Genomic DNA, 144,179 nt, shown 5'->3' with positions numbered 1-144,179 from the left:
TCGAGCCAACGAGGCTTCCTGATGGATCAGATGTGGGCTGTGAGAGGAAAGGCGGAGGCCAGGTTGGCTACCAGGTTTGGGGCCTGAGCTCCTGAAGTGCGGAGTTGCATACAGCTGAGATGAGTAAGGCTGTGGGTGGAGCAGGTTTGGTGGCAGACGAGGAGTCCACTTTTGTGCCTCCTGGACATCCAAGTGGACATGCTGAGAATGAGCTAGGTTCCTAGAGTCTGAGTAGGGCAGTGAGGTCTGGCTGGAGCCACTGGCATAAAGGGATATAAAGCTACAGCCTGGATGACCAGCAAGGGCTGAGTCTCAGAGCCCTGGGGAGAAGAGAGCCAGCAGAGCCTGAGAAGGAGGGGGCCAGTGGGACACGAGAACCAGGAGAACTGAGCTGCTATGGGTCAAGTGAGGGGAAGACTGAGCATCAGCCATTGGGTTTAGTAACATGGAGACCATAAATTTTGTGTGGAAGTAGCCTTGGCTGCCGTAATTCTCCAGGTCTGGGCAATCTGCCTTTACCTCCATAGTCGGCTGAATAATCCCCACCCCCACCCCCCAGTCAAGGTATCAAGTCTTGGCTCCTGGAACCAATTAATGTTACCTAGTGTGGAAACATGGTCTTTGCAGATGTGATTAAGTTAAGGATTTTGAGATGGGAAGATTACCCTGGATTATCCAGGTGGACCCTTAATACAATCATAGCTGTTCTTATGAGAGAAGGGCAGGGGGAGGTTTGACACAAATAGAAGGGACAACATTGTGACCACAGAGGGAGAGATTGGAGTGGTGAGGGACAAGTCATGGAATGCCAGCCCCCTCCAGAAGCTGGGAGAGGCAAGGAACAGATTCTGCCCCAGAGTGCTCGAGGGAGCACAGCCCTGCTGCGCCTTGATTTCAGATTCTAGTCTCCAGAACTGTGAGAGAATAAATTTCTGTTGCTTAAAGCCACCAAGTTTGTGACAATGTGTTATAGCAGCCACTGGAAACTAATACACATAAACCTCCTTCGCCTGATCACCAATAATTGTAACAATCTCAGCACCAGACCCCTGCCTCCTGTGTGCCCCAGCCCCGCCCTCCTCTCACGCTGTCTGACCGGGTGACTTCCCTCTGGGATTTCCTCAGCACAGAGCCCACATTCATCAGTCTGAAGCCCACAGCTTTTCCAGACGTGGTTCCTGACTACCTCTCCATGCTCGTTTCTCACCACAGCCCCCCACCTCTTTTGCTCCAGCTGCATCAGCCTCTGTGTAGTTGTCAACTGCTGCATGTCCTCAAGCTTCTGAGCCTTTGCACTGGCTGTTTCCTCTCCCTTGGAACACTCTTCTGCACACCAGGTATCCGCATGGCTTGTTTCCTCATTGACTTCAGGTCTTTCCCAAAGACCTTCCCTGGTGACTGATTTAAAAGCGCAACCTCCTCTTCGCCCTCCCATTTCTGATTCCTCTGCCCACCTTGTCTTTGTCCACGGTACTCATCACTACCTCTGTATTTAACTTATTTGTTCATAATCTGTTGCCTCCATTTGAATGAAATTCTACAAGGCAGGGAATGTAGAATGCGTGGCTTAAACTAAACACTTATTTCTCACGGTTCTGAAGACTGGGAAGTTTAAGATGAAGATGCTGGCAGACAGATTTGATGTCTGATGAGAGCTCTGGGCTCTCAGTCCCCTTATAATGGCGCTTAATCTTGTCATGGGGGCTCCACCCCCATGACCTCATCCAAGCCAAATTACCCCCCAAAGGCCCCACCTCCAAACGCCATCATATTGACTATTAGGCTTCAACATATGAATTTGGGGGGCACACAAACATTCGGTCCAAGGTCTCCTGGGACCTTCAACCTCTTACAATCCTCCAGGTCAAAAAACCCTAACCTTTCTGAGCCATGGACTTCCTGTCTGAGCAAAACTTATAAATGCAAGAAATAAAATACATTCGATTACAAAGGGTTCCAATTATATTGAAATGCAGTTATCAAAATATTTAAAAAGCAATTTTGATATAGTAATAAATGTGCTTCTTTATTAATGCACTGAGTAACAGGAGCAAGGGACAGGTGTGATTAGTATCATCGCTTTGAGGCAGTGGTGAGTGTAAACGATCTTTCGAGATAGCTGCGGTGACGGTAATGTGACATGAAAATATCTGTGATTTCTCTTAACGACAAAGTCATGGGCACTGCAAAAGTCGTGGCTTTCTGCCGGCTTCACAAGGGAAGGAAATGCTAAATTTTAGTTAGAAGTGAGTGAAAAGAAAGATGTAATTTCTTTTTTTTATACAGCTGAGTTTACCCACCCCCTCCACTAAGATGCCCCGCCATTGATGGAGTTAGAAGCCAGCAGGGAAGAGCGTGGGCCCCAGGATTTTTCAGAGTAGAGAGGGGCTCCTGAGGAGGGTACTCTCTGTGGCTAAAATGGGGACAGAAGGGGACAGGCCTCAGCAGCCAGCAGACCTGAGCCCTGTGCAGGGCCTGCCCCTCCCCTCCGCAGCCTGGTGAGTCACCGAACGTCCTTTCTCAGGAAGACCAAATATAAACAGTTCAGGATTATCTTGAGAACAAGATGTTTGTTTACTTTTCAGAACTGCAGACGTGGCAAAGCGCTCAGGCCTACAACTGCAATTAATAATAATTTAGGTCAATCTCTCCTGGGAGGAAGCTGCTCCTGAGTGTCAGAGGCGGAAACCAACCTTTCCCTGTTCTGTGCTCAGGTCGCAGTGCCTGGTGGATTGCCTCTCGTCACAGAAACTTTTATTGTGCACCCCTCCCAGATCATACAGGCAATACGTGCTCATTGTAAAATCTCAAACACGACAGAAAGTGACATTTCCCCAGTCTTAACTCGTTCCCCAGAGAGAACCACCAATAACCGAGGAAATAGTCGTACATGCGTTTTATCACCATACGTGTACTTACACATGTTACCACTCACATAATTCCTTTTTTTCCAGATAGCGACCTATGAAAACTGTTCTACAATATATGCTTCTCACCTAATATTATCGCAAATATTATTTGTCTATATGTCTGTTTCCTCAGCTGGAATCTGAGGTTTGAAGGGGGAAATACAGCACTTGTTGAATCTTTATAAATCGAATGCATTGCCCAATAATTTGTACAGAGTAGGATTCAATAAATATTTGCTGAACTCATAACCAAACTAATGAATATATACTTTTTTTTTCAAAATGATCGTATAAACACCTTCCTATGTTTGTCCTTTGAATAATACTTCATTGTTTCAGAGTAAATGAGAATTAACTTCTTTAATAACCACAAATGGGTCCTTGGACTTAGGTTATTTTCTGTTTTTCCAGCTTATATCTGTGGCGCACTGAGTATCCTTATAACATATGTATCTTTGCATACTTCTCTGTGCATTTTTTAGACTCACAGAAAGGCTTGTTTTGATAGCTGTTGCCAAATTGCCCTTTCTACAGGTTGTACCAAATTACCCGTCACTTGAGAATCTGTTTGTTTGTTCTCTCACTATCATTTAAAAAAAAAAAAAAAAAGTAATTTGAAATTTCAAGCTTATGAAAAAGTCACCAGAACAATACAAAGAGCTCTCATATACTCCTCACCCAGGTTCCCCAATTGGTAACATTTTATCACTATTTGTGCGCCCGCGCGCCCTCCAGAATTCTTTCCCTGAGCCTTCGGAGGGCAAGCAGCAGACACAATATCCCCAGGTCTCTAAACACCGCAGCGCGTGTTTCCCAGGCCGGGTTCATTCGGCTGCATCTCCCCTGCAGCGCTCCCGGAGTCCGACTTGGGTACCAACCCCCATCCCATGGGCTTGCACAGACCCATTCAAATCATCTGTCCCGACACCACGCCTTTTCCCGTCTGGTCCAGGATCTTCTCCACGAATATGTCTTGCATTTAGTTCGAATGATCTTCAGTTCCTTCCAATCGGGAATAGTTCCTCCACTGTCCCTGTCTTTTGCGTCTTCAACAGTTTGAAAAGGATGGGCCTTATGTTCTCTACAAGGACCCTCGCCCCAGATCCGCCTGATGGGTGCTCAGTTCCAGACTCAGGTCATGCTCTCCAGACAGGGAGACCACAGGCGGACAGACGTGATGCCACGCTGTGCTCCTCCGTGTCCTGTGGAGGGGGCACATGGCCGCGACCCGTTGCATCCTGGAGATGTTAACTTTCGAACCTGGTTATGTTGACGCCTGCTCCATATCTCTACCTTAAGCTCACTGCTTTCCTTTGGTAATCGGTCAGTATGTTGCGGGGATGCTTTCTGAGTGTATGTCAATATTCTGTTCCTTGTCAACCTCCAATGGATGACTCCCGCAGGATCGACCACCTCAGTGACAGTTGCTGGATGGGGATTTTCCATTTCCGTTATGCTTTCTACACTTATTGGTTGGCTTTCTATTGTAAGGAAAAGCCTTTCCCTTTGTCACGTTTATTTGTATCAGCAGGAGCATAAGGATTCTTATTTTATAATCCTTTCTATCATTATTTATTTTGATGTCCAATTTTCCGAGATTTGGCCCGCAGGGAGACCAAGTGGCCTTTTGACAATGTATCCATCATTCATTAATTATTTCCTTACTTTTGGGCACAATGAGATATTCTAGGTTCATCTACTCATCTTGCATTTTCCCTGCCTCCGCCTTGGAGTCAGTCATTTCTTTGGTTAGCTCTGGTTCATTTCAGTAGAGGATAATATTTAAAACCAAGATATGGGCACTCACTATGCATGTGCTAGTGGGAGGTCATTGCCTCTGTCCCTCTATGCCTGTCTGTCTGTCTGTCTGTCTGTCTATATCTATCTATCTATCTATCTATCTATCTATCTATCTATCTATCTATCTACCTACCTACCTACCTATCATCTGTCATATACACTCATATTTGATTAATTTTACTATTAAGTATATTATTTGCATTATTTATATCCTTTTTATTTTTACTTTGACCTTTTTATTTTTTGTTATTTTTTACATTTTACTTTTCAATTACAGTTTACATTCAATATTATTTTGTATTAGTTTCAGGTGTACAACATATTAGTTAAACTTAACTGTCAAGAACCAAGAGGGAGAAGCTAAAGTTTTCTACTCTGTATTTCTATTGGCTTCACATTATATTTATCAATAGTTTTCGCTTCCTATATTTTGATGTTACATTATCTGGAACATAGAGTGTCATGACACGTATTCTCATCGTGTTTTATATCCTCTGTCATTATGGGTGATGCTTTTTCTCATTGAATAATTTTTGGTTTCGATTCACCCTTTTCTGATATTCATACCATGGATCTTGGTTTCTTTCGGTTTGCATTTGCCTGGCATATCCTTGAAAACCATTTTAATTTCAATTCCTGTCCAGTCCCTGTCCTTGCATCCCACTTACTCTACTCTCAACTCTCCAGTTACTGGTACAGTTTGTCATATGTCTTTACTTTAAAAAAAAAAAGAACATACTCAAACCTCTTTTCTTGATTTATCAACAAACAAAACTGTGTATAATAATATCAATCAACTCTTTACTAAGAAAGATTACGAATCTTAGGATTCATATTTCCTCCTCATCCCAATTTTGTTATGATCTGAGATTTTTATCACAGTTCATTATATTCTATTTTTATTATTTATTTTTATATAATATAGATTTTTAAAGGAATTTTCATTTTGACTTAAAATTAATGTTCACAGTTATGGGGCCTAGTTTCATATTTAAAAGAATCCAAGACTCAGTTCTTGTTCTTTCTTTCAGTAGCTTCCCTATTCTGAACTTATTTTGAATTATCTTTTGGTGGTCTGGATTTTATTATAAAAATCTCTTAAAAAAGAAATATTGGTGGATCTAATGGTTCCCAAAAATAAATAAAACATTTTTTGGGTATAAAATTCTTAAGTCATACTTCTATCAAAACTTTGCAGATGTTACTTTGTTCTGACATCAAATGTTAATATGGAGAAATTGAGGGGATTCTGATAGTCTTCCTCTTGTTGATAACTTGGTATTCCTGGCTGTGTGCTTAAGGATTCCTTAAATCCTTTAAGTTGGGCTTTTTTTATTGATTTTTAGAGAGAGGAAGAGAGGGAGAGGGAGAAACATGGAGTATAACATTGATTGGCTGCCTCCTGCATGCTCCCTACCCAGGATTGAGCCTGAAAACTGGGCATGTGCCCTTGACTGGGAATTCAACCAGCAACCTCCTGGTGCGTGAGCCAACACCCAACCAACTGAGCCAGGGCAAAGTTGAGCATCCTGATCAAAATATGTCTCATTTATCATCTTCCTCTACTGTTTTTGCAATGCCGTATACTCTTTCAATCTTCATATCCAGTTTTTTTCCTTTATAATATGGTGGATTATTTTTTATGATGTATTTGTTCTGCTCTCTTTAAGGTTACTCCTCTGTATGTTACACTTCCATTGTCTGTCACCCATAACAATCATATTCTCTAATTGTTCTCAACTCTTTGACCTGCAACTCATCCTGGATTCTCCTATCATCCTCAGCTTCACCATCCAATTAGTGAACCTGTCTAGGCCTTACCCCCAAGACAGCTCAGTAACTTTTAGCACAACCTCCAATCTCTCTTGACCCCAGTTTCCTCATGAAGGAAGAAAGGGGAGATGAAAAGAATGAAACAGTTACCGAGCTCCTTCTTTTTGCTCTAGGCAAATTATAAGGAATTTGACATAAAAGTGATCGGTGCAAACCCAACTTTGCTGCGTCTTAGGCAAGCTAACATCCCCTTTCTGGGTGTATTTCCTCATCTTTATTTTTCCTTATTTATTTTTTAAAATTTATCTTTATTGTTGAAAGTATTACAGGTGTCCCATTTTTCCCCCCCAATTGACCCCCTCCACCTCGCTCCCACTCCCTTCCGAGGCCTTCGCTCCGACATTGTCTGTGCCCGGGGGTTATGCACATATGCATATAACTCCTTTGGTTAATCTCTTCCCACCCTCCACCCTCCTTCCTCTTTCCTCTGAAATATGATCGTCTGTTGCATGCGTCAATGTCTCTGGATCTATTTAGTTCATCAGATTCTTTTGTTCATTAGCTTCTTTTTAAAGAAAACCCTTCAACATTTCCTGTAGTGCTGGTCTGGTGGTGGTGAGCTCCTTTAGCTTTTCCTTGTCTGAGAAGCTCTTTATCTGACCTTCAATTCTAAATGATAGCTCTGTTGGGTAGAGTAATCTTGGTTGTAGTTCCATGTTTTTCATCACTTTGAATATTTCTTGCCACTCCCTTCTAGCCTGCAAGGTTTCTGTTGAGAAATCAGCTGACAGTCTTCTTGGAGCTCCCTTGTAGGTAATTAACTGCTTTTCTCTTGCTGCTTTTAAGATTCTCTCTTTGTCTTTAACCTTTGGCATTTTAATTATGATGTGTCTTGTTGCGGGCCTCTTTGGGTTCCTCTTCTTTGTGACTCTCTGTGCTTCCTGGACTTGTGAGTCTATTTCTTTCCCCAGGTAGGGGAAGTTTTCTGTAATTATTTTTTCAAATATGTTTTCAATTTCTTGGCCTCATTCTTCCCCTTCTGGCACCCCAATAATACGAATGTTGGGCCTTTGAAGTTGTCCCAGAGGCTCCTTACACTATCTTCATATTTCTGGATTCTTTTTTCTTTTTGCTCTTCTGATTGGGTGTTTTTTGTTTCCTCATGTTCCAAATTGCTGATTTGATTCTCAGCATCCTCTACTCTACTGTTGATTCCCTGTAAATTATTCTTTATTTCAGTTCGTGTAGCCTTCATTTCAAATTGGTACTTTATGTCATCTATTTTTTTAGTTGTTTTTTTAATACTCTTACTAATATGGTTGAGCATTCTTATAAACAAAATTCTGAACTCTGTATCAGTTAGCTTGCTTGGATCTATTTCATTTAGTTCCTCTTCTAAAGATTTCTTCTGTTCTTTCCTTTGTGACATGTTTCTTTGCCTCCACATTTTGGCTGCTCCCAGGTGTTTGTTTCTATGTATTAGGTAGAGCTGCTATGTGTCCTGGAATTTGTAGAGTGGCTTTGTGTAGTAGGTGTCCCATAGGGTCCAGTGGCTCAGCCTCTCCAGTTACCTGAGCTGGACCTTCTAGGTACTCCCCTGTGTGGACTGTGTGCACTGTCCTGTTCTAGTTGAGCCTTGGTTGCTGTTGGTGTCACTGGGAGGAACTGACCCCCAGGCCAATCAGCTGTGAGGACCAGCTGCAACTACAGCCAAAGAGCTGCTGTGCTGGAGACACCCCTATGGAGCAGGATTTACTTCAGGGGAGCTTTGGTGTTCACCAAGTGGGCCCCTTCAGTGTCACTCGTGGATGTGGTAGGGTTGTAATCCAGCGTGGTCGAGTCTGACCACCAGGTGCACTGTCTCTGGGGCCTCCCAGGAGGTGCAAAGTCAGCCTGTGCCAGTGCCTTGCCCAGGGCCACCCAGCATGAGCTACACAGCAAACCGTAGATGGCTGCTACTTGTGCTGGGCTTGGCGTTGTCCAGGAGAGGCCAAGCTATGAGCCAATGCAGCTGCCGCTAGTGCCAGGCCTGGGGCCACTTATCAAGCCGTATGGGGCCCGCTGCTGCTTGTTTGAGAGATTTTAGGAAAGTCCTAAGCATGGGGCTCGAGAGGCCACTTGCACAGAAAAGCCCCTGGAAATGGCCTGGGTGAGCTGCAGGTGGGGAGGGGCGGGGCCTCCGGGAATCACGGGGCGGGGCCGAAGGTGAGTCAGGTGCTGGCGATTCAAACATGGCGCCTGCCTGCCGGCTGTGTGCGGGGAGGACTCGCCAAAGCAGCAACGGCCTGGGCCAGCCCTTCTGCCCGGGAGGAAGCCGCCCCTCCGCCTCTCGCCCGGATCTCAGGCAGGTTAGTTCCTCCCCGAGTGTCCCGGGTCCTTTCAGGCTGCTGCCCGGCGCTGGGCTCAGAGGGAGCGTCCGAGTGAGTCCGCGCCGGGCCCTTTAGAGGAGCTGCTGGGGCTCCCGCGGCCTCCGCGACCCTCAGGGACAGTCCCCGCTGGTTTCACAGCCCGGAGTTGTGGGGACGTCTCTTCCCGGCCTGGAGCCCTGGGCTGGGGGCTGCTGTGGGGCTGGGACCCCTCCCTCCTCCAGGAAACCTCGCCACCGAGATTCCCTCCCGGGTTTACCCCGCAGCACCGGGTGTGGGCCCACGGCCAGGTCTCCGGGATTTGGCCCGGATCCTCCCGCATCGCCGCCCCTCCTACTGGTCTCGGTGTTTCTTCAGCCCCCTGGTTGTCAGGCTTCTGTTCAGCTGGATCTCAGGAGGCTCTGAGTGCTGGTGGTTCTGTGTTTTAGTTGTGATTTTGATGTGGTTGCGGGAGGCGGCGGGTGCAGCGGTTACCTACCCGCCATCTTGTTTCTTCTCCCTCCTCTGTAAATGGAGGTGATAATACGTGTTCTGAGGATGACATGAGACAGTGGACCTGGCACAGAGTAAGAAATGATATACTTTAGCCAGCCTGCCTGTCCTTCCTCCCTCTTTCCTTCCTTGCCGTGTCCAGAATCTGTCTGTTGAGCTGTAGTTTTCCATCCGGGCAAACAATCTGTCCCTGCAAGTGTGCGCCGTGTCTGGGGGTGTGGACCCAGAGATGAGGCTGTGAGCTGCAAGCACATCAGTTCCTCCGGTTTCTGTCACTGGCTTACAGATGTCACATTCATTGAAATAGCAATTTCAGGGCATGCTTTGCTTCTGATTGGTTGGTGCTTCTGTAAAATTAAATGGAGAGAACATCGAGGTGCCAAGGAACATGATGAACTCATTGTAGAAGCAGAGTCAGCTCTTTGCCCAACTCCCAAAGCTCTAAAATTAGACAGCAAACCCTGTGAGGAGGGCTCAGTCCACTCTTGCCCCAAAGCCAAGGGTGTCCTGTTTGCCCTGAGGCCCTGAAGTTTGGGGGACAGACTCCAGGCTGACCTTGACTCTATGGCATCTCTCCTGTCCCTCCACTTCCGTGTGCAACTAGGTCCCATAGCGGAGAGTGCAAACACAATGGTAAATAGCATCGTCCTGGTCTTTTCTCAGGATTGAAGGGAAATGCTCTTGGGCGTCTCCCCACTGAGCATGATGCCAACAGTCATTTGACAGGCTCGTGGAATTGTTTTTGGTCATGCTACGAAAATATCCTTCCATAGTACTCTTATGAAACATTGCTATAAGGGATAGATGTTATTTTTATTTATTTATTTTTATTGAGTTTTAGAGAGAGAGGAAGGGAGAGGGAGAAAGAGAAGCATCGATGTGAGAGAGAAGCATCTATCCGCTGCCTCCTGCACTCCCCCTACTGGGAGTCGAGCCGGCAACCCGGGCATATGCCCTGACCCAGAATTGAACCAGCAACCTTTCGGTGCACAGGATGACACTCCACCAACTGGGCCACACCGGCCAGGGGCTAGGTGTTATTTTTAAAAATTGTTATTTAGGCATTTATTGAGATTGTTATTTTTCTTCTTATATTAACAGACTATCAGATTTTGAACAATCACCACTTAATCTGACATCTCTCCTTTTGACGTGCTATTTAATTTATTTGCTAACATTTTACTTAGTTTTTTGCCAGTATATCCATAATTGAGTCTGCGCTGTTCCATTTCGTGCTTTGTCTACTTTTTATTTTGAGTCCTGCATAATTGGTAAAAATAATTGAAAATTTTCTTTCATTATGCATTGGAACTATTTAAACGGCAACAGACGTGTATGCTAGCGAACGTCTGAGAGCATTCTGCTTCGTGCGATGTTAACATTGCGGCTTTGCTTTCTTATTTGCATCCCCTAGAACATCTTTGTTTCTCCTCTTAGTCACAATCTTTCTGAATCATTTTGTTCAACTTAGTGTTTTGTTGGCCTTCTGGAGCTATATTTTTGCGTTTTAACTAAGCTCTTCTTAAAGCATGTGTTTATTTCATTTCCATTTATTGTCACAATAATTTCTGTTGTGTGAAACTGTCCTTAGGTTATTTTATTTTTTGTTGTGATTCGTTGTGGAATGATAGCTTTGTATCTTTTGCTGTGTTGTTTATAATTTTTAAAGAACTTTAATGACTATACAGATTCTGTTTTTCAGCTCTTAATAACCAAGTGATGATTAATCCTCCATTCTCCAATTCATCACTGTTGGGAGCAAGACCTGGTCTTTCTCATCTCTCTCTGAAAGAGGGAAAAGTCACACTTTAATTCCTTTCATTCTCTCCTCTGTCCAGCTTAACTCCACATCTGCTCTGCCAGATTTGTGTATCTGGAATTTCTGTCCCAGTGTGTTATAATGAAATCATTATTAATATTTGTATTATGTTCCTTTCTCTGTCGAGGAATTTAGTATTTTCATTTTATTTTATAGCTATATTTCTCACAGTGACTGAGTCTTATTTCCGTGTTTAGAATTTGGATGGATTTGGCCCTCACTCCAGCCCTTCCACAACACAATTTTCATGTTCAAAATGCTTATTCATTCAACTAGTTCTGGAGGAAGAGCGTTTAGGTGCCCTTCTCCTCACATGCTCCCATGTTTGACATCTTGTCTGTTTCTTAACAGGTGACTGGCACCTTGGCTGGGCGAAGAATTCTGGGATCGTGTCTTATTATTTTTTTCAAACCTTGTTGTGTCTTCTGGCAGCAAATTATATGGCAGAAAAGCTAGACTCCTGCTTCTTCTGCATAGATATTTATGTACATTTTTACATATATGTAAAGTGAAATAATTTTATCAGAATTTGACTTGGTATTGTCTTTTATTTTGTCTTCTCCTTGATGGGCGACGTGGAGCTTCAGTATGAGGTCCTGTTTCATATGAGGAAAGACCTCTGAGTCTTTTGTGTTTCTGACATTGTTTCTGTCTAGTTTGTTCTGGTCTCTTCCTTAGGAATAGCAATGATCTTGTGTTGAAGGTTGTCTTTCCTCCATGGGTTTTCTCAGTTTTAGGTCATTTGTCTCTATATTCTGCATTATTTTTCTCACGTCTACCCTCTACTTTGCTAATTTGGGTTTCTTCTGTGAGAGTGTTATTCACTGCTTCTTACCCCATTTTTTGAAAATATTGCAACAGCATTGTGCATATCCTTAATGTCTTCTCTTAGGATTGCTAGTTCTTCTGTTATCCTGGTTGGCTTTTATAGGATCTCATTTCTCATTCTTTTTGCTTTGGAGTCCTTGACCTTTTTTCCCCATTCCAGTGAGAGTAGAAAGTAGATTTGCCCAAAATTTACATCTGTTCTATGGGTTCAATTTTCAGAAACATATTCTTTATATTCCTCTGCTGCTGTGTTTATTTCATTCTTTTGTTGCAAAGTTTTTGCTTATGTCTCCTTTTCTCATCTTTGAATAGAATTCTATTTAGGATTTTAATTTGCTTCAGACTAGCATGGACAGATTTTCCTTGATGATTCCCCACACTTCACACTCCACCCCCATTTTTCTGAGTAGCTTTGAATTATCTTACTAGATCCACATAAGTATCTATATATTTGGATGCATTTAAAGAAAGACTTAGAAGGATACAAAACCAACAGAAAATATTGGTTACTTCAAGGTAGAACTGGGAGGAGAGAGAGACTATTAACTTTTTCTTTAAAAATTTCTTTTTAAAAAATAGGCGAACATTATGAATATCAGATAAAATTTTAAGTGACTAATTACCATTTAAAAAGATGCTTGACCTTGCTGATATCCAATGAAATATAAATTAAAATGACACTGAAACATCATCTCTGGCACATCAATCGGAAAAACCATTAACATTTTATGATATCTAATATGGCAAAGATGTGGGGCAAGATTCACTATTTTAAAAAAATGTTTTAAGGAAACTTGAAGACTGTATTATGTAGCTCTAAATACTATGTCAGGCATTTTAAGATTGAGATGGGGCTATGGACAGAGTGGGTTAATTTAGTCTTTGTGTATTTTGTTTTCACTAAAGAAATATCTTATGTACTTTAAAGAACACTATGAACAAATTCAAGATCAGACTTTACTTTGCATTTAGAATGGCCTTCAGTTTTTTTGGACTGTTATGCTGATTTCTCCACTGCTTTATCAAGAACCAGATTTGATTCTCCACTGCTTTATCAAGAACCAGATTTGACCAAACACATCAACATTATACAGTAGATACATACAGAGCCCGAGGGCTTCAAGTTCCTGTCGAGGTGACCTTGTAGCCCAAGTTGGGGGCTCTTGCCTTCAAACTCTACCCTGGAGAAACCGTAGAAATTCGAAGAAACACGGATTTGTGGAATTAAGGAACTGTTAGAAATCCCTAGGGAGACCAAAGGCTACCTTGAGCTGGAGCGTGTGTGTGTCTGTATGTGTGGTGTGTGTGCATGTGTGTGTGCTCTCATGAATGTTGAGGGGCTGGAGAGAAGGCGAGCAGAGGCAATGGGGGGAGATAGGTTACAGCAGTGACTCTCAGCCTGACTACACATTAAGTATTCACACACACTAGATAATGATGACATGTAGGTGAATGTCCTTGTTCTTAGGAGATTCATGTTGAAGTATTAGGGATGAAAAGTTGATGTCTGCAACTGCTTTCAAAAGATTCGGCCAAACAAAACAGCCCCCACTGGGGAGAGAGGCAGAGAAAGAGAGGAAGAGAGAACACAAATGTGGCAGCATTTGGTGAATCCAGGTGAAGACCACACAGGTATTCATTGTACTGTTTTTTCCAACTGTTTTGTAGATTTGCATCCCGCCCCCCCCCCCCCCCCCATATACAATGTTGAGAAAACCTATACTCTCCTCCCGGCTTCATCCCAGGCATTCTGATTTTATTGGTCTGTGGTATGGTGGCATTTTGAAAATCTCCCCACATGAATCTAGTGCAGAAACGGATGGAAACCCGTTGGGTTTGAAAGGTCCTGCTCCTGCCACTCCCGAAATGTCCTGATAGCGCCTTTGACGCGCACTTCCCCGTAGAAGTCAGGAGCAGCGGCCCAGACGTCCCGTGCTGGCACAGTGAACAAGGCAGCTGGGCACTCTGCGGCCAACCTGGAACCATGGCCTCTCAGGCCAAAGTAACTGGACACCTGAGAAGTTCATTTCATGTGAAACAAAGACCAGACACTGAATGCATTGCATTGAAGCAGAATTATTGAGACAGATGGATCCTGAATTTAAAATAAGAGTTATAAAAAATGAAGGAAATAAGGGAAGGTGTTAAGAATATGAAGAAAAAGTAGGGAATTGAGGGGTTTTTTGTTTTTTTTTAAACCAAGTGGAAATATGAAACATGAAAAATATAATAGTTGAAGTAAAGAATACAAGAAGTGGAATTGGTAGCAGGACGGAAACAGCTGGAGAAATTCAATGAAATGGAAGATAAGGCTGAGGAGCTCTCCCAAGAGGTAGCAGGAAATGATAAAGGTGTGGGGGGAAATTAAGGGCTTTGAAATACGGAGTAGAACTGTTAATTTTCTGATATAAGAACTCTAGGAGAGGAGAAAATTGGACAAGATGAAATATTTGGTTGAACAGTGGTGATTCAACTTTCTAAAATTGGAGACGAGAGGCTCTGGCTTGAAAAGGCTCACAGAACACCAAACAAAAGAGATAAGGGAAAAACCTGTACCTGCATTAGGGTGACACATCAGAACAGCACAGAAAAGTTCTAAGTGTTTTTGGAGATGAAACAGATTGCCAACAAACAAAAATCAGACATCAAGAGACTACAAGAAGTAATATGGAAGTAAGGAGTGGACATAAATATTGTCAAGTTCAATACCCAAGTAAGGGGGAAAAAATTAAGTATGGAACTTAAACTAAGGGCAACCACTATAAGACCAAAAGCAAAATATATACCTTTGAGCCAGCAAAAGGAAATTCTCTTTATCCTATGGAAAGCAGGAAAAACAAACAAATCTTCGTAAGTGTAAATTGTGAAGTATGTTCTAATATAACAATAATTGCAATAGATGAAAAAGGATCAGTCACTAATTAAAAGACAGACACCTAAGATAAATCTTTTTTTTTTTTTTAAAGAGTCAGTTACTTTTTAAAAATAAGAAATACAGTTAATACAAAAGGCAAAGAAAGTTAGACAAAGATTGGATTCCAGGTAAATATCCAAAGAGATCTAGGGTACTAATTTTAGTATGTGACAAAATAACTTTGAATGTAAAAATTTCAGTGAACGAAGAGGTTGTATACTAGTAAGAGAAACAACATAGTAAGAAAATATAACCAATACAAAAATATATGCACTCTGCCAGAGGGGAGGAGGGTGGGGGAGTTTGGTAAAAAAGGTGAAAGGATTAAGAAGTACAAGTTGGTAGTCACACAATGGTCCTGGGGATGTAAAATACAGCCTAGGGAATATTGTCAGTAACATCGTAATAACTATGTACGGTGCTAGCTGGGTACTTGAGACATCAGGGAAACAGTTTGTAAAGTATATGATTGTCTAACTACTATGCTGTACACCTGAAACTTCACCCAAAATAATATTGAATGTAAACTGTAATTGAAAAATAAAATTTTGAAAACTACACACACTAAAAATATATCAAGCAACAATGGACAGAACCTCAAGGGGATGTTGATCATTCACTATTTGTTGTTGGACATTTTAACACATTCCTCTCAAAAATGGACAGGTTAAGTGGTCTAAAAATAATCAGAAATATTTTAAAAATCTTTTCTTTGCTCCCAGTGTTTTGAAATTTCATGATGATACCCTTCAGCACGAATCTGTTTTTGTCCATCGTGCTGGGTGCTCATGACCCTTTTCAGTCTGGGGACCAATGTGTTTCTCTTTAGGCAAGCAGTTGTTTTGTTGCTGACACTCCCCTTTGTTTCTCTGGAATTCCTCTTATTTGCAGGTGGCATCTTCTGGACCGTTTCTTTTCTTGCCTATTTCCTATATCTGTCCTTTTGATCTATTTTTCTGGGAAACTTCCTCATCTATTTCTTTCAACCCTACTGTTGACTTTTTTTGTCATTTGTTTGTTAACCCTTGCCCAAGGACATTTTTCCCATTGCTTTTTAGAGAGAGTGGAAGGGAGGGAGGGAGGGGGAGAGAAACAGAGAGAGAGAGAAACATCAATTGGTTGTCTCCCACATGTACCCTGACCAAGGCTAGGGATCGAACCTGCAACCCAGGTATGTGCCCTTGACTGGGAATTGAACCTGAGACCCCCTGGTGCACAGGCCTTATTTATTTATTTATTTATTTATTTATTTATTTATTATTGATTTTTTTTTTTTTTTGAGAGAGAGAGGAAGGGAGAGGGAAGAGAGCTAGAAACATCAATGTGAGAGAGACATTGATTGACTGCTTCCTGCACACCCTCTACTGGAGCTGGAGCCCAAAACCCGAGCATGTGCCCTGACCAGGAATTGAACCGTAACCTCTTGGTTCATAGGTCAACACTCAACTACTAAGCCACACTGACTGAGCCCAGCTGTTGACTTTTTTTTAAAAAAGGTTCACTTATCAAATTTTTAACTTCAGCAGCACTTTCTTGCTCTCAGAATGTTGCTTTTTAAAAAACAGAATACTGTGCTTATTTCATGCTTGCATTATTTCATTCCTTTAATATGTTGCAAAAAGAGATTTTCTTCTTTCTGAATCCTGTGTCTTTCTTTAACACCCCGGTACTGGTTTTTCTTGCTGTTGTAACAAATTAATACAACACACATTGATGATCTTCTTATTCTGTAGGATAGAATAATATCGATTCCACTGGCTTAAATCATCGTGTCTGCAGGACCATGTTTCTTTCTGAGGCACTAGGGGAGAATCTGTTTCCTTGCCTTTTCCAGCTTTTAGAAGCCACCCACATTCTTTGTCTCATAGCTCCCTTCCTCACCTTCAAAGCCAGTAATGTCATATCTCTCATCTCATCTCTCATCTCCCTCTGCCCATGGCCAGGAAGTGTTCTTGGCTTTTAAAGGATGCATGTGATTAGATTGGGCTCCTTCAGATAATCTAGGCTAATCTCCTCATCTCAAAATCAGTTGATTAGCAACCTTAATTGCATTTGCAACCTTTAACCCACAAATGTGCCATGTAATATAACTATGCACAGGTTCTATATGCCATGTAATATAACTGATGCACAGATTAGGACTTTGACATATTGGGGAAGAGCATTATCTTGCCTACCATATCCTCCCATTTTTTGTTCTGTTCTCTGATTTTCACATTAAAGGTTTTCCTCAGGTGTCTGGTAGCACTTAGGTATCTGAACTTATTTAATAATAGGGAACTAAGAAATTTATTGGAAGCCTTAAAAGCATGAATGGAGCTTGTTGGCTGTGAGTTTCACTTTGGGTGGTTTGCCTGGCCATTTCCTGGGGGCAATCCCAATGTCAGGATCTTAGGGTCTTTCCCGTTGCACTGGTCAGACTCCCCAGAGAAGACTTTGACAGTGTTCTGTCTGGAGGAAGAAGGGTTGGCCACCAGAGTGCTGCCAGCTAAGTTGGGGAAGAGGCTTGGGGCTTTCAAGATCCAGGATGTATATGTTTACTTCTTTTGTTTCCTTCCACAGAGAGCAGACATTCAGTCTTCTGCCTGGGTGTGAATAGGCAGGGAAAGAATGGGGTAGAGCTGTCCAACTGTCTCTCAAACAGACTTTCAAAGAATCCTCCAACTTTTAGTTGAATCCTCATCTCTACTTCCAGAGAAACCTGATAACAATGGCTGATATTTGGGGAGAATTATTGAGTGTAAATTAAGTTTGTTCTTGGATTTACTTCCTGCTGTCTTTGACTCTAGCTTTCTTAGTTCCAGGCTAAGAAAGTTTCACTTGTCATCTGCTTTCCAGCTTCCAAAATATTGTTGTTGTTTTTTCTCTTTTTAGTCCCTGTTAATATAGGCCTTATTTGCTGTTGCTAGATCTTTTATTGTCACTTTAATGGAATTTCTAAGGGGAGCGGACCTCATAGCTTGGGTTCAATTCATCATCTTTAACTAGAAGTTGGTACATTTTTATATATTTTTTGAACCCTTCAGGCAACATGGAGCTGGGGAAGTGCCATAGCCATAGTAATATCCAATACTATATATTTAAATACAGGGCAACCAAGAATGTAAAGCCCCCCTCCCCCCATCCACTTTCCAATTTACAACAGCCTCCAAAATTTTGGCCAACTTAAATATCAAAAACCACAGGGCAGAGATTAAAGATGGTGGCAGACTGAGTGGAAGCTACACTGACACTCTCCTGGGACCAAACTAGAATTACAACTAAAATATAGAAAAACCATGCTGAATAATCAACTGCAACTGAAGACGAGCTAGAGAGCACCCTCATAACCAAGGAGGAAAAGTGGAGATAAGTAATCAATCAGATATAGAGTTCAGATATAGAAATCAATCCTTACTGATTGTAAGGATGTTCAACAGCATGAAAAAAGATATGGAAATTATGAAAAATGACCAGTCAGAAATGAAGAATGACATAGCAGAAATAAAGAATACATTGGAAGGAATAAACAGCAGATTAGAGGAACCTGAGGATCGGATCAGTGAATTAGAAGACAGAGTAGAAAAAAATCACTCAATTGGAGATCCAAAAAGAAAAAACAAAAAACAGGAGGACAGTCTAAGGGAGCTGTGGGACAACATGAAATGTAACAATATTCATATCATAGGAGTGTCAGAAGAGGTTGAAAGTAAGCAAGGGTTAGAGAACCTGTTTGAAGAAATAATGGCAGAAAACTTCCCTGACCTGGTCAAGGAAAAAGTCACACAAGTTCAGGAGGCACAGAAAGTCCTAAACAAGAATAATCCAAAGAGGCCCACACCACACACATTATAATTAAAATGCCAAAAATTCAAGACAACGAGAAAATATTAAAGGCAGCAAGAGAAAAACAATCTGTTACCTACAAAGGGGCTCCCATAAGACTGTCAGCTGACTTCTCATCAGAAACTCTACAGGCCAGAAGGGAATGGCATAAAGAATTCAAGGTAATGCAAAATAAGGATCTGAAACCAAGATTACTCTATCCAGCAAAGCCATCATACAAAATAGATGGTGAAATAAAGAGCTTCCCAGACCACAAAAAGGCTAAAGGAATTTGTCACCATCAAACCAGCATTGCAAGAAATGTTATAGTGATTGTTGTAATTAGAAGTAGAAATAGAAGCATTGCAAGAAATGTTAAAGGGACTGCTGTAATAAGGAGAAATAGAGAGAGAAACATAGGCATAAAGAATTAAAATGGCAATAAATAAGGACCTATCGATGATAACCTTAAGGACTTTAAGGGAGAGATCAACAGCAATACAGTCATAGTTATGGACTTTACCACCCCACTGACTTCACTGGATAGATCTTCCAGGCAAAAAGTCAACACAGAAACAGTGACTCTAAATGGCACATTAGATCAGATGGATTTAATTGATATTTATGAACATTTCACCCCATCGCTGCAAAATATACATTCCTCTCAAGTGCACATGGGCCGTTCTCAAATATAGACCACATGTTAGGACACAAAACAAGTCTCTACAAGTTCAAGAAGATTGAAATCATATCAAGCATCTCAGATCACAATGGCATGAAATTAGAAATCAACTACAGTAAAAACACTCAAAAATATTCAAACACATGGAGGCTAAATAGCATGTTTTTAAACAATGAATGGGTTACCAATAAGATCAAGAAAGAAACCAAAAACTTCCTGGAAACAAATGAAAATAAACACACAACAACCCCAAATCTATGGGATAAAGCAAAAGCAGTCCTAAGAGGAAAGTTCATAGCATTATAGGCCTACCTCAAAAAGCAACAAAAATTTTTAGTAAACTATCTAACCCTACAACTTAAAGGATTAGAAAGCTCTCCTGTGAAGCCATCCAGGCCCTGGCTTTTGTTTGGTGGGAGTTTTTTTTTTTATTACTGCTTCAATTTCATCAGTTGTTATTAGCCTATTCAGGTTTTCTGATTCCTCTTGGTTCAGTTTTACATGATCTCACTCATATGTGGAATCTAATAAACAGAATAGACTGAAGAACAAAATAGATCCAGAGACATGGAAGCATGGAACAGACTGATGAATCTCAGAGGGAAGGCAGGAGTGGGAGAGTGGGTGGGGAGTGATTAATCAAAGAACTTATATGCATAAATGCATAACCCGTGGACACAGGCAATAGTGTGGTGAAGGCCTGGGGGCGGTAGATGCTCGGTGGAGGGGATCAATGGGGAAAAGTAGGAGGATATCTGTAATACTTTCAACAATAAAGATAAACTAAAAAAACCCATTAGGGCATCCCCATTGAAATAGATATTTACTTATAAATTTTACTGGAATAATTTCATTTACATTACAGATTATAAACTAATTTGATATACTGCTTTTTTCTACTTTTTAAAGAAGCAATGTTATTCAAACTCTTCACAGGCATCTTGGGCATCAGTGTCTTTGTCATGGACAGAGCCGTGTTTGGAATCATCCGCCAGTTTTCTGCAGAGCCTGGTCCTCATATCCACTTGAGGCATTCGAGATACATTCATGTTTGAATCTGTGTGCTCACTACCACAGACACTTCTATACCAAGCCACAGTGATCCATTACGTCAGGTTGGGCTGTTTAATTTGTCCTGGTGGTGTCTGTGCATGATTTCCACAGACAGCCATTTCCTGTATTGATTTTGAAGTGAGCTTTCAAAGGCTTGTTTACGAAGACACCTGACACTTGTAATTCAGAGGTGCTACCTCCAGCAATAATTACTAAATCTCCGTCAAATGTCTCTGCCTTCCTTATTTACTGATTCTGTCAGGTGCCATCCCGAATCATGCCAAACCAGCATTGATTGAGGTCATTTTGGGTTGATTTTTCTTCCCCAAACAGGATTTTTGTTCAAGATAAAGAAATCAAAAGGGTGTTGTCCTCTGAACCCAGAGTCCTGCCTTGAACTCCAATCCTGTTGACAGCCTTTGGCCCCACCTTCCTTCTTCTGACTCCGTTGGGAGCTCTGTTCTTTACATTCCCACCTACTTGCCAGGATCCCATGACAAGGACCATCACACCTACTTCTCCCTTGTTGTGAGGTTAAAGAGGGACTTACTTATACTGAGTCCAGAATCTGGAGGGACTGAGGATGTCCAGGTGAGGGTGGCTGACAGACAGCTGCTGGGACGGAGGAGCTGAGTCTACGATTCTGTGGACAGTGTGTGGTCCCTGAGAACCTTACCTCTCTCGGCACTGACTGGCTAATTCCCAGCATTTGAGGTCTAGTTAGCACCCAATCCAATATTACATCCTTGTTTAAAAAAAAACCCACACTGGCTCCCCACTGGCTCCTAAATAAGAGGCTAAGTTTAGTCTAACATTCACATCTCTCTAGAATACGATCCCTGCTCCCCTGCCCATTCTCATGTGCAGCTTCCCCCCAGGATCGCCCGTCCTTCTTTGGTACACTGGACAATCAGTGCAGTGACCCCAGACTTCTCCCTCATGCATCCGACGTGCCGCTCAACACAACGCAGCTGAGAGCGTGGACTTGGGATGCAGGGAGGCCTGGTCAGGAAGTCCATCTTTGCCACTGGCTCGCTGTGTGACCTTGAGAAAGTCACTTCAACTTCCCGAGCCTTAGTTGTTGTTTTATCCGTCAAAATGGGGAATATGCCCACCTGTCGCTGTTGGTGGTTGTGAGGTTTAAATGGACTAAGGTATGTGAAGAGCTGCAGGGAACAAACTTTACCTAGTTCCTCATTCCTCTTTTTGGGGGTGAGGCTCCCCACCCTCTTTCCCCACTTTGGCTGTCAATCATTGAAGCTTACTTCCCTGGACCACAGCCTGGGACAGGGAGCCTGCTGGGGCAATCAGAAGCCTTGCTGGGAATTTTCAAATTGGAGTTGAAGGAAGCGGTTTAGCATCTTTCAGAGGGGGCAACGTGGAGGGTGTGAGGGTGGGAACTGGTGGTGGAGAGGTGGCTCGGGAAGCCAGTATGTAAGAACACATCGAGAGAGAGTTCTGGAGGCATTGAACTTTGGGTTCTGGTTATTTCTGAGGCCAGCTGCAACTCTTTCCATGTTAAGCAAACATGCCTGCCAATTATCTTTTTTGCCCAAGGTGGACTGCCATAGCTTCTGATTCTTGCATGGAGCCACCTGACTAATTCAGGGGTCAGGGATTGGGGAGCTCTCGGATAAAGTCTTTTGCCGCCTCCATTCCCTCCCCTCCTCAGGGCCCTCATCACTCCAGGCTTCGGTGATTGTCCTCTCTGTGGCGTCTTCCTACCAGATCTGAGGCTCTGCATGAGCAGAGAAACAGTCATCTGTCTTGCTCTTCCTGGTGAGCTGGCTTGGGGGTCAGGCAGTGTTTGAGGATGTATTTAGGAACTCACAAGGTTCAGGCAACATCAAGCAGGGCCCCGAAGCCCTCGCTAAGGGACCGAGGGTACTTGGAAAGCTCCGATAAGGTTGCGGGACTTCTGCCAGCTCCCAAGGAGGGTTGAATTTGGACTTCTATGAATCTCAACCGACCACCTTCATTTCCACTCAGACCCACCAAGTTTCTGGAATTGGGGCCTGAGTCTGCATGTTTGTCCAGCTCCTGGGTGATATTAACAGGACCAGAAGTAGAGAACCTCTGGGCTGTCTTTCATGAGGCGCTGGGTTAACAGTTTTAGTTCTCCCAACTCCTGAGCAGAGCAGTTTAGGGAAAGTTATGACTAGAGCAAGCCAGTGAGCTCAGTTTCTTGTGCTGATGGTCACAGAGGCCTCACGATTACACGACAACACAAGTGCCCCATAATTAGCGTCTGCTGTCCTGTTCCTGGGGGTCAATTGTTCTGTAACAATGGCCATGCTCAACTCGGGCAGCCACATCCCGCTCCGCTCACTCCCCTCCACATTCCATTCTCATGAGAAAAAAGCCCCTGCATTCTCAGGACTTTAACCCTCTCCTTCCAGGACCCCAAGGACCAGGGCTTAGGTGGGAGAGGGTCATGACCTGGGGCCCGGCACCCAGGGGAGTGGGAGAAAGACTCTGTGGGACATCTGAGGATTGGGGCCAGCTAGCACTTTGCCTCTAAGGCTGTGTTTCTCACTCAGACCCAGTAAAGCACATCTGTGGAGACTGAGGCACAGGCATCCTCCTGGGTCTTCTGATTGTACCAGGATTGGAGACGCACTGGCTAAATCCTCACCGCTTTCAGGCTGAAAAATTGGCTCAGAGGGCAGGGGCACTTACTCCTGACACGTATCTGTCACTCGAAGCATCAGATAGCTTTCTCCTCCTCAGTGGGATTAGGAGTGACTGAACAGCAGCACAGTGTGCTGACAGGAACATAAATTTGACCTTAAAACGTGTGGAATCCTACCAATCACCATCTAAGTGATTTTTGGAATGTTGTTTAATCTCTTAGCTACAGATCCCTTATTTATAAAATAGGGATGGGAACACCCACCTCTATTTGGATATTCAGATTGTTTCCACTTCTGTCCTTCTTGCACAATATTCTTGGCATTAGGAGTTTAACATTCAAGATTCTGACCAATGGATGATATTTGGGGTGTCCACCAAAACCATCTGGGAGTTTTCACAACATGAAGACCTAGATCCATTGAGTTGAAATCTATGAGGACAAAACTAACTCAGGAACGGGTATTTGGAGAAAGCTCTGCAGTCCCCCTGATAGACACGTTTTGTTCAAACCCATCTCTGAGAGGCCTGGAAGGACTTAGGCCTGTAAATATGTGTGATTTTGCAGCAGCATCCATTTAAATTGTGCACCTTGAAATGTTGGAGTGAGTTAGCAGGGAGTGAGCCTAGACAAGTGCCCAGACTAGACCTGTCTGTCTCTTTCCTAAGATTCACAGTGGCCTAAATACTTCATTTGATTCTCTTACTTAATCCTAGCTTTGTATTGCCACCCTGAGCCCCTCCCCTCCCCTCTAGACCTACATATCCAGGGATTCGTCTGCTCTCTCCACTTGGAACTGAACGGACATCTCCAATGGAATTTGTCCCAACTGAATTCCTGATATCCCCCAAACCTTCTCCACCTTCAATCTCAATGGCAACTTAATTGCAACTGAATTCTGATAATTTTTAAAGAAAATCTTACAGTACTCATAGCTCTCACTCTGTCCTAAGCCACTGTCACCTCCCTTCTGAATTGCTATAAAATCTAAACAATCTTTCTGTTTCACCCTTGACCTGCCCCAGTCAAATGCCACCTTGACAAGAGTCTGTCCCTGAATATTCCACCTCACACATAATCCCCTTGCTCCATTCCATTTGCCAGCTTTATGTTTCTTTTAAGCACTTTACTATTAGCTCTTATAATTGTATTTTGTTATGTCTGTTCTCTTCTAGAGTGTGAGTTCTACGAAGGCATGGAGTTTTGTCTGTTTTACCAGTGCTGGGTTCCAGGGTTTAAACCAGTGCAAAGCGTATGACTGGCATTCAACATATATTTGTTGAACGAAGAAGAATGAATGAATTCCCACAACAGCCAGGCGTTATTATCTTCATTCTACTGACCAGGATATGGAGGGTCAGAAGATGTTATGTTAGTTTCCCTAAGACCACCCAGTGAGCAGAGAGAAAGGCTGAGCTTCAAGCCCAGGACTGACTACTCCACGTGTAGAGATTTTTTTTCTACATGTGAAGGAGGGGCCATTTCTGCAATCTACCTCAATTTCCTTCCAAATGTAGAGTGTAGATATAGACTCTATAGAGATAGACGTGCACTGGGCATACAACAAAGTTAGCATTTCCCACGGGGGAGGAAATGATCAATTATTTATCAAATCGTATCTCATTTGGCTAGCCATTTGGAGAAACTATCCTTGGGTCTTACTCCAAAATAAATTTCAGAGATAGATCAAAGGTGAAAGAAAAAAGAAAAATGATCCCTAAATTTATACAGTATGAAAAAAAAAAACCCCAAAACCACCAAGGGAATATTTGGGTGATCTTTAGAAAAAGTAAAGGGAATGATTGACAGATTTAATTGCATGAAGATAGATTTCTATAGAGCAAAAGCAGGGACAAAGTTAAAAGATAAACACCAATGTGGAAGAAAAACTTTAAAAATACATATGAGGGAAAAGGTTAACATCATTAATTTTAATTCGGGGGTAGGAGTAAAGTTAGGGCTTAAATAAGTACTTAGATGGGGGAAGAAGAGTCTTAGATTCCATGGCCCCCACCTGCAGGGATCCACCTCACTGAACCCCCACTAGGTGGGGTAGCTTCTAGGTGGGCAGGTTGGGCCACGGGGAGGTTCTTAGTACCAGGAGCTGAAATACCCCTCTACCACTCCTCCACCCAGGTGGCCCACCCTGGACCCTCCTGTTTAAGGGAGTGATGAGGACCAGGAGGAGTCATCTTCCCCTCAGAGGGTGATCCCAGGTGACCTCAAGACCATGCTAGGCACCGGAGCTGGGGGGTGAAGGGCTAGTACTGGGGGGGGGGGTTGGGGGTTATGGAGTCTGGGGGTGGGGTGGGAGGCTAGGTGGAGACTGTGAATAGCAGTGGGGAAGGTTGTCCAGGAGGGGAAGATTTGGGGGATGGGAGCCACAGGCAGGTAGGATTCAGGGGCAGAGCAGAGGTGGGATGACAGGGTGGAGCGTCACAAGCCCCAGAGCCGTCACTTTGCACCTTCCAATACTCGGATTTGCAATTTGTTCCCTTTGCTACAGAGAAGTTGCCCTCATAGCCTGCTTTCAGGAAATATGATTCGTGAAAGCCCATCTTGAAACATTAATTACATAACTGGTTCATGCATTCAACAAATGATTTATTGATTATTTAACTCCAATCCACACTGAGCTAGGCACTGGGGATACTCTCCATGTCAGTGTGTTTATAAATTTTAAGGCAATGTGAGACAGCTTGCATGTAAATGGGACAACCACAAATAACAGTTTTCTCTGCCAACTCGAATTTGCTGCCTTTCAGAGGCTCAGAGAAACGGTTTTCCATCCTAAGTTTACTGAACTGGCTGTGTGCTGGACACTCAGTGAAGCACTGGAATTACAGATCCTCGTGTGTATATTCATTTAATATGAGGCCCAAAGACAATGTCCAAAGTGAAACAAGCTTTGGACTGACAGCCTGTTTCAAAGCAGCTGAGATCGGTTGCCTTTTTGGCCTTGGATTTTTGGTGCTGGGCCAAAAAAGAAAGAAAGAAAAAAAAGAGGGTGTGGGGGAAATCTTATCATAAATCCTGCTATTTAAGCCACTGTCACTTTGTAAGGGTCTCATTGAATTTTTGATGGAAAAAGATGTCTGGGTCCACCTTCAGGTCAAAGGGAAATGTAACAAACACAGGGCAGAGTTGATAGTGTTTAAAAACACGTTCAAAGATCTTTACTTTGTAACCCAGTTGCTGAGCAATAGTGGAAGAATTCCTGACACAGCAGGGTGAGCCTGGCCAAGCTCCGCCCACAGGGGCTGAGCCCCTCCTCCCAACTGTCCAGAAAGAAAACGCCCAGGCCTGAGGGCAACAGGCTGCTGCCCCTCCTTGCTGGAGGAAAGTGTTTTGATGTGATATGCTGTATGCTGTTTTTCTAGAATACACAAAAGACTGGGTGGCATTCTGGAGAATTAATTTAGATGCAGTGGATTAGAGGAGCTAGCACAGATGCTCTGGGTTCCAGTTCTGGCTTCACCTTGCTTGACTTTGCTTAACGCACTCTCCCTGAACCTGTTTCCTCATCTGTAAAAAATGAGGGTGCATTATATGGTAACTGAAGGAATACACAGATGTTAAGTTATAGTTTTGTACACCTGCAAATTATATAATGTTATTAACTAATGTTATCCCAGTACATTTAATAATAGTGTATAATTAAAAAAAGGAATACTGAGCTGATGAGCTCCATTTCCCAAGCCAAGTGAGGGTCAAAGTAACAGCCTTCAGTGAGATGGTCATTTCCCCCCCACACAACTCATCTCATGTCCCAGATAGAATCTCAAGCAAGGCCAAGAGCTGAATTCAAGGCTCACTTGGTGGCGCTCATGTCCTTGGCCCTGAAGCTCCAGTTTCCTCACATACCTGTCACCTCCTATGTAGGTGCCCCCAAAATCTGTGCTACCCCATCCATGGGGTAACATTGTTTTGAGAAGGCATTTTTCCAGCCTGGGACTCCATTTCCCAGCCTACCTTGCATCTAGAGTTAGCCATGGACTAGTTCTCATTGAGGGAAGGTGAGCAGAAGTAATGTGTCAATTCCCGGTTAGAAGCAGCTGGGGTTTCTCACTGTCCCTGCCTTTGTCTGCTAGCTCGAGGCAAAGGACTCCAAGACCCTCAGAGATGGCGGCACCCAAGATAGAGGAAGCCTGGATACCTAAATCACCACATGGAGGAAAGCTATCAGCCAAAGGAGGAACATCTAGATTGGACTCTCTAGTGAGGTTAAGCCTTTGAAATTTGGGGGTGTTTGTTACAGCATCTAATGTTACCCTAAAAGATGCATACTCTCCAAATAGACTCCTTCCCTGGCACACCCTTACCTGCTTCCTTCCTTTCCAAACCTCTCAGACATTCATAGATGATATTCAGGATATCTTGATCACTGATGTTATCAATTCAGTCATTGATGGAACAAATATTTATAGTTCATCTACTATGTGTGAGGAGCAGGGCTGGGCACCTGGAACACACTGCAGACTCCACGCCTGTCCTTCTTTGAGGGGATCATGGTCTGGCTGCTCTCTCATCCCGAGGCCAGCTGCTGGCCTGAAGCCTTACCCTCCCACCATGGGATCCAGGCCATCCAGCCTTCTGCTTCTGGTCTTCCCTTTCTCCAAACACCATCCTGTCCTCACTGCAAAGGACACACCCTAGAGATGGTCTCCCCCTTAGTACTGCCACTTGCCCATCTTGAATTAATATGTCCAACTTGTAGGCCTCTGTACCATCCTCAGCCTTCTCACTGTTCCTCCAACCCCATCCCATGGAGACCTCTAGAACCAGAACTACCTCCTCCCTTTCTCCTTCCCCATCCTGCCTTGCCTTCTCTCTTAATCTAGAATTGACTTGAAGGCTGAGAGTTTCCACTGCTCCTTTGCAAATGCCTTCACCCACTGGTGCAGATGGTTGGAGATCTGGGCAGATTTGGGGGGTGAGTGCGTGTTCAGACATCACCAGCAGCCCAAGTGGCCCCTAATGAATCTCCAAGGCCTTCTCATTTATCCTGATTCTTCCCCAGCCTCCTTTTGGACTTGGTACCTCCTCCCTCCAATACACTCTGTCTGGAGTTTGGACAGAGGACACTTGCCCACCCCGGGGAAAAGACACCTGAGTTGTTGATGCCTTTGCAAGCTGACCATGCTCCCTCTTTAAGTGGGAGGATTCAGCCATGGCCACAGGGCTTAGCAAGTCAAATGCAGGCTGGATTTCAACTCCACTCACTCCCCTTACACAGTACACAGCCTATCCAACTGCATGGTCCCCTTGGCCTCAAGCTCCTAAGCCTGGCTCATGGGGTCCTCCCTCTGGCTTTGCCTCTCCAGCTGCATTCAGGCCCTTCCCTGCTATGCCTTGTAGTCTCTACCAATAACCCGCTTCATGGGAGCGGGGAAGGTTGTGCATAGCAGGCTACTTCACACCGCTGTGTCTCTGCGTTGGCTGTTCCTTCTGACTGAAGCACTCTTCTTTGCTCAGGCAGCTCCTGGTCATTCCTTGGTTTGGGATTCTTTCTGTACTCCTTACATCCTTCCTTATTGCCTCCTGCAGCCTCCACCCCCGGCTCCTACAGCGTCTGGGTAACCCCCTTTGGGTACTCACCGCCCTCACTGCCCACACACCTGTCTGAATGCAGCCCCTCTCAGCAGGGACCACAGCTGCCGCCTTGGTAGCCTGACCTAGCCCTGGACCTGGCAACAGAAGACAGCAGGGAATAGAATTAAACGAGGAAAATGGCTTCAACCTCAAGGAGGGGTAGATAGGATGAAATGAGTCCATACTGATACTACAGACTCATTCACTCATGATTTACTAGTTCAACAAATCCTTTCTGAGTACATACTGTGTGCTAGACTCTGCGCTGGCACCTGATGGACAGTGAGTAAGACAGACACCATTCCCGGCGAGGTCGGAGCTCCCAGTCATAACATCCACATACAGCACTGCATCGGAGAGAGAAATACGAAAGATGGTTCTGGTGGGAGCAGTGATCGAGGAAAGGAAAAAGCGCTCTAAGAGCTTCAAATGGATTTAACCTGTAGGTGGCAGGGGGTGGAACTCCATGGCTCTGTGAGTGGAAGGAGGGCAGTGGGCTGCAGCCTGGGCCTGGGGCTGTTCTCCACTAGCCCGTGACCTTGAAAAGCCTAGGCCCTGAAGTCGAGGTGTTGGGCCCCAGCCTTGCTTTCACCGGACCAGCTCAGCCGGCTTGGGCTTGTCCACCGGGCTTCAACTTTGAAAGGGAAGGAGAGTCCAAGGCTGAATGACACTTGAGCCCCAGATCTCATCCCAGCACAGGGGGGCCCTGCCCTTCGTGCAAGCCCCTTGCTCTTGGTCTAGAGCAAACCCCTTGCCCTTGGGTCTAGAGCCTACTCCAGAGCCAGGGGGCCACCAGGACCACTTTTAAGGCAGGGCCTGGCTGCTTGCTAAAATTTGAACAACCCATCTCTCACCCACTGCTGCAAGAGTTACCATTTTATAACCAAGTTTAGGAGATTCAATTAAGATTAGGCGCCTCATCCCTCTTCCAGGGAGGCCTCACAATTGGTGTTTTTCTTTGCAGGAGCACGAGTGGGGCCCTTTGCAGGGGTTTTTGTACAGCAAGCAGCACAGAAAGAGAAAAAGAAAAAAAAACAACTTTGGTTCAAAGATGCCAATAATAGGGGGTTTCTTTTCCCGTTTTTCCCATAGAAGGTTGTCAACAGTGCAGGCATAATGGGGCGGGCGGCTGCCCTGCTCGGAGAGTGGGACGTGTGCTCCTTTGTTGCCACGGGCTGAATAGGATGTCCCTGCACCCAGACCTGGCCTCCTGGCTAACAAAGGGCCCCTTTGTCACCCCGGCAAAGAGTGCTGCAGAGGTTGCCACAGCAACTCAGGGACACAGACTTAACGTGCAAGTGACATTTCAGATGGGAAAGCGGGCATTCAAAAATTCAAATTTCTTTATGTATAATGGTTTCCTTCTCTGGATATTTTAAAGGAACCATACAGCAGACAAACGGAAAAACAAATAAGCCATCAATAAACACATAGCCGAGCAAACAAACATCCTTGCAAATCAGCCGCTGGTTCCTCCTCCCTTAATGAAAAACCTGGTGAAAAGCCTCGTCAAGGGCATCGCTGAGGCCCCTGGGTGAGCTGTGGATTCTTCTTTTCCAAAAGGCAATCGGACACCATTAAAGAAAGCTTGGGGGGAAAACGTCTGGAATTCCACCTGCTGGACATAGGACACTTTTTCCTCTCTGTCTGTGCTTCCCCTAAACAATCCTGGAAGGCCCACTGCACGCCAGGCCTGGAGCTGGGGCGGGCAATGCAAAGATAAATCCAGTTCTTGCTCTCCAAGGTTGACGGTATAGTGGGGTTCCTGTGTGTGTGTGATCTCCTTGCAACTCTACGTGGCTTTCAGTTGCGGCCTAGGCTGTTGCCCATCAGAAGGAGTAACTGATCCTACGTGGGGAAAGTGGCTGAGCAGGGCTTGATGGGGCGGGGAGGGGGGTAGTGGAACCTGAGAAGGGATTTACTGGCAACCCAGTGTTGGACTTTGTTGCTATTTGCTGGATGAAATGAGGGAGAAAAGCAGAGAAGGAAGGAAGGATTATTTTAAAAGGGAAGGCATCATAAATAGCATCATAAATAGTCAGGCACAAATGCTTGTACACAGTTGCCACCACAACGTACAAGATACTTTTCTTCAGCACTATTAAGACAGTTGAATAAACAAAGTTGAAAGAATATTACAGTGAGCACCTGCATATCCACCACCTGGATTCCGGCCATTAGCATTGTACTCTCCAGGCTTTAACATATAATTATCCATTTAGCCATTTCTCTACCCATCCACCGATCCATCTTATTTTTTTTTTTTTTGATAAATTTCAAACGCAGACACCCTTTAACTCCCCCTAACACACATCAACCCACGTATCATTAATTAGAGTCCAATATTTGTTTACATTTTTTTCTTTTGATTTGAAATTTATACGCCATGAAATATACAAGTTTTAAATGTACATTTGCTGAGTTTTGTCAACCCCATCTGCCTGTGTACTCAAAACTTTATCCACATATAGAACATTAGGATCACTCCAGAAGGCACCTCAACCTCCTCCCTGGTCAGCCCCTGACATACCCAAGCGCACACACACACACACACACATCATTTTGTCATTTGCTTTTCACATACCATTATAGTAAAATAACTTTCCTATGTTGCTTTATATATCTGTGTATATATATATCCATTGAGGTTATATATTTTTTCTAAGGTATATTAATATTTACACATTATATGAAGATGCAGTATATACTATATATATTTCTCTCTCTCTTTTTTTAATCGTCACCTGAGGATATTTTTTCCATTGCCTTTTCAGAGAAAGTGGAAGGGAGAGAGAGAGAAAGACACATTGATTGGTTGCCTCCCATGCGCTCCCCAACCCGGGTCGGGGATGGAGCCTGCAACCGAGGTACATGCCCTTGGCCGGAGTCAAACCCGGGACCCTTCAGTCCATGGGACAATGCTCTAACCACTGAGCCAAACTGGCTAGGCCTATCTACTTCTCAATGTGTAGAAATACTATTACAGTTTTGAATGTTTATCTTGTATCCAGGAAACTTATTAAACTCTCTTATTTTTTAAACAGTTTTTCTGTAGATTCTCTTTGGATTTTCTGCATAGATGATCATGTTATCTGCAGGGGGAGGGGGGCAGAGAAAGAGAGATTGATTCTGCTCTTCCTTTCCAATCATCTCACTTACTCTTTCTTTCTTCATCTTTTCTTATTGCAATATCCAGCACCCCTAGAATCAACGTGAAATAGAAGTTAAAACCAGCCATTGTTATCTTATTTTTTTAACTTCAATAAATACACTGCTTATATTTTACCATTAAGCCTTTATGCAGGATACTTATTGTAAATTTTTGGTAATACTCTTTGTCAATTAATAAAGTTCATTTTTATTCTTAGTCTGCTAAGAGGTTGTTTTCTGGCATGAATTAGTTATAGTTTACAATGATTTTTTAGCATCTATTGAAACAATCTGGATTTTATCTTTTAACCTATTGATATTGGGTATTATATTAATAGGTATTATTCATGTTAAACCATCCTTGAATTCCTGAGATAATTGTCAGAACTTCAAGTAGGTCATAATTTATTTTATAATATGCTGCAAATTCCGTTTGCACTGATTTCATTAAGAATTTTTGGCATCTATGTTAATAATTGAAGTGGGTCTTGAATGTTTTGTGCTGCTGTTGCCAAGTTTTGTGTGTCAAGGCTATAGTGATTTTGCCTGAGTTAGGGAAGAAAAATTTTGATAACTGATATAAGAGCTTAACATTGATTGGCTACCTCCTGCACATCCCTTACTGGCGGCTGAGCTTGCAACCGGGGCTTGTACCCTGACCAGCAATCAAACCAGCAAACTTTCAATGCACAGGACAATGCCCAACCAACTGAGCCACACTGGCCAGGGCTGATTCAACTTCTTAAATTATAATTGGATCATTATATCTTATGTTTTTCTTCAGCAAATTTTGGTAAATTATACTTTTCTAGAAAGTTGCTCATTTCCTATAGCTTTTCAAATATATTGATGTAAAGATGTTTGTAGTATTATCTTATGGTTTTAAAACTATTCTGTATCTATTAACTGTAAGCCTTTCCTCTTATTTTCTTAACTATGCTCAAGTTTTGTCTATTTCATTAGACTATCTATTTTTATATTCTATATTTTCCAAATTTTCTACAGTAACTGGCTAAAAAAATTAACATTTAAAAAAACAAGGATAATATATATAAAGCACTTAGAAGTGTGTGGCAAATATTGGTTAAAGTAATATATAAAAAATATTTTTGAGCACATGTCAGAGACTAGAGTTTCAACTATGACCAAGACATAATTTGTGCTCTTAAGGAGCTCACAGCTGAATTGGGGAGACAGGCAAGTAAATAATCAACTAAATACAGTGTGATAAATATAATAGAGGTGAGTACAAAGTGGAATGGGGGTACAAAGGAGGGCCTTTTGAAGGAGGTAATGTTGAGCTGGTCACTGTAGGATGAGTAGGAGTCATGTAGGTGCAAGAGTTGAGTGTCCCTTGGCCCTACTCTTGGGACAGGTTGGAGTGCTGCTGGGGGTGGTGTATAGTGGACAGGGCTCCACGGATGCCCAACTGCTGCCCCAGACAATAGCTACCCACTCAACCAAGTTCCTGAGGGAGATGCATGCACGCATGCACACGTGGAACAAGGCTACCGAAGGAAAGCAGAGGTCTACTCTATTATTAGATGATCTGAGCCCTGCTGCAGACACTATAAGTGCTCTATTCACATTCACACAGACTTCACCATTTCAACACACAAAAACTCAACTTCTGAATGTTGTCACCTACATCTCTTTGTCTAACGTCTTTCTCTAGTTGCTAGATCCCTGCCTGGACTGCCTAGCAGGCTGAATTGTCTGAGAATTAATGCCCTCTGGGAGTAGCCTTCAGTTGTCAGGAGTTGGTCTGTAAAGACCCCAGCTCCTTGCCTCTCGAGTGGGATAGCTCTGGGCTCATGTTTCACATTGTTTCCCAGAACTCCCGAGTGGCATTAAGCTCCAGTTGTCCACAGTGGTAAACTGCCCTTTGCGGACTGTCTTCTTTTCCTTGTCTCACTTTCCCACTCCCCTACCTGTGTGTTTTGGGAATAACTCTCCAATAAACTACTTACAATAAGATCCTTGTCTCAGGATCGGCTTTTGGAGGACCCCAACTAAGAGAGGTGAGTTTTCTCTGGGGACCTCCATTTTCTGCACCCCAATCTAGCTCAACATATCCCACCACTTCTTGACTTGAGTCAACAATTATGTGTGCTGGCTACTGGGAAGGAAGAGACAGAGGGACATATATGGCTGGACTTCACCAGCTAATTTGTGACTCCTCACTGTCAAATGTGGCCCATCTGTGCCCTGGAATCTGAACAATTCAGAGGCTCCTTCTTCCTGAGCTTGCGTGTGCTTAGATAGGAAGGTATTTGAAAATTCCACCTCCCCTGGAGGAGGGCATGAAGCATCCACGTGGAATTACCCCCTGTGCTAGTCACTGGAGGCATGAAGATGAGTGAACCATTGTCCCTGCCCTGAAGATACTCAAAGGGTAAATGTGTTATTATGGTTTGGTCCTGTGTGCAGACAATTATTGGAGCAGCAAATAGGAGCACTAACTTGAAGTCTTCACTGAAGAGGTGTTATTTGAATTGGGTCTTAAAGAATGAGTTGTAATAAAAAGAGAGAAAAAGAAAAGAGAATGGGGTTAAGTACACCCAGACCCTTAAAACTCCCGCCTGGAAATAACATGTACCACTTCTGCTCATGTTCCCTTGGCCAAAGCAAGTGACATGGTCATACCTAAATTCAAGTGGGAGAAGCACAATTCTATCATGAGGCAGAACATTCATGATCAGACCTAAGGACTCCCACAGCAGGGTATTTAGCTCCTCTGCCACAGCTGTTCTTTAGGGTTTGGTCATTTTGATTTAAAGCTGAGACTTTCCCCAGGTAAGGGACCATAATTGGAGTAGGACCCGTGGGTAGGTGGCTACGTCTGGTATTAACCACATCTTTTCTGTATTTGATGCTTTGACAAAAGGGGCGTTGCAGGCCCTTGATGGACTTTCCCTTCTAGGGTTAGCCAATGCCTAGAGAAAGTAAACAATTTTCCTATGCATGTGCTTTTCAAATGTGAACAGACCAATCCAGAGCCCACACCACAAACCACCTCCTTCATCCAGCTCTCACACTTCAGGCCACCTACCCTAATCACCTAGGGACAGGTGCCAGACAACTAGGTACAGCCCTTAGGCCCCAGAGCCTGTTGAAATTATTCCAACTAGTCAATCCTAAGTCTGCTTACCCTGCCTCACCCATTATTTCCTGCAAAAACCACAATAAATGCTCTTCCTCACAATTTTACCCTCTCTCTCCTGACTGATCCTGGTGCTTCCCCCTGTGACCCCCAGGGTGTGGCATGCCCCCTCCTCTTTGGAACTGTATTAAACTATCTTTTCAGTGGCAATGACCTCCTGATCTGTTTGCCTTGCCATACCTAAATAATAATAAAACATATTGAGATACAGCTATATTTTGATATCTCAGCTATTTATGATACCAGAAGCTAAGAATAGGAAGATGCGCCAGCACATGTTCTGATTTCCCAAACGAGGCTGCTGCAGGCAGGGCATGACCAAGCTGTTCTGAGCTGGTCACTGGCTGAGACCTGAGACTCTCCTCTCACAGATTCCGCAGGGGGTTAAGAGGAAGATAGAAGAAGGGTTTGTCAAGCCCTATTCCCATCCTGAGGACAATAAGTGAGGCTGGGTGTTTACTGGGGAGAAATGAGTCATCAACTTCCTATCTGATCAACTGCCAACATAAGAGGGCAAACCCAAGATTTGGGGTGTGCTTGGCTTCCATGCCGGGCATCACTGCCAGACTTCCCAGAGACCTCTTTGGTGTTGTGCTCCAGGTGGGATTTTCAGGCTTAGGTACTGCTAATTAGTCCTACTATTAACACTGTGATGTTGAGCATTCCTCTTTGGGCCTCATTCTTCTCATCTGTAAAATGGCCACAGCACTCCTATTTCCTGACCCAGAGGATTGCTATGAAGATTGACCTCCCCAACTCACAATAGAGGAGACACCTACAGATAACAAAACAAATGAAATGAACCCCCACCTTCCTGTCCCCCCTAAAACCTCACAGTGTTACAGTAAGCAATGTAATTATGGTGAAATATTGATAGCTTTTCTTCTGAGGTCAGGAATGAGACAAATATGCCTGTTATCATTACTTCTGTCTCAAAATTGTACTGGCAATAGTAGCCAGTGCAATAAGCCAAGAAAAAGAAAATGTATAAGGACTAAAAAGGAACAATTAAAACTCTCATTTTTATAGATGAGAGAGAATATGGTATATATTTTTTAAAAGACAAAGAATCTACAGATTGTTAGAATAATTGAGTTTGGCAATGTTGCTAGATACATGGGCATTATGCAAAAAATCTACTTCTATATATGTTCCAGACCTGTATTGCTGAGTAACAAATTGCCCCCAAAATTCATGGATTAAAATAACAATAGTCATTTATTATCTCTCATGGTTTCTGTGCATTTTGGATTTGGGAAGGGCTCAGCTGGATGTTTCAGGGTTTTTCATATGGTTGCATTCAAACAGTGGATGGAGCTGGAACAGCAGGGGCCTGGACCTACTGAGGACTAGCTAGTCATCTTCCTCTTTGTCTCAGGGTCTCTGCAGAGTAGGGTTTCAAAGACAAATGTCCCAAGAGAGGGAGTTAGGCATAAGATATATCAACTTTCTTCACCTTGAGTCAGAAGTCATGCAGAATCGCTTCTACCACATTCTATTTGTTTAAAAATCTATTCACTAAGCCCGGTCGGGCATGGCTCAGCGGTTGAGCGTCGACCTAGGATCCAGGCGATCAGGGTTTGACTCCCAGTCAGGGCACATGCCCGGGTTGTGGGTTTGATCAATGACTCATCATTGATGTTTCTATCTCTCTCTCTCCCTCTCCTTTCCTCTCTCTGAAATCAATAAAGGTATATATATTTTTTTAAAAATCTATTCACTAAGACCAGCCTTTTTAAAGGGGAAGTCTATTAGACTCCACCCCTTAGGAGGAGTGTCAAAGAATTTGTTGACTTGCTTCAAAGCCATCATGCAGTACTGGCAACAAACAAAATAAAGCACCATAAAAAGAAACCACTTATAATAGTACCCAGGACTAAATCTAATAAAAGACATACAAATTCTCTACATAGAAAAATACAAAACATTGCTGAGAAAACTTTTTAAAAAATACCCTAAACAAATGAAGGGACATACTATGTTTATGGATAGAAAGACAATATTGAAAATGTCAATTTTACCCAGCTTGATCTAAAAATTCAATGTGATTGCAATCAAAATTCTAGCAGGTATGTGTGTGTGTGTGTGTGTGTGTGTGTGTGTGTGTGTGTGTAAACCAACAAGCTGATTTTAAAACTTCTATGGAAGTGCAAAGGTCAAGAATAGCCAAGGTAGTCTTGAAGAAAAAAGTGGGGAGACTTTTCTATAGGACATTAAGGCATTCAAAAACCACAGTAATCCAGACGGTGTGGAAATAGCACAAGGAGAAAAAAACAGGCTAATGGAACAGACTAGAGAATTCAGAAACAATCCCATTCACATATGGACTACCTGATTTATGACAAAGTTAACACTGCAGAGAAGTGGGGAGTGGGGGAGGAGTGATCCTTTCAACAAATAGTGCTGGGTCAGTTGAATGTCCAAATGGAAAAAAAGGAAAGGGGCCAGTGGGAAATTCCTTCTGATGAGATATGGCAATGTATTTCTAGAAACAATGACTGCTGAAATTTATTTAAAAGTTCTTTCCTTTCTGAGCTGTAATTTCCCTCTGTTGTTCCCAAACCTTTGGTGTAAGCCTTTCTCACACATATCTTATATTAATGGATCCTTATGGTCATTGCTGTCAAAATAAAGTCCAAACCTACAGAAAAATTTTATAAGAGTTTATTTGAGCCAAATCTGAGGCCAGACCCAGAAGCAAAATTTCAAAGTATTAGGAAAATGCTTTGGAGAAGGGCAGTTTTGCAGTTCTTTTTATGCATTTAGAATCAAAGGAGAGAATGCAAGGAAAGTTACATAAAGTCTGTTGCTAGTAACTTAAGGAAGTGGAAGAAAGCAAAGCAGGGAAATCTCTAGGACTGGATAAAAAGTAAAATGGAGAGATACATCTTTTGCACTGCTGGGTACAAGACAGATTACAATCAACAATTATAGTAATTAGATGGTGTGTGGGCAAAAAGATAACAATGAGGAGTCTCACGTGGTTTTGTGCTCTGGTGCTGGCGGTTGTGTCTCTGAGGGATCTGGAAAAGACAGTTACTCTGACATTTCAAAGGTATGTTATCCTAGATGCCTAACAATGGACAGGGCTTGCTTAAGGAAAAGGTTGACCTTGCCAACTAAGCGATGGGTCTGAAATGTGACTACCCACCATAATGTGATCAGTTAGGAATTTATGATCACACCATCCTGTGTGATTACTTTCCATCACTGAGTTAGGCTTGCCATGTAGCCCCCTAAGTCTGTCAGGTCTGCTGTGTAGCCACTTTTATGTTCACAACACAAACAGCGGTCCTTCGTACAGGACCAGCATAGCCCAAGTAACAGCTGGGAGCTAAGTTCCAAGCTGGCTCCTGCGTGAGCAAAAGGCTGACTCCCTTCTCTCCAAATAGCACCCCATGTTCCATTCTGACCCACTTCTGCCTCCTTGCCTCTTGGCCCTTCCCAGCCAGGCATCCTGGGTGTGGGAGAGCCAGGAACCAGAGGACAGTGGTGGGACAGTAAATCGAAGGTAAGGGAGTAGAGACTGCTAATGTAGACAATTCTTGGATGAAAAGGGGAGGAGTAACAGCCCAGCTACCAGCAGGTGACCTGAGGAGGGAGGGGGCTCTTTTTGGGGGTGTGTGTGAAGAGGGAGCCTGTTTCAGTCACCGCTCTGCCCCACCATGGGAGCCATCCCATTTCTGTACAGGATGCCATGAGGTGGGGCAGATCTGGACACCTCCTCAGAACTTCAGTTTCTAGGCCATTCCTCTGGCCCTCTCTCCCTGTCGTTAAAGGGGGCAGCGGCCTTCTGCCTTTTCCCAGTGGTTTCAGTACTGGGGACTCCGGAGGCAGCGGAGCCCATCTGGAGCTCCATAACTGACAGGCAAGTCCTTGCCTCAGTTTCCTCTTAGGTAAAGTGAGGGTTTAAGCGCAGCCGTCTCCCAGGGCCCCTTTCACAGGGACTCAGGTCAGTGGGACAAGTAGGAAGCCCCCGAAAGACAGCACTCGTCTCCAAGCGTGTTCCTGTCACCCCCTTCCAAACTCTCCCCCCCACACCGCGTGGGCTTATTGTCGCCCTAAATATTTAGGGCGCAGGGGGATGTCCCACTTCTGGGGGGGTGTCGTAGGGGCTTCTCCCTCCTCTCACCCTTGGTGGCGAAAGGCGGGACGGGAAAGGGTCTCCTGGACAGGCGCACAGCCCTCCGGGGCTCCCAGGGGCGGCCTGGAGGCCGGGGACCCCGCGGCAGCCCCGCCTGAAGGAGGGACCTAAACCCCAGGGCCCCGGCCCCCGCCGTCCGCGGCGCCCGAGGCCGGAACAATAGCGCGGGTGGGGCGGGGGCGGGGCGGGGGCGGGGCGCTCCGCCGGGCCCCGCCCCCGGCCCGCCCCCCGCGCTCGCACACCCGCGCTCACACCGACTCCCACCCGCCGCCCGCCCAGGCACTGCCCGCGGGAGCCGCCGCCGCCGCGCCCGCCATGGACGTCCGCCTGTACCCCTCGGCGCCCCCGGTGGGCGCGCGGCCCGGGGCCGAGCCGGCCGGCCTGGCGCACCTGGACTATTACCACTGCGGCAAGGTAGGCGGGGCGGGGGGCACCCGGCGGGGGGCCGGCCCGCGCCTTCGGACCCGCGCGGAAGCCAGAGCGTCCCGGGCTGGAGCACCAGCAGGAGTCACCTGGTGGAGCAGGACACTGGCGCTCGCGGGGACACACGCGGGGAGATGCCGGCGGTGTCCGCGCGCGGGGACACGCATGCCTCAGCCCCCCCGACGGGCACATGCCACTAACACGGATACCCTGGAGGTTACACTCACGCCCCGAGTTGTTCCTATCACAGGCAGAAGTCACCCCGACAGTCACTCACACGATGACACGGTGACACTCAGGCTCACCCGTGTCCCCCTGACAGCCTCACATTCACTCACGAGCTGACCCGCGGTCACACACAGACAGCCACGCACCTACTTAGTCTGACCGTCCCACACAAGTCGCCCTGACGGTCATTTATACGCAATGACACGCTGTCACTCGCCCACATACGCTGTCACACGGTCACAGACAAGTCACCCGTGCACACACTACTGCGCCGCACGCCCCGCTTCGTGCCCCCTCGTGTCACGCCCAGTCACAACTGGGAACAGTCACACAAAGAAGGCGCTCCGACAGTCAAACGCTCGCACTCAAAATGACCCACGTAGGCGCGCGCCGCCCCACGCGGCCGCCGTGGACGGCGACCTCAGACACACTCGCCGCCCTGACGGCCACGCAGTCCCACGCGGTCACGCGGGGGCAGCCGCCGCCCCTCCCCCACCCGGCTCCTCCGCGCTCGCGCGTCCAGGTTTAACTTCTCGGGCGGCGCCGCGCACTAATTGGGCCGTTTACTAATTGGCCGTCGCTGCCCGCGGCGCCGCGGGTTCCGAGTTTGCAGTGGCCAATCCAGGCCCGCTCCCTCCGGGCACCCTGAGCCGGCGCCCCTTCAGGCCGGGCCGCAGCGAGGGGCACCGCCCTCCCTCTCCTGGGTCGCGGTCCCCCCCGCAGCCAGGTCCCCGCTGCGCTGCATGGGGCGCGACAGAAGCTCGGGTGCCTGGAACCCAGGGCAGGAGGCGCCCGACTCCCCTCCCCGCGCCGAGCCCAGCCCGGGACCGTTAGGTGCACCTGTGCCGTCCGCATCTTTTTCTTCGTCCGGGAGAGAGGAAACTTTCAAACTTAGTTAGGAGCCAGCCCGTCCGTGCGTCCGCGGGTCGGTGCATCCGTCCCGGGACCGCTGGAGCCGAGCGCGGCTTCTCGTCACTCGGAGCCCGGATTGAACGGTGCGCGTGGGTTTCCCCGCGGCCCTGGTGCAGACGCGAGGGCTCGGTGGCGTTGCCTGGTGAGTGCGCGTCGCGAGGTCGGATTGCCGGCCCCCCAGGGCCGGAGCCCCGCCCCACCCTACCCCACGATGGCTTTTCGTCGTGCGCCTTGCTGTGGGGGTCCTGTGGAAAGGGGCGTCCCCGCGCCGAACGCAGGGCCTCCGGACCGGGCCTCTGAGCGCTTCCCCCCGGGCCCTGGGGAGCAGCTTCTGGAGCAACCCCGGCAAAGCCCACCGCAGCTTGCCCCCGGGCGGGGCATGGGGTTGGGGCCATAGGGCCTGGGGGCTGCGTGGGGGCGGCGGGTGGGGGCGACTAGTGATGTCTCTCAAGGATGGGGGTTATCTTTTGTCCCGTGACCCGCAAAGTTAAAAGCCAAAGGGGGATGGGTATGTGTCCTGGCGAGAAGGCCAGTTCTCTGGCTGCTTCCAATCTGACAGAGGGAAAATTGATTTAAAGTAGCAAGTGGAGCCTTCAGGGAGGAGGAGATGGTTCGGTGTGGGGGCAGCTGGTCTGTCTTCTGCCCTTGGTTTTGTTATTTTTTGAAATATGAAGTTGGCAAGCCTCCAGATTCTGGTTTGGGGACATGGCTGGGGATTGGGAATGTTTGCCTCAAAGTCTGGGTGGGTGCCCCTAGCCCAGGGAGTGCTCCTTTTGGGCATGGTCCTTCTGTAAACCTCTCTGGAGTGGAGCAGTCCCCTATGGGGGCCTTTGGGAGGTGGCAGTCAGCGAAGGGCTCTGCTTTATTCTGAAGCTCTGTAAAGCTCTGACTCAGCACCAAGAACCAGTGTGAAACCCCGGGCCAGGAGGGAAAGGCATAGGGAATGAGACACTGGTTTCTGTCTGTGTTCTACGAACCCCCCACCCCCGTCCCAGGGCTGAGGGTGTGTCCAGGTGGAGGAGGGTGGCCAGCTGAGCCACTAGGGTGGGTGAAAGGAAGGTCTGACCTTGCACTTGGATGTGAGACAAGCTTCTCAGGCCTTCAGGCTTGTGGCCTGGTGAGGGAGGGTGGGTCAGAGGTCTGTGAGAGGCAGATCCTAGGTGGACAGTGGCCTTCAGTAATGGTGGTTGAGGGATGGGCATTTTATGACAAGAAGCTTATGGTGAGGGATTAGGGAGGGAAGTGCCCAGGCTCCATCCTTTAGCTGGTCACTATCAGAACTGGAGGGGAAACCAAGGTACAGCCATGACCACCCTTAGGGCCTACAGACTGGGCGGCAGAACCAGGACATAGCCTGAACATTGGTGGCTGGGTCTTTGGGGTCCAGACAACAGGCTTGTCCCCACAGGGACCCAGGCCTGAGAAACACAAGGGCAAGGATTTGCCTAAGTGATGCCGGACAACCACTGCGCAGTTGACCTGGAAGGGCCCTTGGCGACTGTTCCCTTGGTGACTATCCCCTTAGCAATCCTCTACACAGAGATTCCAGCCTCTCTAAACCAAAGTCATGAGCAGTGGCTGTTCTTTTGGTATCTTTTGTTTGAGGAAATACACAATGGCAAAAAGCTGCTATGGTTTCATTTTTGCTTTGAAATAGATGTGTATTTTATTAATCACAATAATATTAGCATGCATCTAAAAAATAGCTTACCAGATATGAGGCAGGCACATTACTTATTTCATATAATAACAGTGCTTGGTGAGCATAGGTGCTTGTGGTCCTGTGGCCCCTAGGCTCTGTGGCACCATTCTGGGAGCCATTGATCCCCTCCTTCTTCCTTGCTTCACAGAGGGGAAACTGAGTCATGGAGTACTGTACTCAGAGGTTACATAGCAAGCAAAGAACAGAGCTGAGGCCTGAACCCAAGTTCCTTGACTCCCAGCTTGACACTCATCTGGCCTCCCCACAAGTCTCTGTTGTGGTTTGGGGACTGGGGGGGGGGGTTGTGACAGCCTTCCTGGGGTAACTGTGAATACCCTTCATTCATATTTTGGTAGGGCGCTTTACCACACTGGGGCATTGCCCGAGGCTTCCTGCTCTACTAGGGTAGACTTGTGTAAACTGGCCATTGGTTTGGGCAAACCTGGGTTCAAATCTCCATTTGTGTCTTTGTGTCCCAGGGCAAATGATTTCTTAGCTCATTTTTTATTGGGATATGATTTGCATACAATAAAATGCAAATTTTAAGTGGTCATTGGTTTTGATGGTAACCACCATCCTATTCCAGATATAGAAACATTTCCATCATCCCAGAAAGTTCCCTCATGCTCCTTTCTAGTCAACACCCCTTTCCTCTCCTCCACAGGAAACTGCTTATCTGATTTCTAGTGTCCAGCTTTGTTCAAGTTCACTTTATGTGTACTAAGTATATATAAGTTTTAGAACTTCATATGCAACCTATATATTTTTGTCTGGCTTCTTTTTGCTCAACACAGTGTCTTTAAGATTCAGTGTATTGTGTATATTGTAGTTTGTTCCATTTTATTGCTAAGTTATATCACATTGTATGATATAGCACAATTGTTTTATCTATTCACCTGCTGATAGATATTGAGTTTGTTTCCAGAGTGGAGCTATTAGAAATAAAGTTGGAGTAAACATTCTTATACAAGTCTTTGTGGGTGGGACAAATAATTTAATATCTCTGAGCCTCAGTGTCCTCTTGAAGACAACATTGCCTACCTCAGAGGTTTGGGAGGGTTAAGTGAGGTGATGCAGGCTAGGAGAGTTCTTGGCACATGCCAGCTATGAATTACATAATGGTGGCATCAACCACCTGGAACCTATCCTGAGAAGAGGCTTAGCATCTTTGTGTTTCAAGCATCCTTCATTACTGGTCCAAACACCCAAGGCCAACCTGGGTACCACTTTCTCCATGCAGTGCTCCATAACCAACCACCTTCTTTCTTCCTCTCCTTGCTACCCCCAGTGATACTGCACGGGATTCCACGTGTTCTGCATCCATCCATCAATCAACAGTTACTGAGCATCTCTTTGTGCTAGGCAACCAATACTACAGCAGTGAACAAAAGTAACACCAATTGCTGCCCTCTGGAGCTGATATATTTGTATGGAAATCATAAGTATATGGGTGGAATATATGGTATTGTGACCAATTGCAATACAACTATGGGGAAAATGAAGCCGGGAAAAGGGTTAGAGGTGCCAAGGCCAGGTGCTGGTTTGCAATTTTAGGTAGGGAGCTGGGGAAGGTTGTGGTCTAGACCAGTGGTTCTCAAATTTCTGTACACATTAGGAATCATCTGGCAAGATTTTAAAAACAGATTCCTGGGCTCCACCCCCAGAGATTCTGATTCAGTTGGTCTGGGTTGGGGCCCTAAGAACTTGCATGTTTAATGAACTCCCAGATGAGCTGTTGCTGGTCCAGCAACCACACTGTGTGTAGCAATAGTTTGGTTGTTTGTGGGGTCCCAGCAGACAGGAACCATGATCAGCACCTGGCACGTGCCTGGCGCTTAATTGCTCAGGAAATATGTGCTGGTGGGTGAATTACTCAACTCTTCATCCACCCACACAGCTCTGGACACAGCATCTCATACCTGGATGGGATCTAGACAAGCTTGGTTATGAATGATTGGAGTCTTCTTGTGATGTAAATCTATGAAGTGGGAATTGCTGTTCCCACCTCATCTGGACCTGAGATATGTGAGGCCTGCTCAGGGTCCCTGCTGGGTGAGGCCCCCATAGCTTCTTTCTCCAGGGGCACAGGTGGATGTGGCTGGGTTCTGTGGAAAGAGCCCTGGGCCAGGTGAGCTCTGAGCTGAGATGGCTGGTCCCAGGGAACTCTGGAAGGATGCCTGTGCCTCTGTTAAGAGGCTCTTTTTTACTTTCAATCTACATATGTTCCCTATAACCCCTCCCCCAAGCCGTCCTGAAGGATCCTCTCCGACCACACTTCTGTACCTTACCAATCTCAGGAGGGGTAGCCTAGGCCTGGCACTGCTGCCCAATCTACTTGGTGACCCTGAGCATGGCAGTGGCCTTCTTTGAGCAAATCAGTGACCATGAGCCTAGTGAGATGGGGAGCTGTAGTGTGGAAACATAAGGAAATAAAGTCTGAGCATATCTTTTTATAACTGTAGAGTGGCGTACCCAGCAAGGAAGAAGATGATGCTTTTTGAGGAGATGGCCCTCACAGGGCAATCACCACTGTCTCTACCTTAACTTTTATATTCCCAGAGCTCATCTTGCACATAGGTTCTCAGGGTGGGACAAAAGTGGGTTTATAATTGTTTGTATGGAAAATAATACGATAATTAGTAAAATAATACAAGAATAAACTGTTTTGCATACTCATAACTGTAAACCCACTTTTGCCCCACCCTGTATTTATGGAATAAATGAATGAATGGATGAATGAATTCAGGGTGGCCTATTGTACCTAGTGGCTTGAGGAACTTAGTATCTATTTGGCTTATAACCTGAAGATTTTGTGGTGAGCACATCGATTCCACAGCAGGGCTGGGGCCAGGTGTCTTTTGGCTGACCTGTCATTCCTAGAGGGCCATCCCTGACAGGGAAGGCCCAGGGGACAGAGCTCATCACAGGGAGCAGCCAGTAAGTGGGGAAGAGCAGATTTGAGTCTGTGCATGCAGGACAAAGCCCCATGCTACACCCTTGTCCCAAGGACTCTCCTACCGTGTGACTGTCAGCTCTGTGTGACTCTGTAGGGCCATCTGTTTTGCTTCTGTGATTTACTGGAACTGGTCTCAGGATATGAAGGCAGCATATATTCTGGAACCCGGCAGACCTGGGTTTGAGTGCTGCCTTACCACCGTCAGCACAGGCAAGTTAATAGCCTCCCTGTGCTTCAGTCTCCTCTTCTGCAGAATGGGCACATCACTGCCCCAACCCCCCACAGGGTTGCCTGCCAGGAGGATTGGAAATCAGACATGTACAGCACTCAGCCTCAGCAGGAAATGAGTTCATTTCTATTCACAAAGAGCAGCACAATTGAAAGTTAAAATGCGAGGGGAGCCTAGTTTTAGCTGGGGCTGCTGGAGGATTGGCCATCCCCGTGGTGCAGGGGGTCTAATCAGACATTTCCATGCCCTGGTCTCTGGATGGGACTTTCCTGAGCCTCCGATTTGAAGAGGTCTCCTGTTGGACTGTTCAGGATTATGAATCGACAGGGAGCTGCTCATTTCCTCTGCGTCTTTCTGTTTCCTTCTTGAGTCTGTGTGGGAGGAGAAGCAAAGAAGACTGGTTCCCATTGCAGCTGCACCATTCATTGGCGTGGGCTGGCGACCTTGTGCGCAGCATTTAACTGCTTCATGCCTCAGTTTCCTCATCTGCACAAGGGGACCTAATTATTTTTCCGTATTATTTCTAGGAAGCACAGATTAAAGCAACAGATATGGAAATTCCCTTTAATTTAGAACAGTGTTTCCCAACCTTGGCAATTAACATTTTAGACCTGGTAATTCCTTGCTGTGGCAGTTGTCCCATGCATTATAGGATGTTTTGTAGCATCCTTGGCCTCTACCAACTAGATGCCAGTGGCAGCCCCTCTCTAGTCATGACAACCAAAAATATCTCCAGCCCTGGCCAGTGTGACTCACTGGGCCCAAGCACTGAAGGGTCTCGGGTTTGATTCCAGGTCAAGGGCACGTACCTGGGTTGCAGGTTTAGTCCCTGGCCCCAGTGGGGTGAGTGTGGGAAGCAATCAACTGATGTCTCTCTCTCTTCTTCCTCTCCCTTTTCCCTCTCCCCTTCCCTCCCTCCCTTTCACTCTCTCTAAAAAAATTTCAATGGAAAAAATATCCTCGGGAGAGGATTAACAAAAAATAAAAATATCTCCAGACTTTGCCAAGTATCCCCTGGGGGAGAAAATCGCCCCTATTTGATAACCACAAATCTAGAAAGTACGGTGCAGCTCAACCAGACAATGATAGTGATGAGAATGGTAGAGCTTTACGGTTCATGCTTTCTGTCCAGTATTTTAGTTCTGTGTCTCCCTCTCAGTAAATCCTGTATCCGCGCAGTCGACAGTCATCTTATTTACATGGACCCAAAACCTACATAGTGGTTTTTCAGCAGGGTTTGGGAGCAGCAGTAAAAACATATGGTAAGTAATTATTAACTTAATGAGTTGTGGTAAATTTTAATTTTATATCTTAGTGAAAACATGGTTTATAACACAGGATAATAAATTCTGATTAATTATCCTGAAGCTTAAACTTGCTCCTGTACAATTGCGATTTCTGGTGCCTGCTAGAGTGAGCAACAAAGTTGCAGTTTTTCAATATGTAATTACCTGTTTACTGCTGGTTTACTGATGCTCAACAGGCTTTTTTTGAGTGCCTACTGTGTGCTAGGGGTTTCAGCCCTATCCTAAAGGCTCAGCGACTCTGTAGGAAACTTGTCTTTCCTGGATGAAAGGCTGTGTGGATCTATAATATGTATTTCATGTTATATGTAACTCAAAATGTAATTCATAATTAAATATATAACTGTCTGGGGAAGTGGCAGTGCCAGGGGTGTGGGAAAGCTTCACACGGCAGAGTCTTATAGGAAATGCCAGGCGGCCACGTGGGGACAGGTATAGATAGGGTGGTGGGAGGGCATTCTAGGTAGAGGGAACAGCCACTCCAAGGTGGCTTGGAGGATGGTTTGGGGCTACTGTCAGCCTAGGGTGGGGAGGCCTGCAGGGGAGCTGGGACACCAGCAAAGATCATCATAGAGTGTTGCAGACCAGCCGTGGGGTTTTAAGTAGCGGAGTGCCTTGGAGCCCCAAGCTTGGTGGGAAGTATGGAGTGTTTCCTGTTGCTGGATTCAGATGATTGTCAGCAACTTCATCTTGGTCTTCTGCTGATGGGAAAGTTTAATGACTTGTGTTTGATTTTCCCCAGTAGCCAGGGATACTCTGCTTCTCACACTTTAGTGCAACAGAAGCACCCGGAGGGCAGTTAAAACACAGGTTGCTGGGCGCCACTTTCAGAGTTATCAGTAGGGCTGAGGAGGGGCTGAAAATGCACTCTGCTAATAAGGCGGTGATGCCAATGCTGCTGGTCTGGTGAGGCACACTGAGAGAACAGGGCTCTAGACTAGATTACAAGAGGGCTTTCCCTCCTTTGTCTAGGATGATGGGGGTATAATGCTGGCTTGGGGCATGTAGCTCTGGCTGGGGCATGGTCAGGTGTCCTAGGGACTCCTGCCTTCTTCAGGCCACCTATAGGTCATGGGGGAGTCTCCTTCACCTTGGAGAGGCTCTTACATTGGGTTCCCTGGACACAGCCTCAGTTGGACAGTTGCCTGTGGAAGGTTTCTTTGGTATGTTCTCAGGAGGTGCACCTCTGAGCATAACTGGGCAGAGGGAGATGCTGGCCTGGAATGTGGTTACTGATGAAGGCATCTCACAGGGAGCTCTGGAGCTAGGCTGGCTCTTCAGAGTTGTCCCAAACAGAAGCCAGGGGGCTGCCCATGCCTTTGATTCTTGCACCACCCTGTATTTGGCTGTAGTAGTTCCCTGGGCAGGGAGCAATTCCCAGTGGAAGCTATAGCTGTGAGCCCAGCAATAATATTCCCAGCAGTTGGGGGATGAATGCACAGAAAGGGGACCACCACCGTGTCTATTTCAAGGAGATGCATTTCGGGGAGAAAACTCACCTTCCTCTTGTTCCCAAGACAGGGGCCAGTATGATTTTTAGCGACTCACTGATGGTTCTTCTTTATCTCATGACGTGAGTGAGAGCTGCAGGATAACTGCTTCTTACGTCTGAGTGAAGAAAAATCACAATTAATGGAACTTTCAGGGACCTAAGGAGAGTCTCCTACACATTCCACAGTAGGATTCTAGAGTTTTGGGCTGTGATGTCACACATTTTCCTGTGTGGTGGGGAAGACTCCAGACTGGTTTCTGATGAGCTTCTGGGACATGCCTCAGGGAGTCACCTCTGGGTAGAGGACCATGGCTTTCTCTTGGGGCTGGTGTCCTGTCACATCCTTCAACAAGAGGCTCTTCGCCCTGCCTCCACCTTGATGTAGGTCAGTGTCCATAGCTTTGCCCTTCACCATCTCTTCACCTTCTCTGAGATCCCAGGAAGCTCAGAGGCAATTGAGTGGGTCACTTGTAGCCATAATATAGAATATCACGGCACGCCTTTTGCTCATTACCTAACTCCCAATTTCATTTCACTCTTCTATCATTTTTCCCCTTTCTCTTGAGTATCCCCATACTTTATTTTAAAGATTGTTTTTTGTTCTCTGTAAAGTAACAGAGGGGAAAAGTGGGGGTTCAGAAGAGGGGAGAGGTAAAAAGTGTGTGCTCTATCCACCACCTTGTACAAAAGGTCCCCTCTAATGGATTTTAATTTTTAAAATGTATTCTATTTTATGGAAAAAAGTGGGGTAGAAAGAAACACAAATTATTCTCTGAGCTCTTACCACATCTCAGGTGTATTCACTCATGTCATCTCATTAAGTCTTCATAAGAACTATCCTAGGCACACGTGTGCCCATTTTGTGGGTAATATCCAAATAGGTCAAGTTATAAAAGGTGGCAGAGGACCTGTCAGCAGAGCTGGGCTTGAACTGTGCTCTCTCTGCTCCTCTGTCCTGCAGCCTCCACCTGCCAGGTGCCAGGAGCTCCGCCCTCTGCAGGGATGGAGGAGTGGGGTCAGCTTGCCCTGGTTTTTACTGTTGGTGTATTGGCTCTTCTGGGGGCCAGGGGGCTCCCAGCTGGGCCTCCTGCCTTGGTTTTCAACTACATTTGCTAATAGAGTGCCTTCGCATTATAGCTAATTAATACGTGCTTATCTCAAAGTAGGGCCTAATTTGCAGGAATGATTTAGAAACTTGTTGGAAATGAATCTAGCTCAGTAGTATGGCCCAGGATCAATCTCATGCATAGATTCTGTTGTTCCATTGTGCTGTGTTTTGGCTTGAACTGAACGTGATAATGTGGAAGATGGACCCTGGGCCTTTTGTTTCTTATTTATTCTGCAAATATTTATTGGGTGCCTATTGGGTGCTACCTACATTCTTTAAAAAGGTTCCCCCCCCCCCCCCCCCGCTTTCTCTGTTCTATAAGTCCACCTGAGCTGTAAGTTAATTTTTATGCAAAACCAGATAGTGGATTTAAATGTGACTTTTGAGTTCAGTGGAAGTGCCTGGGTTTCTATCCTGGCACTTACAGGCTGTGTGACTTTGGACCCGTCATTTAACTTCCTTGAGTCCCTGATTTCTCACATAACCTGTGCTTGCATCCTGGGTTGTGGTGAGGCCTCTGGGAGGTCAAGTAAGTCATCCCTTCCCTCATTCCTGCTGCCAGGTGTTACTCAGGTCATCTAGGCCCCTCGTAGGACAGTGAGTGTGGGCTCCATCCCAGTATTTTATGTCTTTTATAAACAATAGAGTCTCTAAGGAGCTTTCCAGTTCAGAATAGGTGTGGGAAGGTCTCTTCTCTCCTGTATCAGTTCCCTTTTGCCTCATTGCAGCTCCCACAGGGACTCTTCAAGGTTCCATTAAACATTCAGATTCACAAGATTCACACAAGCGACACTTGGTACCTGTCTCCTCCAAGGAGTTGAGACAGGAATCACTACCTGCCAGCAGAGCACACGATCTGTTCCTTGGTCCCTGCAGCAGCCCACAGATGTGGCCAGGAGTGCATCCCTTTGTCAGGCTCCCCACCACACCCCAGCTTTTAGTTCAAGTGCAAAGGAGTGAGACCCACAGAGGGTGAGTGTAGAAGCCACCCTGGCTTAGAAGCCTCATTCCCCAAAAGACTCATATTGCATGTTGCAGTTGCATAGTCTTCGCTTCAAGAGTCCCTGCGAGGGGCATGTCAGTTTTAAGAGTCACTGTACTCAGGCAACCTAAAGCATGGCTTCTTTATCAGATATTTATAATTTATTTATAGTTTCTTCCAGTCTAGATGCAACTTACCAGTCAGGGGTCATTTTTACCATAAGCAGAGTTGCCTAGTAACATAGTTAACATCCTAATTTCATTAGGTTTCCAGGGGAATTATGCTAGACAATTAACAAAAGCGAAATTCTTGTGCAAAAGGGAAAAGGGTTTGGTTAACTTTTTACCCAAATTCACATTCTATTTCCCCTGAGGGGTGGTGCTTTTCGGCATCTGTTTTGGAGGAATGAATGAATCCCTCAGTATGTTTTGTAATAAATTCCATATTTCTGTACATTTTCTGATTGATCCATGTGAGACTCACACACACATTCTGGCCAAGAGAGATGCTTTGGAATCATATTGGCCTGGGATCCAATCCTGGCTTCTCAGCTTATTAAGAGTTATTTCAGCCATCCAAAGAACATTTACTACTTGCTGTCTACAGGGTTGTGTGGTAGATGCCAGGCATGAACAGGTGATTAACATGTGGTCCTTGCTCTTGAGGAGCCACTGTCTGAATAGAGAGACAGGCAAAAATAATTCCAAATGGGTATGAGGCCACCACACCAGGCTGGGGGTAGTCAGGGAAGTCTTCTCAGAGGAGGAGACACCTGGCCTGTGTTTGAAGGTGAATTTGCCACGTGAAGAAGGTAGGGAAAAGCATTCCAGGTAGAAGGAACAGCATGTACAAAGGCATAGGAAGAGATGACAGTGTCAAGTGATGAGGCTGGACTTGAGAGGAACATGGGCATTTGGAAAGCTACTTTATATCTCTGGACCTCAGTTTCCTCATCTACAAAATGGGATTAACAGTGTTTCCCTGTTTATGAAATTAAATGGGATAATAATGCATGTTTAAGTACCTGGGATAGTTAATTTTAATTTCCTTTCGAAATCTGTCTATAGATGCCTAAGATGCAAGCTTTGGTTTTAATACTGAAGGGCCTGGCCACTCACCTGTGTAGTGCAGGCATTTCCTCCCGTGGCTCTTCTGTTAGTTGCCCCATCTCTCTTGGATGGAGCACTAAATGTTTGCTCGCTATCTGGGATTATGTCTTACAGTATCAGTGAAGCACATAATTGTGTTTTCCTAATGGCTCGACATTAACAATAAGCCACAACCCTGGTGAGGCATTCTCCAGGACAATTTTCCATCTGCCAAAAGCCACACATCTGTCTGAAGCCCTGTCAACACGTCCTGTCATTTGCTGCTTTGTCTTGCTTTTCTCAAAGGTGGCCACCTCCCACATACCAGCTGGGGATGCTTACTTTTTGGGGACATTTACTATCCAGAGACCACAAGTCACACATCAGGATGAGCTAAGGAGCCATCTTGGCCATGATCGAGATTCTTCTGACGTGTAAATTGGATCCTGTGATTTCTCTGAGCAGTACCACCCAGTGGCTCTCCCTTGTAGCTCGGTGAACTCTTACCAACCTACTAGGCCTCTGCTTAAAACCTTCCAGTGGCTTCCCCTGGTGTGTATATAACATCAGATGCCTTTTTTGGCCTCTGGATTCTTGTGTGATCTAGCCCCTGCCTAACTTTTCCAGCCTGTCCAAGGCACCAGGCTTTGTGCTGGGGACACTGTGCTAAGCAAAGCCAGCCTCCCCCTTGTTGATTCCAATCTGGCTCCCCAGGCCTTTGTTGTTTTCCAGATACCCCCACCCCTGTTCTTATTGCCGAGGGCTGTGCACGTGCTCTTCCCTTTGCTGGGAGTGTTCTTGCCTCCATTCTCCTCATGGCTGGCTCATGGTCCTCCGGGCCTCAGTCTTATCCTCGCTTTCTCAAAGACTCTGACCCCTAATCTGTGCAGCTGCCCCGATGTTCTCTATCATAGCCTCTAGTGTACCTTCCCCCACTGTGTGATTTATCTGTGAGATTACTTGTCTGTTCCATCTTGAGGACAGTAAGCCTTCAAACCACTGGAACCATGTTTGTTTTCTTTGCTCCTGAGTCCCAGCACCTTAGCATGGTATCTGCTGTGTAGTAGGTGCTCAATAAAAAGTTGCTGAAAGATGAAGGCATCCATGTGTTGGTTATAATTTCCAGAGATGGCCATACATATTCCAGGTTATAGCATACATATTCCAGGCTGTGTTTCCAGGAATAATTCACTCACCCTCTCTGGGCCTTACTTATTTGGATATCATTGTTAGGAGGCGTAAACACATCTATGTGAGAGGCACAGTGTCTGGGGGCTGCAAGTGCTAATACATGTGGATTCCTACCAGAACATACCCCCCCCCCCCAGCCCAGCCCATGGAAGAAAACTGAGACGGGAGTCAAGAGGGTTGATGTTCGAAATCCTCACCATTATGGTTGTTAATCAAGCTTGACTCTCTGGGGCGAGGGCTGGCGGACCTCGGCACAGCCACCCTGTTTTCCACTTCCCCTCTGCTTGCAGGCGGTGACCTTGCCGTTGGCAGGAGGAAGGCGTCACTCCCAGTTGCTTGGGTTGGGGTAGCTGGGGCACAGCCGGAGTGGCCTTCAGAGATAACAAATCTCTTTCTAGTCCGTGAGAATGTTTCTGTTGAGCAAGCAGGACTTTTTGGTGACTTGTCTCCTAAAGTTATCACCCCTTCCTTTTTATTAAACTGTAAATTGTGAAGACTATGTTTAGGAAATGGGGAGAAGTCACCCACTACTACCCCCCTCCCCAGACTCAAGAACAGTGTTTATTGGGCACTTTCTTAATATTTAACGCTGCAGACTGCTCTATCCCAGCTTGGTCTCCCAGAAGCCTCTTACCCATCTTTCTCTTTTCCCTTCTAACATGTATAATGCACCTTTTTATTACATTTAGTGTTTATGTCTCACCACTGCCCCTAGAACATCAGTTTCACGAGGGCAGGACTCTGCTGTTTGCTTGTGGATGTATCTATCTATATCTATCTATCTATCTATCTATCTATCTATCTATCTATCTATCTATCTATCATCTATCATCTATCTATCTATCTATCTATCTATCTATCATCTATCTATCTATCTATCTATCTATCTATCTATCTATCTATCTATCTATCTATCTATCTATCTATCTATCATCTATCTATCTATTGGAGCAATTCTAACTGCCGTGCCTCTGGTTTCAGCATTTCCCACCTACCTGGAAAATTCCTACATACATGTGTTTTAAATTTCTGCTCAAGTGCCGCCCCCTCCAGGAGGCCTTCACTGCTCTCCCCTAGGCCACCCTCCTTGCCCCTGCCCCAGCACCTGGAACACCATAGGCTCCCTGAGAGCTGAGGTGCTCTCTGTCCCTAGGAGTTGGGGCCTCGAAGGCCTTGTCCAGGAGCTTGGACTTTGTCTCGGGTGCTGGGAGTTGAGGTGTGTTGCATTTCAGAAGAATTTTTGTGGCTGTCTTCTGGGGAAAACATTGGATGGGAGCACGGGTGGATGTGGGAAGACAGTTGTGTAGTGATTGCTATGGTATAGGAGCGGCTGGATGATGGCTTGGGGCGGCCCTATCCAATATGGTAGCCACTAGCCACATGTGGTGATTTACATTTAAAATAAAATCCAATCAGATTTCATTCCTCAGTCACACTAGATGTATTTCCAATATTCTGTAGCCTCTAGGGTAGTGGAGACATAGAACTTTCCCTTCATTACAGAAGGCTTGATTGGTGGGAATGGAGAGACGTGGAGGGGCATGGGAGATATCAGGAGGTAGAGTGCATGAGATTTGGGGATGGGTTGGATGTGGGGTGTTATGGGGTGGGGGTCAAGGGTAAGACCCAGGTTTTTGGCTATGAGCCAAAGTAGAACTCCTTTGTCAAAGGAGTAAGCATTTTCATGGCTCTTGTTGAGGTTGTCATGCCATTTTCCAGGAGGGTCACACATGTCCACCAATAGCATGAGAAAGCGCCTGGTTTATTGTACCCACCTGGCACGGCTTATTAGCTTTTGAAAAACCTTCCATTGTGTATATACCTCTTGCCCAATCTGCCTTCACTTAGGGTCTAACCTGCAGACCATGAGGTCTTTGTGATCAGGGAATTATATGTATATTAATGCAGATTTAAGTAAAAGGAGTTATGTTTGCCATTGTGGTACAGCCCAATGCTGTTTAAATGCCTTTGGTAATATCTTCAATCAGATGGCAAATAGAAAACAGGAAAGTTCATAATAAAAAATGAATTAGGCGATTAGCAAAAGGTGAACCGCTTCCCTCCTCAGGCGACAGGCAGAGTTGACCGAGCTTTGCAGGGGGCCTCCTGTCCAAACACATGTCTGGATTATTGCAGACTCTGAGGCTGGCCCTGGGGTCTGCTCAGCAAGTAGGACTTGGTTATTGCATTTGGTTTTGCAAAGGTCATGAACATCCCCTTGGAGGGGGCGCCAAGGGGGTCATACCCTGGGGTAAGCTGGAGTGGGGCCTCTTGAAGGGTTTCTGACCCAGGGCAGTCTGGGAGCTGCTTCTTCCAAGGCAGAGACATCAGCAGCCCTGCTCCCCCTCCCTATATCCTCTGGGGCCCTGGAGAACCCCATCTACCCTCTTTCCAGCATCTTCCCCAGGGATGCTTTTGGGGAACCTTCCCAGCTCTCCAGCTATCTAGTGTTGGGGGAGGAATCCTTTAAGAAAGAGGCAGAGGCAAAGGCTTTAACTGACTAATGCAAACACTGAGGCTGGTTTCAGTGGCATCAAAGAGAAACAGAATTCTGTTGACTGAGTGAGGTGTGTGGGGTTGGAGCTCAAACCAGGACACAGAGCTTCCCCCTCGGTAATGTAACTCACATTCACATAGAGCTGGACCATGGAGATCATACCACTGGCGGTCGGGATGGTTATGTCCATATTAGCTGGCTCACCCCACAGCTGATGGTCCGGGTTAGGTGACACCCACGTTAGCTGTAATGGTCACGTTAATACCATCCCAGTTAGATGATCTCCACAGCAGGCTGGTACCTACTTACCGTAAGCCAGGACTTGTCAAACCTTAACGTGCCTGTGAATTGCACGAGGTCTTGTTAGAATGTGGATTCTGATTCAGTAGATCTGGGGTGGGGCCAGAGAGTTTGTGTTTCTAACAAGATCCAGGTGATGCTGTGCTGCTGGTCAGTGGAGCACAATTTGAGAACCAAGGCCTTTGTGTCTTGCCTGTGTGCAGTCAAGGACAATGTAGGGACCTCAGCGACTGGACAGTCAGAGTGCAGCAAACACTCCTCTTAACCAGGCCCTGGATGTCCGGGAAGCTGTCTTCCCCAGAGTAAACAGAAACCATGGCAACCGGATGTATCACGTGGGGGCTGTTAGCTCATCCTGCTGGCCAGGGGAAGGGCCTGTAACAGATGCCTACTAGCGGTGGGACCACCCAGGAGGACCCCCTTAGCCCTCCCACCCTGCCTGAGGTAGAATTGAGAAGTTCTAGGAAAATGCATACTGACTTTGAGTTTCTAGTCAGCCTCAAATTTTATTATTTAATTTTATTTTTCAGTCCTGGCCCAGAAAGCCTGTCTTAAATGAGATAAGTTGGAGCAAACCTTCCTGCCCTCCCTCTCCCTCTGTCATCTCCTGATTGACATCTGGGAAGGAGTTGCTGGGATGTTGTTGGAGGCAGGCAGTGAAATGTGAGAAATCTGTGGGAGGGAGGGCAGGAGGCCAGTGGGCTCTGAAGCCTCACCAGACATGCAGAGAGGAGGTGGCTTTAATATCCCCTTTACAAAGACACTCACCCTTACCCAAGGGTGACAGTAAGTGGCAGAGCTGGAATTTGAACTCAGGTCTTCATGTTTCAGAACTCATTTCCACACTGCCTTTGGCCGAGCTGGGGCTCAGCACTGCTGTGGCGGCAGAGTGCATTTTTGATTGAGGAGGGGAGGGAGGAATGGGGTCAGTAGGAAGAATGCCAGGTAGATAGACCACTGGGCTGACTGTGAGGCCTTGGGACACCCACCTAACTTCTCTGAGTCTTGCTTTTTAGCAGTTGCTTATTTATTTTTGGTCACTCAGCCATAAGAACAGATATGAAGATATAAAAGTATATATAATGCATTGTAAAATTAGAGCCAAAGAAAATATAAAATCAAATTATAGGTGGGAAATGAAACCAGATATGTTGGCTCTGGGCTCCACAGTTATTGAAATTGGCCTGCAAGTTTGGCTCTGGGATTCCTGACAGACAAGTGAAAAGGGAAATAGATTTACGCTATGATTTCTTCATTTAGGAGAAGAGGCTTGGCGGCTTCTCATAAGAAGCACAGCCTTGACTGGCATTTGGAGCTAAAAGAAATTTCTCTCACCAGCGTCATGGAAGTTCTCAGACCTGTTTCCCCAAGTGTAAAAAGAGGGATAAGACCCTGGTGCCTTACTTCTCTGGCTTGTCCTGGGGATTGCATGGGTATACAGTACCTGGTGCATGCCTGCTGTGTAGTGGGCACCTGAGGGCATGGTTCTCATCCCTCTGCCCCATCATAGCTAGCTCCTGTCAGTTTCTGGGTAAAAGCTGAAGGCAGCGCAAGGTCAGCCCGAACATACCCAGCCATGCCCAAAGTACAGTTCTGCTATCAGAACCCAGGCAAGGGGCCGGTTGGGGGGGGGGGGGCAGGTAGAAGTTGCTCAATAATAGGACAAATGCCAAGGCCAGTGGGGCACTTTGACAAAATGAAGCTGGCACATGGCATTGTGCATAAGCCCCACAGAGTAGTGGGCTTGGAGGATGAGTGAGGATCCCTTTGGTGTGACCATCTACACAGTCATATGTGAGTTCAAATCCTGGGAGGGCTGTGGGGATGGAGGGGGTGATTACAGAGGACGGAGGGAGGCAAGGCCCTGTGCATCCTCAGGTGTGCAGCGCAGGCCTGTGGTGCTCAGCATTTTCAGCACGGAGCCACACGGGATTAAGCAACCACCATGTCCCAGTGGGCAGGAGGATCCCAGCGGGCACCTTAGAGGCGCAAAGTGGCTTCAGTCACTTCCCTTGGGTGAGATTTGTTTAATAGAAGCTTGTAGCTTCTCAGCACTTACAGGTGCTGACGGGGGCATCACAATATTGTGAAATTAAGCAGCAAAGCCGACTTTTCATTACCAGCTTCCTTGGCAAGGAAGCAGCCACCTTAGTTAGCACCGATGGTTGGATATGACAGAGCTAAAATTGAACTTGGCAATTACCGCCCGTGAGCAGTTCTCGGTGCTATGAAAGGAAGGTTCCATGGAAATCAACCCTGGTAATCACAGGGTTTAAAATTAGTCAGTTACTATTAAGGTTGCTCTGTCAGCATATGCTTCAGGGTGTGAGGGAAGGGGGATGGAAACGAGTGTTGACTGTCTTGGGTTCCCTTGTGTTCACCTGCACCAACATTTTTTTAAAAATTTACATTAGTTGCAGGACAAATGTTTGAGAGAAGCTGTGTTAATATCATGGTGCGGGGTGGCCATTTGAATGAAGGCTCACTTTAAAGTCCTTTTTTCATGTGCTTGAGCTCACACCTCTGTGTCAGCTTTCCAGTTTTCTCTAGACTTGTGAGGGGTTTTCCAAACAGCTTCATGCCTCCCTTTAGGATGTCACACGTGAAGAATTCAGCTTTTGGTTGGTTCCTCCTGGTCCCAGAGGAAGGAATGATGTGATATTATTGAAGGTTTCTGAGCCCTTTGTGGAATTATTCTCATCAAGCCTTGACTAGAATATTTCAACAACCTCAGAACATCGTGCCCATTTTGCAGATAAAGACAGTGAGAGGCAGGTGTACACTTGGCTGCTAGTGCAGAGAGAGTTAGACAGAAAGGAAGGACTTGTGCAGATTCAGAATTGGCCTGGGATGTGTGCGTGGACGCTCGTGAATGGGAAGATGGAAACTCAGGTCAACTCATTGCTTTGAGCCTCAGTTTGCTCATCTGTAAAATGGGAACTTGTGCTGGGCAGAGTGAGGATGAGATGAGATAGTCTAGGCACAGTAGAATCTTAGCACAAGTAGCTGTTGTTTCAAAGAGTGATATTTATTGTCCACCTGCTTTGTGCCAGTCACCAGGCCAGACCCTTTCCAAAGGCGATGGCTGCTTCACAGAGAGACCCTGCAGGGAGGTTATAAGTTTGCACAGGCCCAGAGAGGGTGTAAGTTTGTCCAGGTCCTGCCGGTGAGTAAGGAATAGGGCCAGGATTCCAACTCAAGCAGTCTGACACCCCCAGCTGATGGCTGTTCCTGCGCCTTCCTCTGGGAACAGCTGAACATCAAGAAAACAGACAGCCTAGATGAGCTGCCTCTATGGCTGAGAAGAGAGAAGCATTAAAGCAGAAATATCTTTTCCAAAAGGCCGTGGCTCCTCCACAGGAAGCTGAGTCATCTCTCTTTGTTTTGAACCATTGAACTGCCTCAAAATCCGAAAACTAAAACTAAAACTAAAAATTGCTGAGTTCCCTCAAGGTACTGTGGCCCCTCCCTGGCTTCTCCCCAGAAGGAACTGAGAAGAGGGTCAGTGGAACTGGGACCCCCTCCCCCCAGCATTGGGTACTGTGGCCCAAATAGTGCAAAATGAAGAACCCCACACACTGGGGTTTGCCCTGCTGTTTCAGTTGCCAGCCTGCCAGGTGGGCACACCTGCCCCAGCCTTGCCTGTCCCATGGAGCTGGCACTCTCAGGGTGAGTAGCTCGTGGCCGGGACACTGCTCTGTCTCTGCACACCTGTGACAGCATGATCACAACCCCAGAATGCCTCCTTCTAGCACGTGTGGCAGAATCACATCCAGAATCTTCTGTCACCAGGCTCAGCTCCCACGAACTCCCTTTCCTGCACATGCTAACATTAGTAAGTGGTGGAGAATGCAGGGACTTCCTGCACTTGTCCCTTATTGTCCCACCTTTGCCTCTGCACATGCTTCCTCTCTGTTCTCTATCCTCAAACTCTGCCTCTCCTTCCAATCCCAGCTTGAATGACCTTTTTCATGAAGCCCTCACCCATTTGATGGCCCTGGGGCCTGTAGCTATGAACACTGTCTCCCTTACATCATAACTTCTCACCTACATACGTGAGCTGGGATGTCTTTGAGAGCAAGGACAGTTCACATGTTGCCCTGGTGTTTGGAACCATGCCCTATATAGAGTAGGGGGTAGGCAGAGGGAACAGAAAATGCTTGTTGAGTGAATGAATAAATGATAATTGAAGGAATTATACCTTCACACTTTATCTGTGACTATCAGTTATATTTTTTACTTAGCAGAGTTTCTGGTTTCCAATGAGCAAGTTTAGCATTCAAAAAGCAGTATGAACTTCTTTCTATATCAGTAAATGCTGATCATTTTTCATGGCTGCATAGTATTCCATTATGCAGAGAGCTGTGGTTTATTTAACTAATCCCCATCAATGGGTTTATTGTCATTACCATTTTCTTACAAATTATGTTTCAGTGAAGAAATAAATGTTCTTGTCAGTGTGAATTTGGAATGTCTTTTCCAATTTTTATGTAAATATTCACGGATAGTTTCTTCTCACGCCCTTCCAGCTTTGGAGGTGTATTTCCAAATCATCAGTATGTCTGAAATTTTCATCCATCTTTCTATCATAGTGCAAAATCCACAGCCCCCTTTCCTTAGACAAGGTCCATTTGCTTGGATCTTGGCCTTGGATTTATGGTTCTCTGTACTTCTTATTTGTTGAGCATCTACTGTGTGTTAGGCTCTATGCTAGGAGCTGGGGCCTGAAGGTGAACAAGAGAGGTCATCCTGGCCACCAAGGAGCTCACAGTGCAATAAGGAAGATGAACAATAGAGACAGAAATTAAACTCATCGAAACAACCAACCAGAAACCTTCAGCTGGATGGGTGTGCCATGAAGAAGGAAGTTCAGGCATGCGTGAGCTCAGGGGCGCCCTCTCTGGGGAGGAAGGAGATCTTTGAGCAGGAAGCAAGGATGAGAGAGTCAGTTGCGGGAAGGTCTGGGCAAGTGCATTCCAGGCAGAGGGAACAGCCTGAGAAAAGCACAGAGGCACAGGAGCAAGGCTTCTTCCTTTCCGGAACCTTTTCTAATCCCCCACTGCCCCTTCACACAGACACACTGGGTATCAGCCTTTTATCACTTGGTGTTTGCTCTTTCCCAGGCCCTTTTCTCTGTCACTTTATTTATTATTGTTACAAGTGCTCAGTAGTGAAATGATTCCCCAGAACTCCTCTTTTTCAGTCCTGAATGCTCTCAGATCTGTGATGCTTCCTCAGCCGCCTCTGGTGTTTCTGAAATATCCAGAAATTAAAATTGATTCAGTAGTGCCCAGCAGAGTACACGACATTTCATAGGTACTGTCATTCACATTTCACAGATGAAGAAACTGAGGCACAGGGAAGTTAACCAATCCAGAAGGCAGAGCTAGGATTAAACCCAGTTCTGACTTATTTCAAAATCTGCCTAAACACGGAGCCCTAGTTTAACAGCACTTGTGTGAAAGCTAAGGACGCTGCAGGGGGATCCATAGTGCCAACACTGTCCCAAGCTCGATATAGTCTACGGTAGGTGACCTTGGCCCTTGGCCGACTGACTTCAGAGGAGTGGGAAGGAACCAAGGGAGGCTCTTGTGATTTTGTTTTAAATTACAAATGTGATACATGCTTGTGGAAATTTTTTTAAAAAAATGAAACAAGAAAGAAAAAAAGCAGCAGCTGAAGATACTTCCTTCTCCTACTCCCCAAGGGAACCACTATTAACAGTTTGGAATCTTTTACAGTGCATATCGAAACACACACAGTTACTGTTTTTATGCAAATGGGATCATGCCCTTGACTTTCTCCCAGCTGGTTCCAAGTCAGCAGCTACAGACCTTCCTCATCCCATCATATTCCATAGAGTGGATGTATTTCGGCCCATCCCACCCAACCTGATTTTAGACGTTTACCTTGCCTCTAATTCTGCTCTGTAAAAATGCCTGTGGGCACACATCGAGCACATAAGCACAGGTATTTCTGCAGGAAGGATGCTCAGAAGCCTAATTGCCAAATGAAAAGGCATGCAATTTTCACACATTGGCAGGTGCTACCAAATGGCCTTCTGGAAGCCTTTCCAGTTCAGCACCCACCCCCAAGGTAGTGGGTGAGTGGGGGTGGCTCTTAAGTCCCCAGTGATGCCGAGCTGGGCTGTGTATACAGGCTGCCTCCCCTTTCGCTGCCAGGAGCTCTGAGCACATGGGCCCAAATTGGGATAGAAGATGGATTTTGATAAGAGAGGTTAAATAACAGGTTTTTCCATTTCACCTTACAGGAATGGGATGGGGGGTGGGGGTGCTGGGCCTTCAGCCAATAGAGGACCAAGAGTTGTCAGGAGGCTTACAAAGCTTGCTATTTCTGGCATTTTTTTTCTCTTTCTCTGCTGATTATGCAGCAGAATTGCACAGAGGCTGTCGTGGGTGCGTTCTCTCGCTGCCTGGCTTCTGTGGAATGAGACTCGGGCTCCTTCTACTTGCAAGACACTGGTGCATTGCAGGTGTGTTTCAGCGGAAGGTAATCAGGGGGTACCTGCTGTCTCCTGGGGTGGGGCAGTCAGGCCATCACTGTGGGATGAAGACATAGATGATGCCTGGGTGGGGGCAGGCAGCGACCTGGACTGGTGCTTGTAGAATGAAGATGCTTTAGAAGGTCCAGGAGGCCTGTAGTTGCCCCTGGACAGTAGGGTACTGGTGGCCAGAGCATCATAAGTGCCCAGGGTGCTCAGGAAGCATATGATTGTTCATTCATTCATTCATTCATTCAGCATACCCTGCAGTGGGCCTGGCCAAGTGTGGCTAGGAAGTCTGGCCCACTCAGAAGCAGTGATGGGGATAGCCCATGACATGGTAGGAGCCCAGAAAATACCTGGGGTGAGGAGTGGGAAGGGCCCTTCAGGGAAGGAGGGGTGAGGAGTAGCTAGGGACATCGCCAGGGACAAAGTTTGAGCTGCCTCTTCCATTGGATTTTGGAGTTTGTGGAATCTATAAAAACTCCCAAAATTTGGTGAGTCCCACCTTTTCTTTGTCCACTAAGGATATTGAAAAGTAACCAGTTTTGTTGCCATTTTCGTGGAAGGAAGGACAGCAAAAAAGGAGGAAGGACATTGTCACAGATTTGAGGACAAACACATCTACACATGACAGATGACAGATTTTGATTGCAGGAACCTAATGTTAATGGCATTTTCCAGCTGTCCCCAGCTAGAGATTGTCTTTGTGGTGGAAGTTGTCTGAGTTGGGGATGGGGCTTGTTGCAGTTGACAGGGCTGCACCCGGCCCAGCAGGAGGCCTGACCTCTCCAGGTGCTCTCATTTACCACAGTCCTTGTTGAAAATCTGGCTTCCTGCACACGTGTCCCAGAAATGGAAACCACCCAGTCAGGCCTGCTTTTCCTCACTTGGAATATCCCAGGTGAACCGAGACAGATGGAGAAACAGGGGCTCCTGGGCTCACTATGTAATCTCCACTTTCTCCACACTGGATCTAAGAGCAGGAGGCCACAGGCCCCTAGGCCTGCTGGGGAAGGCTTTGGAGCCAGCCGGCCATTAAGGAAATAGCTATTGAGTGCCCGCTGTGTACCAGGGTCTGGGTTAGGTTTCAAATCTCAGCTGAGCCCCAAGTACAATTAGTGACATAGGGCAAGCTTCTTGAGCTTTGCAAGTCTCACTGTCCTCATCCATAAAATGGGGACATTGATACCTACTTCCCTCTGTTAGGATGATTATATGTGTGTATGCTTCTATGTACACACATACACACACAGCCTAACACTTTGCCTACTCAGTGGTAGGGCGTACATAAATGTTGAGTGAGTGAATGAATGAATGAATGAACAAATGACCCAGAACGTGCAGCTGTGCTCCAGAGGAGGATTTCATGGCTCGCATTGTGTGTGTGTGTGTGTGTGTGTGTGTGTGTGTCCCCGTCCCAGGGAACCTTCCTCTTGTGCTTTATAGCCAGAGACCCTGTGTTCTGGTTCTGTTCTTAGGGAGCACCATTGTAAGGCAACGTCTACTGCACAGACCTGGCTGATATGACTTTCTCTGGTCACTTTCATGGGCCCTTGACTGGGAGAGGGATTAACAGGACTTACTGGCTGTCTTGAAACAGAACTGACTCTTATTTTGAACACATTCTGTGCAGCTTACTGAACACTAGTCACCAGCATTGCATAGATGGGGTCTTGGGAAGAATGGCCAGTCAATGAACCAGTTTGCTGAGAGCCCTGGGCTGGCCAGGGAGGACAGTCTTGCGAGGGAGGTGGTCTTGGAAGGGAGGGTGTGGCTATAGTATCACCATCCTCACATACCCCCCTGAATACAGTGAACAGGAGCTGAACCCAGGTTTAACACTTGGCTATGAGCCCTGGCTCTGTTCCTTGCCTGCTGTATGACCTTGGCAGGTCACCTTGCCTCTCTGAACCAGGGGTTCCTTGCCTACAAAATGGTGGATTGTTGGGCGGATTAAATGGGACAAGATATAGAAAGCACATAGTTGGTGCTTAGTAAATAAAGATGCTCTCCCCTCCTCATGAGGGGACCCTGGGGAGCCTTTGACAGGGGCCCAGGGTGTCTGCTGGCACAAAGGGTCTGACATACAGCAGGCACCCGCTGAATATTTATGGAAAGAATGAAGGTGCCCGGGGAGGGGAAGCCGGGGTTATATGTGTGTGTCCTGCTATGTAACTGTTCTGTGATCTTGGGCAAGTTCTTCGCCTCTGATTCCCTCAGAGAAGTAATTCAGGCTGCTCCCACCAACCTCGACTCTTCTGCTCCATGCTGGAAATCAGGGCTGTGGGTGTCCCCTCCAGAGGACAGTGAACATCACATTTGAAATTAATTTCCTTCCGTGGCTAGTGGCATCAGTGATGACTCTCTTTCCCTGCTGCCTCGTGCATTCACAAACCAGTAATTAATGAAATTGGGAGCAGAGACAGGGAGGCGGGGTTTCCCCAGGAGGCAGCTCTGCCGCAGCTTCCTTGGCCTCAGAAGGACCTGAGGGTGGCCCAGGAGTCCGCATCCCTGTCCAGCCTGGCAAATGTTCCCAGGAGTGGACAGTCGCAAACGAAGCCCTGGCATATCATAGATGGGGAGTGGACTCCAGCTCTTCCCAGACCCTGGAGGCCATTTCCCAGGAGCGCGTGGGGGCTCCTGCTGTGTGTGTTGAGATGAGCCCTGGAGCCGGAGTCAGGTGGGCCCGGATTGGCAAGCTTCACTCTCTCGATTTCTGGCTGTGAGACCTTAGGCAGTGTACTCACTCACCTTCTCCAGTCTTGCCATGCAGAACAAGGGGCTATAGGAGCAGCAGCCCCTTACGAGTGGGGAGTTGTTGCCCTGGCCGGTTCGCTCAGTGGTTAGAATGTCAGCCCGTGGACTGAAGGGTCCCAGGTTTGATTCTGGCCAATGGCATGTACCTCGGTTGCAGGCTCCATCTCCAGTCCTGGTTGGGGCGTGTGCGGGAGGCAACCAATTGATGTGTCTCTCTCACAGCTCTCTCTCTCTTCCCCCCCACTCTCTGAAAAAGCAATAGAAAAAATATCCCTGGGTGAGGATTTTTTAAAAAAGAATGGGGAATCGTATAGAAAGGCAGCTTTGATTTGCACGTCCTCGCGCCAGAGAGTTCACCTGAAGGAGACAGTGGCTTCTAGTGGTCCTTGTCTTCATTCACACCCCTCCCCCAGGCACGCCCTCCACCGTCACGTCCATTTGGTGAACAACCTGACTGTCTACTCCTTGGCTTAAGCCGTCCTTGACTCCCCATGACTGCCTCTCTGCCCCGCTCTCTGCAGGTTGCCTCACTCCCTGCTGGCTCCACCTTCAGGGCACAGTCATTATCTTCCCCCTTTACCTGAGTGACTATGGGAGCCTCCCCCAGGCCTCCCTGACTCCACCTTCTCGCTTGGAATCTGCTCTCCTCACAGCAGCCAGTGGGGTCTTTGTGAACCACACCCCTGCTTAAAGCCTTTTATTGGATGTCCCATGCAGCCTGCCGGATCTGTTTGGATGCCCTCAGTATGCCCACCTGGGGGGCTGAGGCACACGTCTGATTTCAATTTCTGCAGTCAGTAAGCCAGCTTCTGTTTCCTCCCTCCCAGGCAGAATCACTGCGCTGCTGCTTCGAAAGCACCCTCCCCCACTGATGCAGCTCTCATGCTTCTTGACTTTGTATAGCAGCCCTTTTTGTCTAGAAGCAGGAGTTTCCTCCATCCCTGGAACTCCTACTTATTCTTGCAGACAGAGCGTGGCATCACTGCTTTCCTGAAGCCTTCTCTGATTACCCCTGGTCCCATCTCCAACAGTCTGGGCCAGGGACCCTTTTCTGTGCCCACCTGTCAAGTCCTCTCCATCAGAGCTGTGATGCCCTCGAGGGACTAGACCCCTGTGGATGCATGTTTATTCTCTCACCTTCTGGGAGCCTGGATGGCACACAGTATTTGCTTGGGAGCATTAATTTAGACTGTAACTGCAGAGATCCTTAAAGTAAGTGCCTTCAGACCTAGACAGACTGGGTTAGAATCCTCAGCCTGTGGTTTGATTTGGCTGTGTGACCTTGGACAAGCCACCTAACCTCTTTGAGCTTAAAGGGCCAGGAGGAGTGACAAGATGATACTGATAACCAGTGCCTTCTTTCCCACTTGCTGGACAGTAAATGTCCCCAGAGACACTTAGGACATTTAAATGGTCCCTCCTCTTTGCCCTGAGCAGAGCAAACCCAAAGAGGGGCCAAGCTTGGTACTGTCCACAGCAGAGCCCTGCATAGAGCCCGAAACAGGAGCAAAAATAGCAGCCTTGGGGCAACTGGAGATGCAGAAGCCACAGGAAGAAGCCGCAGGCCGAGCGGATGTCAGCTGCTGGAGGCCGCGCTGAGGTTCCTCCCGTATGTGTGCCGAGCTGTGCAGCTGTGACTCACCCCTGCCCTCGCTGGCTCCTCTGACCACAGCATCAGATAAGGCCTCGGAAAAAGTGCTGGCTTCCTCTCGCTGGGGAGGGGTAATCTCAGTGCCATCTGTGGGGTACGCTCCATCCCCTGTTGCCCCTCCTCCCCTGGCCCCTTGCTTGTTCTGCCCACCCTACTCATCTCCACTGGCACACTCCCACCCTAGGGCCTTTGCACAGGCTCTTTCTCCCCCACCTACCTGCCTGGCCCACTCTCTCACCTCCTTTTAGTCTTTGCTCAACGGCCGCTTTCTTAATGAGGCCTGCCTTCTCCATCCCAGAACTCCGGTTCATCTCACCTGCTTTCTATAGTTCTTAGAACCTTCTGCCATACTATATAAGTGACTTACCATGCTTATTTACGTCTCCAATGCAAGAGGGAAGCTCCAGGGATCTCTGGTCACTACTGGATCCCCGGGGCCTGGAGTAGTGCCTGGCACCAAGCAGATGCCAATAAATCTTCCTTTAGGACATAGACACATGAGTGAGGGGAGAAGAGCCAGCCCAGCTCAAGAGGGTCAGCCTGGGTTTGTTTGAATTCTTGTTTCATGTGCATGTACCCACATGGGCACGTGCACACACTTACACATACGCCTTCAGCCAATTTTTGAGCCTCTAAGTGTTTGGGACGGGGCTAGCCCAGGACTGATGGTCACCCAGTGCTTGTAGGAAGGAAGGGGAGACTGATGGCAATGCCAGTGTACAGGAGACCTGTGCTCCAGGCCAAGGACCTTGGCACGTCCAGGAGTGGTTCAGCTGGCAGGAGAGTAGCGGTTACGTGGGGAGGGATGGGGCTGGAGACATCAGCAGGACCTGGGGACCAAGGGGAAAATGTGGGCTTTCATCTTGAGGACAGCAGGACCGTTATAGAGTTTTGAGCAGGGGAGTGACTTATAGACGATTTAGGATGGGCTCGTCCTAGTTTGTGATTAGGAAAAAAATCCAGTCTTTGTTCTTCCACTTTCTAAGAGTCAACTCTATGCCAAGAATCCCTTGGCAGTGCTTTTCACAAGGTTTATGAACCCATTACATAGATGAGAAAACTGAGACTCACAGAATGGAGTCTCACAGAATCCATCCTTCATATGGCAACCTGAGCCATCTTTTAAAAGATAAATCGGAGCATGTTTCTCCTCTGCAAAAACTCTCTAAGGGCTTCCTGTTTGGGATAAAATCCAAGTCCATACCACGGACCCCACATGCTTTCGCCACTGCTGACCACTCTGATCTCCTCCTTGTCCCACCTCTCTGCTTCCTGTGTTCCAGCCACATAATTCTCAGATGAGAGCTTCTTGCTTGCTGACCCCAAGGACTTTGTACTTGCTGATCCTTCTACCTTCAGTGCTCCTGCCTCTGCTTAGCTAGTGGCAGGTTCCTTCTCTTCCTTCAGGGCTCTGCCTGTTTAACTGTCACCTCTAAAGACAGACCTTAGCAAGCGTGTTTCCCTCCATCTTCTATCTCTGCACTCTCTTGGTTTGCTTCATGGCATTGATCAGAATTATAGCTACTTTTCTCTGCTTGATTGTTTGTCACTTGCCTTCCCCAGTGGATTCTGAGGCCTTTGGGGGCTGGGGCCTTGTCTGTGGAGGATGCAGGGAGCTCTGGGCCTCTGAGGATGTCCAGATGCTCCTGGACCTGTCTGAGACAAGCACCTGAGGAGGAGCAGCCTGATTCCTCTTACCCTGGTCTTTTGGTCCAGCCTCATTGCAGCCCACATTCCCCATAATGTGAAAAGCTCTGCCTGACATTTCAGCAACCTGGAGGATCCACGCGTGCATGTGGAAAGACATCAGACCTGGGTTCAAATTCCAGCTCACCCACCTAATAGCAGCTTCCTTTATCTTTCTTAGCCTCAGTTTCCGCATCTGTAAAATGGGCACAGAGAACTATGGTCTCCCAACATGTGTGCCCAGTGCTTGTTTCAGCTCTAAACACTCTTAACTGAAATCCAAACAAAGTCTGAATTCTGAAACCCCATGGGCTGAATTCTGGCTAATGGACTGTGGACCTGTGTGTGTGCTGCAACTGAGGACCCTCATGGGGCACAGGAACAGAGCCAGAAACCTCTTGTTTCCTCTTGGTTTCTCAGCAGCCAGCATCTTCTTAGTCACCTGGGGTTAAGTTGGTTTTTGTTGGCTCAGGAGCAGAGGTTAAAGCTTAGGCAGAATGAGCCCAGGTGCGCAAGCATTTCTGGTTTGATTTAAAAGGCAAAAATTTTTCTTATGAATCATCAGAAAAAGAAATGAGAAGGAAGTGTGTGACCAAGGAGAGGAAATTAGGGTTTGCGAGCTGCGTGAGTCACCCCTTTTCTGACTCCCAGGGGATCCCTTGCTCTTGGCACTTTTCATTCATCTCTGAGACTCTCAGTTCTGCATTTTGGAAAATACACTGAGGACTGTAGTGGTTTTATTCTGGCTCCAACCCTGCTTCCCTTTCTACCACCCATATAGATTTCTCTTTTTGAATCACTGCCACACTGTTTTAATTCTTATTGCTTTATTGAATGTTTCTTCCCTGCCCAGGCTCTGCTCAGAGTCCTGCTTCCTGGTCCCAGCCCGGATCATCACAGCAGCTTCTGCTTGGCTTCCTAGACAGGCTCCAGTCTCACCTCCCTCAATTCATCCTTCACCCCGAAGCCAGAGGCCAGTTTCTAAAATGCAGCTCACATTCTGGGCTTCGATCTCAACTCCCCAGCGTAGGTAGCCCTGAGCCCTACCTGGATAAGGTCCCGTTTGCCTTTGCATCTCAGCTCTCACTGCCTTCCTCTCCAATGAATGAGCCCTCTTCAGCTCCTGGCCTTGGCAAATGCTGTTCCCACTGCCCTCTCCCTTCCACTCAGTGCCTTCTCCCCTCACCTGGCTACTTCTATTCCGCCAGCAGGTAGATCTGCTTGGAAGCCACCCACCTCCTCTGAGCAGCCTGTAGGCTCCCATGCACTCTGGTTCCCATTATTCTTACCATGCATATTTTAATCCTGTTCCCCTCACTACGCCATAGCTTCAGGAAGACAAAGACTGTGTCCCTTCCGTCGCTGGTACCCTCCCCAGCACTCAGAACAGAAGGCTGTTGTAAGCAAGACTGAGTGGACAGTCTTGCTTAATGGGCGGTGTGGTGAAGGGGTGACCCCTGAGGCAGTAGGCGGGGGTCTTGGGTCCCTGCCTACCCTACTTTGGCTGGCTCTCGGTACAGGGTGGGGGATGGGGGGGTGGAATGGGGAGATCGCCCCCATATTGTTTCAAAGTAGACTAGAAACTGTTTTCACTGACAGCAGTGGTAGGAAATATCAGTTTCATTATAATATGTGTGTTTTATGTACATTTCCCCCGTTGTCATTGAATCAAGCGTATGTTTTTTTCTGTGCATTTGTCTCCGGGTAGATTGCCTCCTGTGTGACTTTCCTGCTTGTGTGCCGTGTCTTTGTGTCTTTTGGCATCTTGCTGTCTCTTTAATTTGACTGAGCCATTTCTACACCGTATATATTAACTGTCTCATAGTTGGTGCTATTTTCTTAGCCTGATGTCCTTTTCATTTTGGCTTTATTATGCTTCCTTCCCCAGAAGATATTAATGCGTGTATATTTGAATCTGTCAATCTCCCTGCCTCCGTGATTGCTTCGAGGGCCGAGGAAGTTAGCCCGCCACTGCACATCTGATAAACATTCTGTTCTGTTTTCTGATATTTCCCTAAAACATGACTTTTTATACTTAACTCTTCAATCTGTTTTGAGTACATTTTGGTGGGCGGCTTGCAGTGGATATCGAGTTCAGTGTTCCTAAATAGGAACAGGCTAACCCTGTTCTCCCATTCTGTTTATTAAATAATTGGTCTTTGTCTCTTTGTTTCCAAAAAGAGAGACAAAATAGGGTAGTCGTGTGAGTGTGAGCTTGCACAGTTAAGATTGCGGCTTTGCCACTTTCTCGCCGTGCGATCCTTGAGCACATTGCTTGAACCGAGCTTTTCTCCTCTATTAAACGGGATCATAATGTCTCCCTCACAGGCTTGTCGCAAAGACCGAGTGAAATATCGGATGTAAAGCGCGTCACTCGGTACTGGGCATATGGTAAGCGCCCTCCTTAACCACAGTGTGTTTCCAGGCATAGTGGGGTCTAATTCTGCACTTTCCCTTCTGTTGCATTCACTTAAAGTTCTCCTTCGATGTCGCTGCCACATGGCTTTAATGATTTAATTGTTGCTTCACCGAATGATTTTCTCTCTGGCCAAACTAGGCGCCCCACCGTGACTCTTCTTTTAGAAATACTGCTTCGAACTCTCACCGTTTGTTGTTTTTCAGTGAATGTTGATTTCTTTGTCCACCCTGCACTATAGCCCCACTTCAATGATTTCTAGACAGCCCCCCCCCTCCACACACACACACTTTTTCATTCTCCCAGCTGCCTCGCCTTTGCTCCCTCTGGTCCCTCCACCTGAGAGGTGTGCATCACCTACTCTCATCTGGCCCATCTCCACCTAGTACCTTGCGCCCCCGGGGGGCATCAGTGCTCATGCCAGTACTCCCATTGGACCCCAAGCCTCCCTGGGGACCTGATCTATGTCCCTGGTCCCTTCAGAGACTGACAGGTGGCCGGGTACATCATAGGTGGTTAGGTCAGGGCTTAGTGAAGGTAGGGCTGGTCCCTACATCCTTGGGTTAAATCTGACTCCTTCTGGATGCACAGGCTCAGGGATTTGGTAGTCGTAACCCTTGGCATGCTATTGCCAATAACTGTGGGCCATCTACAAGCTCTGGCCTCAGTTTCCCCAGTGGGATCATGAGAAGGTATCTGAGGCCTTATCAGCCTGAGTCCCTGTGATTTATCTTACACTTGGAGGCTCCATAGTAAAGATGAATTAGAACTCATTGGCATCTGCTCTGCCTTGGAGCACGGTTTGTTCTCTGCTTTCTGGAGAGAAAAGGTCTATTAGAACAGAGGCCCCCCCCCCCCCCCAATGCCCTCCTGGCTCCTGTGCTGCCGGTTCCCCAGGGAGAGCACAGACCTGGGCAGAGGGGTTCGAGAGTTAAGAGCAGAGGGCAGCTGGGATGAAAGGGGGACCAGCCTTCCTAGGGCACCTCCGTGTGCCCACGCTCCCGGCAGTTCGAGCCCCTTCTTACAGGAGAGGAGTCTGGGCAGCAGAGGGGTGGAACCCCGCCAGCGCCACGCGCCTGTGAGTGCGGAGCCGGCGTGAGCCCAGGTCTGCGAGCCTCCGGAACGGCACTGCCCCGGCGTTCTCTAGGCTCCCAGGCCAAGGCTGATTTTAATACAGCACTTAAGTACACAGCCGCAGTGTTTACAAATATCATTTCCTGTGTTATCTGGTACTGACAGAAGGAAGTGAACGTGGTACTTTGTCTGTGTTAGGTTTTGGGGTTAGATGCAAAAGTGCCAAGTTCAGATGACCTAGAAAACCTTTCTAGGTCAAATTACACTTTCAAAAGGCTTTTTTTCTTTTCTTTTTTTAACCGCCCCACAATTGAACGCTGTCGTTGACATATTTCCCTTCCAACAATACAAGCCCTTTGTGGCATGATTGCGGCTTGTTTTGTAGCGCTGGGGAGAAAATATCTTCCAGATCATCTGCCGCTCATTGTCCCAGCCACACTCGCCCCCCACCCCCCTTGCCACAGTCCCCCCGACTTATGCTCATGTGGCTGTTAGTTAATTGTCTTTGGCAAGGATCTGTTTTGGGACTTGTTCCCAACTGCTCGGATGATAGATAATTGTCAGCACAACTACGGGCAGTGCCGTGCGACCTGAGGTGCTGACCGCTGACCGCGGACCACGGCTCAGCCTCTGGGGAGGAGGCTGGAAGTGGACAGCGCTGTGTCTTTGTGAGGTGGCAGGGCAAGACCACAGGAGTGGCATAGCCTCATGGTTAGAGCCTGGGCTGTGGAGTCTGAGTTCCTGAGTTTGAATCCTGACTTCATCACTTACTAGCTGTGTGACCTTGGGCAAGCCACTTAACCTTGTGTGCCCTCAGTTTCCTCATCTGTAAAATGGGAGCCTTAGGAGTATAATTTATCTCATAGGGTTGTTGTGAGGATTACATGAGTTAAAATTTGTAAATCAATTTAAAAAATGCCTGGCGTATAGTAAGCGCTATGTAAATGTTGTCCAAGTTAAAATAAATGGCCATAGCTATAGGGGATGCTGTCACAAGTCACCCAGATCTCTTTCTGATGGAGACACTCATTTTGCCAGCTGTTGAGAATGTTGGCTGTCGCCAGCTCACAGCTGAGTCTCTCTCTGGGCATTGCCTTTGGTGGAAGGAGGGGCCCTTGCCCAAGGTTATCAGTCACCATCCCCTGGGACAGCCTGGATCCAATGACTGCCCACTTGGGAATGCAATGGCTCAGCTCCCTGCCTCAATTTGGGACATCTTTGCAGAGCCATCCCAGCTCCAGGCTCCGGACAGGCTGAGGCTTTGGGCGTGAGCTTCTCACAGTTCAATTTATCCCTCTGCCCAGCCCTGCTTTCTCACTATTCTGTAGGGCTCCCCAGTGAACTTTCTGCCTCACTCTCAGAGCGTGTTTCCCAGGACCTGCCCTAAAACTACAGGTAACCATCAGATGCTGAATGGATCTTGATATTCATTTAAAAACACCTGTTCCTTTCACTTGCTTGTATTTCCAGAAGTGTTTGAGGAGTAGCCTTAGGGTTCTGCACTATCCCTGTGCCCCCATCTCTGGGTGTGTGCAATTTACGCATGATAGACATGCCTTGGCGAGCTCCCTCTGCTCTGGAGGGTCCTGGGTGGATGTTTGAAGGCAGGTTGTGGACCTCTCACTGTTCAAATGGGAAGAGGAAGGTCTAGCTCCTGGAAAACCCACAAAACTTTAAACTGATTGAACTGCTGAGGGGCCCAGAGAGCCTTGCACATTCAACCTGTCCACAAACAAATGAGGAAACTGAGGCTCGGAGAGAGGAAGGCCTTATTTAAGGCCACATACTGAGCAAGGGCCTCTTGTCAACTTTTGGGGGATGCTCCTTTGGGGAAATAGTGGGACAGGCTGTCTTAGAAGTGGACATGGGGCAGCTGGTTGTGGTGTTATGGTCCAGTAAATGCTTTTGTAGATGGTCCCAAGCAGAGGGGCAGCCCCTCTGGTCTGCAGTTGGGTGTCAGCGGTGGTTTCCTGGAGGACAGCCTGGGAGTGAGTGGAAGTTAACTGCAAGGAAAAGAAAGAGAAGGGAGGTTCAGGTGGAGGGTACAGAGCTGTAGAGGCCCAAACATGCGGGGGTGTGGGGTCCATGCAGGGATCTCAAGACATCTCAGAAAGGCAGAGCAGGTAAGGGGGCTGAGAGGCATGGCAGGCCAGCCTGGATGGTCAGGTTGGCAGGGGTCTGGCTCTCAAGTGCTTTGAATGCTACAATAAAGAATTTGGACTTTTTCCTCAGTGGGGAGTTGAGGCTTGAAGGAGAGGGACCTGGGCAGAACTAGACAGGGGCCTTCTCTGCTGTGATCCCCCCCCCCCCCCCCCCCCCCCATTGCCTGATCAACTCTATGCTCAGTAAATAGTTGTGGAATAAATGAGTGAATGAATGAGGGAATGGAAGATTGTTCTGAGGAAAGATGGCTTCAGCTGTAGTGGGGGGAAGGGGGAGGGGACAGGTGGGGGCAGGTGGGAGCAGGGAAAAGCCCTAAGGCCTTGACGAAGCCAGCTCCCAGGTGGGGTGGGAGTGTGGGTCCCTGTCTTCTCTCCTCCCCACCCCGAGATGCCCACTGGCACCAGCTTAGATGAGACTCTGGACAGACTGGAGGTGCAGGTAGAACGATCTGAGAACACACACACACTGGCATCTCTTGCAGCAGAAGTTTGGTGGTGGAAGGTCATGAAAGTCATGAGCCGAATCCTATGGGGTCCTGGCTCTGCCCTTGGATGGCCTCACCTGACCACGCCTTGACCCACTTCGGAGGCCCCAGCTCCCTCCAGCCGCAGGCAGCGTCTGCAGCCCCCTTGGAACCATTCCCCCTCAGTGGGCCAAATGAAAATGTTTGTTGAAAACAACATGTGCATAATTAAAGCTTAATGAGCGCTTGTCTGTTTGGAATGTGCAATTAGATTTATAATCGGGGATGGGAGAGAGCTCCAAATGGCTTTAAATGGAACTGAGAGAGAGGATAATTTTTGCCATAAATCTGCGATAATGCGGACAGTGTGTTAGCTACCACCAGTGGTAGAAACACAGGCATGCAAGTCGGCCATACTATGCCCACTGGGCAATCCTGCCCATCAGGTCCTCTTGGCAGCTGCCACTGGATAATGCCCTGCGGTGGGACTCACCAATGGTCTTTTTGGTGTATCTGCTCTGGGCTGGGGCTAGAGCTCCTGTCTGTAGTCTGTGAGCTCTGTGATTGGGGCTGACTGTGGGGAGACAGAGGTTGGTGCCAAATCCAGCTGCTCTGGTCCCAGGGGGACTTGACCAGGCGAGGAAGCCTACATCATCAGCATGTCACCCCTGGGCTGGGTTGTGGCTCCCTATTTTTCTCTCTGCTGTATCCCAACACCTAGAACTCAATAAACATTTATTGAATGAGTGAATACCTCTACCAGACTCTTGCCTTAAACAAGTCACTCACCCTCCGTGGGCCTCAGTTTCCCCATATCTATCAGGTGAATTGGATTCAGCTACTGCTGATATGGACTCCTCTGTCTCCAAGGTTCTGGGCTGGAGCTGAGGGTGGCTGGGACGGCATTTCAATCAGCATAGTCTAGTATAAATATAATGCAAATGACACATGCAACTTTAAATTCTCTAGTATCCACATTAAAAAATGTAAAAAGAAAGAGGTGAAATTCATTTTATTAATATATTTTAGTTAACCCCATATATCCAAAATCTTATTTCAGCATATAATCAATAAAAATATATTAATGAGGCATTTTACACTTAAAAAATTTTTTTATTGTAATTAGTTTTTGAGACCAATGTCTATTTTACACATGTCAATTTGGACTAGTCATGTTCTAAGAGCTCAACGGCCACATGTGTCTGGTGGCCACCATACTGGACAGCGCAGGTCTAGAAGGGACATGATATGGTCGGAGCCAGGTGGGAGGGCTCTGCTTCCTCATCTGTAATCTGGGGGCAGTGATTCCCACGTCCCGGAGGATCCAGATGCCTGGTAGCACTCTGCCACTGAAGCTGTAGTGATCACTGGCGTTTACACTGCCTCTGAATGTTTTTTATTGACTAAAACAAGCAGCAGCATTCAAGCCAGCTCTTCTCAGCAATGGGGAAGAGGGTCCTGCAGTGGCCACAGCACTGGGCTTGCTCACAAGGCACACTACCTGCCCCTCTGGCAGGCTACACCCAAAACATTGTCCCCCTCACTGGTACACAAGGCCCCAGGCTCAGAATTGTGAGGTCACCAGCTTGCAAATGGTAGGAGTGAGAAGCCAGTGTGGGATTTTGAGGGACCAGCAGCCTGGACTGCAGACTCAGCTTGAGCACGTCCTGGCTGTGTGGCCTTGGGCAGAACCCCTAAGCTCTCTGGGCCTTAGTTGTCACACTGGATTGTATTTCTCAGCAGGCAGAATAAGAATGTGTGTTATATCTGGCAAAGCAAGACCACCAATAAAGAGAAAACCTTTTTTTGGAGAGAAATTGATATTTCAAGAAGAAATCATGAGGTCATCATCAGTCCTCAGTTGGGCTGTCTTATGAAGATTTTAATTTATGAATTTTATTTCAAATTATATAGGGCAGCTAGAGGCATTGGCGGTCTTTCCCATGCTTAGGACCTTAAAAGTTTGCATGAAGCCCCACTCAGTTTCTTCATCTACTCAAGACAGGCAATTATAGTACCCTCATAGGGTTCTTGTGAGAGGATTAAATAATAACATAAGTAATAGCTAATAATTATTAAGTGCCTTCTCTGTACCAGGAAATGTTCTAAGCACTTTCTGCATATTATTGTATTTAATCCAAATGATAGTTATGCCCATTTTCCAGACGAGAAAACTGAGGCACAGTAGCTTAGCTAAAAAGTCTCACTGCTTGAAAAGCAAGCCAGGGATTTGAACCCAGGTAGCCTGGCAACACAGCCCACGTTTATAACCACTGTGCTGTCATCTTTCTCAAGGGGTGGTGGGCCTGGAGTTGAGCACACAGGGCCTGGTCAGAGTTTGAGCCTGGGGCTCTATCCCTGTCCCATTTCATTTGTGCAGTGCCTCTCTGTCCCCCTCCCTCAGCCCTCCCGGTCCTGATACCTATCTCTCTGTGAGATTTCCACCTAAAACCGCACTCTCAGCAGGGCCCAGCATGCAGCTGCCACGTTCGCTGCCTCTATCTTTTGAACCACGTTTTATCCGTGCAGAACGAACGTTCTCACAGCCCTGTGTGGGGGCTAGAGGGAGCAGTGTATGCGGCTTTGATTGTTTCCTCTTTAGATCTTTATGAGGCTCCTCTCTCAGGGTCTGTGACTGGCTGGGCTGAAGGCTGTGCATTCTTGGTCTTTGATCTGTGTCTCTGTGCAAAGGGGAGGGGCAGCAGCTTCTACAGAACAACTGTTGCTTTCATACTTGGGGTCAAGGCCAGGTTCATAACGGACGGACTTTGAGCAAGCTCCCCAACCACCCTGAGCCTTGACTTGCTCACCTCTACAATGGGGATGGTCATGCAACCTTGGGATCTGGGAGGGTTCCATGAGACGGCCAGTCACAGCTCTGGGATAAGGTCTGGTATTCAGTAGGTGCTCACTGGCCTGTGCTCACATCAGCCTTGGACATCATGTTCCCTGCTCTTCACCTGGCCAACTCCTGGGTGTCCGCCAAGCTTCATCATGGAGCTTCCAAGCTGCCTTTGTCGGATACCTCTTCTGAAAGACCCCCCCGCTTCCACTCCCCTGTGATAACCTTATCCTGCCATGGTCACATTGGTCGAAGAAGAGGCCATCACTCGATATCTGAAACAAGGTGCTGAATTCATTGCTGTACTTTGCAAAGCTGGTCTCTCCAAAGCAAGCAAGAGCTGATCTTTGTAGGGTTTGGGGAAGCACAGAGTCCTGGAATGGGAGGACTTTCAGAAGCAGGAGGTTCTGAGACTGGCTGACCCCCGGCCATGGACATGTAGCTATTGGAGTAAGACTGTTACTGATCACTTGACTTTCAGAGGCTGGGTGAATCCCAAGCTCTCACTGACCAAATGGAACGGGTTTCACACAAGTTTTGTGGCTGCTTGTTACTGTATTGGGACTATGGACAAAGAATGGCCTGTCTTCCTTTCTCAGGCTTGGAGAATAGGAATGTTTTATTCTCCCGAGCGTCTCCAATCATATTCCCACCCACCTATCTCTTCATACTCACCCAGCCATCCCATCTCATCCACCCATCTGTTAATCCCTCTAATCCCAACAATGCAGTCCACATATCCCAACCATTCATCTGCCCATCCACCCTTTATTCTACCTACCCATCTCACCTTCTGAGTCCATCTATCCAGCCATGGTGTCATCTGTTTATCCACCTACTGGCCGGTCCCTCCCATTCATTCCCCAAACCACTCATCTTTCCCTCCGACCCATCTACCCATTCATCCCTCCCTCCCTCCCTCCCTCCCTCCCTCCCTCCCTCCCTCCCTCCCTCCCTCCCTCCCTCCCTCCCTCCCTCAATCTCACTCATATATCTACCAACCATGCATTCACTCATTTTACCTATTCCTACTATGGTAACTTTATGGTAACTACCAGCCACATGCAACTTTTGAGCACCTGAAATGTGGTTAGTCTAAATTGATATGTGATACAAGATAAAATACATTTGGCTGCCTATTTGCTAAGTTACCTTAAAGATTTTTTTAGAAATCTAGGTTTGGGGGGGCTGTTGGAATAGGGGCCCAGGAGCCCCTCTGGCCAAGGGGACCACACAGCGTGGAGAGAGACAGCTCCTTTAGAAGCCTCTGTGAACTGGGTTCCTGGTGGCCGTCATGAAAGGGTTATCCCCACACATTCGATGTTTGCAAAAATGTGGGTTCTTTCAGATTCCAAAACTCATTTCCATGACAAAACTCTTGGGAAAGGAAGATGAAGGCCTGGCTTTTGCAGAACAATCTTCCAGCTGTAATGAGGACTGAAGATGGTGATGGGAAAAGGAATTAGAATTAGAATATGAAATGGGGAAAATTAATCTATTCCAGTCGGTGGTAAGAGGATGTTCTGGCGTTTCATGGAAATTCTTAGGCTCTTGTTTCCCCTACATTTTTCTTTTCACATTTTAAATCATACGGAAGGTTGTGTGGTGTGAAAAGAGATTTTTGACTGAGGGGGTTGATGAGTGGTGAGCCATGCACAGAATTTAAGTTCATGTGTACCTTTGCTGTATGTGTCTCTACATGCTCATGCTGTACATGTTTGAGTGCACATCCATGTGAGTTACATTTATACAGTTGCAGGTGGTGTATTTGCACACACCTGGGCCTCCCCTCTTTTCCACGTGTGCTTGCTGTGGGTATTGTGTACCCAGGCCCATAAAGGGTCTACAGTATGTGCACACTCATGCTTGTGCTGTGGACACACCTGTTTGTGTTGGTTTGTGTAACCATGGATGTGGTACATGTGTGACTAAGTGCTGTGTTGAACGCTGTGCTGTGTGTGACAAGGGCCCCCACTGGTTTGTGGTACATATGTGGTCACCGTGCTTGGGCATGCTGCATACGTTGCATACCTTTGTGGTCACACACCCTGAGCATTCACTGTGTGGTGGGTGTAGATGTGGGTGTTTCCATCTGGTCTGTGTGCACACAGGAGGTGGTGGCTCCGCTGTGCCTGAGCACAGAGGCTGGCTTAGTGACATCTCCCCTTGGTTTGTAAGTTCTTCCCTCTAGAAATGGCCCTTCAAGAGGAGGGCCGAGGGGGAAGCCCCAGGTCTTAGTGTCTTGGAGGCTAAGCCAGGGGAAGCCTGGAAGCCCTCAGGGTCCCCCTCTCTCCCTCCTTTCTTACCCCCTCCAAGGGCTCTGGTTCAGTGGAACCCTAGGCAGAGGTAAACAGAGAACAGATGCCCCCCACCACCTCAGGGGCTCTGTTCACTGCTGCTCAGTAGCCAGGTCCCGAGTCCAGTGTGCTCCCAGGACCCATTCCAGGCACCCTGGGGGAGGGAGGGTGTAACTGAACAGAGGCTGACCCAGGCCCTGCCTGGAGAACTGCCACCTACTCCTCAGGTCCCCCTTGAAAGCAGGAAGCAAGTTTGACTCCCGCACGTGGCACCTCTTTCTCGGTGGAACAGACGAGTGAATGAATAAGCCCACTTGAGGTAGGCTCTGGTGACATCGGGGAGACCCACTGCGAGACCCCCTCCCTACCCCCAGCACACGCAGATCAAAATCCAGGGTCTCTTTTGCTCACATTCCCAATGCCATTCCCCACTGCTCACTGCGGGTAAGACCTCCCTCCCCGAACCACTAACACACTCATTGAACACCTGTCATGTGCCAGGGCCGAGCTAAGCATTGGTTATATGGTGTGGGGTGCAGCAGAGCCTGACCCCTGCTGTCGGAACCCACAGCCAGGAGGGCAAGCCGAGGAGGCAAAAAGACCTTCGAAGTCTGCCCTCTGCCTCTGTGCCGTCCGGGCAACTGCTCATCCTCTCAGCCGTTTCCTCTGTTTTAAATGGGGAAAATAATACCGGCTTCTTTGGGTTGTGAGGCCTGTATTTTCAGGGCAGGTGAGATGCATTACCATGCATCCTCCAGGTATCTGCTGAGTGCCTGCCCTGTGCGTGGAGGGACAAGCACGCAGGGCCCCACCTTTCACGGCGGTTCTGTTCTAGCCAGCATTTAATGAGTGGGCTATGACACAGGACTTTGGGGGACATCTTTCCCTCTCCTTTGACACCTGCTCCCATAGTTTTAGCCCATAGCATACTGTTCGATTACTATTGCTTTATCCGCTGCTTCAAATACCTGGTTAAACTTCATCCCCTCCATTTCTAATCGATCATTCTTTCTTTTAGAACATACTTATGTGTGTTTTAAGAAAAGTTTCACTTTTATCAAAGTAATGCATGGCCATGGTGACACATCACATAGTACCCAGGAGCTTTTGTTGAAAGCTCCCCGCCCTGCCCATGTCATAGTCCCATTTCTGATGCCAGCCTGTGTCAGGCGCTGGGGGATTTGGAGATGACCACGATACTGTTCTAGCCTCTGTGTTGCTCCCACACAGGGACAGAAGACAGACATGGAGACAATCTATGTTGTAAGCCAGAGGAGGTGACAGCATGGCAGGCCTCCTGGAGGAGGTGGTCTCCAAGCAGGGCCTTGGAGCATGAGCTCTGTATGCAGTGTGGTAGATGGAGCCCTGCATTTGGAGTCAGTGCCCAGATCCTAGGCATGACAGGGCCTTTTCTTTTGCTAATTCAGCAGCCACTGAAGGATTCTGCCTGTCCCTGTGCTGGGACGGCATTTGGGTGTAACCACTAATTCCAGTGCCTTTGATGGGAAGACTTCCCTGGTAAAGATAACGTGTTTCATCCATCCACCCATCCATCCATCCATCCATCCATCCATCCATCCATCCATCCATCCACCCACAAGCATTTTTTGAGTATCTCATGTGTGCCAGGCACTATTTTAGGTGCTTGGGAGCCTCCATTTTAGTGGGGGGGGGGGCATTCAACTATAAGCAACGAGCTTGGTAAATAATATAGATGCTAGAAAGTCAAAGGGGCGATGGAGCAACGAACAAGGAAGAGCAGGGCGACAAGGGACCTGGGGATGGTGGTGGCGCTGATGGGCTGTCAGAGCCCACAGAGGTGGGAGGCTGGCATCCGAGCAGGCTCTGAGGAAAGCCTGAGCGAAGAGCGGCTGGATGAGCTGATGTCTTGTGCCTGATGGTGGGAGCGTGGATTTTCACAGCCTCCATGAGAGCTGCTTGACGATGCCTATCAGTTACAAATGCACACACAGCTGGACCCAGCGATTACACAGACTAATCCCACAGTAAACTATACTGCTGCGAAGTGATGGACGTAGGGAACTGTTCATGGGAGCAATGCTGGGATAGCGAACCACTAGGAATGACGCGATCGCCGTGTGCTCAACTAGGTCCATGTATATGTTACGTCTGCCCTGCGGAATACTAGGCACCGGAAGACAGAATTCAGTTCTGATGTAAAAGACTTTCCCAGATGTGTCTCTAGGAGAAAAATTAAGTGCAAATCAGTGTGTATAATATGCTGTCACTTGAAAGAACATGACTATAAAATGTACACATGCAGACCATCTCAGGAAAAATATAAAGCGAGCTGGCAGACGCAGTGATCACCTCTGGAGAGAGGCGATGGATGGCTGGGAGGTGGGGTGGGAAGGGGTTTTTCACTCTGTTACTTTTTGTACTTTGGGAATTTTGAACCATGTACATATCATCTAATAAAAAAATAAAATTTTCAATTAAAATGGCCAGCTGCCATTGGTGCCCCACCCGGATCCCTTTACTAGCTAGCACAGCCATCTCCCATCTGTCGTGAGCTCTGGCTGCAAATGGCTCACAGCTGGCACAGTTCTCTGGAGAGCTGTCCTTGGTCTCACGGGGAGCATCCTGCTGAGATTATGACTCTCCCTTCTCCTAAGGGCAGCCCACAGCCAGTGGGGCTGCAAAAGGCCAGCCCCTTGCCTCATGCTGGGACTAACTCTATGGTGCAGTTGATGCTCATGCCCAGAGTGCCCCATGGGGTCAGGCTGCAACAAGTGTCCAGCGGAGATCACATCCTTGCTTGGCTCCTTGCACTGCCCTCCTGCGTGCCTCCTCCCCTGTGAGGTTATCCCTAAAGAGCACTAAGCACCACATGCATTTGGATTCCTGACTCAGGCTCTGCTTCTAGGGGACGTGACCCAAGTCACCTGTCTTAGGGAAGGGAACTACCTGGAATTGAGCCCAGTGCTCTACTTGTGTCAGCAAAACAGCCCATAGAGAGGGGACTGTCATTGTCCTCATTTTTGTCAGAAGTTGCAACACCAGCTCAAGGTGACATTTCAGGGCAAAGGGCAGCCAGTGGCCCCAGAGCCCACACTTCTCCCACTTCACCCGCTCCCTCTTGCACAGAAATCTTCCTGAATGCAGACTTGGCAGCTCCTCAGGACGCAGGACTGTAGTTCCCGTGTATGGTTTCTACCACAGTCCTCACTGCCTGTGACCAGCAGCGGCCTAAGGGGCAAATGTGAGGGGGCAAAGCAATGTAGGATGGTAAGACCTGAAGGGCACATCTGGGGCAGGCTGTCATGAGCTCTGGAGATCTCAGTCTCCCTCCATCACGTGGAATTCCGACTCTAGCTGATAGCACAATGTCATTTTGGCCAAGGGAGATATTTGCATACTTCCAGGGTTGGGGAGCTCAGTATCTTACAGGGCAGGCTGCCACATCTGTGGATGAGGTATAGAGAGCAGAAGGATTTTCCTCACTTTATCTTAAATGTGATAGATGATGCTAATCCTCAGGGAGCCGGGGCTGCTCCTTCACCCTGGAAGGAGCCCTGCAGGAATGGGAGCTTGGCGTCCTGGGCTCCGTCTGCTTCTCTTTTCCCCTCGGCACATTCAGTCCCCTGACCTCCTCTGGATTCTCCTCCTGGGGCTTCTCGAGAACACTTTATTCAGATGCTTCTCTCTCTCTCTGTTCCAGTTTGATGGTGACAGTGCCTACGTGGGGATGAGTGACGGAAACCCAGAGCTTCTATCAACCAGCCAGGTAGGTGCCCCGTCCTTTCTGAGTTGGGGGGTGTCTAACCTTGGGCTGACTGGGGCCCAGCCACCTGGGAGTCCCAGATGTCAGCTGGAATCCGATTTTCCAGAGAGCCTCATCTCTGAAAATTAAGTTGTTGTTTTTCCATCTGGGAGCATCCTCATTATATTCTCTAATGCCAGGGAGGGTCCTCACCACAGGCTAATCTTCCAACAGTCTTGAGGAGTAGTAGACATTATTATTAACCCCATTTTAAAGATCAGGCAACTGAGGCTTGAGGATGTTGATTGATTCATCCAGGGAGCAGTACAGCTGGGATCTGAACCTGCACAGCTGGACTCAGAGCTGCACACATTACCTTGGTGTGTATGTGGAGAGCTCCACTCCCACCTCAAAAGCTGCCACCAACTTGTTTCAGCCTAAATGTCACTCTTCAGAAAGTTCTTGGTTGACCCTGAAATCCAAATTTGGTCCCCTCCCTGTGAGTCTCTCTTATGCTACCATGTCCTTTTAATTCATGACATTTGTCACTGTTTGTGGTGGTCTGCTTACTTGTGTAATGACTTGGTTAATGCCCGATTTCCACCCTGGACTGTGAGCTCCATGGGAGCAGGATCTGGTCTCTCTTTTTCACGGTGTGTCCTCCATTGCAGCACAAAGCCTGGCATATAGGAGGCACTCAAGAAATATTTGTGTAATGAGTGACTGTGGCTCCTCTTCTCTGACTTGTTTCTCTAACAGTGGAATGAGGTGGTTGGACTCACAAGGATCTCCCCAAGCCTCCTGTGCCATCACTCAGAGACTCTTCCTAACTTAGAACTTTATAAAGGAGACACCAGGATACCCTGAGATTGACTAAGTCCACTTGGTGGCATGAGTCAACTTTGATGTGAACAGGTTTAGTGATTACAATCTAGACTTCTTATAGTGTATCAGTTAGCTTTTGCTGCATAACAGGCACCCCAAAACCTAGTTTCTTAAAACAATAAATATTTACCTACTTCATAATTCCATGGGTTGGCAGTTTGGTTGGGTTCAGTCAGGTGGCTGTTCTTGTTGTGGCTAGGATCATTTAAGTGACAATAGGAAGCTTCCAGGTCAGCTGTAAGCTGATTAGTATGGGGGACTCACTTCTACTCCAGGTGATTTCTTATCCTCTGGCAGGCTAGCCTGAGGTTTTTCACACAGTAGGAGAAGGGTTCTCAGAGCAGCAAGAGCAGAAGCTGCAAGATCCCTTGAGGTCTAGGTGTAGAACGGGCACTCAACTACTTCCAGTGCACTCTGTTGGTCAATGCAAGTCATAGGGCCAGTCTAGATTCAAGGAATGGGCAAATAGACTCCACCTGTTAATGGGAGGAGTGCAAAGTATTGTGGTCTTTTAACCAACTAGCACATACGGGAAACACGTGGCATGTTGTTCGTGCTGATTTTGCTGAAGAAAAACAGATTCTTCTGGGAACTACACTTCCCAGTGGTTTGTTTGGGCTCCACTGGCCTCTAGTTCTTAATGGCATAAATTCTGTATGTTTCCTTCCAGTCTTTTCCCTGGAGTGCTTGCTTGAACTCACACACAACATTTGCACACAAACACCCTATCGTGGTGTGTTGCCTCATCAACTGCAGGAAATGTATGGCCCCCAATTATTGAAGGGTTGACATAAACATGTGGGCAAAATGAAGGTCTTGAAGCCGATAGAGGATTCAGAGGATAAATACTCTAAATGGCATAAAACGCCGTTTGTAAATACAGTTAAATACAATGTTTACCCATTCAGCAAATGTTTATTGGGCACCTATTATGTGCAAAGCTCTGGACATAAGCTGGAAGCCATTTCTGGGAGGTGTTTGCTTCCAGAACATCCATTTTCATCATGTTGAAAACCTGCTCTTCCAGAAACCTCATCTTCTTCATTTAGAAACTGCAGCTGAGACAGAGGTTCCAACGGGATATATATCAGCCAACTATGTCCCTTTAAAAACTTTCAAACCAGATCTTTTGGGCTCGAAGGTTCTTTTGCAAATTCGTGTCCCATTGTTTGTTTTTTTGCAAGTCTCCACAAAATTCCTGCATAGCTGCCTTAGCTTTCACATATTATCGTGTTTTCCCCCCTCCGTGGACATTGCATTTCTTTTGTACTAGACTTGCCTGGGTGGTCTGAGACCAATGCTGTTCTCAGGCATGTTTCTGGCCCATCAGCATCTTCTGGCCCATCAGATCAACTCTTCCCCTGCTGGGAGCAGACCCGGCCCAGGAGCTACAAGGGCTCATCTTTCCTGGTTATGTGATCTGGGAAGAGTCTCCCTCTCCTTGGGATGAATATAAAGAAAGGAACTGGGCTGGGATCTCAGCAGATCTGCTTTCAAATCCCAGCTCTTCCACATCCCAGCCAGGAGCCCTTATGTAAGTTCCTCCAGGTTCCTGTCCAATAGGAGGACTGACACCCGGCCCGAGGGTGTCCCGAGAGGCACGTGAGGTGCGTGCTGTGGCTTCTGTTGTGCCTCCCCAGTTTTCCTGCACCAGGCCAGGGCAACTGTGCACAGCTGCCCCTTCTCTGGGGAACTGGCCTCTGCCAAGTGGGAACTATGAACCAGGAGGGACTGTGGGGGATGGTCTGGAAAGCCTGGCCCCTTGTCTCAAGGGGAGACCAACTCTGTGACTCCCCATGGAACTCCAGCTGACCCCAGCTGGGACCACGTCCCGCTCAGCTCCTTCCCCTGCCCCGTGCTGCTGACCTTCCCCCCTTCTCCTCAGTCACCTCCCAATAGGTCGCTGTCACTGAGATTCCTATCTCAGGCTCTACGGGGGGCTCTACGTCTAACCTACGATAGTGTGAAGTCCCTGTGTTCCGTAAAACTAGTGATGACTTATTTCTGTTGATTTTTTTTTTTTTTGTAACTTGATTTGCTATGTTTGTTTTTTTTAATTTGAGGATGTGATTTTATTATTTTTTTCATTTAAAAAGTTTTTCAATTACAGTTTACATTCATTTTATTGTGTAGTAGTGTCACGTATACAGCCTAGTGGTTAGACAGTCCTACACTTCACAAAGTATATTGTGAAGAAAACACTGATATTTCCATTACCCGCCTGGCACCATACATAGTTGTTACGATATTATTGACTGTATTTCCTAGGCTGCACTTTATTATTTTTCTATTGTTTTTGTTACCACAAATAATACTTTGGTTGCACGAGACAAATTTCTGGTCACCTCTTGCGCTCATTTACAACTCTGAGCCTTTGTGTGCACTCTTTCCTCTGATAGACATCCCCCAGCCTTTTTCACTCAACACATGCCTATTTGTTCTTTCAGGGACATGCAAATGTCACCTCCTTAGTACACCCTTCCTGGCTGTGGGTAGAGTTTCTACCCTCAGGGCTCTGCATACTACTTCTGCTAGGGGTTTCTGACTTTGTCCTAAGAGTTATTGAAAAAGCTGTGTGTGTGTGTGTGTGTGTGTGTGTGTGTGTGTGTGTGTGTGTGTGTTGGGTGGGGGGGGCGAGGAGAGAACTGGAACATGACTGTTTCTAACACATTCAGTTAGTCAAAGCAAGTCACTGGGCTTTGTTAGTGAGAAAGAGAAAAGAGAGAAATTGATATGGAATGACATGATCAAATTTGCCGTTTTAAAAGCTCTCAGTGGCAAGGGTGGATACAGGGAGGCCACACAGGAGGGTGTGTAAATAGACCAAGAGAAAGGTTGATGAGTCCTAGATTGTGGTAGAGGAGATGGAAAGAAGTGGACGGATCTGAGATATATTTTGGAAATAGAGTTGATAGGTCTTGATGATGATGGATGTAGAGGGACAGAGAGGTGGAGAAGAGGTGACTCCCTGGCTTCTAGCCTGACCTCATTTTCCAGCAGGTGGTACTATTTTCTGAGTTGGGGGCAGCCTGGGAAAGTGCAGGTTTGATGAGGTCAAACTTGAACATCTTATATATGAGATGCTTGTCCAAATGGGTAAGATAGTTGTCAGGGTCTGGAGCTCCTGCAGGAAGTGAACTTGGAAGTATTAAAACCTCAACAGGATGAAACTTACAGAGAGAGAGGAGAGTGAGAAGAGCAGAGGACCAATGACTCTTAAATTTTGAGCTCTAACATTTAAAATCAAAGTAGAGGAGGAAGAGAAGACTGTGAAATAGGCTGAGAAGCAGTTTCCAGAGAAGTAGGAGAGCATGGAGTCATAGAAACCAATGGTGGTTTGTTCCAAGGAGGAGGGAGGGGATCTCAGGAGAAATGATGTTGGAGCCACAGCTCCTTCCCTATCAAAGAATAAACTTTAAATAACTAAAAGATTTATATGTACTCAAGGAAACTATAAAGACACCAGAAATAAAGCCTTTATAAGCTAAACTTTATAACTTTGGAATGGGAAAGACATTTTTATGCCTCAAAGTCTTAGAAGAAAAAGACTTAAAAGTTTGACCATAAATTAAAATGAAAAACACCTTTTGCAGGGGCCTAAAACAGCATGAGTAAAGTCAAGAGACAAATGAAAACTTGGGCAAGAATATTTTCAACTCACAATATAGTCAAAGGACTAATTTCCTTAATATATAAAGAGTCCCTAGAAATCAATTTTAAAAATCCCAGTAGGAAAACAGACAGGAGATATGAACAGGCAGGAGTTTACGGAAAAAGAAATGCAAATGGATTTTAAATATCTGAAAAGATGCTAAAAGTAGTTCATAAGAGAAACAAATTAAAATTATTATTTTTTACCCATTAGAGTGGCAAAAATCCAAAGGTTTGATAACACACTCACTCATTAGAGCCCCTGTGGGGAAACAGGCACTTTATATATAACTGAAGGGAAAGTAAATTGGTGCGACCCCTGTGGAGGGCAAATTGGCAGCATTTATCAAAATTGCAAATGCATTAACCTTTAGCCCAGCAATTCCCTTCCTGGAAATATATCCTACACATATATTTGCACACATGAAAAATAACACATTTGAGATTACTCATTTTGGTATTGTTAATAATGGCAAAAGATTAGAAACAACCTAATGTGCAATAATATGGGACTAATTAAAGAAATTCCGTACATCTATCAAGTGGAATACTGTGTGGCTGTAAGAAAGAAACTGAAGTGATGTAGAAGTTCCTTAGATACATTGTTTACTGGAAAAAGCAAGGTTGAGAGCAGTAAGTACAGTAAGTTACCATTTGTGCAAAAAAGGGCAGTAAGAATGTATATTTCTATGTGCTTGTATTTGATTAAAGCAACTTTGGAAGGATATATGGAAACTAATAGCATTGGCTTTGTACATTGTGTATGTGTTTTAATTGTGTGTGTGTGTTATGGAAACTGGGCAGATGGGCAGGGATAGAAAAGATACTTTTTCACTGTACCTTCTTATATTTCAGGGGTTTTAAACCATGGGGATTTATTATAATTTCAAAAAGTTACATAAAATGTAAACGGGAAGGAGAGGCTCAAATGCTTCTGAGGGATTGGTTGAGATAAGAGTCAAAATGTGTCTCATAGTTTTAGGAAAAAGGAAGCCACCCAGGACAACAGAAAAAGCAGCTTTCATGTGTAGGGGATGTTGTTGTGTGGACCGAGGAGCGTGAGGCGAGGATGTAAACTGTAAGTATAGACAACCTGTAAGAAGCCTCGCTGGGCAGGACCTGGGCGAGGGCTGTAGCTCAGAGAGGGGGACTCCTTAGGTTTTTTTAAAGACAGGAGTCTTTAGAATGTTTAATTGTTGAAGAAAGGAGTCCAGAAGAGAGGGCGATGTTTAGGCTTCAAGAGAGGGAAGGGTTAATTGATAGTTTAAGTTTGGGGAGAAGGTGGGACCACCTGTGGCCAGGGCACACATAAGAAGCAACCAATGAGGGCACAAATACGTGGAGCAACAAGGCAATCTCTGTCTGTCCTCTCTCTCTCCCTCTCTCTCTCTCCTTCTCTCTCTCCCTCCCCCCTTCCTCTCTCTCTAAAATCAGTACATAAAAATTTAAAGCACACACAAACAAACAAACCCAAAACAAGCAATATAAACCTAGAGTGGGTCAATGGCATAACCAGGAGGCCAGAAGACAGAGCTGGTCAGTGTCAGACCTGCAGTCCCTGGGCACTGTCCTTATGGCCTTGAAGGCACAGTGTCCTTCCAGCAGGGGGCAGTGTAGGATGCCCAGAATGGGGAGAGCAGGAATGCTGAATTCCAGGTTCGGCTCTTCTCTGTATCCTTCTGTGTTGGCATCTCTCTGAGCCTCGGTTTCCTCATGTTAATAAGGAGGGTAGATGGCCTGTTGGCTTTTCCCAGCCCTAAACAGTGATGCTGCTGACGATGATGATGCTCACTGTGCAATTCCTTGGGCTCAGGCACTAAGGCTAAATGTTTTCCACGGCTGGTCTCATTTCATCCTTACCTGAACTCTATTGGGGAGATACTGTTGCTATCCCATTTTACAGGCGAGGAAACCGCAGCTCAGAAAGGCAGATTGGTGACTGAGTCTTTTTGAAACAAACAAACAAACAAACAAAAACAAACATGATTCCCATCAAATGCACTGGGAGGCAGGAGACTCTCCTGCCATTGTTGAAATCTGAGACTCTAGGCTTCGTAACTCTTGCTTCTGAGTCTGTGTACCTCATAAAGGGTAAAGACGATGTGGCTTTTATTGCTTTAATTAAAACCTAGGTGAAGGGCCCGCGATTCATATTAAAATGAAATTGTGTTTCACCTGCTGTGGTGCGGAGGAAGGGAACAGCAGCGTTTGCTGTGAAGATTACAAACAATCAAAGAGAAAAGGCCTTTTGCAAGCATTTCCTATTAAACCACAAACATCACACTTTAAAAATAATTACGGTCATGTTATCGGAACATGATTCATGAATTCTGAATAAATATGAGGGGCCTTAAAGGAAACTGTTTCAAGACCATAGATTTTGTTCAAATCTGATGAAATTTAATATCACTGCACAGCTGGAGAGTAAAATGCAAGGGAGGGGGGAAACCCATCCTATGTATATGGAAAGAATTGAGTATATGTCAGACTGAACTAATGAGCTTTCCCACATCAGTCCTTAGACGTGTGCTCAGAAAAATGGAATAGCCTCTCTGGCTTTCATTGAGAGAAACTGCTGAGACGGAGTTGGTACTTACACCTCACCAATCTTAATTTCGCATTCCAATGGCTGAAAATATATTTATTTTAAAGCTCTAGATTCCAGGCTGCAAGATGTTTAAATATTTGAGATCCCAGGCATGGAGGCATTAGGGGGCAGATTTGGGGGAGGGGGACCTTTGTCTGCATTTATTGCACCTCCCCCACAATAAAGATATTTTTCATACAATGCAGTGAATGTTTACAGCATGTAGTTTTGTTTCCTTCCAACTATTATGAGAGAAATTGAATCCCTGGAAACATTCACTCTCTCTAAATGGAATGGAAACAATGAAGATGGTGCAGGAAGTTTATGGGGTGGGGGAGTGAGCAGCAGTGTGGTGGAAGTGGGATTTCAAGGATTTTCTTTAAAACAGCATGCCTTTCCCACTCCCAGCCACCTTGAACTTAGCATCTTCTGTAGGGCCTGGGTCTTTGCTGGGGAGGGTGGGACAGTCTCTGATTTAACACATTTATTTATCACTACATATGTGATCAAGAAGTAGAATTAAGGCCAGAGGTGGGACCTTCCCAGAATGGTGCAGATCCTTAGCTTCAGGAGGTTCAAGAACCTGGGTCTGGACCCTCTTCATCCTCTCTCACTGTGTGCCCTTGGGTGAGTCATGTGCCCTCTCTGAGCCCTGGTTTTTGCATCTGTGAATGGGGCTGAATGGATGTCTCTGCAGGACCCTCTAGGTTTTGTCTTGTGGCCAAGGGCTTGGCCTCCTCCACCCACCTGAGTCCCTTAGAGTGACAGAGGTCTCTGTCTGACAGAGCAGAGACTGATCTCCCCAACCTGGATGAGGCACCCCAGTGCTGAGGGGCCCTGGAGGCTCTGAGTGAGGTTTCAAAGAGGTGCTGTTGGTCAGATGGGTTATAGGGGTAATGACACAGAAGACAGACAGATCTGGGCTCAAATTCTGACCTTGACATTTCATGGCTGGATGACCTTGGACCAACTTCTCTGAGACTCAGTTTTGTCTTTAGAAGCTCCTCAAAGTGATGTGGGGAGAAGTAAAGATACATTTATACCCAAAGTTATTACAGCTTTTGGTCTAAAGCTCAGTGACCCAGTAATTCAGCTCCTAGGAGTTCACTCAACAGAAATGCAGTCACCTGTTCACCGAAACATACAAGAATATTCATAGCAGCACTTTTCATAAAAGCATAAAACTGAAAACAATCCAAGTGTCCATCAACAGTAGACTGGATAAATGATTGCAAAATATTCTAACACAATGGAATACTGTGCAGTCATGAGAATGAGTGAATTATAACCACGTGCAATAATATGGGCAAATCTCACAAACACCAGGTTGAATGGAAGGAGCCAGGCACCAACACAGCACATTCTGTGTGGTTCTATTTCCATAAGGCACATGAACAGGCAAAATTGCTCTGCAGTGACGGAAATCTGAACTGTGGTTATGCCAGTGGGGATGGGTGTGAGGGGCCTTGAGGGGCCTCGGAGACGCTAGTAAGGTTTTCTCTCTTCATTTGGGTGCTGTTTACACAAGTCTGTTTGCTAGGGGGAGATTCATCATTGAGCTGTACACTTATGACTTGTGACTTTTGGTTAGCATTCTCTGCTTCAATAAAGAATTGAAGCAGAGAGGTATTTGGTATTTGTACGTCAAGGTATCACCAAGGTATTTGTTCAAGTGTCTCCGTTTTTAGAGATGGCTGGATGGGAAAGGGAACCTAGCCAGGTGAGCTCGTTTGTATCTTGTGTCCATCAGCTTACGAGGGTAGTGCGTTGCCACCCGGGGTGTGGATGGCTGGCTCCTTACAGCCTGAGCGATTTCTTGAGCTTCCTGGGAGGGGAGGAATTATTTTAGCCTCATAAGGGATGATGGGCTGTGACATTGCTCCAGCCGTGGCTTGCCCCAGGGAAACAGGTGCTATGGGCTTCCCTGGCTTGGCTCAGCTCTGCAGGCTCCCACCTTCATATCATTTCTCTGTGGACGGGGTTTTTGGAAAGGTCTGAAAACATGAACATCTAAAATACAAAAGTGTGTGTGCACGTGCATGTGTGTTTGTGACACAGTGTTGTGGTGCCAGAAAATCTTGATTATGGAATATTTGAAGATATCTGCAGAAAAGTTCCTCTGGGCACACACGTGCACACATGCTTGTACGCAGACATGTGCATGCACAAGTGTGAGCATGTGTATGTCATGCTCATGCAGGCATGCTTGCTGATATATACTTTTTCACACATTAACATCATTCTATGACTCTGGGCACATTACTTAAGCTCTCATGGCCTCAAGTCCCTCAGTGAAATGGAGATAATGATAGCATCTGGATCGTGGGGCTGTTGTGAGCAATACACACACACACACACCATGAGATTTTTATTTGTGTTCATGTTTTTAATGGCTACCCCTCTCTTAGACTCTTGGTTTCACAGGAGCAGGGACCTGGCACATAGTAGGAGCTGAGTTAATACCTGGTGAGGGAGGGAGCGAATGAATGAACAATGCTTGCAAATCTACTGGCACATGTGCTGATGCTTAAGCACATTCACATACACATTGGTACAAGTGTTTGTACCTGTCTGAAGACACATCCATTCACGTGTATAGACATATACAGGCTATACATGTACACACCCCCAAACAGACAGGTCCAGGCCCAGAACTCAGGAGAGTGGTTTAGCTGCAGTTTTGAGGCTCTGGACTGGAAGTCAGAACACAGGCTTCTGTTTGTGGCTCCAGGTGACTCTAATTTATTATGTGGCTTTGCAAGTAAGTCTTTTCACCTCTCAGAGGTCAAGGATTCCTAGCTGGGATGTGACAGAACTGGAACCTGAACCATGGTGTGATGGGTCAAAGTCTATGCTTTTAAGGCCTGAGGACTTGCTGTCCACAGCGCGATCGATGGACCAGCAGCAGCATCTGGAGCTTGTTGGACATGCAGCATCTCGGGCCCCAACCCAACCTCCTAAATTAGAACCTCCTGGTTATAAAGAGGCAGAATCAAATTGTCATTAAGAGTACCAATTCATGAGTAGACTATTTAATTTAAAAACAACATGTATTGATTATCTTGTAGTTTCTGTGGGCCAGAAATCCAAGTATGGCTTAGCTGGGTACCTCTGGCTCAAGGTCTCGCCTGTGGCTGCAGTCAGTGTGTCGATCAGGGCTGTGTTCTCATCTGCAGGCTTGACTGCAGGAGGATTTGCTTCCAAGCTCATGTGGGGGTTGTCAGCAGGATTCAGATCCCCTGACCTGGACTTTTGAGTGGAAGTCCTGGCTCTGTCCCTTCCTGTGTGACTTTCAGCAAGTTTCACATCTTAGTGCTCCTGTTTTTTTCCTCCATGAAATGGATATCATAATAGCACCTGCCTCATAGAGTTGTTGTGAAGCCTAATAACTTCATGTTGAAAAGCACATAAAGTAGGGGTGTACCTAGCACATGGTAAGTGCTGTATAAATTCTTGATGTTATTATTTTTTTTCAAAGCTGCACAGAAGCAGGATAGCACAAGCCTGGCTCACAGAGGGGAATCAATAAGCCTTAAGAAGTGGATGGCATCTGGGTTGCAGTCTCCTGATAGAATTTTCAGGGGCATATTAATAGGAGCAAGGGGGCCAGGCTGTAGGAGGAAGCCTTGCTCCATTCTGCTCAGAACAGGCTTAGAGTCCTGGACCCAGTCCTTGGTGCTGCCAACTGGGAAGGCAGAAGGGTGTTATGACAAACCTGAGGGTGAGTGGGTGTCACCTGGAGGGACACTGACTCAATCAGAGGGTTCAGCACACCCAGGGGCCTGGTGATACCAGAGCATGCAGTGTCTGGAGGCTGTAGTGGGCTCACTGTGCCTGGTGTCAGGTGACATTGCAGGATCTGCTCTAAGAAGCCTCAGTTGCCAAACAGATACTGGAACCCTGTTCTGAAGGCAGTGAGCCTTGGAAGGGTTTGAGCAGGGCAGTGTCCCTGGAGCATTGTGGACTGGAGGCTTCCCTGCTCAGCCCAGATTCACAGAACCTCACAAAGGCCAGTCTCTGAGAATTTCGGCACCTTCATCCCCAAGCAGCTGGCCTGGCATATTTTTAGGTGATGCTACTTCTGTAGTTTTCAAAAGGTGGAAATGGAAAAGAAAAAAAGCTGCAAATAGACATAATTTTTTTCCAGAAGCTATTTTAGCACGGAAACAACTGGAGAGCCTACTCATCATTTTTAAATGCTTTTAAAATCAGCTCTGCCTCATGTCTGGCTGTTTACCTGCAAACCAGTGGCACATACATGAATTAAAAATCCCTTGGTCCAACTCTCTTTTCACAGGTGGTGTCACTGAGGCCCAGAAGGGGCAGTGTCTTTCCCAAGGTCACACAGCTCATCAGGGGCATAGCTGGGACTCAGACCTTCATGGAAGATGATTTCTATGAGGAAGACAGGGAACCAGGAAGCCCTCAGGAGTCAAGTTAGAATATTTTTGTACTGAACAGCATCTCTGAGGGGAAGGCCACTTCATACCTTCTCTGACTTCTTAGAGCTTACAGGGAAGGTGGTACAGGGCCCACCCAGCCCTGTGCCACAGCAGCCATCAATAAATTCATTTGTGCATTCATTTATCAATTCATTCATTCAAAAAATATTTACTGAGTACTCACTGTGTGCTGGGCAGTGCTCTAGGTGCTGGGGATATAACTGTGAACACAGTAGTCCAAAACCTGTATTATTCATTCATGTATTATTTTATTTAGCAAATGTTTACTGAAGGCCTATTAGGGACAGTGCAAGGCATTGTCTTTGGCCCTTGGGATAACTAGTGACCAAACAGTGAGTTTATATTCCAGTAAAGGGAACAGGCAATAAGCGTACTTTAAAAATCAAGTATAGAAAGACAACAAGACGGCGCAGGTAACCGCGTACCCACCGCCTCCCACAACCACATCAAATTTCAACTACAGTACAGAACAACCACCATTCAGAACCTCCTGACCTCTAGCTGAACAGAAGTCCTACAACCAGGGAACTGAAGAAGCATTGAGACCGGTAGGAGGGTCGGAGATGCGGGCGGATCGGTGCTGGATCCCAGAGACATGGCCGCGGGCCCACACCTGGTGCCGCCGGTTAAAACCGGGAGGGATATTTCAGTGCTGGAGGTTTCCTGGAGGAGCGAGGGGCCCTAGCCCCACATCAGGCCCCCAGCCCAGGGTTTCAGTGCCAGGAAGAGAAGTCCCACAACTTTGGGCTGTAAAAACCAGCAGGGATTGTGCCTGAGTGAGTGAAAGCTGCGTGCGGGAGTCTCAGGCAGCTCTTCTTAAAGGGCCCTCACGGATTCACTCAGACGCGCTCCCTCTAAGCTCCAGCGCTGGGCAGCAGCTTGAAAGGAACCTGGGATGTTCAGGGAGGAACCGACTAGTGAGATCATCAATGACATGATAAAGAACCAGTCAGACATGAAGGCTACACTAACTGAAATGAAGAATAATTTACAGGGAATCAACAGTAGAGCTGAGGATGCCAAGGATCAAATCAGCAATTTGGAACATGAGGAAGCAAAACATACCCAACCATAAAAGCAAAAAGAAGAAAGAATCCAGAAATATGAAGATAGTGTAAGGAGTCTCTGGGACAACTTCAAGCAAAGGAGAGGGGAGAGAGCAAGAAATTGAAAACCTATTTGAAAAAATAATGACAGAAAACCTCCCCTACCTGGTGAAAGAAGTAGACTTACAAGTCCAGGAAGCACAGAGAGTCACAAACAACAGGAACCCAAAGAGGCCCACAGCAAGACACATCAAAATTAAAATGCCAAAGGTTAAAGACAAAGAGAGAATCTTAAAAGCAGCAAGAGAAAAGCAGTTAGTTGCTTACAAGGGATCTCCAAGAAGACCGTCAGCTGATTTTTCAACAGAAACCTTGCAGGCTAGAAGGGAGTGGAAAGAAATATTCAAAGTGATGAAAAGTAAGAACCTACAACCAAGATTGCTCTACCCAGCAAAGCTATCATTTAGAATTGAAGGTCAGATAAAGAGCTTCACAGATAAGAAAAGCTAAAGGAGTTCATCACCACCAGACCAGTACTACATGAAATGTTAAAGGGTCTTCTTTAAGAAGAAGCTAATGAACAAAAGAAACTGACAAACAAAATAGACCCAGAGACATTGAAGCATGCAACAGTTGGTCATATCTCAGAGGGAAGCGGGGTGGGGGTGGGAAGAGATTAACCAAATAAGTTATATGCATATATGCATACCCCATGGACACAGACAATAATGGGGTGAAGGCCTGGGGAGGGGATGGAAGCAAGGTTGAAGGGGGTTAATGGGGAATAAATGGGACACCTGTAATACTTTCAACAATAAAGATAAATAAAATAAATAAATATAAAAATAAAACTTGAGTATATTGCTTGTTAGATGGTAAAGTTCTGTGGGGGGAAAAAGCACCTGTAAGACAGGTATCTGCAAACTATGGCCCATTGGCCAAATCTGGGCCTCTAATTGTTTGTAAATAAAGCTTTATTGGGACACAGCTACACTTGATAGTTTAAATGTTGTCTGTGAGTACTTTCATGCTACAAGGCAGAGTTGAATAGTTGTATGACCCACAAAGCCAGAAAGATTTATTATTTGGACCTGTGCAGACATTCTGCTGACCTCTCCTCTAGGACATCTAAGGGAAAGTGCCAAAGAGGCAGTTGGAAAAGTGAGCTTCCTTGTCTGTAAAATGGGGTACTGCCTGGTGCTCAGGCCACCCCCCCCCCTTACTCCAGTGCTGTGCCCCAAGTTATTCCCAGCCTTGTTCCTTCAGTTCTGCTGGGATTGCTTCCTCCTAGAGAAGGAAACCCACCCCCAGTCACTCATTTTTCTGGACCTCCCCCCTCCATGGTATATCAGTCTGGAAACCTGTCTGAACCTTAAAGTGACTCAGATTATTTTCTGAACAAGAACACATGGGGATTATCATGTTTGTTCCAGATACAGTTTTAGTAAACAAAACTCATGTCTAATGGGATGCCTGTCATTGTCCCATTATGATGCCTCTGTCTGCTCTGATCCAAGCACGTCAGGGTCTTCTCAGCAACGGGAGGTTATTATATGCCCTCCTTCTCCCATATTACCATGACTGTGAGGATCTGCCTGTAAATAAAGGCTTACAGAAGTATTGCATTCCCCACCCCCACCTCTCCCAGAATCCATATGTAATTCTAACAGCATGGCTTTTCCACTCCCATTTCATTTATGTATGGTATGGACTTTTATTTTTTTTAAAGAAGCCTTTTTAGACCAGGAAAATGATAGCCCAACAAGAAGGCATAATTGTACTGATTTTCAGAAGTGCGGCAATACCCCAGGTCTGATGCACAGCGAGGCATGAATCAGAAAAATTCTATTAAACATCTCTGGGACGGGTGACACAGGGGTATTATCCAAGATGATTAATTCGACTCGGTCATTATGGACACAGACGAGCCTGACAAAATTGCATTTCATTCCCCACTGAATTTGTAAAATCACTGTACACATAATGAGAAGTTACAGTGCTGGGTGCCCTGCTCCAGTGGACAGGGTTTCAGGTTTGGATAAGGTACCATTTTCCTTGTTTCAAAACAGTCAGAAAACGCTGAATTGAAGGACAGTTCTTTAGCTGAGATGTTCATACAGGGTGTGGGTTTTACACGTTCAAATGGTAGCATAGTAGGGTGGCCATATTATTTGTTGTCCAAACCAGGATGATTTTAGAGGGCACTATTAAAAATCACCCTAGGCCCTGGCTGGTGTGGCTCAGTTGGTTGGGCATCGTCTCATGGACCAAGAGGTCACCTGTTTGATTTCCGGTCAAGGCACATGCCTGGGTTGCGGGATCGATCCCCAGTTGGGGGCATGCAGGAGGCAGCTAATCGATGTTTCTCTCTCTCTCAAATCAATAAAAACATATTTTTAAAAAAAATCACTCCAGGACAAGAGGCAAAACCCAGGACTATCCTGGGCTGATGAGGACTGGTGTAGAGTACACGCTGACTTCAGATAGTCAGGGCTTCTTGTCCTTGTTTCCTTAATGCTATTCATGTGACTTTGGATAAGTCAGTTTGCCTTTTTGAACCTCAAGTTTCCAAAATGGAAAAGACATTTAACACTTCTGTTTACATCCCAGGTCTTTTTTCCCCCTCCTTGCGTTGCGGGGAAGGAATCACGTTGACTTTCTGTTCATGTATCTTCACATCTGTTTCCCCGCATAATTCTCTCAGCTGTCAGGAGTAAGCAGGTGGGATAACTTGCCAAAAGCCCTTCAGCAAGTAAGGGTCAGGACTGAAATTCCCCCAGGTCAGTCTAACTCCAGAGCCAACATTCTTCCTACAGGTCGAAACAATAGTACTCTCTGATTATGACTTCCAAGAATCTTCAAGCCTTTGGGGAGAAAAGATTTGAAATACTTAAAAGCATTTGGAACCCCAAAGTCCTGTGTCAACATAAGGTTTTTCCACTGGTTGTTCAGTGGGCTGGACTCCACAGGATACAAGAAAACAGAGGTCCACCCCATGTTCTTTCCTTCCCAGCTCCTGGCCTCGGAAACCTGCAGTGGGGACGGGGGTGGTCCTCTGCTGCTGCTGGAGACTCTGGGATCAGGGCAGTGGGTTGGGATTAAAGGACTTGGGTCACATTTTGCCGACTAGCACTGTTGATGGCCCACCACCGGTGCCCGCTGTTACAGCAGGCTCTCACGTGCCGGCTCTTTTCCATGAGGCAGACTGAATGGGGGGGGTCACTCTACACCTGTTGACATACCTCCTTCTGCTGAGGTCCCTCTACCCTATCAGGCTACTGTCTTGGGTGGGACCCTTTAGATGCCTTCAGCTGGCTGCCTTCCTTAGCTTTCACTTGCCCACAGCAACTCACATTTCCTTGCTTAACAACCCATGAACATGCAGATCGCTCTCTGCCTCTCCCGTCCGCTCAGTCTCTTCACTTCAGGCAGCTGCAGTTATCTTCCCATCTTCCAAAACCTTCCAGTGGCTGTGTCCTCCTAAACCTCTCAACTCTGGGGACACTAGTTGACTTCTGAGATCTTCCTCACTGGGCTTTGCCAGGGCGTGAGGTGCCCCTTCCCCTTTTGTGCTGCACTCAGAGTCCCCACGAGCTGTGCTACTGGGGCCGTTCTCACTTGACTTGAAAGCAGGGGTCCAGGATGGGAGAAAAGTGCAGTCGCCCTCCTGTAGCCCCCCAGTGAATCTCCTGCCTTTCTCTTATACAGCGTTGGGGTGGGAGATGGACAGGGTAGCCCAAGTGCCCGTCGGAGAACCTTGCGGTAACCATTGACGGGGATAAGGTAGGGAATCATCGAATAGTGAAAGTTACACCTCTCCGAGAAGATATGATGATCATTCATTTGTAAATAGTTAACAACATGGGTCTGAAATATATGAAGCAAGAAAAATGGACAGAAATACAAGAAGATATTGATAAAATCACAATCATGGTGGAAATTTTTAACCTACCTCTTTCAAACACCAATGGATCGCGCAGAAAGAGAAGATGAATAGTCATTTAGAAGATTTAAACAACAGAATTAAGCTGGAAGTAATAAACATTTATGTAAATTAGTCTTATACTGTGTTACAAAGGAATTCTCAATGACTTTCAGAGAACCAATATAATTTTCATTCCTTTTAAGGTATCTGCTTTTTTCCCCCTTCTTAGTGGTTTACTATTTTGTTAATCTTTTCAAAAAAACCCCAGCTCTTCCTTATATTATCTAAAATTTGTTTTCTGTCTTATTACCCTTTCTTCAACTGACTTTTGGTTTATTTTGTTACTCTATTTCTGGCTTCTTGAGTTGAGGGCTGAGTTCATTTATTTTGTATTTCTTGTCTCCTAATAAATGTGCTTAGGTAAAAAGTTATAAATTTTCCATTGTTCATCTCTCACAGGTTTTGCCAGGCAATGTTTCCATTGTCTGGAATTTCAGTTGTGATTTCCTCTGTAACCCAAGAGCTGTTTAGAAGATTGCTCTTAAATCACCTAAGTATTTAGGAGCATTTGCCTCCCTCCGTTTTTCTGCTCCTTCATTCTCTACCTTCTTTGTATTTTGTTAAAAACTAGGTTAGTACATTTAGATCCTAGAGTGTGGTCTATATCATTTCAACCTTTTGGAAAGTTTGAAATGATCTGTGTATCTAGCACATGATCATGTGTTTTAATTGTTCCATAGGCATTTGAAAATATTGTGTATTCTGTCAATATTGGGACAAATAAAGAGGGTACACTGCGTTATTCAACTCTTCTATCTGATTAATTTGTCCATTTTTGCAGAGATGTGTTAGTGTCTTGTGTTTATGGTTTCATTAACTCCTCTTTGCACTTCTAACAATTTTTTACATTTTATATTACTGTGGTTTATTAGTCTACATAAAAATTTGTGTCTTTCAGTTCTTCTTATTGTATTATATCATTTGTCAACTTAAGAATTCCTCTTGGTTTCTTTAATGCTTTTTTGCCCTGAATTGTACTTAATTTGTTATTAAATTTCCCACTTTTGCTTTTTATTTGCCTGATTAATTGGGTAATTTTTAACCTTTCATGTCATTTTATTTTACACATGACTATTATAAATGTCATATGCTGGATTCATTTATTGTAATCAAAATATTAATTTTTATCTTTTAATAAGGGAATTAAAATCATTAATATCTATTGTGATTACTAATATTTAGTGTTAGTACTGTCATTTTATGAAGGTTCTTTATTATCTTGTTTCATAGTTCATTCCTATCTTTTTTCTTTTCAGATTTTGTTAGATTGATTAGGTTCTATGTTTTTCTTTTCTTTCTTTAAAGACAACCTAATTTACAAATGGGCAAAAGACTTGAGTAGATATTTCTCCAAAGAAAATATGCAAATGGCCAAGACACACATGAAAAGATGCTCAACATCCTTAGTCATTAGGGAAATACAAGCCAAAGCCGCAACAAGACACCACCTCAGACCCACTAGGGTGGCTCTAATGAAAACAGTGGAGCCACGTGTTTGTCTGTGAGGATGAGGAGGAATTGGAGCCCTTCATGCATTGCTGGCGAATGTAAAAAGTTTGACGGCTCCTCAAAAAGTTAAACATACACCGTTACTATGTGGCCCAGCACTTCCACTCCTAGTTATACACCCAAAAGGACTGAAAACAGAGACTCAAATGTACATACTTGTTCAAACCAGCACTCTTCGCGGCAGCCAAAAGATGGAAGCAGCTTCCCTCCCCCTAAGCGGGTGAATGGATGAGCTGGTGCGCTACGGCGGGATGACCCTCGGAAACGCTGTCTCGGCCAAGGAAGCTGGACACACAAGGTCACATATCACAGGGTCCGTTTATATCCAGAACAGGCAAACTGTCCGGAAAGGTGACTTTACAGAGACAGAATGTAGATTGGTGGTCACCAGAGGGGGGCAGGAAATAGGGAGAAATTGCTTAGTGGGTATGGGGTTTCCTTTGGGGACGATGGGATGTTTTGGAATTAGATGGAGGCAATGATTGTAAAGTGTTTCGTGTGTACTAAATGCCACTGAAGTGTTCGTTTAAAACTGGTGAATTTTATTTAATGTAAATTTTACCTTAATAAATTTTAAGAAATTATAACAAATGTATTTAAATGTACATTTTCCTTGGATTGTAAATACTGATCAGTATCTGAAGTTTCTCCTTTAAGGAAAAGGCACAGCTTCTAGCTGAAATCCTCTAGATTTTTGGTTTGTGATCATTATTAAATTTATAATCCTACACCTCTTCTTTTTAGGAATCTTTATAAAATTGTCACATTAAATCCTGCAGTCACCTCATGAACAGCTATTTTGAATTAATATAAATTGTAGTGGGTTTTCAGCTCACCACTCCTAGAAATCTCTTGGGTTTACTTTTAATTCTCGAGGTTCAGCTTTTTGTGTATTTGTTTCAGAAAGGATTATTTAAAAGAGTTTATATATTCTTTACTTCCTATGGTTGACTTTTTGATTCCTTTGTCATTTTATTTTATTGTGGTAAGCGAATGAATTTATTCTGATAATCCTATAGAACATGAGCTTATCTCTGCAACAGGCTTCTGGTCCGTTGGATGTTCTTGGATTTCTTCCTCTCCACCATCTCCTCAAGGAACAGAGAAAGGGCTCCCTTTTGCCCATTTTCTCCCCTGCCTTGAGGAGTTATTGCCTTCAATATTTTATTAACACCCCTCCTCCTAGGAATTCTAGGGGAGGGCTTACCCTTCTCTGGCCCAAGGGGAAAGCCACAGGCCATTTGAGGCAGCCCAGCATTCTTCCTGGACTGACAGCCTCCTTCTGGATTCCCCTCCTGTCACAGCCACGTTGCTCTGCTCGGCTTGCCATCCTGTAGTTGATTTGAAACGAGAAGCCCAAATGGAGGGATTGGGGAACAAGGTGCTTCTAGCAGCCTCATAACCCCTGCCTGCCTGGTCCAGGCCCCTGCTTCCTTGCATGTTGCTAACCCCCACCTCCTGGCCCTGCCGTTGCCTCAGTGCTCCCCAACTCACTCCCACAAAGGACAGTCAGTTACGTTTTTTTGGGCACCGGTTCTGCGAAGGAGGAATGCGGGACCATATCATATACTCTGTGTCTTACCCTTGGGCCAGAGTCAAGAGTAAACCTCCTCCTAGAAGAGGGGATCTTCATGGTCTGCCAATCCATTCATTTTCTTACCACTATTTCTTCTGGCATTTGGTGAGTAGATCATTTGTTCATTCATTCAGCAAATACTTTTGGAGCACTCGTTACATGCCAGGCACTGCTGAAGAAGCTGGAGATATAGCAGTGACAAACCATATGAAAACCTCCTTCATGGAGCTGATGTTCTAGTGGGAGAGACAGATAATAATTAATAAAAACAATAAGTAGACAAAATATATTGGATATTGGAAGATGACAATTGATAAAAAGGAAGCAATAGGGCGTGGCTGATGGTTTGCCATTTTAAATTGAGCAGTGAGCATAGACTTCGTTGAGAAGATGTTTGAATCAAGACCTGAGGGGGCGATGGAATGAGCTGTGTGAATACGTGACAGAAGCCTGTTCTAGAAAGAGGGAACAGCCAGTGCAAAGGCTCTGAGGCAGAAGCATGCCTAGTTTGCCAGAGTGGCATGAACAAGGGGAACAGTAGGAGGTGATGTCAAGGAAGTGAAGGGCACAGAGGTGGAAGTGGGGGAACTGACCGTGTAGCCGTTGTAAAGACCCTGTTCTTACTCTGAGTGGGAAGGGACCACTGGAGGGTGGTGAGCAGATGAGCGACATGATCTTACAGGATAATTCTGGCCCCCGGGTGAATACAGACCACAGCAAGGGTGAGGCCGGGAAATCAGGCCGGAGGCTACTGCAGTCATCCAGGGTAAAGAGGATGCTGGCTTGGACCGGAGTGGTCACATTTTGTATTTACGCTGAAGATGGAGCCAGCAGAATTTCCTGATAAAATTGGTGTAGGATGTGAGAAGAAAGGAGTCCGCGATAGCTCCAAGGCATTTGGCCTGAGCAACCAGAAGCCTGGGCTTGCCACTAGTTGAGGAAGAGAGGACCGTGGGTGGACAGGTCCTCTTTTGGACACGTTAAGTTTGAGATGTCTATTAAAATCCAAACAGAAGTGTCAAGTAACAGTGGGCTATGTGAAACTGCGGTTCAATGGAGAGGTTTGGGCTGGAGGTATGAGCTGGGGAGTCAGCAGCACACCGATGGGACTTAAAAGCCACGAGTCTGAATGAAACCACAAAGGACTGAGTGTGTTCAGAGCAGAGGTTTGGGATCTGAGCTCTGTGGCATGTCACCATTCATTGATTGGGGGAAAGAATGGGACCAGGGAAGGACATGGAGAGGAAATGGCCTGCGATTTAGGAAGATCAACATGTGTGGTGTCCCAGAAGCCAGTGAAGATATTTGTTCCCAGGAGAAGAGGGGTGGACAACTATGTCAAATGCTGCCGAGAAGGTCAAGGTGGCCAGGTGAGGACTGAGCTCTGACCATTGGGTTTAGTAACATAGAGGTTATTGGTGACCTTGCCAAGCAGTTTTGGTGGATGGTGGAGTGAAAATGTGATTGGAGTGAGAAAATGGGTGGAAGGGAAGAGACAACTCTTTCCAGAGATTTCCCTGTAAGGTTCTGCTAATAATTTTTGCTTCTAGAACTCTTACAACTTGATATCTCTTTCTACATTCTCATGAGGACCCTGGCGCCAGAGAGCAAATTGGGCACCATTAAGTGCCCCATCTCTGACTCAGTTGGAACCAGGAACCTTGAAGAGGTCTCTGACTCAGTGTGGGAAAAATGCTGGATTCAGAGTCACAGACCTGGGTTTAAATCCCACCCAGGATTCACAGGCTCTGTGACACCTCTGCTCTCTAAGCTTCATCTTATTTGTCTGAAAAATGGAGAGAATAGTCACTTCTTTGCAGAACTCATACAGATTAAATGGACAATGTGTGTGGAAGAGCCGGGTCCGGTGCCTGGCACACAGTAGGTGCTCAGTATGAGTCAGTAGCAGGACTGGCTGGTGTTTAGGTGTCATGCATTTAGGATTTGATTGCATTTGAAGGAGGCATGCAAGTGTTTGCATGTCTAGTTATTTTTAAGTGCTAATTGCCTCTTTAAATGAATTGTCATCATTGTGTTATTCCAATATTTTGATACAACATATGCTTATATTTGCAAAAGGCTTCTGGTTGATTGGGCCATTTCCAGTGTGTTGAGGTTTTAGTTTTGGTTTTGAAGGGAAAAGAATGGACTTGTGCAGTCATTTAGTGTTCACTGGGCACACGCTTTGTGCCAGCACCTGTTCTGAGTGCTGGTGGGCAGAGAGGAAAGTAGCAGTTGACAGACATGAACAACAGGTCGGTCACTTAGGGACTTATAATCTGTCAGGAGGGACAGCTGTGGAAACAGCTGGGTGCAGTCTAAACCTAAAGCCTGGCACACTCCCCTATTTCATGTGCTCATTCAGCGCCTTCTAATTGAGCACCTACTATGTGCCAGGCACGGGTGACAAGACAGCCTTAACCCCTGCCCCATGGAATCTGGGGTCTGGAGGAAGGGATGTAGCAGAGAGTAAGTAAAGAATCAGAAATAACTTCAGGAAGTAATGATACTATAGGGAGCACATGCAAGGGGCTGCAAGGGGAACGAGAGGAGGGGAGTCTTGTTATAGGATGGGCAGGGCTGGGGAAGGCTTCGGGGAACTCTGTTTTCTGAGTTATGTGATGCTGGTGGCTGAGTCCCATCTAAAGAAAATCAGCCCCGGCCCATGTCCATGGTCAGTCTGAAGACAGACGTCACCCCATGGTGCGCAGACCGGTGTTGTGAGGAGTTAGGAACATTCATGGTGGGGAAAACAAGGGAGGGTACTGAGTGCATGAGCTGTTGTTTACTCACTCTGTGTCCTTGGAGAAGTTCCTTAACGTCTCTGAAATTCCACACAAACAACAGCGACAGCAATAACAACCAACACTGAGAGGGCTGGCTAGGTTCCGGTATCCTGAGCAATTTACACATATTGGTTCATTTGCTCTTTATAGCTAGTCTGTAATACATACTGTTATTATCCTCTTTTCACACATGAAGAAACAGGCACAGAGAGGTTAACTAACTTGCCCAAAGTCACACAGCTAGTATGCAGAAAAGCCAGAATTGAAACCCAGGCTCTCTGGCTCAACCACTTGCACCACACTGCCTCCTGAACAATAGGCACAGTAACGCCCCCTCCAGGGCAGTCGCGGAGGCCGAGATGCTGAGATGCATGCTTATGGCATCTGCCCTAGGACTTGGCATTCATCCATTCAACTAGTTTTGAGCTCTTTGTACCAGGTTCTAGAAAACAGGACATACAAGGACTGTCCTAGCAGAACTCATATTAAACATGAAACAATTATATGAGAAGTTAGCTACAAGGAGCTGAGTGCTTCCAAGAAGAAATGCAGGGCAACCTGGGGGTGAACAATGGGATCTGACCTACTCTAGAGAGTATGAGGGAAGACACTGAAACCGAACCACTGCTGAGGGATGAGTAGGATGCGCCCGATGAAGGGAACGCATGGGGCCGGGCCGGGGCGGGGACTTTAGCAGAGGGACGCTCACCATTTCTTTTCAGCATTGTACTGGAGCGTCCTGGTCTGAGCAGCGAGGCGGGAAACATGAGCAAGTCAGGGTCGGAAAGGAAGGTTTCTAGTAGGCTCCTAGCTTGTGCTCCTGGGGGGACGCTTGTACCATTCACCAAGATGCGAAAGATCAGGAGAGAATCCGGTCGGGCTGGGTGCTGGGAGCACATAAGAGAAAGTCATCCTGCTGCCCTGGAAAACCGCCAGGCAGGGAGTCGGGATGCTTCAGCCCTGTCCCCCAGTGTTTCTGCTAACCTGGGATAAGCCACTTTCCTTTCTGGATCCCCCATCTGTAAGATGGGTGGCTGTGGCACGACGGAGTCACGGTGGCTGTGGAGGCCAGGCCTGTGGGAAAACAGGACAGGTGAACAGGAGCTGCCCCCCTCCCCAGAGGGCAGGTGTTTGTATGCAGACCCTCTACTAGGAGAAGCACCCATCTGGGGATGGGGCAGGAGTCTGGCCAGGTCAGGGGGCCATCTCCACTGTCTGCCTTGCAGAGGGGTCCTCCCCTCTCTCCTTTGCCAAACATTTGTTATCACCGTTGTTGTCGCTGTTATCGGAGCTGTCGAGAGTGTTCTGCAACTGTGACACTGACCCCTGATGTACCCTTTTCATGTTTTAGACCTACAACAGCCAGAACGAGAGCAACGAAGACTATGAGATTCCCCCAATAACACCTCCCAACCTCCCAGAACCTTCCCTCCTGCACCTGGGGGACCACGAAGCCGGCTACCACTCTCTGTGCCACAGCCTCGCGCCCAACGGACTGCTCCCTGCCTACTCCTACCAGGCCATGGACCTCCCGGCCATCATGGTGTCCAACATGCTGGCCCAGGACAGCCACCTGCTGTCGGGCCAGCTGCCCACGGTGAGTTCCTGTCACCCACCGTGGTGTCCACCAGTTACAGCGGGAAAGCAGAATGCTAACACCTTTATGAGGACCCTGCTGTGTGCAGGGCCTGGGCTCGGTTGGTTGCTTGCATGGGGGTCTGCAGAATATTGGGGGGGCATGGAGGGAAATGTATGTCTTCATATTGCTTGCTTCTGGAACTCTGTTTATGATATCTTGGTATTTGTTTTAGTATTATTTTTAATAGTATAATCTCATCTGAAGTTTCATTAAGAGCTTTCTTGAGATCTAATTCATAGGCCATGCAGCCCACCCATTTAAAATGTACAATTCAGTAGCTTTTAGTATATTCGAGTTGTGTGACCATCAATACAATCCATTTTAGAACATCTTTGTCATTCCAAAAAGATAATCTGTTCTCTATAGCCATCATTTCCAACCCTCCCACAACCCCCAGCCTTAGGCAACTACTAATCTACTTTCTGTCTCTATATATTTGCCTATTCCAGACATCACATATAAATAAAATTATTTTTTAAATCTTGTATCTTGTTTCAGCTGCCAGGGAAGACGGTGATTACTGAGTTAAAGTTCGCAGGCTAGGTAGAAATTTGGCAGGCAGAAAAGGACAGGAAAGGACCCTCTAGGCTCAGGGTACAGCATGTACAAAAGCAGGAGGCAGGAGGGCTTATTTCATACATGGATATGTCATATGGTTTATTCTTTTTTATTGGGTTGGAGAGAAAGATCCTGAAGCCAAGGAGAGAGAGAGGTGGTGAAACAGTTCCCAGGGCCTGGATCATAAGGGTCCTGAATCCCATGCTATAGAGATGTATGATTTTTAAATTTTTTTTTAGCCTAATGGCTGATTTGTACAATCAAGACCAACAGAAAACCAGTAGAGCATTTTTGTGTAATAGAAAAAGCTCCTTAAGGGAATTCTAGCACTTCTCCTGAATAATTGTAATTTACTTGTGCTTTTTTCGTTCATAGTTCATATTGTATACTAGTCACAACTCTTGAGTTCATTCTGAAGTGACAGGAACCAAACTCAAACTAGCTTAAGCAAAAGAAGACTGAGATACCCAGGGCTGGACAAAGGGCCTCAGGCATGGCTGGATCCAGGACATCCAGCCCCATTTCCACGCAGCGGGCATGGTGGCTGCTGGCAGCCAGCATCTTCCCTGACCTCTGGTGGGTAGCAGTTTGGCGGGTCATGTTTACCTCTCCTGATGCTGCTCGGAGTCCACGGCCAAATTTGTGGCCCAATTCTAGATGACTGGGACCTTCAGGCATACAGTTTGTAGTCTAACAATCTTGATTGAGTTTTATTTATTTATTGTTTATTCTAATCACTACCAAATTTCCTTGCTTAAAAAAGAAACTGGTAGCCCTGGCCAGTGTGGCTCAGTTTGTTGGGCGTCATCCCCTGCACCAGGAGGTTGCCAGTTTGATTCCCAGTCAAGGGCACATGCCTGGGTTACAGTCTCAGTCCCCTGTAGGGAGTGTGCAGGAGGCAGCCAATCGATGTTTCTCTCCCTCTCTCTCTCCCTCTCCCTTCTTCTCTCTCTAAAAATCAATACACTATTCTTTAAAAAAAAAAAAAAAGAAAGAAATATCTACTCAATGTATTTTTGTAAGCTACCTCACATTTCCTTTTGAATCTGGGTGAGGAATAAAAGGAGAGAAAGGCGGGGGGAGTGAGGAAGCCAACCCGAGGTCCACATTTATAATGTTGGAGGCCTGGCTAAAGGGCTCAATGGAAATTGATGCTCCATTTCTTGAGGAACAATTTTCTTTGGGCCCATCAATAATGCAGGGCCTGAGCTTCCTCTCTCTCCAGGAGAACTAAAGATACCACAGCTGCATGGTTTTAATTCCACTTTGTCAGAATGCTTAGACCTTAGCTGCTTGCCAGCCAATTTCCTAACAAAAGCTCCCCCACTCCAGACTGTCCCAGTTTGGGATTTATGCTGACATGAGCCAGGGCAGGGCTGTGAGTGCAGGGGTGGGTCTGTCTGTGGTTCTGGGCCACAGTGTCACAGCCTTTGGTGCTGGTGATCAGTGGCGGCCGTGTGGAGTAGCGGCTAGTGTGTGGGCTCTGGTGTCCCACAGACCTGCATTAGACCTTGGCCCCGCTCTCAAACTTCAGCTCCCTTGTCCTGGAACCATCACAGTGCCCACTTCCAGGTTGCCGCGAAGTGTACCTGAGATAATGTATGTAAAGTCTTCGCAAATGTCTGGCACTGAGTACACAATTGGGGAATATTTGCTGTTCTTATTAGTAATAAAAGTGAATTCCCGCTGTAACCAAATGGCAGTGTGTGCCATCAGTCTCATTTAGCTGAAGGAACAAACAGCAGAGGTTCTCGGGTACCTTTGTGGGGCCACCTGGTTATAACAGCTCTGATCACTTCAAGAGAAGTTATCTGTTTATCGAAGATGACCCCTGATGGCTCCTCCTAGGAAATGCTTTTGTTGGGCTCGGTCCAAACAGCCACTTTGCAGTCATTTTCCAGATTTCTTTCAAGTGAGCTCATGTTAAAGATGCTTCACAAATTCAGATTGCTTTAATTCTTCCATTAGGCAGAGTTTTCAAGGGTCCATCGAGTTTTATATTCCCTTGTTAAGTAATGAAAGATAAGCCAAACTGTTTCATCCAGGGAAGGGCTATTGGGCCGATTAGGAAACCAGGTAAGAACATGTCCACCCATCTGAACTCTCTGGCAAAGAGAGACAAGGCGCCATGAAGAGAAATTCTGAAAATATGTCTGAGCCGCAGGAAGCAGGCGTGTGTCTGTGTGTGGATGGATGTGCGTGCCATGTGGGTCATGTGGGAATGTGTGTCATCACCTGTTAGGAATCAAGCACCATGCAGAGGGCTTTGCAGATGTTTTCTCACATAATGCTCCCCAAAACCGAGGGAGGTGGATATTACTGTAAGGATGAAATGGAGGCTCAGACCAGGTAGGTGACTCTGTTAGTGTCCTGTGGCTGCTCTAACAAATTGCCACAAACTTGATGGCCTAAAACAACCAGAAATGGACTCTCTCACAGCTCTGGAGGCTAGAAGTTGAATTCAGTATCACTGGGCCCAGATCAGGGTGTCAGCTTTCTTTTGAAAGCTCTGGACGAATCTATCCCTTGCTGCTTCTAGCTTCTAGTGGTGGCCAATGTTCTTGGCTTGTGGCCACATCATTCTAAATCCTGTCTTCACATCACTGTCACCTTCTCTTCTGTCAGTGAAACCTCTCTCTGTGTTTCCTATAAGGATGCTTGTGATGGCATTAGGAATAATTCAGGATTATATCCTTATCTCAAGAGCCTTCACTTAATCACACCCACAAAGACTGTTGGTTTTTCCCCCTCAAATACAGTAACATTGATAGGTTCCAGGGATTAGGACCCAATGTGCTTAGGGGGCCATTTTTCAACCTACCAGTGATCAGCTGTGCAGCAGCCTTTATTGAGCACCTACTAGGGACCAGCTGTTGTTCTGAGCCCTGGGTCTATGAGGTGCCCTTGAAGAACTCCTCGTGCAGGTGTAGAGACAGGTGAAAACTTCATTTCTGAAAATGTATTAATGCTCTGAAGAGATCAGTATATGGTGCTATGTGCACCCAGAAGAGGCACCTTTAGGAAGTGATGGCGTGGCATATAGTAGGTTCTAGAAGTACTTTATGAATGAATGAATGAATGAATGAATGTGACACAGCTATTAAGTAAAACAAAAAAAAGAAAACAATTCAAGTCCAACTCTGTCCCCTGCCATGCACCTCTCAGTTTTACCAGGTGTTTGAGGGCTGGAATAGCTGGGTTGTGGGACCACAGGGGACACAGAGGATGCCTCAATGGCCAGGATGCCACAGATGCTATTTGCACAGACTGAGATGTGTTAAGAATATTGTCCCTGGAGAGGTGGGTGAGGCCAAGGCATTTGACAGCCATCTCACTAATGCTGAGCCTCTGTGGCTCTGACCCAGAGGCCACCAATTCTTTCCGGTCCCCTGCCCTGGCCCTCGCACCCTCCCTACCTTCATGGGAGTCAGCCCTTCTGCTTTAAAGGTATGGCTGCTGGTGGGAATCCTGTACAGTAGTGGAGCTGGGCCCCTTTACAAAATTAAATATGCTTAAGGCTTCTCCCTCGACTTCTGTGTCTTAACTGATTAAACATTCATTTCCAAGACAAAAAGAGTCAATTTAGTATGAAAGATATATTTTGCCGGTTTAATTTAAAGCGCTGCACCTCCATCTGACCCCTATTTTCATAACTCAATAATTTTATCCTGTGTTGATTGTCTCATTTTGAGAGAGATATTGTATGTATAAATCAGCTTCTAAAATACCCAAAGAAACTAGAAGAGTGGAATTTATTAAGCAGCCTCTGGTAAGTCTGAAATAATTTATTTTGGAGTCGTCCTTGGGAAATGTTCAAGCTTATAGTCCTGGTTTACCCAGGAGAGGAATTATCTTGGGAAGGGACAAAGCTTGATGCTCCCAGACAAGTTTCCCTGGAAGTTACACCTTTGGCAAGATCAGAGAAGCTCCTGGGAGGGCCTTGAGCAGGTGGAGACAGGGTCTGACAGAAAATGAGGTCTGGCCAAGCTCTCCCTGCACCTGCCATGGATTCTGGTGATTCGGGAAATGTGGGTTTCCTAAGGCGGAGCCCTGTGGGTGACTGGAGCTGTGTGGTCCAGTCTGCAGCCTTAGTTAATATAGGGCAGGTACACAGCTCTCATTCAAACCTTCTCCTCCAGCTGTGACTCCTGTCTGCTTTCTCTGGGATCTTAGACAAATCACTTCTCTCCCAGCCTTAGTTTTCCCATCTATGGAATGGAGATTGGGATTCCAACTCTGGCAAACTCACACATAGGAAAATGGGAATAATGGCTTTGTCAGCTATGACTTGCTGGACAAGTGTATGGGTTTGAGGTCAGATAAACCCTCTACTACCATGATCGCATATGCCACTGGCCTGGGGTTTCAAATCTTATTAACTTGGATCAAAACCCTGAGTGCTAGATTGGTAGTTTTAGATCCTTTGTGCTCTAAGTCCCTGTCCCAAAGCAACTTGCCAGGACTGGTCCTTTGGAGAGGCTTAGGGGCTGTGGCCCAGAGACCCCCATGCCAAGTGACAGGTCTCTCTAGGCTGGTCTCCTGGGGTAGACTGTTGGGGAGAGGGCTGGGTAGTACCTTAGGTGCCACTTCACCCCCTGCCTTAGAGATTGTTCCCATGAGAGAGCCTGGGTTAGGGCTTGGCACCTGGGGGCAGGGTTCAGAGCTCAGGGACATAGCCTGTGTATTGACTCTGGGAGCTCCTTAGTATCCCCTCCAAAACCTACCCCCTTCTCTTTCTGTTCTCTACTTTTATGGTCCAATTTCTCTCCTCCTTCCCCCCTTTCCCCCCTCCCCCCCCAGGAGACTAGGTCTACCTCTGATTCTCACAAGTTGAGATGCAGGGAGAGCCCTTCCCAAGTCTAAGGAAAAAGGGACCAAAGACTCCCAAACCTTGGGGATAGTCCAGATCCCCCAGTCCAACCTATTCATTTCATTGCTCTTAATGCATGATTTTGTTTTGTTTTGTTTTGTTTATGATTGTATCAGTTTTTGCTGCGTAACAAACCACCTCAACACTTAGTAGCTTTAAGCAAACCATGAACTTTGACTATTTCTTGTGATTCTGTGGGTCAGCAAGGTAGTTCGTTTGAACTGGGCTGGCTTGGCTGATTTCTGGAGTCAGGTTTCAGCGTGGCTGGGACTGTATGGTCTAGGATGGCTTTGTTCACATCTCAGCAGTTGGCCAATGTCAGCTGGGGCCAATGGGGATGACTTGGCCGCAGGTCTGTCATCCCATGGTGGCCTGGGCTTGTTCACATGGCTATGATCACAGGGTTTCCAAGAGCATCAAGAAAGGGCAGGCTCCAATGTGCAAGCACGTTTCAAATCTCTACTTGCTGTTGTCCCATTGGGCAAGTCACATGGTCAAGCCCAGATTCAAGGAGTAGAGAAATAGACCCGACCTCTTGAATGGAGAAATAGAAGAGTCGCATTGCAGAAGGGCATGGCAGGGAGGCAGGGATTTGTAGCCATTTTTGTAATCTACTGTGATAAAGTTTTGCTTTTTTGTGTGTTTTTATTTTCTTGATGTATGGCATCACCTATACGGCTCTGGAGTTAGGCCAACCCAAGTTCAAACCCAGCTCCACCATTTGTTACCCTCCATCCCTGAGCCTTAGTTTCTTCATCTGCAGAATGGAGGCAATATTATTGCCTCATAGGAACTTACGAAGATTCAATGATCAGATATAGGAAAAGTCCTCAACCCAGTGCCTGGCACACAGCAGGCATTCGAATAAATGTAAACTACTCTATTTATTAAGTGATTCATTTTACTGACAGCGTTTGGGTGGCTTCAGCCTCGTTGGTCCAGTCTGACCTGCTGGGGGCCGGCTTTGCTGGGGCAGTGGTCAGGCTGGGTCCCCCATGGGGGGCAGGCCTAAGAGGTGGGCGGCAGAGGTGGATCAGACACGGAGGTGGCTGGGACTGGGGAGAGGGCCCATGCGGGGGGCGGGCAGGAGGGCATATTAATTACACCAGGACCTCAGTCACGGCCGGGAGCTGGAGATCAACAGCAGAGTGATAGTTCCTCTGCTCGCAAAGAGGAGAAGGTCCCAGACCCAACTCTAGCCGGCGCATGACCAAAGGGCAGGACCATCTTGGGTAAAGCAGGGGGTCCCCAGGTACTTCCAGCCTGGCCTTTTCTGGGTGCCATGTTTTTGTTTCATTTCCTTCTGGGGGAGGGACTGGGAGTGCTCATCTCCCAAATGGGCCTCTGAGGACCCTAAATGGGGGTAACCAGAGGCCCAGAGATTTCTTTATATTCAGCGGAGTCCAGATGAAACTCCCTCCCCCCTCCCATTTTTCAGAGGCAGTAAGCGAAAGAAATATGTCTTTTTACATTTTATAAAACTCAGAAAAATGGCTTTAAACAGCTTTTGCTCCCCTGCTATAATTATTTATTTTCAAACACTCCTTCAGGGGACTGCTCCGTTTTCTTACCCTACACTCCTCTTTCTCATAAATGAACCATCACTTCAATAAATCATTATGAAAACAGAGACTAACACCGGCTCTGAAAGGTTGAAAGATTTATGTAACACATTTATGTTTCCCATTTTCTCATTCTGGTACTCGGCTGCAAAAGCTAAGCTAATAAAAGCTGCTATTAATATTTCTTGTTGCCTAGCAACCCCAGAGCGGGAGTAATAGCTTCAGCTAGAAAAATAGATGACCGATAAGGAAAAATTCAATTCTTTTATTATCTCAGGGGGAAATGGCCTTTTACTGGAACATTATGATGTACGAGTGTGAAGTTGAACACAAAAGGGTTTTTTTGTGTGTGTGTTTGTTTTTCTATTTTTAATGAACATTATTTTACCTCCACCAACTCTTTCAGGGCACTTTTGTTTTCTTTCTAACACCCCCACCCCCCTGCACCCCATTCCTCATGCTTAATTTAGCAGCTATAGTAGTTAAGAACCTGTCAGCGTTTTTTTAGTTTAAAAATGGCTTTTGCAAAGGTTTAGAATTCGGTCATAAAAATTCACTCCCCGTTAAAACTCAGGCCAGCGATAAGCAACACAGGCTAGTTCCCTGTGAACAGGCTTGCGTCTGTGGAGAGATAAGCCTCGTGGTTTTCACTAAGAGAAAGGTCGAAGAAGAACAAAATGTGCTCTTTCCCGTGTCCCAGTTTCCTTTGGAGCTCTGGGATGCTGTCTCTTTTGAGAACTGTTTGCTCTAAAGTTTGAAGTGTGTTCAAAGGTGGACAAGAGGAGACATAGACATTTATTGAGCACCTGCTGTGTACAGACTTGGTGCCATTGCCTCTCTTCATTCACCCTCTGAAATAGGAACCATTATCCCCATTTTTCAGATGCAGAAAATGAGGCTTTGAGAGGCCAAGGAATCATCCTAAGTTAGCCTGATGCTGTGAGGTTTCACACCTTTGTGCTTTGGCATAATGCATCTCATCTTAGCATTACCAGCATTTTGGGTGGGATAATTCTCTGTCGTAGGATGTCGTGTGCATTGTGGGACGCCTAACAGCATCCCAGGCCTCTACCCACTCTTTGTGGCCTCTTATAGCACCCCGTCAGTCAAAATCAAAATTAAAAATGTCTCCAGTCATTATTAAATGTCCCCCAGAGGACGAATTCACCCCTGGTTGAGAACCACTGCCTGCTGTTCCCTCTGCCTGAAAGGCTCTTCCCCCTGTCAGCCTGGTGAACTATTCCTGCGTCAGAACCCAACTCAGAAGGTATCCTCTCTGAGGTTGTCTGGATCTTCTAGGCTGGGACTAGGGTAAGAAAAGTGAGACTCTAGTCTTGATCACAAAATTTAAGGAAGTGCCAAAAAACTCAGTAATCAAGGTAAATAATATTTTCATATACTATTTTTATAAATAAAAATTACCACAAAAAAACAACAACCATGTTGGACAGTAAAACAAAAATTTGAATAGAGGTGGGATCAGTCTGAACTCATGACAATAGATGGTTGTTCATTTAGAGCCTGTCTGTGTTACCCGCCTGGGGCAGCCTGAAGGCTAGGTCTTTGCTTTATGCATGTCTCTGGCACCAGCATCTAGCAGAGGGCCTGCCTAACGGATAACCCTCAATGTCCGTGTATTGACTGAATGAATGGGAGAGGAGAGATGACTTGTCCAAGGTCACATAGCAAGAAAAAGAGTAGAGCTGGAACTTGAGCCTGATCCTCTGACTCTAAGCCCAGTGCTCTCTGCACCCGTCAGGCTATGTCCTGTGTGAATGGAGGTTGCCTGCAGAGTGGTGCCTAAGCCCTGGGGGACTGAAAATGTCCTGGGGCACTCACAACCTGGGGGATGGGGACGGGGACAGGTAACGGCAGCCAAGGGTCTACTTGGCTCACATTAGCCTCACAACCCTTGTGCCAGGCAAGAGCTGGCAGCATCTCCAAGGACAGAACTGTGAGGCCAGCCCCTCGGAACACTGCCCATGCTCACCATGGTCGCAGTTTCCTTATCTTGACCTTTGGAGGGCAAGGCCCACACCTTGTTTGACCCCATATCCTCTTGGTGACCTTTTCCTGAATGAATGGATGAATTATCTGCAGCTGTAATCTGCTCACATTTGCTTAGCTCCTATTGTGTGCTTGGCATCCAGGTAAGCCCTTTTGGCTTGTTTCTCATTTAACCCTTCACCTTGAGAAGGAGGTACCATCACTGTTGCCATTTTGCAGAGGGGAAATCAGAGGCACAGGGAGGTAAACCACTTGGCTACATGACTATCATGGTGGCGCCAAAATTTGAACCCAGGCATGCTCACGCCCCGGCCTGTGCGCCCCATATCTAACCTGCACAAGCTTCAAATGAATGAGTGAATGAATACATGACTGAGCAAGGGAGCGATCAGGCCAGGATTGAGACCCACTTTATCGGACTCTGAGTCAAGCCATTCAAGTTCCTAAGTAACCATAGCATGAAGCGTAAGGTGCTAGCTTGGACTGGAAATCAGAGGAGTACTGAGGAGCTCAGAGGAGAGTAGCAGCAGGGAAGGCTTCCTGGAGGCGGTGGCCTTGGGGCTAAGCCTTAGAGGAGAACAGCAGCAGAAGCCTGGGAGGAGGAGGCATGGCACCTGCCTGGGCTTTCTTGCCCAGCCCCGATGCCACCCCTTCTGCTGGGATTCGCAGGACAGTTTGTGATGTATTAGGACAGCTTAGGCGCCCTCTGGTGCTCATCCTCTCAACCCCCTGCCAGGCTCCTAATGGGAGTCGTGACCCTCTGGCTGTGAAGGCTGCAAAGGCCAGACATTTAACTTTCATTCCGGGCACGGTGCCAAGCTTGGCAGAGAACCTCTCCCCCTGGGGCCCGCTCCTGAGTCGTGGGGGGATTCGGGAAAAACCGCGGCCGCGTTCGTCAGCTGCAGCTGCCACATCGCCCGGGATAATGGCTCTTTGCTCCGACTGCATATTCAGTGCCATGTTGGGGAAAATGAGCTTTTAATGTACCGTCGGCATCGCTGAGAAGCCGTCTCTGGCCCCGCGGAGTGCTGGAGCACATAAAACTTGAGATCTATCGGAGTCATTTCCCCCTGCTCTGGCCGGATGAGAAAACGTCGGTCTCGGGCGCTCAGGCCCTCATCTTGCGGCTTTGTCCATTTAGAACTCGGCGTCTTCATAAAAGCCAACAAGACAAATAAAACTCATCTAAATGTTAAAGCTTCAGAGGAGAGTGTCGACGCGCCGTCGGCCAGGAGCGTCTGGAGGAGAGGAGCGCCCTGTGGGAGGTTTTAGCGCAGCGGCTGGGTTGGGCTGTGGCCCTGGCTGTGAGGGGGCGGCCTGGTGTCCACGCCACGGCACCTCCCCGGGAGCCTGGGGTGCTGGGGCTCCTGTTCTGCCATGGCGGCTGGTCATGGCCATTCCTGTGTCTCTTTGAGCCTCAAGTAAGATGCTGTCTAACCCACGGGTGGCTGTGAGAAGCAAATGTGTTAATGAAATACTGCTTAGCTTTGTGTTGGGGATGTAGCAGGTGCCTGATAAGAGTTTGTTGACTGACTGACTGACTAAGTGGACAAACGAATGAATGAATGAATGAATAATACATGCTCCCTCTGTGAACACTTCACAAACTGTAGAGTGCTATTACATCACTGTTGGCAAGTAAGCCAGTGGGGACCGTGTGGCCTATTCTGTCTTATAGTAGTGTCCACCTTCTCTCCTCTGACCCTCCCACTGACTTCAGAGGGAGATGGAATTATCCTCGGTTCCAGAGATGTACCTGAGACTCAGAGGGCAAGTGACTTGTCCAGAGACGCACTGCCCAGCAGAGAGAGGGGCCCCCACCCAAGAATCTGGGCCCAAAGGGCCAGCCTGAGATGGCCACTCCCCACCCCACAGGACTCCTCTTCTCCCTTAGGACCCTATACCTCGGGCCCCCATGCCCTTGCACACGAGACCCCTCTTCCCTGCTCCCTTTCGTCTGCCTTATGAACTTAGCATGTTCTTACTTGTTGGCCAGCAAATTGGCCACACCCTACCGCTGGGTCCACCACTGGGACCTTAATCATGCTAAACTGGAACTGTACCTTCCCATTACCCAAACATGGCAGGGACCATGTTCGCTGTGCCCCAACACATGGCAGAAGGCTGCCACCCAAGCAGGTATCCCCAGCGCCACTGACCAGTGTTCAGCCAATGACACTGGAGACAATACTCTTCTGGGCTTGACCGCTACTGTGGCCCCTTAATGTGGACACTCACATCGTGGCTCTGTGCCCCCTGCCCTGCTGAAAGGGGTCAATGCTTTCCCAGAATTAATGTCATTGGTGTTGGACTTTGAGAGACCTGAATTTAAATGAGTTCCTCCAGCTACTTGCCACGCTGAGCATATTATCCACCCCCTCTGAACTTTAGTTTTCTTATGTGTAAAATGGATAAGTTAATAATCCTTATGGGGTTGTTTTGAAAATTAAATGCTATAATGCTTATAAAATGCTCAGCATGGTAGTCATAGCAATGCTATTATTTATCTCTAAACACTTTGTGTATGAGCTGCCTTTGTTTTTCTTCCCTGCCAACCCCCATGGAAAACTATATCCTTTCTAGTTTCCCTCAAGAAATCCATCTGCCAGAGTACTGATGGACAAGGTCAGTTCCCTGGGGATTCCCGCCACGGACATGTGCTCTATGCTCCCAAGTCCCCTTTTGGCCACACTGACTCTGTGATGCATTTTCTAAACCGGTGGTCATGTCCCATGTACCCAAGTCCTCATTAGTCTGCTGTAGCAATGACGTCACATCCAGCAAAGTAGCTGGACATTTTAATTTATTCTCTTGTGAATGGTCTTTTCTTTCACAGTCTTCCACTGGGGCATTTGTGAATTTTTATTGATTTAGCATAGCTCTTTCTTTATTAAGAATATTATCCCTTTTCTCATATATGTTGCAAGTACTTATTCTCAGCTTATTTCCTTCTCATCTAGTTAATGGTGTTTTGTTTTGGTTTTTAATTTTAAACCTTTTCCACATTTTCTATGTACCTAAATCTGTGTTCTTTTTTATGGTTTCTGCCTTCAGTGGGACACTTTGGAAGCCCTTTTCCGACAAAATATCACATTGGTTCTAGGATTATTTTTCCAAATGCTAAGTGGTTATCAAAATCATTTATTTAAAATTCATCCTTTCTTCCACTGACTTGATTTGTTACTAAATAAATATGCTACAAAAATATACTCAAAATTACATGGGTTTTCTTCACTATTCCATTATTTTATCTGTCTTTTCTTATGTCCTTATTGCACTGTCTAAACTCCTGCTTCAAAGTATGTTTTAATGCAATACAATTTTTCTAAAGTTCTTGTTCTTCAACTATTTTCTGACAAATCTCACTCATTTCTTCTTCCAGATAAATTTTTAAGTCACTTTGACAAAACCATTACTTTTTTATATTGGAATTTAATTATACCCACAAAATAAAATGGGGAGATTTTATGTCATCATACTAATGGGTTGTCCTATTCTGAAACACAATGTGAATCTCCATTTATTTAAATAAATTCGCCTCTCTTTATAATTATATTTCTTATAAATTATATCTCTTAGAAATATATTCTTAGAAATATAATTTCTTATAACATATTTCTTATAAATTTTATTCCTTAGAATTTTATATTTTTGCATTGCTTTGTGGTTAGAACTTTTCAACCATGTTTTCTAACTTTTTGTGATAAATAAGAAATCCTTGTATTTCTCATACTTATTTTTACCTGACTGTCTCAAATGCTAAGTAGAATTTGAGGTTTGGGGGTTTCTAGAAATGCAATTACATCTATATAGATCTTCTCAGTGGTTGTAACTCATTGCTTTCTGTTTCGTTGCATTGGGTCAGATTTCACTAACTGGTGATGCTCAGTGACCAGTGATCTTTGCTTCTCCCTTAATTTAATGGGAATGAAATCCACCCGTGGCATGAAGTCAGTTTCTTCAGCATACTTTAAAAAAATTCTTAATCTTTCAGTTTACCTGTAATTTTTTGTTGAGTTTTAGCACATGCCTATTAAGTATGTACTGAGCTGATTATATAGGTTTTCTTCCTTAGTACATTGAAGTGATGAATTTTATTAATAGATTAATATATTCTACTGGTCATGGGATGCATATATACCTACATATTGAAACATACATACACATATATACTTTTAATATGAGGCTGGACTTAATGTCCTATTATTTAACTTAATATTTTTCTTTAATATTTTTATAGTGAAATGGATCTGTAGTTTTCTTTTTATAAGAAAGGTTTCTCATAATTCTGTATCAAAATACAGATTATACTATAATCTATATAATCATTATACAGGTTATGCCATCTTCATAAAATGAACAGTTTATTACACTGAGATTTATACAGTTACTACCATTGAATACTATTCAGCATTATCTTATAATTTTTATAGGCTTATTCCCTAAGCATATTCCTAAAGTTGTATATTACAATTTCTCTCTTTTTTTATGTTTCTTTACCAGAGCTTTATCCATGTTATTGCTTTATCTACTTTGCTTTATTAATTTTATTCAAGGAACCAGCCATCAGAGTTATGTTTCAATTCTATTACTTTTATTTTTTTTCTTAACTTGTTCATTTCTCCTTTAATGTTTATTAATCTCTTTCTGTAGATGTTTAAATTTTTTATTTTAGATTCTTTAGTTCACTTACTTTTGTTGTTTATTGTTTAATAATAGAATGCTCATGGCTATACATCTTTTCGGAGTATGGCATTGCTGTATTCTATAAATTTTGACATGAAATTCTTACATCTTTCATGCCTTTCTTCCAAAAACATAGCATTATTGGTTTTTCTAAAAATGGCACATGTTCATTGTAAAAAAAAAAAAAAAAAAAATTAAACACAAGCAAACACAAAGAAATAAAAGATCATTAAAACTGCACCATCCACAATAACCAGGATTAACCTAACCATTTGCTAAGTATCTTTGCTGTCATATCTTTGTGCATTATACGCATATACTTTACATAAATGGGACCATTACATGGTGCCTTCTCCTGTGCTTTCTAGTCTGTTCTAGACCTGCCACTTTTCTGCAAGTCTGTAATGGATGTATTTTCGTGTCCATAATTATAGGCCATGCTCTTATTTTTAGTGTCTGCATAACATTCCGATGTCACAATGGATGCTTCATTGTAAATGTAAACAATGTTCTATTGGCAGACATTTAGGCTATTTCTGACTTTCCTCTATTATAAAATTCTCTGGCTTTCCTCTATTATAAAACTCTCCTTAAAGTTGTGAAAATGATTTTTTGAGGGTGCGGGTGTCAGGAGAAGGAGAGGAGAACGCTCCCTGGGCAAGCTTCTTAGCCCTCTGAGCCTCAGTCTTCTCATCTGTAACAATGGGAATCATCCTAGTGCCTGCCTCATAGGAGGAGTGTGAGAATCAGTGAGGATCTATCTGTGGAGCCTAAAGCTCACAACAGGGAGAGGGGACGCATATTCCTCTGACCTGGTTTTTAAGGGTGGACTCAGCCTGGATTCTAAAGCAGCCTGTTGCTCTGAGCAGCTGCACCTGCTCTGGCAACATTGGGCCATTGCCTCTAAGTGGCTGGGCCACAGGGAATGCCTGGCTTCCTCTGCGTCCCTCACACTGTCTCAGAGCCAGATGTCCCCAGCCCCCTATACAAATTAATTTGTGGCGGATTAGGCAGTGGGAACCACCTCAGAACTCTGAATCCTGTCTGTCTCGTATTCACTGTGTGACCTCAGGCCAGTCCTTGCCCTCTCTGGGCCTCCCATCCCTGGACCCTTCCAGTCTGACCACCTGCAACTTTTCTAAGAAAGGATATTGGACATTTGCCTGCAGCCTCTAACCCTCTCCTGGGCATTTCAATCTCGGCTTAACCAGGGACTTCAGTAGGCAACACTTTTCCCGAGAGTTCATAAAAACATGTAAACACGGGTGAGGATTCAAAATATTGAGGGGCAAGGCAGTAAAACACACCAGTGTTTGTTGTATTAATTGAATATTCATGAGCTGACTGTTTAAATTACAGTTCACAACTGTTGCAGGGCCTGATGAATAATTGAAACGAGGGTGGCCAAAGAGATTTCAACACCACATTAGCCAACTGCTCAGGATCAGCTACAGAGAATTTATAATTAGCTTGGAATATCCTATAATAAATTCTTTGGAAAGATGGTTTTAATTAGCGTATGTGCTAATTCACAATGGAGAGTGTTAAGCGTTAAGGGAGAGGGAGGGGTGAGTAACCCTTCCCTTTCCTTGTGTTTCCCTCTCACGTGGGGTCCCAACACCTGCCAGGGATCTTTGAGCCATGCTGAGCCTGCCTCCTGAATCCCTCCCCCCTTTACTGTCCCCATCCAGGTCCACTGCCCAGTCCCAGCTCAGACATCCCATCAGTGCCTGGCCTGGTGCAGAAGTCTGACCTGGTCTCTCTGCTTCTTTCCCCTCTGTTTCATTCACGAGCCAGTTCATTCCCAGTGTATAGCTTTCTGAAATGCAAATCTGACTCCACTTCTGCCCCTTGTAGAGACCCTCAAGTGAGCAAGCCCAGCAGATGAAGTGGCTGGTCAAGGTCCTTCACGTCCCCAGAGGTACAGCAGGTCCAACTGACTTCAGCCAGTCTCTAGATGTGTGCGGATGGGACAGGCATCCCTGGCAGAAGGAACAGCATAAGCAAAGGCAAGAGGCAGGAGTACTCAGTGTGTGGACCACCAGTGAGGAGCAGGATGAGGAGAAGCTTGAAGGAAGCAGGAGCCTGGCCATGCCATGCTTCAGATGCTTGGAGAGGGGGGTGGAAGAGACAGGTCCCACTTAGGGGCTCGAATCCCTGGGCCTGGTTGGGAGCTTGGGGCGGTGGCTCCTCTGGGGCCCAGAGCTCCCAGGCCTACCTGGCTCATTCCTTAACGTTCACTGAGTGCCTCCTGTGTGCCTGGCCTGGGGCTGGACACCGGGGGAAGTGGCCCTGAGCAAAGCAGGTCCCCTCCTTCATAGATGGAGCACACATCCAGAATCGTTCACACGTGAGGGTGAATGTGTAATTGCAATGATGACAAGGTCAATTAAAAATTAAAAACAAGGTGCCATGAAAGGCAATAACCAGGGACCCTGGTTTAAGTAGGAGAGCCAGCGAGGTCTTCCTGGAGGTAGTGGCATTTGAGTTGAATTCTGAAGAGTGGATAGGGGTTAGGGTAGCTGAGTTCTGGGTGGAGGGAGCTGGGCCAGCAGGACATCGGAGCTGCCCCATCCCCAAAGAGGGGTGCTGAGGACAGGGGTCTAGGAGAGACCCTGGCAATGGTGGGCTGGTAATAGGGAGCTGGGGAGGTAATGGGGGGCTGGGAGGTGATAGGAGGGGTGCGCTGGGTGGGTAATAGGAAAGAGGTGCCTTGTGTGGGGAGCTGAAGTGGAAATAACCTCCTTTTTATGGACCTAAACCCTGGCTCTGGTGCTTAAAAGTGCAAGACCTTGAGCAAGACGTGAAGTTTCTCAGCTTCATTTCATCAGGATTCACTCATGTCCTTTCTCATTTATTCTATAAACTTTTACTGAGCCCTACTGTGTACCAGGTACTCTCCCAAGCCCTGTGCAGATGACAATCCCCGATCCATGGGGCTTAAGTTCCAGTGGGGTAGACAGACAGGCAACGAGATAAAGTTGTAAAACACACCCTCCCTGCCACTGAGGTGGGGAGGCAAAGTTCCCGCTGATAAGCAGGTGCATCCTTCCAGAACCTGGCTTAGCCCCTGTGCTGTGGGCCAGGGCATCAGGCCCCCTTCAAAATAAGAACCGAAGATCAAATTTAGGAAGAAGGAGGGTTCACAGCTCAGACAGGTCATTTTGGTTATCAGCCAACTGAGACCAAGGGCGCTAGCTCTACCCCTCAGCTCAGCCTGGTCCATCACAGCTGCCCCGGTCCTCCTGACCTCTTACCCTGAGCACAGGAGACCTGCTAAGCCATCCCCCACCCACGGCCACCAGGCTCCCCAGTTTCTGCAGGACCAGCCCTCATCCCCTGTGATCTGCCCCTTGGGGCTTCCCCCAGCTTTGTCCCTGCCTTGGACACAATGTGCCCTGAAGTCCCAGAAGCCCCAGACACTGGGGGAATGACCGTCAAGTGACTCAGGACCCCAAGCCTTGCCTCCAGTTCCGACTTGCTCACAGCAAGTTCCTGGCAGTTTGCCATTGTTTTTGTCCAGCAGTTCCCCCACGAGTTCAGCAGTAGTCAAAACAGGGCAGATATGCTGTGCTGACTCCGTGTGCTGATAACAGCCGTCCTTTCGGGCACTCTGCCCCTGCCAGCTGGCTGGCCCAGCCCACGCCGCATCCTGCTGCCCTCGGTGGTGAAGAGCTCAGACTCTGGGGTCAGGCAGACCTGGGTTGGGATCCTGGTGCTGCTCCAATGAGCTGTGGACAGGAGGCAATGGAATTTGCCTCTCTGGGGCGCCATTTGGTAATCTGTAAGGTGGGAGGAACCACATCTACCTCCCAGGACTGTTAAAAAGATCGCTCAAGACCAAAGCTGAGATGTGGCCCATCAGTTCTATAGCTAAGGTCTCTGTGGGGGCATTACTGTGACAGGAACACCCGCCCTCCACAACTGCACTTTCCCCTTAGCATCTGAATAAAAGGTTATCCTTTGACACCTACCTACTGTCCCATCTCGCCCCTCATGGTCCCAGGGGAGCTTCTAGGAGAGGTCATTGACCCTGGTTGTCTGTATTTCCTCCCCTCCTGTTCACTCTGGCTTCTGCCTACCCCCTGACCATGAAACTGCTCCACTCGGGGCCCTGGTGGCCTCCACATTGCCAAATGCATTGAGTATGTGTTGCCTTTATCATATTTGACACTAGGCTGTTTGGGCCAGCCAGTCCCCGCCCCCCTTCTTCCTGAAACTCTCTCCCTCTGCTCCCTTGATGTGACTGTGTGACTTTAATGCTCCTGGTGTCTGCTGCTCAGACCACCTCTTGGTTCCTTGCAGGCCCCTCCTGCATCTCTCTCTGCCTGATTCTCCACTGTTGTGGCTGGGTACCACTGGGACCCAGGTCAGTTTCCACTGCTTGGTCCCTCCTCTAAGCACCAGACATGTAATGGACCATCCCCACCTGCAGACCCCACTTGGATGCTGTGCCCAAGCTCAGCCCGTTCACAGCTGACCACTCCTCCCCACCTGGCTGGTCAGGTCCCTTCTTCCCAGCCTGTAAATATCATCGGTGATCTGGTGTCATCCTTGACCACCTGCCATGACCATCAGTTCCAAATCCTGACTCTCTCCCATGGCATCTCTCAGGCTCATCTCTTTCTTTCCATCTGAATCTCCAGTGATGGCTGCGTCACCTCTCACCTGGAAGCTGCCCCCTGCCACATAGCAGCCAAGTCGGCCTTTCTAAAATTCAAGTCACCACTCTGCCTAAAACCCTCTGGGTTCCCAGTGACCCTCAGGATAAAGTCCAGATGTCTTCACCTGGCACTCAAGGTCCTACCCAGCCTGGCTTGTGCCTGGTTTCCTAAGCTCATCCTTCCCCCCCTCCCCACCCCTATCCACTACCCTTCACGCCAGCCATATTGAGACCTTTCTGGGTCCCCAGTCTGCATCTAGGAACCTCACAGTGGCCTGTGGCTTCCCTGCCAGCACTCTTCACCACTGTGTCTGCGTATTGGTTTGGGAGTGGAATTGATCGATACCTGTATCCCCCAGGAGACTGTCAGCCCCATAGGCCAGGGACCTTACCTGCCTTATTCACTCTGAATCCCCAGTGCTCAGCACAGGGCCTGACACACAGCAGCTGCTTAATAAATATAATGTGAAGAGATGCAGTCCTGAAAAACCTGCAAAATACAGTGGTACCTCTGTTTTCGAATGTGATCCGTTCTGGAAGCCCGTTTGAGTTCTAAAATGTTCGAAAACTGAGGGATCCACAGCCGACAGCTAGGCCTCAGGATCTTGCCCTCAGCAGAAGCCGTGTGGCATGTTCGATTTCCGAGGCATGTTCGAAAACCGAAGCATTTACCCCTGGGTTTAAGGCGTTCGTAACCCAAAATGTTCGTCAACGGAGATGTTTGAAAACCGAGGTACCACTGTACTAAAAATAACAGCTTACAGGAAAAATGGAGCTGGGGCAAACCTCTCATGGTCTACGCAACTTTGTAACCAGAGTGCTAAGAAAACCATAAGGATTCTAAAGCATACACCTGCAGTTAAAAAAAAGTCTTAAATTCTTACTAATCCTCAGTAGGAACTGGGAAGGTGGCTTGATGGAAGGGGTTGTAGGGACACCTGTCACTGCTGGGTTATGGAAAAAAGGGCAAACGCACAGATTGGGGAGAAGCGTGCAGTTGAGCGCTAGAGGCTGAGAGAGGGCTGGTGTCTCCTTGGGATCCCCCTAAATCAGACCCTTTGGCACTATTGACACCTTGGGCGGGGTAATTCTTCATGGCGGGGCTGCCTGTGTATTATAGGATGTTTAGCAGCATCCCTGGTCTACTACCTACTAAATGCCGGTAGCATCTACAAGTTGTAACAACCAAAAACTGTCTCTAAAAAATATTGGCAAGTGACCCCTAGGGAGAAAAATTGCAATGAGCTAAAGAAGGGTCCTGAGGAGGCAGCATGCCTGGTTTAAAGGATGGTAAGGAGGTAAGTTGCCGCCGTGGAGTGAAGCAGGGAGTGGAGGTGGAGGCCAGAGAGGTACCAGGTGATTGGGAGGGTGGGGGGTTGTTCTAGCGTCTGTAGCTTAGTAAGGACTTAGGCTTCTCCTCGAAGTGAGGTAGGGAGCTAGTGTGGGCTCTGAGCAGAGGAGTGAGAGCCTGCGTGCCAGAGATGGGAAGCATAAGGACCACGGCCCCCATCCCAGCCTGAGCAGAAACCTCACGCCCTGAGCCAGGCAATCCCAGACCCAGTGTCTCAGCGCCCAGTGTTTGCAAACCTTTAACACACAACCAGCCAGAAGGGGACAAATTGCTTTGCATTTACACCCTTCCCTGCTGGCCCTTCATATTCATAACAGGATGATCAGTGTAACCAGGAATGGGGCTGTTGCTTTAAAGGATAAATTAGTCTGACTCTTAACTCAATAATTAAAACTGTGATGGCGCTCGGCCTGCAGGGATAATGTACTATTATTATAGTCATTTGTTTCAATTAAATGCTTACTGATTTTACAATAGCAGCTGGGCACCTGTGCACTGTAGCTATTACTCTGAACAAGACATCTCAAATTTCACAAGAAATTTGTCAGCGTGCAAAGAATCTCTCGCCGAGCATGAAAGTTTATTAGAAATACTTACTGACAGGGATTCCTTGCAAGGGGCAGGCATTGGGGCAAGCTTCCTATTGGCTTTCTTTTCCCCTCTTTTGTGCTGGAATTTTTCTTCCTAAAAGGAAAGAATTTTCAAATAGCTGCCTCTTAAAGCCTGAGGAAACCTCAGAGAGCAGTGTGCCTCTGGGAAGATCGGCGTGGAGGGCACCTGGGGTACAGTAGACTGAACAATCCCCCCAAGATGTCCCCCACACCCTAATCCCCGGAGCCTATGAGTATGTTACCTTACAGAACGAAAGGGATTTTGTAGATGACTTTAAGGTGAAAATCGGGGAACACCCTCACAGACACACCCAGAATAATGTTTGACCAAATGTCTTGGCAACCATGGCCCAGCCAAGTTGGCGCAAAGTTAACCATCACTTCGCTCCACGGCTCTGCGCCCTTCATATGCTCCTGCTCCAGGGAGCGGCCTCCACACCCCATCTTGTCCTCTGCAAACTTCCCCTTCAGGAGTCAGCTCTGAGCGCTCTCCTGGGGAAAGGCTTTCTGGCTCTCCAGCCATTGGAGGGACCCCTTCCTGCCTGGCCCAGGTCCCTCTGTGCACCTGTGCTGCTGCGCTGGTTAAAACTATATGGGTGCATCTCTGCCTCCTCCATCAGACTGTGCACTCAGATGGGGTGCTTTTGATCTAATCTTGGTCTCCTGCATCTCACCCAGGATCTCAGGCATAACAGCCTTTAGGGAATGTTTTTTGAATGAGCGAGTGAGTGAATGGGTGGTGGGAGCAGTCTTGGGGACCCGGGAGGATTAGAGAAATAAAATGACCGTGGAGATCATTCTGATGAGGACAGCTCAAGGCAGAGGCCCAGTCAAGGACATGAGGAGGATCAAGTCAGCAATGGAAACTCAGATTTGGAGGGCGGTGGCCAACTACCAGATCTCTGTCACCAATCCAGGCCTTTCTGATTTTAAAGATACGCTGCAATGTGAGCTAGAGCAAGAGCCCAGCTGGCTTAGCCAAGGGACAGCACACCTGGTGATGTAGTGCCCGAGGACATGGGTGTGGGAACCAGACAGACTTTGACTTGAATCCCAGCTCTAAAGGCCTGGGGTACATTATTTCCCTTTCTGAACCTCAGCTTCCTCATCTGTAAAATGCTGATAATACACCTTTCCTCCCATGACTGGGTGAGAATTAAATTTGGTCAGAAGATCAGTGCCCAGCAGATGGTAACTGCCAAATAAAGGCTAATGCTTCTACCAGTATTTCCTTTTATTTGACAATATTTGACTAACACGGGAGCTGGCAATCCATGGCCATAGGTCAAATCTGGCCCTCTGCTTGTTTTTGTAAATAAAGTTTTATTGGAACACAGCCACACCCATTCATTGACATATTGAATATGGCTGATTTTGTGCTACAGCAGCAGAGTTGAGTAGTTATGACAGAAACCATTTGGCCCTGAAAGCCCAAAGTATTTAATATCTGTCCACTTACAGAAGTTTGCCAATTACTGCCCTAATGAATGTAACAAATGTTTGTGAAGCACCCCTGTGCCAGGCCCTGTGCTGTAATTTTTGTCATCATGATTTCCCTTTTCTCTCATATTCCAGAAACTTCCATTGGTTGTGACCTCTTCTTAGCCCACTGAGATTCAGTTCAAGCTCATACCTTCAGCAAGTTCATGAGGGAATGAAGGAAACGAAACTTTCTTGTGTTGAACACCTAATACGTGCTGGGCTCTGTAAAAAGTTTATCTTTTCACTGCATCCTCACAGTTGCCCTGTGAGAGCAGGTTCATTACTTTTCACCCACATTAGAGCCATTCGGATCTGTGTGGGTGCAGTGAAAAGATATCAGTCTTGGAAAACAGCCAGGATTCTATGACCTTGGGAAAGTCCCTTAACCTCTCTGAGTTTTAGTGTCTTTATTGTAAAATGGGGATGGTGATAGTGTTATGTCAAAGATTTGTTCCTGAAGGTCCCAGTGAGCCTCACTAAATATAATAGTAAGTATTATTGTCATTATTACTAGTGCTACCATCCTCTGTGAAACAGGGATATTATCTGTCAGGAAGGGCTACTCTGAGGCTGTGGCAGGGATTGTAAAATGCTGCTCAGTGGCTTGATAATTTTCCTTTAGGACCTGATTGTGCTCAGAGATTAAGGAGAAGTTTCTGGACCCTCTGGAACTGAGACAGGGGCTTCAGTAAGAGAACACAGTGGGCAGAACCGCTGTGGCCTCCAGGAGACACGTTCGGATTCCCCAGGCAGAGTGTGAGGCTGTGTTAGTGGCACCTCGTCCCTGCCTCGGAGGAAGCAGGCGAGATGTGGGCTGAGTCGGCAGCCGGCAGAGGAAGGTGTGATTTCTCCTCTCCGCCCGTGTGCTTGTGCCCGGGAGTCTGTGGAAGCACCTTTGTGCGCCTGAGCCCTGAGCGCCTAGTAAGCCCGGGGAACCTAATTCCCTCCCAGCGGCTCCCGTTACCCTCTCGCTTCCCGCTCCCTGGAGAGGGCGCAGCGTGGCCCCTGGACCCCTGGATGTGCCCACGGGCTTCCGCGGGGCAGGCAGGAGGCGGGGGTCAGCTGGTCGCCAGCCTCTCGGAAGCGCCACCTGGGTACTGGGCCACCTGCCCGGGGCTGGGGGGCGCGTTATGTGCCTGCGCCTGAGCGGGTGCTTGAATGCTTGGCACCCACCGTGGTGAGCCCTGGACAGGCTGGGGAGAGGGTGTGGCCAGAGGAGAAGGGAGGAGAGAGAGGTCAAGGAAGGCTTCTCTGAGGAGGTGACACTTCAGGTAAGTCTCCGAGGGTGATGACACAGAGGAAACACCAGTGAGCCACAGGGGGAAGGCTCCATTCTAGAGAGGAGCCCTCATGCCCCGGGGGCTCCAGGAAGGGGCGGGAGAGGTCAGGACGAGAGAGGTGGTGCAGATCTTCGTGGGCGTTTTACAAGGCGAGGACAGTGCTGGCGGCCACCTGGGAGCTACGGAAAGATTCTGAGCAGGGAGGGGAAATTTCACACTCCATAAGGGTCACTCTGGTGGCCAGCATGGCACCTGGACTCAAGGAAGCCATGCTGGAGGCTGAGAGAGGGTGTCTCTTTGGGATCCCCCTAAATCAGACCCTGGCACAAAGGTTTGGGCGCAAGTGGTTTTTTGGGGACAGACTGCAGGAAGCCCTGTGGAGGAAGAAGGGAGGTGACACTGGAAGGGAAGAAAGCCAATAAAAGACAGATTGATGAGTTGGGACCACGGTGGCAACTGGGATGCCATCCTGCTGGGGACCCTCTGAGAGGCATATGGGACGCAACTCAGAATTGTCCCGTTGAGGGGAGAGGAAGTGCGGGTCTGTCCACAAGCTCCTGTCCCTCCTCATTGGCTGAGGGTCATTCCTGGGGCCCTAACTGCTTATCCTCCCAGGTAGTGAGATGCAGGTGCAGTAACCTTCTGCCATGGGGGGGAGGGGTGACCTCCAAGGTCAGCCAAGGGCACAGGGCAGGGCCCGCACAGCATCAGCTATAGCTGATTAGGACAAAAGGCAGTGGTTGCTGAACATGTTGGGCAGAGGAGGGTGGGTTCTGACTGGGGAAGGGGTTCTGTGAGCTAATAGAGTGTTCTAGAACGTGTGGAGGGATGGACATTGTCTGACCACTCTGTACCTCTCCTGTGAGCTCACCTGTTTTTCTTTTACAGCCTGACATTGCCTTTAAATGAAACCCTTTCTTAGGTGAGACATAGGACACCACCAGGGGTCCCTCACCAGTAGCAGTCACAGGCTCAGGGCAGTGGTGAGAGGAGCCTGGGGGTGGAGAAAGGAAGGGGGTTGGAGAGAGAGAGCCTGAGGAATGCCAGTGCCAAAGGGGTGGGCTGAAGAAGACCAAGAGGGAATGGTTAGGTAGCCAACAGCCAAGAGCCTGGCCCTGGACAGAGGGAAGAGGGCTGTCAGGGGAGGCAGCAAGCCCCAGAGTTGAGGACGGAGGCATGTTTTGGGGAAGGACCACATAGCTAAGGGAGAAAGTGTGATGGTCTGGAGAGACCTAGTTTCTCCTTTGGTAGCTGTGCGATCATGGGCCAGTCTCTGAACCTCTCTGAGCCTTGATTCCCCAGCTGAGGGTGATTATATTACCTCCTAGGGTAGCTGTGGTGATTAAATGTTACAATAGGCAAACAGTCCTGTTTCTGGCACATATTAAGTGCTTAATAAAAACTTCTCCTCCTGATGAGGGTGGTGGTGATGACAGTGATGACTATAGTGGTATAGACAGTAATGAAGACATGTGCCAGGTGAGTCGCTGATGGGAGGAGAGGTCCTAACAGCAGTGAGGAGAGGTGGTTCTCAGAAGAAGTTTGAGTGTGCAGGGAAGCAAGAAAGTTGGGACAGAAGCTTTTAGGAGACCTGGAAGTAAGGGAGATTTTCACTTAAAGACAGGAGAGGGGGGAAAAAATGGGAGAAGACTGAGCATGATTTGATGCTGACAGGATGCCATCCACAGAGAGGGGAAACCGGTGGACCTGGTGGAGGGTGACTTAGGTGAGGCCCCTCAAGCAAAGCCTGATACAAGGATTCTTGTTGTTTAGCGAGGGAGTGCTCTCAAGAGAAGGGGCTGCAGGAATCAGGGTCTACAGAGGATGGAACCGGCAAGGATTGGCCTCAGTTGGAGGATTGGGGGGCTCTGGGGTGCACCTGCACTGCAGAGGAAGGAGTCCAGCCTTTTGTACCCCTGCGTCAGTCAAGCAGTGGCTGAGGTCTGCTGTAGGATGGGGGATGGAGTTGTGGGATATCATAGCCTCTCGAGGAAGGCAGCTCCTGTTTGGCCAGTGACATGTGGAGAAGGGGACCGGTGCGAGCACTCCCAGCATGGGGATGGATGCAGCAGCATGGCCAGAGGAATCTGGGTCAGGTACCTCAGCGCCTACGTCAGTGACGTCCTCAAACAGCAGACCTCACATCACAGGCATATTTTTTACTTTGGGGAGATTAAGACAAACATTTTTAATGCCCTAGAAAATCTAAGATGCTTAGTAGCTATACCCATGTCTTGTTGGATTGTATCTATTAATAACCAGCCATATACTCTCTTCATGTAGGGGTCGGTCTCCCTAATTAACTGTGAGGCCCTGAAGAGCGGCTGTGGTGGGGTGGGGATGGGGGTGGCCCTCTCATTCCCAGAGCTCTCTTGTCTGCTTATGTCTGTCACAGAGCAGACACTCATGAAAGGTCTGGCACTCAGTTATTGAGAATATATTTGTCACTACAGGAGTGAAGTGACCCAGAGTCCCACTCACCCTCTGTGGAGACCCTGGACTCACTGAGCTAAATTTGACATCATTCCCAGATCATACACAACTCTGCTGTTTTAGCTTTAATTTTATTCAATAGGACCAGCAAGCATTTGGTTTTTCGGTGTGCGAGGTGCTGATCTAGTTATTAGAAATAGAAATAAATAGAAAAGTCACTGGACACATGTACAAAAATTGCAGTTCTAAAGAAGGTCCATTCTGAAGCTCCTAATCCAATAAATGGGGGGAACTGCTCATAATTTACAAACTGCAATTATGTAGTGTATCTATGTAATGAGAAAAATTTGAAATCAGGAAAGATTGCTTTTAGATAAAATATGTGGTTATTGGATTTTAAAATGCAGTGAAAACTACTGCAGATAATCAAATAACAAGATTTCCTCCCAAAATCCAAGGAATCTGTTAAAGAGCTCAAAATTAAGACTGAACAGATAAAAGACTCTGAAGATTCAATATGTGTTTTTAACAGGAAATTCTTTTTAAAAGGCCAATGGAAAAGAAGCAATAATCCAAAAAATAATAGAAAGTATCACTTAACTGAAGAAAGTAGGAAGTATCCAGCTCAAAAGAGCTTACCAACCATCAGACAAAATTAAGTGAATGTAGCTTACAGAGAAAAATAGCATTATGCAGATTTTTCTTATTTCAAAGGAGCTTTGGGTTAAAAAATTACTTAAAGAAGCAGTTACCTTTGATTGAGAAATGAATTAAAATAGATCAAGTATGGGAAATATATGGTATAAAAAAAGCCAGTGGTGTGAGCAATGGAAATAGCAAAACCTAGAGTTAATGTCTAAATACTGTTGTTATCATGGTATGAAACTTAACGCAACTGTCAAAATAATGATTGAAATAAATTATTTAATGAAAAACATAATAATCTGGAACCCAAACCTCTGATGGAGAGAAAAATTAAAAGCTTCATTTTTCTTCTTACATGAGGAATTAGAGATGTAGTACAGTGCCATAAAAATCACTAGATAAAACTTGATCAACAAAGGAAAGACGGGGGAACTCAAAGAAGCAAAAAAAAAGTTTAATATCTATGAACAAATAATTCTATCTTTATAAATAAGTATGGATTAATTTTTCTGATTTTTGAACAATATTTGTATACATACTTCAACAACTATTTTACTTATGTATCCTTATTTATTCTCTATCACTTTATTCTGTACTTGCTGGGCATTTTTTGTTTGGATTGTGTTATTTATGCTTTCCCTGCTAAGAGGGTAAAGGAAACTTGAAAAGAAAAAAGATGCAGAGATCGAGTCTCATCTGGCTCATAAACTCTTAGGAGATTGTTGATCCAGTAGGAAATGACTACGTCCTATCCCAAGTCTGATTCAAAGAAGTAGCTAATTAATGTCACATCTTCAATTCTCACCAATTCTGCCCCATTCTGCTGCATAAACAACTCTCATTCCATCACATTGTCAAGAAAAGAGGCAACTGAAGAGCTTTACCTACCAGGAGTGGCATCCTCCCCCTTCCTTTTTCTACCCTTTAACAAATATTTTTAAAGTACTCACTGAGCGTGTTCCAGGCAGCACCAAACACACTAGGAATACAATAGTGAGCAAGGCCTCTGCTCAGGGAGCTTCCAGAGGGGAAGAGAGTGGACAAGCAGATAGAAAAACAAAATAATTGTAACTTGAAATTATGAAGGAAACAAACAATATGATGATAGAACATAATTAGAATTTTCAGACAAAGTGGTCAGGGAAGGCTTCTCTGAGGAGGTGACATTCAAGTTTAGACTTGAAAGATGAGGAGCCACATGCAAAGACCTGAATTAAAAATATAACTCAAAATGAGACGGAAGCAACAATAATAAATCTTTCCTGGATGGTGTGGCTCAGTGGTTATGTCCACTTGTGCACCAAAGGGCCTCGGTTCCCAGTCAAGGGCGGTTCAACCCCCGGCCCCGGTTAGGGCGCGTGTGGGAAGTAGCCAATCATGTGTCTCTCTCACATGGATGTGTGTTTTTCTCTCCCCCCTCCCTCCCTTCCTCCTTTCCGCTCTCTCTAAGGATCAATGGAAAAAATATCCTCGGGTGAGGATTTTGAAAAATCAGAGAAAGAAATCAGTAAAGTTTAAAATGATATTAAAGAAATAGAAAACAGGAAAAGTAGTGAAAAAAATTGATATGATTCTTTTGAGAAAAAAATAAAAATCCCACATCATAAAAAAGAAAACCCATGAGCTTGCTTAATGAAGAAAAAGTGAGAGGAAAACACAGATAGTTGATGTGAGAAATTAGAAAGAGAATAACTGCAGATGCAGAGAAAATAAAAGGAATTGAAAGGACATGCAAATTGGTATGCCTCACAGAACAGTATGTGTGTGTAATGTTTAAGCAAAAAGCGTGCACTATTCTCAATATGTACTTACTATGAGAAGTACCTATAGGTAAAAATCAATAGCTTTCTTATATTCCAAAAATAACCAGTTAGAAAATATCATAGGGAATAATTAATACAAATATTACTGAGCTACAGGAAGAAAAATGCAAAACATTAAGGGGTTTACTTATTCTATGTATTTAACAAACCCTTATACAATGTAAGGCTTACTATGTGCTAGACGCTTTTAATCCTTAATAGCCTAGAAGGTAGGTTATTACCCACGTTTCAGATGAAGAACCAAGGCACAGAGAGGTTAAGTAACTTGGCCGAAGTCACCCAGCTTATAAGTGGCTGAACCAGGATCCAAAACCAGGTCGGCTTCCAGCATCTGTGCTCTTTGCTATCATGCTACATAGTGAATTCATGCAGAGGGACACTGTGTTCCAGGAGGGAAGACTCAGTATCATAAAATTATCCTTTCTCAGCTGACTGAGCTCTCCAGCAGGGGCTAAGATGCCGACTGTCCAGGTTGAATGTCAACAGAATGTCAACTGTCACTGTGCCAGGTCCCCCCTCGGGGCACCGAATCATGCAGGGCTCAGAGTAGCATGGACACTCACCTATCAAGGATCCATGGGGAAGCCACAGCTCAGAGCAGATGGAGCCAGCACCCTCCACTTCTCGCCTACATGCCCCTCCCCTGGGCCCCTGCAATGGGCGTGTGATGGTGGCAGGACTGGTCCTTTCTGACTCAAAACGCCCTGTCCTCCTCTCTTAGATCCAGGAGATGGTCCACTCGGAGGTGGCTGCCTATGACTCGGGCCGGCCAGGGCCCCTGCTGGGCCGCCCAGCGATGCTGGCGAGCCACATGAGCGCCCTCAGCCAGTCCCAGCTCATTTCTCAGATGGGCATCAGGAGCGGCATCGCCCACAGCTCCCCGTCGCCCCCAGGGAGCAAGTCAGCCACCCCCTCTCCTTCCAGCTCAACTCAAGAGGAGGAGTCAGAAGCCCATTTCAAGGTAGGTAGGGTGGCGATGCAAAGCGTTAGGATGCCCTCCTGTCAGCAGGATGACGGGCCCTGCATGGAAACGGGCATCGCCTACCTCTAGAGAACACCCAAGAGTATTAGTGTACCCTTTGCTGGAAAACAAGGAGATAGAAAATTCTGGGGGGCAAATGAAGTCTTATTCCTGAATGGCCAATGGGTCATTTCAGGGGCATTGATGGTGCGGGCAAGATCCTCAGGGTCACGTCTCATGGCCACTGTGGCCTTTTAAGAGAAAATATTCTGACAAAAATGTGTGGTCTAGCAGAGGGTGCCTCCGGGCAGCGCTGACCTTGGGATGGGGCTCTAAAAATGACACCTCCCCTGGGGCCATGACCTCTGGAGCCAAGGGTGGTGGCGCCTCTTGAAGCACACGTCAGGATGAGAGCTCACCAGCTGTCCAGGCTCTGGCCCTTTCTTGACACTGACCAAATCTCCCTCCCTGGTGGAGGGCATCTGGCTTAACTGGGGCAGAAAACAGGCCCAGGAGGGCCAAGGATGGACGAGCTTGCGGGAGTCTCCCAACCCCCTAGCGGCAGAATCAAAACTTGAACCCACACTTCCCGCCGCTTTCTTCTTCATACGGGCCTCCCACCCCTTTCCACGTGGTGGCCCCACGGAGGCCTGGGCAGCAGCCATGGCACCCGCGCCACCTAGCGGAGACCCTGACCTCCTGGCCGGGGTGGGCGCCTCTGGATCCTGGTCCAGTTCCATCATCAGGATAACTTGGTCTGTACCATAAGGCAGACAGGGGTGATTTTTCTTTTATTTTTTCATTTAGAAAATACTTGTAAAGCAGTTTCCACGGGCCAGTGTTCTAAGCACATCATAAGTATTGGTGTGTGTAATCCTCCTCACACTCTCTATGGCCATTACTACCTCCCGTTGGCAGATGGGAAAACTGAGGCACAGGGAGGTTAAGTAACTTTATTCTGATTTATTCTTCATTACTGATTAGGGGATTTTATACTCTGTAAAGGGTAACTCGAGGGAAAGGTGATGGAGATGTAAACGGGTTTTGTCTGATTACAAAGAGAATTCATTTTTCCCTGGAGAGAAGCAAATGACTTCTGTCCAGTAGAAAAGATTAAACTAAGCCCTAAAAGTTATAGTTTTATTGCTTTATGGGGCGTTAACCAGTTTCTCTATCTCTTGTATTTCTCTGAATCAACTTGACCATCATGCCAATTGTCATTAATGAGTTTAACAGAAAAAACTGGGGCTCCTGTCCCAGATGTGTGTGTGTGTGTCTGTTGTGTCTGCCTGTCCATGGCCTCCCCCATCTGGGGAGCAGTTAGCCCAGCAGCGCGGCCCGGGCTTCCCACATTCGAGCCTGGAGTGGTCAGCACCTGTATGTGAACAGGGCCTGACCAGCACGGGTGGGCCACTGAGCCTGAGGCTGGGGTGGGTCCCCTCTGGCCCGAGTCCCCAGTGCCTCCAGCTCTCTGACTCCCCTCACCCGGGCAGATGTCAGGAGAGAAGAGACCATCGGCTGACCCGGGAAAAAAGGCCAAGAACCCAAAGAAGAAGAAGAAGAAGGACCCCAACGAGCCACAGAAGCCGGTGTCTGCCTACGCTCTCTTCTTCAGGGACACTCAGGCTGCCATAAAGGGGCAGAACCCCAGCGCCACCTTTGGGGATGTGTCCAAAATCGTGGCCTCCATGTGGGACAGCTTGGGAGAGGAGCAGAAGCAGGTGAGTCTCCATCTCCCTTTCTGGGCCATCCCCCCAAGGCTCTGGTGTCCCCGAGTCGACAACAGACTTGGAAAGCCTGAAACTAGGGGCTCTTGCCGAGGTTGTTACTAGGCTCGGTTTGCCCATCTGTAAGATGGGGAGTTAGGTCCCTTCCACTTCTGCTGTTTTCCAGCCATGTTCACTAGCGACTTAACCATTCTGGGCCTCCACTTCCTCATCTATTAGATGAGAACATCTCAGTCCATCTCAGTCCACCTGGTCTGGGGTCCAGACCAGAACTTTCCTATCCCACTGACCATGTGCCCAGGTGCCCCTCTCAGGGGCCTCCAGGGAAAAGTGGGAGTAGAAATAGCTCATAGGCAAAGGCCAGTTAGCAGCAGTGCAACCTCAGGCTGAACACCTCACCTCTCCCCAATGCTGCTCATGTCTTGGATCTTTCAGGCCTATAAGAGGAAGACCGAAGCGGCAAAAAAGGAATATCTGAAGGCTCTGGCAGCCTACCGGGCTAGCCTGGTCTCCAAGGTAACCCTGGAATCCTCGGCACAGCCTGATAAGTGTGGGACCACTGGGGGTGGAGCAGGCGCTGAGGCCCACGGGAAAGAGGGATACTGAGGTCACATCTCCAGCGCACCTGCTGTGTGCTGGGCTCGTGCTGGCCACTTTACATGTGTCTCATTTCATTTAATTCTTCCAGTAAGAACCCAGGACTCAGAGAGGTTAAGCATCTTGCCTGAAATTATCCAGCGTGTTAGGTAGTTGTACTAGAAGTCAAACCTGGATTGGCCACTCTTCAAATTTGGCCTTTACGCCTGACCATACTGCCTGCCTCCTCTGTCAACACCAGCACTGCAGGCAGGAGACTCAGGATGGTGGTGGACATGTGGCCCAAGTGGGAATAGGGGTGTTGTCTGGAAGCTATTACAGAGGACATGGCATCTGGGTTAAGCCATAAAGGGCCAAGCAAAGAGGGTGCTCCAAGTCAAGGGAACAGCACATGCAAAGGCACAGAGGCTGGGGAGGAGCATAAAGAGAGGACGGCCCCGTTGGATGATGCGGGCCTCACTGGCCAGGCTGAGGAGTGTGGGTCTCTCCATAGGCAGGGGAGCCCCTAGGATTAAAGCAGGGGCTGGTTGGATGGTCAGAGCCAAGTGCACTAAGGACCCTGAATTATCTCTAGTAAGTCCACAGATCTCCCCAAAGGCACCGGAGCCAGCAAGGGGTCATGTCAGTGGGTTGCAGAGCCTCCTGGTCTCATAGCCCAAGTTCTGGATTCCCCATCTTCTCCAGAGTGACCAGTGTCTGTCTCCTTCCAGAGCTCGCCGGATCAGAGTGAGACCAAGAACGCTCAGGTGAACCCACCAGCCAAAATGCTCCCACCCAAGCAGCCCATGTACGCCATGCCCGGCCTGGCCTCCTTCCTGACGCCGTCAGACCTGCAGGCCTTCCGCAGCGGGGCCACCCCTGCCAGTCTTGCGCGGACACTGGGCTCCAAGTCTCTGCTGCCAGGCCTCAGCGCGTCCCCGCCACCACCACACTCCTTCCCGCTCAGCCCCCCACTGCACCAGCAGCTGCCACTGCCCCCCCACGCCCAGGGCACCCTCCTCAGCCCACCTGTCAGCATGTCCCCAGCCCCCCAGCCTCCTGTCCTGCCCACTCCCATGGCACTCCAGGTGCAGCTGGCTATGAGCCCTTCACCTCCAGGGCCACAGGTAAGCAGAGCTGAGTAGAAATGTACCTTCTGGGACCCTTTGTGGAGAGGGAGGCAGCTTGGGATTTTAGATACTGGCCCCACCACTCACCAGCTATGTAACCAGAACCTAGGCACCTTACCTCTCTGAGCCTCAGTTACCATGTCAATGAAATGGGCCTGGTACACCTCATTTGACATGTACTGGCTGCAGCAAAGAGTTGACACGTTGCCAGACAGATGTTCAGATTCTTAGCATATTCCAGGCCCTCCTTCTCTCACCCTCTGCCTACTGCTCTCTAGCCTGAGGGGCTGCGGGCTCTGCGGTTTCTGCCAGCTCAGCCCTGGCCCCTGGCTCTCCTCAAAGCCTTCGAGGCCTGACCCCACTAATGGTTCCACAGACACTGTTCCAAGACTTGCATGAGGTCGCTCAGCCCAGTAAATCCATTTTACAGATTGGGAAACTGAGTCCCCAAAAACAAAAGACCCTGAGAGCAAAATCTTTCACACACACACACCTGGTGCAGCTAGGACAGGGTTAAATTTTCAAAACATGCTCTGCTGGGCAAAAGGAAAAGCATTCCAGGCAAAGCGGAGACAGTGTGCAAGCCGGAGGGCATGTCGCTGGGAGCTCCTTGGGCACTTGCAGCCCCGCCCCTGTGCCTGAGACGCGCCCCGGCCTCTCCCCTTGCTCACCTGCCTCCTTCCCCCGCGGCAGGACTTCCCTCACATCTCCGAGTTCCCCGGCGGTTCCGGATCCCGCTCACCTGGCCCATCCAACCCCCCGAACAGCGGAGACTGGGACAGCAGTTACGCCAGCGGGGAGTGTGGCATCAGCACTTGTAGGTCGGTCCTCACCCCAGCCTCGCTGGTGCTGCCCTAGTCCTGGGATGGCGGGTGGGAGAGAGGCGGGAGGGATACGGTGGCCCTAGCTGCCGGCCTCCCTGCTGCTCACCCTGCCGTGCCCACTGGTGAGCAAGCAAACATGGCATGTGCCCCCCTTCTGACGTGCCTGGTGAGAGGGCTACCTGGGCGGGCACTCGGCTCAGCAGTGATTCCCTCGCCCACACCCGGAGCAGGTGCAGGCCCCCCCCCCACAGCCCTTCCCCAAAGTCAGAATACTGGGGGGGGGTCTTGAATGGACCATCGCAGAATGTCAGAGCTTCCCCCAACAGGGAGGCCAGAACACAGAGTGCCCTGTGTTTTATATGCATTTTTATTGAGATATCATTGACATATAACATTATATTAGCATCAGATATAATGATTCTATATTTATATATATTGTGAAGTGATCACCACAGTAAGTCTAGTTAACATTGTCACCACACAGTTCCTTTTTTTTTCTTTATGAGAACTATTAAGATTCACTCTTAGCTACTTTCAGATATGCAATACGGTATTGTTAACAGCAGTCACTGTGCTGTGCATGGCATCCCAGGACCTTTTTTACAACTGGGAGTTTGTACCGTTGGGCCTGCCACCGCCCCGCCTCGGCAACCACCAATCTGTTCTCTGTATCTACGAGCTTGTTTTGTTTGGGGGAGTCATTTTCAGATTCCACATATAAGTGAGATCATATGACACTTGTCTTTCTCTGACTTATTTAGTATAATGCCTTCAAGAGTCATCTATGTTGTCACAAGTGAATGCCTTATTTTAAAATGTTTAAAATTTTTTTTTAATTTATTTTTTAAGGCGAGAGAGAGGAAGGGAGAAAGAGAAAAAAGGAGAGGTTCTGATTTGTTGTTCCACTTATTTATGCATCATTGGTTGATTCTTGTATGTGCCCTGACGGGATCGAACCCACAAGCTCGGCGTATCTGGACAACTGAGCAACCCTACCAGGGCATGAGTACCCTATTTTAAAAACAGAAAAACCACCTGCTCTCTTTTAATTCTGTTTGAAATTTACAAAAGAAACAATGACTAAAAAAATGACCTAGAGCGATAGTGGTATTAGACTGACAGGCACACTGCTGCCACACCCCCCCCCCCAGCACTGAGGACAGGGTGGACCCTGCCGGGATCCCAGGAGGCTATTTGGCTCTGCCTGGCAGGCAGGCAGGGAGGGACCAGCGCAGCCTTCATTCTCAGGGGCAGCCGTGTCCAGGGTGGGAGTGAAGGGCTAGTGAGCAGCTGTCCCTGTGCTCCTGGGGCCCCGTGTTCAGCCCCTGAGAGCTCTGGCACCAGGTCGGGTCACAGCTCTGACAGCCCCCCCTCTCTCCCACAGCCTGCTCCCCAGGGATAAATCTCTCTACCTCACCTAATCCCGCCTCCCCTCTCCTCCCTGAGGCTGCTGGAGGGGCCCACAGCAGAAAAGAGGCCTTGGCAGGAAGCAGGGTGACCACGAAGAGAGAAAGAACAGTGACATGCTAATGTCCCACGGCTGAGTCTCTTCCTCGACCTCTTACCAGACTCTGCAGAGGCCGCCCAACACCCGCCGCCAGCCCAAAGAACCTGCGGGAACCCTCTGCCCCATGACCTGCTTGCTCCAGGGTTACCGTGGACCCCGCTCCTCGTCTGCGCACCGTCCCCTACGCCTGGACGTCTGGCCCCAGCCCGGGCTCACGCGGGCTGCCCCTGGAGGGGTCGCTGACCAACGGAAACCCCCCAGATGCACGGGGCGGGGGCCAGCCCAGCCACAGATGTGCAGATACGGTTTTGCAGCGTGAACAAGATTCTGAAACATACACTGTTGGCTTTGTGTGAGTAGTTGACTACGTGACTTAGAACTGTGCTGAAGACATCTGTAAGATTATTTTGTGTGTGGGGGGGAAAGTAGTTTCCTTTAAGGTAAAAAGCATTTTCTATGACCCTTAGCACATGTTTTTTTAAGTTTTATCTTAAGGGAGACGTGCACAAAGCAGCGACCAAACCGTTTCATCGTCTGTACAATAAAGAACCGGGGCGTTCAGAGCCACACTCGGAGGCTCTGCGTGCGCTTTTTCTTTTAATCATATGCCCATCTATTTAAAATTGCCAACTATGACTTTTGTCTATTTATGAAGAAGACCTGAGGACAGAAATGCAGTCGATCAGAAAGTGTGTGTGGTTTGGGGTTTGGTCGGGGTTTGGGTTCTTCATGTTGTTTGCAGCTGTTTCCTGGCCCTGGTGAACGCCTGGCCCCGTGCCCAGTGCTTCTCTCAAATTTCTTTATAATAAAACTTCTGAAAAGCTGGAAATGTGTCTGTGTCTTTTTGTGCTTCGTAAGCCAGGGCCAGGCCTCCCAAAGAGTGGCATTTGGTGGTGGCTTTGCCAGGACAGAGGCCCTGTTGTGAGGCTCAGGTAAAGTCTCAGCTGCCTGTTCACCCACCCCCAAGGGTCTGTTGGGTGACGGGGCTTCTCTGGCCTCCGTTTTGCCATCTGTGAAGGCGGATAGTAAGGGTGCGAACACATAGGGCTCTCAAGATGATTAAAATGGTATGGGCATGGGTGCTGGGCACATAGGTAGTGATAAAAAAAAAAAGTAGTAATTTTGCCATTCTTAACTGTACCTGGAAAAAATAGCAATTGCCTGGCTTGGAGGAGCTGTTAGGAGGCTACAGCTGTTGGGACCCTGACACAGCTATTTTGAGGTGACCTAGACAGAGGAGCCCCCACCTGTCTGGCAGCTTTCGGGGCCTCTCGTCCTCCAATTGTGTAACCTCCCTTCAGTCCCAAAAGGGGTGCAATTTCTCTGTGAGCAGTTTCCTCACTGGAGGGCATTTTGTAACCCACGCTGGAAAAAGAAAAATGAGCCCTAGCTGGGTAGCTCAGGTGGTTAGAGCATTGTCCCAATACGCCAAGGTTGTGGGTTCGATCCCCGGTCAGGGCACATACAAAAATGAGCCAATAAATGCATAAATAACTGGAACAATAAATTGATCTCTCTCTCAAATCAAATCAAATAAAATAAAAAAAGAAAACCAAACCAACAGAGAAAACAACACGCTGTCATGGCGGTAACATCATTGCAACACGAAGCATAAATATTTCATGGGTTACAATTTCCTTCCTTTGAGGAGCTTGTCAGGAACACGGTGCTGAGTTAGACAGTTTAATACTCGACCTCTGCTTCTACATGGGAGAAAACAGCATCGCCGGGATCCACGCAGACAGCCCACGGTACCGAGGCTATCGGTTCCTGCATCGGAGGTGGAGGCCCCCACTCGCCAGGAGCTCAGGAGTCCTTTGGAAATGCCCATGTGCTAAGGCTGGCCTCTCAGCTGCAAGGGACTCTCAGAGACACCCATGCTGAGTCTAAATACCTTGCCTACAGATGGCAGGGGACTGCCAAGTGGGTGCGTCCTGTGGCCCCAGAGAGTGGGCACAGAGCAAGTGGTCAGTGGAAGGTACAAGAGGGCTGACTTGAGGGCCATGGAGTAAGCATCACCAACTATAGTGGGTGCTATTGGCTCCCCACCCAGGTCTCTTTATTGGCCAGTGCCCATCCTCCAACTCCTGAGTGCTGGCTATTCACTGTTCACAGATGCCCACTTTGCCCTAGTCATTGCCCTTGGCTGGAAGGTGATGCCCCATCCCCCGAGAGCTGCCCCCAGCTAGTGACCAAATAATGGAGCAGCGAACTCTAAGGTACCATTCACGCTCCAGAGCGCCCC

The 144,179-nt window shown here is 47.0% G+C and overlaps 1 protein-coding gene across 2 annotated transcripts; it reads left to right on the top strand.

Annotated features, from left to right (window-relative positions):
- Positions 1-39,436: 39,436 nt before the first annotated feature.
- TOX2 (TOX high mobility group box family member 2) lies at positions 39,437-142,749 on the top strand. Of its 2 annotated transcripts, none has more exons than XM_087818546.1 (9): positions 39,437-39,535; positions 83,070-83,135; positions 106,951-107,196; positions 135,931-136,170; positions 137,664-137,891; positions 138,333-138,413; positions 139,205-139,600; positions 140,297-140,424; positions 141,996-142,749. In XM_087818546.1, the coding sequence occupies exons 1-9, from the start codon at positions 39,437-39,439 to the stop codon at positions 142,060-142,062; spliced, it is 1,551 nt and encodes a 516-aa protein (XP_087674672.1). In that variant the 3' UTR covers positions 142,063-142,749. The 2 variants fall into 2 exon arrangements, with proteins under 2 accessions (XP_087674672.1, XP_087674673.1); XM_087818547.1 differs by lacking the exon at positions 141,996-142,749 and adding an exon at positions 141,812-141,966.
- Positions 142,750-144,179: the final 1,430 nt, after the last annotated feature.

This window comes from Miniopterus natalensis, chromosome 7 (assembly GCF_054644295.1).
Source record: "Miniopterus natalensis isolate mMinNat1 chromosome 7, mMinNat1.hap1, whole genome shotgun sequence".
Classification (NCBI taxonomy): Eukaryota; Metazoa; Chordata; class Mammalia; order Chiroptera; family Miniopteridae; genus Miniopterus; species Miniopterus natalensis.
Note: the sequence above shows the minus strand (reverse complement) of the source record. Positions and strands in the feature narration are given on the sequence as shown.

What these genes read in the sequence shown, in the direction of transcription:
- TOX2 (XM_087818546.1), top strand. Translation starts at nt 39,437, where the DNA reads ATGGACGTCCGCCTGTACCCCTCGGCGCCCCCGGTGGGCGCGCGGCCC. An exon ending in AGCTTCTATCAACCAGCCAG is followed by an intron (nt 83,136 to 106,950) that starts GTAGGTGCCCCG and finishes TTCATGTTTTAG; the next exon opens with ACCTACAACAGCCAGAACGA. An exon ending in TGGGAGAGGAGCAGAAGCAG is followed by an intron (nt 137,892 to 138,332) that starts GTGAGTCTCCAT and finishes TGGATCTTTCAG; the next exon opens with GCCTATAAGAGGAAGACCGA.